This window comes from Salvelinus alpinus, chromosome 12, assembly GCF_045679555.1.
Source record: "Salvelinus alpinus chromosome 12, SLU_Salpinus.1, whole genome shotgun sequence".
NCBI classification, from domain to species: domain Eukaryota; kingdom Metazoa; phylum Chordata; class Actinopteri; order Salmoniformes; family Salmonidae; genus Salvelinus; species Salvelinus alpinus.
This window is the reverse complement of record NC_092097.1, coordinates 27,561,084-27,705,262: the sequence shown is the minus strand read 5'-3', so window position 1 is coordinate 27,705,262 and position 144,179 is coordinate 27,561,084. Positions and strand designations below refer to the sequence as shown.

The following is a 144,179-nucleotide window of genomic DNA, read 5'->3' as shown; positions in this document are numbered from 1 at the left end:
TTACTAAAGTATATTCACCATTCCCCCTGTGCAACAAGAGATCAGCTAGCATTATCATATTAACAGGCTCCAGTGCTGAATACCAACATGTCCTCACAAGTCTTCAACTGGCAGCTTCATTAAATAGTACCCGCAAAACACCAGTCTCAATGTCAACAGTGAAGAGGCGACTCTGGGATATACTGGCCTTCTAGGCAGAGTTCCTCTGTCCAGTGTATGTGTTCTTTTGCCCATCTTAATCTTTTATTTTTATTGGCCAGTCTGAGATATGTCTTTTTCTTTGCAACTCTGCCTAGAAAGTCGCCGCTTCACTGTTGACGTTGAGACTGGTGTTTTGCGGGTACTATTTAATGAAGCTGCCAGTTGAGGACTTGTGAGGCGTCTGTTTCTCAAACTAAACACTCTAATGTACTTGTCCTCTTGCTTAGTTGTGCACCGGGGCCTCCCACTCCTCTTTCTATTCTGGTTAGAGCCAGTTTGCGATGTTCTGTGAAGGGAGTAGTACACAGCGTTGTACGAGATCTTCAGTTTCTTGGCAATTTCTCACACGGAATAGACTTCATATTTCAGACAAGAATAGACTGATGAGTTTCAGAAGAAAGTTCTTTGTTTCTGACCATTTTGAGCCTGTAATTGAACCCACAAATGCCAATGCTCCAGATACTCAACTAGTCTAAAGAAGGCAAGTTTTATTGCTTCTTTAATCAGCACAACAGTTATTCAGCTGTGCTAACATAATTGCAAAAGGGTTTTCTAATGATCAATTAGCCTTTTAAAATGATAAACTTGGATTAGCTAACACAACGTGCCATTGGAACACAGGAGTGAAGGTTGCTGATAATGGGCCTCTGTAGATATTCCATAAAAAATCTGCCGTTTCCAGCTACAATAGTAATTTACAACATTAACAATGTCTACACTGACAAAAAATGTGCTTTTCTTTCAGGAACAAGGACATTTCTAAGTGACCCCAAACTTTTGAACGGTAGTGTATATGTGTAAGGTCAAACTGATAGCTGGCATGTTTATTTGAGGTTATCATCTCCTTCCATTGGTGAGGACATTTACACTGACAACCAGGCATTACAAACACTTTCTCTCTCTCTCTCTCTCTCTCTCTCTCTCTCTCTCTCTCTCTCTCTCTCTCTCTCTCTCTCTCTCTCTCTCTCTCTCTCTCTCTCTCTCTCTCTCTCTCTCTCTCTCTCTCTCTCTCTCTCTCTCTCTCTCTCTCTCTCTCTCTCTCTCTCTCTCTCTCTCTCTCACCCCCCTCTCTCTCTTTCTCTCTCTCTCTCACCCCCCTCTCTCTCTCTCACCCCCCTCTCTCTCTTCTTTCTCTCTCTCCACACAGCACTATTCCTCTCTCATTGTCAACATAATTAACTGTCATTACTTAGACCATGGACGACTGTTTCAGACTGCAGGCTGTAGGTGTCTCCTTGTGGAGGGAAATTATATGTCATTCACCATACATGTCATTTAGATCATAGGTCAGACAGTATATGTTTAAAGATCTGACGTGGCTGAAGGTGGGCGTTTCCAGCCACAACACGGGCAGAGCCTTCAGGATGTACTCAAGGTCAATTAGAGATCAAAGGGAAATATATGTCTCTGGGGAAATGCGTCCATATGCACACACATAAACACACACTCTCAAACAAGCTAGCACAATATGCATAGACACACACACACACACACACACACACACACACACACACACACACACACACACACACACACACACACACACACACACACACACACACACACACACACACACATACACACACACAGTGTTGGCCGAAAGGACATCAAGCTGTATTGCGTTCCAGGCTTATTGGACACCGGGTCAATAATGTATTCATCCTCTCCAAGCTTCACTAACCTCAGTGAAACGATAGTGTGTGAGCTTGTGCATGTGTATGTGTGCACATGTGTGTCTGTGTGTGTGTGTGAGACCCCTGAATGTGTAGAACAAACAGAGGGGCCTCATATTCATATCTTGTAGATTGACTTTCTGCTGTGTTAACTCATTAAATTATCTGACAATTCAACGGACTGTGTGTGTGTGTGTGTGTGTGTGTGTGTGTGTGTGTGTGTGTGTGTGTGTGTGTGTGTGTGTGTGTGTGTGTGTGTGTGTGTGTGTGTGTGTGTGTGTGTGTGTGTGTGTGTGTGCAAGCATGCATTAAGCAATGTGGGTCTGAGAGCGTGAGAGCTCATTAACAGACTGCTCCTCTGTTCCTCCACTGTCTCCCAGTCCTCCTGAATCTACGTACCATTGTGATCATTCTATACTCATGTAGTATACTAAACTACTACGCAGCATAAAACAACTGTAAAACGGTAACACTATAGGAGCTTGTCAGCATAAAACAACTGTAAAACGGTAACACTATAGGAGCTTGTCAGCATAAAACAACTGTAAAACGGTAACACTATAGGAGCTTGTCAGCATAAAACAACTGTAAAACGGTAACACTATAGGAGCTTGTCAGCATAAAACAACTGTAAAACGGTAACACTATAGGAGCTTGTCAGCATAAAACAACATATCAATGGTCATTCATCCCTCTTAGCTCTCTACCTGATATCACCTTTTTCCGATTAGCCGTTTCTTACTGGTCAAACCATTCACTCTTAATTTGATAGTCCACTTATTTAAACAGTCATAAATCAAATCAAAATCAAATCAAAAATTATTGGTCACATACACATGGTTATCAGATGTTATTGTGAGTGTTGCGAAATGCTTGTGCTTCTAGTTCTTACAGTGCAGCAATATCTAACAAGTAATATCTAACAATTCCACAACAACAGTGCTGCTGTATGTAATCTTGATATGTTTTACATATGATGATAGTAGGTATTTATGTGTACAGTACAAGTAGCCTACCCACACAACAGTATAAACTTGAACACAGCTTAAAATACCGTCTTTACCAGCTAATAGATTTTTCCTTAGTTAGTGACACCTGGAACCTTACCCCAATAGAGAGATAACGAATTACAGTCTGGGGAAAAAGCAAAAACGTAACCTAAATACAAGGACTTTATCAACTATCATCAATCTGCCACTTACCCAGAAGCATCCTGTAGTACCCTTCCACTCTCCCCCCGTCAATTCCAGTTTAGATGCTCTGTTTAAGGATCCTCTCTCCCGCCTATGACGTTTATCCTCTTTCTCTGAAATGCTAGTTATTCTTTACTTCTCTTCTTGTCTGTCTGTGTCTGTCTGTCTGTCTGTCTGTCTGTCTGTCTGTCTGTCTGTCTGTCTGTCTGTCTGTCTGTCTGTCTGTCTGTCTGTCTGTCTGTCTGTCTGTCTGTCTGTCTGTCTGTCTGTCTGTCTGTCTGTCTGTCTGTCTGTCTGTCTGTCTGTCTGTCTGTCTGTCCTCTCCAGGTGAAGGTCTTCAGAAACAGGGTCTGGTTGTTGCAGTTATGTGACTATGCAGTTGAAAGGTGATGCTTTGGGAGCACCACTGCCATCCAAACCTCAGTATAAACCACCACAGTATTCTCCAATGCAGTGTTAACTGCAGTGTATCCCCGGTGATGCATTCACTCCAGCAGCAGCAACACCAGAGAATTCACTCTGACAGAAGAACCTCTCTTCAGTGGAGAAACCTCTGCACTACCGCACGCCTGTGAAACACTGCCAGCCTCTCTCTCTCTCAAATTTTTGGGGGTTGGGTATAACCTAAAGGCACCTTACATTCCTGTGCTCTAATTGGTGGAGGTCTGGGCCAATCACTGTGGCCAGTTCGTAGCGCTTTCTGGGGGTGTTAGAATCAAGAGGCAGACATTAGCTCGAGTAATAATGCTGCTGTCGCTTTTGCTCTCCCCCTCTCTCTGTCTCCCTCTCCCCCTCTCTCTGTCTCCCTCTCCCCTTCTCCCCCTCTCTCTGTCTCCCTCTCCCCCTCTCCCCCTCTCTCTGTCTCTGTCTCCCCCTCTCCCCCTCTCTCTGTCTCCCTCTCCCCCTCTCTCTGTCTCCCTCTCCCCCTCTCTCTGTCTCCCTCTCCTCTTCTCCCCCTCTCCCTGTCTCCCTCTCCCCCTCTCTCTGTCCCTGTCTCCCCCTCTCCCCCTCTCTCTGTCTCCCTCTCCCCTTCTCCCCCTCTCTTTATCTCCCTCTCCCCCTCTCTCTGTCTCCCTCTCCCCCTCTATCTGTCTCCCTCTCCCCTTCTCCCCCTCTCTCTGTCTCCCTCTCCCCCTCTCCCCCTCTCTCTGTCTCAGTCTCCCCCTCTCCCCCTCTCTCTGTCTCCCTCTCCCCCTCTCCCCCTCTCTCTGTCTCTGTCTCCCCCTCTCCCCCTCTCTCTGTCTCCCTCTCCCATTCTCCCCCTCTCTTTGTCTCCCTCTCCCCCTCTCCCCCTCTCTCTGTCTCCCTCTCCCCTTCTCACCCTCTCTCTGTCTCCCTCCCCCCCTCTCTCTGTCTCCCTCTCCCCTTCTCCCCCTCTCTCAGTCTCCCTCTACCTCTCCCTCCCCTCCCTGTCTCCCTCTCCCTCCTCTCTTTCCCCTGTCTACCCATCAGTGGCTCTCTCTCTCTTGCTCTCTCTCTCTCTTGCTGCCTTTAAGGGAATTTAAGTCGTCCCTTTTACCCTGTTTCTGACAGCACAGTATCATATATGAGACAGAATTTGCTCAGTTTTCCATTTCGAATAATTATTTCTTATTTTGTGTGTGTGTGTGTGTGTGTGTGTGTGTGTGTGTGTGTGTGTGTGTGTGTGTGTGTGTGTGTGTGTGTGTGTGTGTGTGTGTGTGTGTGTGTGTGTGTGTGTGTGTGTGTGTGTGTGTGTGTGTGTGTGTGTGTGTGTGTGTGTGTGTGTGTGTGTGTTTGTGACATACTGTAGAAATCCATCCTCTGGTTCCCTGTATTCATCTTAAGTTAATTTTAAGCTCCCATCAGTGTTTAGTATTAGTGTGTACTGTGTGTATTAGTGTCTACTGTGTGTGTTAATGTGTACTGTGTGTATTAGTGGGTACTGTGTGTATTAGTGTGTACTGTGTGTATTAGTGGGCACTGGTTGTATGCGTGTGCGTGTGCGTGTGCGTGTGCGTGTAGGCTATATGGTTTCCTCATTAGTAGAGTCAGTGTGAATAATGCAGGTAGGGCTGTTGTTGTGGCCAATGGTCCAGGTGCTAATGGGGCTGTCTCTGTGTCTCTGGGCCAATGGGCAGACACTGCACAACTTTAATGGATGTCACCATGAGAGCCTGAAACCAGACCTCTCGGCTCGGGTGACACACCATGGAAAGGAGGGAGTAGTGTGTAAATGTGTGTGTGTGTGTGTGTGTGTGTGTGTGTGTGTGTGTGTGTGTGTGTGTGTGTGTGTGTGTGTGTGTGTGTGTGTGTGTGTGTGTGTGTGTGTGTGTGTGTGTGTGTGTGTGTGTGTGTGTGTGTGTGTGTGTGTGTGTGTGTGTGTGTGTGTGTGTGTGTGTGGTATGAAAGGAATATCAGAAACAGAGTCTGAGGAGGAGTGAAGACTAGACGTTCAGCGATAAAATAATAAATAGGTAGCAAAAATAGAGAAGCATTGAAGTTTCTTGATCTCAGCCTGAATGACTGTCTCAGTCTAAAACGTTTACATGACGTGTCTTTAGTTTCATATAGTGTTTTTTAAAGTTCTTCAGGATTACTCAATGAAACCTTTGAAAGGATGTTATTGGATGCCTTGATATGGTCATCTATGGGTAGGTGTCTCTTTTTACTATCGCTCTCCTCTCACCATATCCCTCTCTCCTCTCACCATATCCCTCTCTCCTCTCACCATATCCCTCTCTCCTCTCACCATATCCCTCTCTCCTCTCACCATATCCCTCTCTCCTCTCACCATATCTCTCTCTCCTCTCACCATATCTCTCGCTCCTCTCACCATATCCCTCTCTCCTCTCACCATATCCCTCTCTCCTCTCACCATATCCCTCTCTCCTCTCACCATATCCTTCTCTCCTCTCACCATATCCCTCTCTCCTCTCACCATATCCCTCTCTCCTCTCACCATATCCTTCTCTCCTCTCACCATATCCCTCTCTCCTCTCACCATATCCCTCTCTCCTCTCACCATATCCCTCTCTCCTCTCACCATATCCCTCTCTCCTCTCACCATATCCCTCTCCTCTCACCATATCCCTCTCTCCTCTCACCATATCCCTCTCTCCTCTCACCATATCCTTCTCTCCTCTCACCATATCCCTCTCTCCTCTCACCATATCCCTCTCTCCTCTCACCATATCCCTCTCTCCTCTCACCATATCCCTCTCTCCTCTCACCATATCTCTCTCTCCTCTCACCATATCTCTCGCTCCTCTCACCATATCCCTCTCTCCTCTCACCATATCCCTCTCTCCTCTCACCATATCCCTCTCTCCTCTCACCATATCCTTCTCTCCTCTCACCATATCCCTCTCTCCTCTCACCATATCCCTCTCTCCTCTCACCATATCTCTCTCTCCTCTCACCATATCTCTCCCTCCTCTCACCATATCCCTCTCTCCTCTCACCATATCCTTCTCTCCTCTCACCATATCCCTCTCTCCTCTCACCATATCTCTCTCTCCTCTCACCATATCTCTCCCTCCTCTCACCATATCCCTCTCTCCTCTCACCATATCTCTCTCCTCTCACCATATCTCTCTCCTCTCACCATATCTCTCTCTCCTCTCATCATATCTCTCCCTCCTCTCACCATATCCCTCTCTCCTCTCACCATATCTCTCTCCTCTCACCATATCTCTCTCTCCTCTCACCATATCTCTCCCTCCTCTCACCATATCCCTCTCTCCTCTCACCATATCTCTCTCCTCTCACCATATCTCTCTCCTCTCACTATATCTCTCTCTCCTCTCACCATATCCTTCTCTCCTCTCACCATATCCCTCTCTCCTCTCACCATATCTCTCTCTCCTCTCACCATATCCCTCTCTCCTCTCACCATATCTCTCTCTCCTCTCACCATATCTCTCCCTCCTCTCACCATATCCCTCTCTCCTCTCACCATATCCCTCTCTCCTCTCACCATATCCCTCTCTCCTCTCACCATATCCCTCTCTCCTCTCACCATATCTCTCTCTCCTCTCACCATAGCTCTCTCTCCTCTCACCATATCCCTCTCTCCTCTCACCATATCCCTCCCTCCTCTGATCATATCCCTCTCTCCTCTCACCATATCCCTCTCTCCTCTCACCATATCTCTCTCTCCTCTCACCATATCTCTCCCTCCTCTCACCATATCCCTCTCTCCTCTCACCATATCCCTCCCTCCTCTCACCATATCCCTCTCTCCTCTCACCATATCTCTCTCTCCTCTCACCATATCCCTCTCTCCTCTCACCATATCCCTCTCTCCTCTCACCATATCTCTCTCCTCTCACCATATCTCTCTCCTCTCACCATATCTCTCTCCTCTCACCATATCCCTCTCTCCTCTCACTCTATCCCTCTCTCCTCTCACCATATCCCTCTCTCCTCTCACCATATCCCTCTCTCCTCTCACCATATCCCTCTCTCCTCTCACCATATCCCTCTCTCCTCTCACCATATCCCTCTCTCCTCTCACCATATCTCTCTCCTCTCACCATATCTCTCTCCTCTCACCATATCTCTCTCCTCTCACCATATCTCTCTCTCCTCTCACCATATCTCTCTCTCCTCTCACCATATCTCTCTCCTCTCACCATATCTCTCTCCTCTCACCATATCTCTCTCCTCTCACCATATCTCTCTCCTCTCACTATATCCCTCTCTCCTCTCACCATATCTCTCTCTCCTCTCACCATATCTCTCTCTCCTCTCACCATATCTCTCTCTCCTCTCACCATATCTCTCCCTCCTCTCACCATATCTCTCCCTCCTCTCACCATATCCCTCTCTCCTCTCACCATATCCTTCTCTCCTCTCACCATATCCCTCTCTCCTCTCACCATATCCCTCTCTCCTCTCACCATATCTCTCCCTCCTCTCACCATATCCCTCTCTCCTCTCACCATATCCTTCTCTCCTCTCACCATATCCCTCTCTCCTCTCACCATATCTCTCTCTCCTCTCACCATATCTCTCCCTCCTCTCACCATATCCCTCTCTCCTCTCACCATATCTCTCTCCTCTCACCATATCTCTCTCCTCTCACCATATCTCTCTCTCCTCTCACCATATCTCTCCCTCCTCTCACCATATCCCTCTCTCCTCTCACCATATCTCTCTCCTCTCACCATATCTCTCTCTCCTCTCACCATATCTCTCCCTCCTCTCACCATATCCCTCTCTCCTCTCACCATATCTCTCTCCTCTCACCATATCTCTCTCCTCTCACTATATCTCTCTCTCCTCTCACCATATCCTTCTCTCCTCTCACCATATCCCTCTCTCCTCTCACCATATCTCTCTCTCCTCTCACCATATCCCTCTCTCCTCTCACCATATCTCTCTCTCCTCTCACCATATCTCTCCCTCCTCTCACCATATCCCTCTCTCCTCTCACCATATCCCTCTCTCCTCTCACCATATCCCTCTCTCCTCTCACCATATCCCTCTCTCCTCTCACCATATCTCTCTCTCCTCTCACCATATCTCTCTCTCCTCTCACCATATCCCTCTCTCCTCTCACCATATCCCTCCCTCCTCTCACCATATCCCTCTCTCCTCTCACCATATCTCTCTCTCCTCTCACCATATCCCTCTCTCCTCTCACCATATCCCTCTCTCCTCTCACCATATCTCTCTCCTCTCACCATATCTCTCTCCTCTCACCATATCTCTCTCCTCTCACCATATCCCTCTCTCCTCTCACTATATCCCTCTCTCCTCTCACCATATCTCTCTCTCCTCTCACCATATCCCTCTCTCCTCTCACCATATCTCTCTCTCCTCTCACCATATCCCTCTCTCCTCTCACCATATCCCTCTCTCCTCTCACCATATCTCTCTCCTCTCACCATATCTCTCTCCTCTCACCATATCTCTCTCCTCTCACCATATCTCTCTCTCCTCTCACCATATCTCTCTCTCCTCTCACCATATCTCTCTCTCCTCTCACCATATCTCTCTCCTCTCACCATATCTCTCTCCTCTCACCATATCTCTCTCCTCTCACTATATCCCTCTCTCCTCTCACCATATCTCTCTCTCCTCTCACCATATCTCTCTCTCCTCTCACCATATCTCTCTCTCCTCTCACCATATCTCTCCCTCCTCTCACCATATCTCTCCCTCCTCTCACCATATCCCTCTCTCCTCTCACCATATCCCGCTCTCCTCTCACCATATCCCTCTCTCCTCTCACCATATCCCTCTCTCCTCTCACCATATCCCTCTCCTCTCACCATATCCCTCTCTCCTCTCACCATATCCCTCTCTCCTCTCACCATATCCCTCTCTCCTCTCACCATATCCCTCTCCTCTCACCATATCCCTCTCTCCTCTCACCATATCCCTCTCTCCTCTCACCATATCCCTCTCTCCTCTCACCATATCCCTCTCTCCTCTCACCATATCCCTCTCTCCTCTCACCATATCCCTCTCTCCTCTCACCATATCCCTCTCTCCTCTCACCATATCCCTCTCTCCTCTCACCATATCCCTCTCTCCTCTCACCATATCCCTCTCCTCTCACCATATCCCTCTCTCCTCTCACCATATCCCTCTCTCCTCTCACCATATCCCTCTCTCCTCTCACCATATCCCTCTCTCCTCTCACCATATCCCTCTCTCCTCTCACCATATCCCTCTCTCCTCTCACCATATCCCTCTCTCCTCTCACCATATCCCTCTCTCCTCTCACCATATCCCTCTCTCCTCTCACCATATCCCTCTCTCCTCTCACCATATCTCTCTCTCCTCTCACCATATCTCTCCCTCCTCTCACCATATCCCTCTCTCCTCTCACCATATCCCTCTTACCTCTCACCATATCCCTCTCTCCTCTCACCATATCCCTCTCTCCTCTCACCATATCCCTCTCTCCTCTCACCATATCCCTCTCTCCTCTCACCATATCCCTCTCTCCTCTCACCATATCCCTCTCTCCTCTCACCATATCCCTCTCTCCTCTCACCATATCCCTCTCTCCTCTCACCATATCCCTCTCTCCTCTCACCATATCCCTCTCTCCTCTCACCATATCCCTCTCTCCTCTCACCATATCCCTCTCTCCTCTCACCATATCCCTCTCTCCTCTCACCATATCCCTCTCTCCTCTCACCATATCCCTCTCTCCTCTCACCATATCCCTCTCTCCTCTCACCATATCCCTCTCCTCTCACCATATCCCTCTCTCCTCTCACCATATCCCTCTCTCCTCTCACCATATCCCTCTCTCCTCTCACCATATCCCTCTCTCCTCTCACCATATCCCTCTCTCCTCTCACCATATCCCTCTCTCCTCTCACCATATCCCTCTCCTCTCACCATATCCCTCTCTCCTCTCACCATATCCCTCTCTCCTCTCACCATATCCCTCTCCTCTCACCATATCCCTCTCTCCTCTCACCGTATCCCTCTCTCCTCTCACCGTATCCCTCTCTCCTCTCACCGTATCCCTCTCTCCGCTCACCGTATCCCTCTCCTCTCACCATATCCCTCTCTCCTCTCACCATATCCCTCTCCTCTCACCATATCCCTCTCCTCTCACCATATCCCTCTCTCCTCTCACCGTATCCCTCTCTCCTCTCACCGTATCCCTCTCTCCTCCCACCATATCCCTCTCTCCTCTCACCATATCCCTCTCCTCTCACCATATCCCTCTCTCCTCTCACCATATCCCTCTCTCCTCTCACCATATCCCTCTCTCCTCTCACCATATCCCTCTCCTCTCACCATATCCCTCTCTCCTCTCACCATATCCCTCTCCTCTCACCATATCCCTCTCCTCTCACCATATCCCTCTCTCCTCTCACCATATCCCTCTCTCCTCTCACCGTATCCCTCTCTCCTCTCACCGTATCCCTCTCTCCTCCCACCGTATCCCTCTCTCCTCTCACCGTATCCCTCTCTCCTCTCACCGTATCCCTCTCCTCTCACCATATCCCTCTCTCCTCTCACCATATCCCTCTCCTCTCACCATATCCCTCTCTCCTCTCACCATATCCCTCTCTCCTCTCACCATATCCCTCTCTCCTCTCACCATATCCCTCTCTCCTCTCACCATATCCCTCTCTCCTCTCACCATATCCCTCTCTCCTCTCACCATATCCCTCTCTCCGATTGCAGTGATGAAAGCCATAACTATGTCAATAGGCTAACTCTAATTTTAACCCTGATCGTTAAGAGTTGGTTCAGAAGCCGACCAAGACTTAGTCAAGACCTCACCTGACAACTAAAGACTTGCAATTCCAGTGAGAACCTACGGCACAACGCCCCCACAACGTGTCTTTTAACTGGTCTGAGCCAGACCAAAGTGTGCTAATGCAAAGTAAGTCAATCATAGCGATGCCTTTGAACTTCTGACCCTCTAAGAATGCCATCAGTTTATGTGAAAAGGATAAGTTGCTTTTCATACTGTACAGTACATGTACTGTTCCCTCTCATACAACCCCCTCTGTAATGTCTGCTTTCACACAGGCATGTTATGTCTCCTTGAACAGTGCTCTCAGACCTGCTGTGTAGATAACACCAAACGAGAACAATACTACAGCTAATGTTTTCATAGTATATAGTGAAGATAGTGTTGGTAAGGCCACAACTTTGTGATATTGTGTGGCTTGATTTTACAGTAGGTTCTCCTACTTTGCTGTGAATGAGGCTATGCACTATTACACGTTCTACCATCTACACATCTCTTTCTCACTGCCATTCATCCTCTTAAAGTTTCAAGATGTATTAGTGGTATGTACGGGATACGCATGGTATACATCATCCAACCAAATGCTTACTTCCAGGTTCCTTCTGGACAATGCAACAACAATAAGAAATAACTAAAGTTAAGAATACGAACATAAAGTAAATGGCTCAGTAGAATAGAATACATGTTTTAGCATCAGTATAACACAGGAAGGCATAATCTATAGTCCCATATTTACACGTGTATTGGGGAAGGGGGGATTGGGGCAGTGCGTCCTGCACATCTAATTGTGGTCATAATCTGTCTTTCTCTCAAATTCTCTCTCCCATTAATCCCTCTCCATATGTTTTTGTCATATCCCTGTCAACCACAGAATCCTCTTCTCTGTGACTTGTTGTTAAGGGATGTGTTTCTTAGGACTATAAGGTGGTCTATCCAAAACAGTGGCATCTCTGTCCTCCTTTTTATCCCCATCTCTTTACTTTCCTCCCTGCACTCCTTATCTCACTGTGGTGATGAATGTAGAGACTGCTAGGGAAAGGTCAGAGTGCAGGGAGGTGGAATGTGAAGGTTCAGCCATAGAGGGTTGCTTTTGTTTCATCAAAGATCGACATTCTCAGAAATCAAACACACACACACACACACACACACACACACACACACACACACACACACACACACACACACACACACACACACACACACACACACACACACACACACACACACACACACACACACACACACAAACTCTTACACACTATAAACCCCAATATGCTGTCATTACTCAAAACTTTTGAAGAAACCAATTGTAATTCATGTATCTGAGTACACTTACTAAAAGTGATTTTCTAGTCGTTACTCAAACCGTAAGTCACTGTGACACTGTGACCCAACAGAATTTGTGGAGACCACATTTCTTTCGCAAGAATATCTCGTTACCCCAACCCCACCCCAAATCTAATTTCTATTTTTACACCAGCAAATCTGGAATTGTGATGTACTTGTAGAGTGTATTGTTTAAAACAATATGTCTAAAAATAAACAAAATCAAAAAGGGTACTTTTGAGATATCATATTATATATATATTTTAAATTAATGTGAACAATTTTTTTCAGAATCTAGTCTAACTCCATAAGTTAGATCACACTATAAGGAGTATAATGACACCAAGATGTTGTCTGTATCATGTACTGTCCACAGCTCATAAGGTCTTACAGGAGGCATGTATAGGTCTAAAAAGGGCCTAAAATGGCCACTTTCATCATGATTTTCTCAAAAATGGCTTTTATGTGAAATTTGCCAGAACAATCTGAGATACCAAAAATATTTTCAGTCCTTCATGGTGAGGTAGCATGTGGCTCAATCGGTAGAGAATGGTGCTTGCAATGCCAAGGTTGTGGGTTCGATTCCCATGATGGACCAGTACGGGTGGAAAATGTAAGTCACTCTGGATAAGAGTGTCTGCTAAAATGTAAATGAATCACCTTGTTGCTAAGTGTCATTATTGTGGTGAATGTAGTATTGACAAATAGTTGTCTGTAATGTGGTGAACGTAGTATTGACAAATAGTTGTCTGTATTGTGGTAAATGTAGTATTGACAAACAACAGTGATGTCGTGAATGTAGTATTGACAAATAGTTGTCTGTAATGTGGTGAACGTAGTATTGACAAATAGTTTTCTGTAATGTGGTGAACGTAGTATTGACAAATAGTTGTCTGTATTGTGGTAAATGTAGTATTGACAAATAGTTGTCTGTATTGTGGTGAATGTAGTATTGACAAATAGTTGTCTGTATTGTGGTGAATGTAGTATTGACAAATAGTTGTCTGTATTGTGGTAAATGTAGTATTGACAAATAGTTGTCTGTATTGTGGTAAATGTAGTATTGACAAATAGTTGTCTGTATTGTGGTAAATGTAGTATTGACAAATAGTTGTCTGTAATGTGGTAAATGTAGTATTGACAAATAGTTGTCTGTATTGTGGTAAATGTAGTATTGACAAACAACAGTGTTGTGGTAAATGTAGTATTGACAAATAGTTGTCTGTATTGTGGTAAATGTAGTATTGACAAACAACAGTGTTGTGGTAAATGTAGTATTGCAGTTACTTCAATTGATAGTCAGAACAGCCAACATTACAGCAATCTAACCATAGTACTCAAAAGAGTTACCTCACTTAGAATTGCTTGTAACTTGGCTCATAACAGTATTTTACACTAAACAGTGTAACAGAGGTTAGAAAATGTGACATCATAAACATTTTTAGGTAACATTTTACTTTAAATCTTCACCATAATCACTTCATTACGATGTCATAAACATGTCTTGAAACTTTATAGCATGCGTCAAATCTTGTCATGACTTATGGCAATGTTATGACACAGATATTAGCATGTGTTGTGACACATTGGGATATTTTCTAGCCTTATGACAATATTTACCATTTTGAAGTGTCCTTACCTGAGCCCCACATTGGCAGCTCCTCTCCTCTTTGGTTGAATGGATCCAGTACTTCCCAGAGGAAATGTGTATCAACCAGTATAAATGAGGAGAGAAAACACTATATGTCCTTTTGTACACAGAGGGATGAGAGCAGATCCTTTAGAATTACATGTTACCTGAAGAAAACATGTCCATCAAAATACTACAGAGAGCAAACCGCAAAAACACAAACTCAGAAAGTGAGTGAGTGAGAATGAGTGAGTGAGAGAGAGAGCGATGAGAGAGAGAGAGATGTGGGCACGCAGTCACGTACCCACCGTAAAGCAGAGATCAAACACCAGTTCTCTCTCCACTTTTCTCTCACCTTTTCTTTTCCTCCCCTCTTTTACTATTAATTTCCTTTTATATTGCTCTCTTTTTCTCCCACTCTTTCTTCTTCGACCCTTCCTTGCTTTTACACCCCCATAGAGAGAACGGAACAAGTGCACAAAATTCCAGCAGCTAATTCTGCTTCTTAAGACATGGAACTTAATATGTGAGGACAACTGTGAGGGCGGAGGATAGAGCGAGAAGGAGGGGGAAGGAGGGAGCAGGCACAGAATGAAGGATGGAAAATTCAATTCAAAGGAGAGAGGAGTGGAGAGAGAGAGAGGGAGAGAGGACTGGGGAATAGAAACAGAGAGAAGAAAGTGAGATTGGCAGATAATATCATAACACAGGGAACGTTTGTTTGTTTAGTTTGACTTAGAGATTAATTCACACACTAGTTTTAACTGCGTATCCAATGAGCTCCTGTGTCAGCCACACTAGATGTTGTGAACGGCTGTGGCTCCATCACGACCTGTGCAACATACCTCGAGTTTACTCACATCAATCGTCACTATAATTCATTGAACACCATGGAGAGAGAACAGGCAATGCAAATACCAATCCATCTCAATGTCTCTCCTTTCCACTTGTCATCTAAGTTTACCAACTCCCTTACCAATTCCTTGCCCCCACTACCTTAGACCTAAGCAGACCACGGAAGAGTATTTTTGACACTCTCACACTTTCACACTCTGATCTGCTCATAATTTATGCTGTTCCTTTTGTTGACTCTTTTTGAGTTGTAGTTCATTTATCTAAAGGGTAGAGTTGTAGTTCATTTATCTAAAGGGTAGAGTTGTAGTTCATTTATCTAAAGGGTAGAGTTGCTGGATCACCTGATGTTTTTATTAGCCTACGTCATATGGTATGATACACTGATATAGAGACACACACGGGACTCCTGAACCTGCTACTGCACTGACAGTAGTTTTACAGGAAATGTAGATCCGATATCGGCAAATGTGCTTGCAGGGTGTCATATAAGAGAGGTAAGGGAGGTGGGGGTGGAGGTGGCTGGAGGAGTGTAGGGAGGGAGTGAGATTGATGTAAGGTGTAATGTCGAGTAAATGTCAATCTAATTCTAATGTGCTAAATGACCTTAGAAGTCAGTTCTTCCCCTCTACCCCTCAGTGTCTTTTACCTTGCCAGTGAAATGACATGTGGATTGACTGGCATTAGATAACTGGGTATTGAATATCTCGTTATTTATTATAAGATGTTTAAGTGACATATTAGACATTGGGTCCAGTTTCCCGGAATCAGATTAGGCCTAATCCTAGAATAAAATATCTGTTTAGTGGAAATTCTCCTTTGAAATAGCTTTTTACCTCAGGACTAGGATTAAACTGTGTCCCGAAAAACCATCCCTAAATACGTATATCAGAATAGTCCCACTGGGCACAGGCATCAATTAAATGTCTATTCCACATTGGTTCAACGTAATTTCATTTAAATGGCGTGGAATCAATGTTGATTCAACCAGTGTGTGACCAGTGGGGTAGTACTTTTTAGTTTTGAGTTGAGTTCAAGAATGAATCATGCATGTACTGTATGTATGTATGTATAAGGGCACAAGGCGAGACCCATACGCAGACACAGCAGGCAGATGGTTGAGGGTAGGTTGAACAAATCCACCACGAGTAGAGAAGTTACTGAGTGGTTGAGAGGTCTCAGATGTGGCGTGCTGCCCTATGAGCTAATTCATGGATTTGCTCCATTATAGCCTTAAACCCTTGATCCTGGCGTTCCGTCAGGGAACGAAGCCCTTCCAAAAGGTCCCAAAGTAGCTCCTCATGCCTCCCAACGGTGGCTCCCTGCAGGGAGACAACGTGACGGAGCTGCTCCAAGTCTGCTGGGTCTGTCATGGCCAGTTCGTACTATAAGGGCACAAGGCGAGAACCATATGCTTCGTACTATAAGGGCACAAGGCGAGAACCATATGCAGACACGGGAGGCAGATGGTTGAGCTCTGATATTTATTATAACACAAGGGGTAGGCAAAAGGCAGGTTGGGTACAGGTGAGAGTTCATCAACCAGGTCAGAGTCCAAACAGTACAGGGCGTTAGAAAGGCTCGAGGTCAGGGCAGGAAGAATGGTCAGGCAGGCTGGTTCGGTGTCAGGACAGGAAGAATGGTCAGGCAGGCTGGTTCGGTGTCAGGACAGGAAGAATGGTCAGGCAGGCTGGTTCGGTGTCAGGACAGGAAGAATGGTCAGGCAGGCTGGTTCGGTGTCAGGACAGGAAGAATGGTCAGGCAGGCTGGTTCGGTGTCAGGACAGGAAGAATGGTCAGGCAGGCTGGTTCGGTGTCAGGACAGGAAGAATGGTCAGGCAGGCTGGTTCGGTGTCAGGACAGGCAAGGGTCAAAATCAGGAGGACTAGGAAAAACAGAGGCTGTGAAAAAATAGGAGCTAGGAGATAAACGTTGGTTGACTTGGCAAACAAGACATACTGGCACAGAGAGACAGAAAACACAGGGATAAATACACCGGGATGATGACTGACACCTGGAGGGGGTGGAGACAGGCACAAGGACAGGTGAAACAGATCAGGGCGTGACAGTATGGGTATTAGTATTATTTGTATTGTTAGTTATTTAGTTGCCTATAGGAATTCCTTAGTATTAAGTAATGGGGTATTTATGTACATGTATAGTCCAGGATTATGTCTGTGTTTGATGGAGGCAGTAAAAGCAGTACTGCGTCTGTCCTGTTAGGCTTGGCAGAGCCCCACAGTGTCAATACTGAGCAGGAGAATGTCCTTGTAAATTCATATGTTCAGACAGCTGTCCACTGCAAAGTTTATCCTTACCTATGGACACACATTTTTATTCGGAGGCACACATAAATCACACACACGTCAAATTCTCCCTCACCCCTGGGCCAGACTCTAGCCAGCTTCCATGGAGGGGTAGGGTTGCGGGACAGTAAGGAAGGCCTTCAAACTGGAACAGTACATTACACCATCGGAGAGAGTTAGGATAGAGTTACAGGGGCACACACTCCCTATCTCCCCCTCCCCTTCCCCTCTAGCCCACACAGCTCGCTTGTCCGCTGCCTGTCTCTAATAAAATGTTTACAAGAACAGTGGTGGCCATTAAATATGGCAAATTAACGAAGGACGTCTTAGTTTTCCATGACTCTGATCTATATCTGTTCCTTAACATATGTCTTTTATATGTACCAGCATGCCAAAGGCCCAAGATTGTTATTTCTTCCATTTGGAAAGTAGCCTTCTCTTCTCTTTGTAATGACATTGGTAACTGAAGTTTTAAAGTCCAATCCTTATAGCAGGAAATGACCATACATGTAGGAAAACAAGTTTGGTGGTCTATATAATCCAATATTTTGTCCAAAACATGTTCAGGAGGTCTTAGCAGCACTTTTTATTATGAAACTTAAGCTTTGGTTTTACGAAAATTATACATTCAGTGCCGAGGCTGAAGAAATTTGGCTTGGCACATAAAACCCTAACAAACTTTTACAGATGCACAATTGAGAGTATCCTGTCTGACTGTATCACCGCCTGGTACAACAATTGCACCGCTCGCAACCGCAGGGTTCTGCAGAGGGTGGTGCAGTCTGCCTAACGCATCACCGGGGGCAAACTACCTGCACTCCAGGACACCAACACAACCTGATGTTACAGGAAGGCCAAAAAGATCATCAAGGACAACAACCACCCGAGCCACTGCCTGTTCACCCCGCTATCATCCAGAAGTCGAGGTTTAGTACAGGTGCATCAAAGCTGGGACTGAGAGACTGAAAAACAGCTTCTATCTCAAGGCCATCAGACTGTTAAATAGTCATCACTAGCTATTAGAGGCCTATATACATAGACTTGAAATCATTGGCCACTTTAATAAGTGGAACACTAGTCACTTTAATAATGTTTACATATTTTGCATTACTCATCTCATATGTACACTATCGTTCAAAAGTTTGGCCTCTCTTAGAAATGTAGATATTCCATAAAAAATCTGCTGTTTCCAGCTACAATAGTTATTTACAACATTAACAATGTCTACACTGTATTTCTGATCAATTTGATGTTATTTTAATGGACAAATTGTGCTTTTCTTTCAAAAACAAGGACATTTCTAAGTGACCCCAAACCTTTGAACGGTACTTTATATACTGTATTCTACTATATTCTACTGTATCTTAGTCTATGCCGCTCTGACATTGCTCATCCATATGTTTATATATTCTTAATTCCATTCCTTAACTTAGATTTGTGTGTATTGGGTATATGTTGTGAAATTGTTAGATATTACTTGTTAGATATTACTGCACGGTCGGATCCAGAAACACAAGCATTTCGCTACACCTGCAGTAACATCTGCTAAACACGTGCATGTGACCAATAAAATGTGATTTGATTTGATTATCTATACAGTCTATTTTAAACAGGAATCAATTTCTGTGTAAACTTTAAAGCATAGAAACTTGTCCTGGAGGATACATATACCACATTCTCTCGGTTTTCTTATAACCTTTCCTTTGAAGATGTAACCAGTGCGATTTCTTGATAAATCGTTTTTCTTGTCTGACGATGGTAATTAATTATAGATTCTGACGATAGCGATTTCTGAAAGAACCAATTCCCCTGCTAGCTTCATTAGCCTAATTATTTAATATGAGAAGAAGCTCACTTATTCACTGAGTCTACATGCAAATGGATTTGCTGCGCCACTCCTACAGTAGAGACCATATGGTAGTCGTATGTCTATTAGATGAGATTCTGACATTCCCTCTTACTCCTTCCTCTGTTCTTCTCTCTACTCCCACAGGTTTCACTCCTCATGGTCACAGTAGAAGAACTTTGAAAGTGGTTGTGAACATTAATCACCAGTAAGAAAAAGGATGTTGAAAAGACATCTAAAATACATATTTTCCAGATGTTCACGTTGGGTTCATTTTCAGTTCTGAATGAAAGTTAAAAATGTGTAGTTTAAAATACATGTTTGTGGGTCATTGATTCTATGGACAAGTTTCAACTGCACATACAGTGAGGGAAAAAAGTATTTGATCCCTTGCTGATTTTGTACGTTTGCCCACTGACAAAGAAATGATCAGTCTATAATTTTAATGGTAGGTTTATTTGAACAGTGAGAGACAGAATAACAACAAAAAAATCCAGATAAACGCATGTAAAAAAAAATATTAAATGATTTGCATTTTAATGAGGGAAATAAGTATTTGACCCCCTCTCAATCATCCAGGTGTCTTTTATACAGGTAACGAGCTGAGATTAGGAGCACACACTTAAATGGAGTGCTCCTAATCTCAGTTTTTTCACCTGTATAAAAGACACCTGTCCACAGAAGCAATCAATCAATCAGATTCCAAACTCTCCACCATGGCCAAGACCAAAGAGCTCTCCAAGGATGTCAGGGACAAGATTGTAGACCTACACAAGGCTGGAATGGGCTACAAGACCATCGCCAAGCAGCTTGGTGAGAAGGTGACAACAGTTGGTGCGATTATTCGCAAATGGAAGAAACACAAAAGAACTGTCAATCTCCCTCGGCCTGGGGCTCCATGCAACATCTCACCTCGTGGAGTTGCAATGATCATGAGAACGGTGAGGAATCAGCCCAGAACTACACGGGAGGATCTTGTCAATGATCTCAAGGCAGCTGGGACCATAGTCACCAAGAAAACAATTGGTAACACACTACGCCGTGAAGGACTGAAATCCTGCAGCGCCCGCAAGGTCCCCCCTGCTCAAGAAAGCACATATACATGCCCGTCTGAAGTTTGCCAATGAACATCTGAATGATTCAGAGGACAACTGTATGAAAGTGTTGTTGTCAGATGAGACCAAAATGGAGCTCTTTGGCATCAACTCAACTCGCCGTGTTTGGAGGAGGAGGAATGCTGCCTATGACCCCAAGAACACCATCCCCACCGTCAAATATGGAGGTGGAAACATTATGCTTTGGGGGTGTTTTTCTGCTAAGGGGACAGGACAACTTCACCGCATCAAAGGGACGATGGACGGGGCCATGTACCGTCAAATCTTGGGTGAGAACCTACTTCCCTCATCCAGGGCATTGAAAATGGGTCGTGGATGGGTATTCCAGCATGACAATGACCCAAAACACACGGCCAAGGCAACAAAGGAGTGGCTCAAGAAGAAGCACATTAAGGTCCTGGAGTGGCCTAGCCAGTCTCCAGTCCTTAATCCCATAGAAAATCTGTGGAGGGAGCTGAAGGTTCGAGTTGCCAAACGTCAGCCTCGAAACCTTAATGACTTGGAGAAGATCTGCAAAGAGGGGTGGGACAAAATCCCTCCTGAGATGTGAGCAAACCTGGTGGCCAACTACAAGAAACGTCTGACCTCTGTGATTGCCAACAACAGTTTTGCCACCAAGTACTAAGTCATGTTTTGCAGAGGGGTCAAATTCTTATTTCCCTCATTAAAATGCAAATCAATTTATAACATTTTTGACATGCGTTTTTCTGGATTTCTTTGTTGTTATTCTGTCTCTCACTGTTCAAATAAACCAACCATTAAAATTATAGACTGATCATTTCTTTGTCAGTGGGCAAATGTACAAAATCAGCAGGGGATCAAATACTTTTTCTCTCACTGTGCATTCTCAATGAAGTAAGCATTATATCACAATAATAATCTCTTGATCCATTTGATATTGCAAAGAGGAGCGAACTGAAGATTGCAAAATGTTTATTATTGCATCTGTCACTTTCGTAAAAGCTTTAAAACTGGTAACGAGGATGCTCAAAGTAGTCCGACCTACAGAATAAACCAACACACCACTTCAACTACAACAACATTCTCATTAAAGCTTAGAGAAATATAATATTTCTTGCTATGACTGGGATATGTTGTTGTTTATCTACCTTAGTTGAATGCACTGACTGTAAATTGCTCAAGATAAGAGCGTCTGCTAAATGACAAAAATGTAAATGTTCAAACAAACACTTACAAAGCATGCTGGGTATTATTCTACTAAAATCTGAACAAATCATAGACATTTGAACAACACAGTACAGTATGGTACAGTTCAGTACAGTAGAGGACAGTAGAGTATGGTATGATACGGTATGGAACAGAGCAGTAGAGTTTTATCAATTAGATTACAGTACACTATAGTAGAGTTTAATTCAGTACAATACTCTACAGTACGGTACAGTACAGTAGAGTTTAATTCAGTATAGTACAGTACAGTGTAATTCAGTTGCGTGCAGTACAGTTTAGTTCAGTAGACTAGAGTGCATTAGAGTAAAGTAGGGTATAATACACTACATTATACGGTACTATACTCTACTGTTCTGTACTCTACTGTACTGAACTATACTTTACTGTACTCTACTGTTCTCTACTGTATTGTACTGTATTGTACTCTACTCTACTGTACTATACTGTACTTTTCTTAACTGTACTGTTCTGTAATGTACTGTATGCTGCTGTGCTCTACAGTACTGTATTGTGCTGTAATGTGCTGTCCAAACTTGTGAAACATAGATCTCCATTCCAGACCAGACCAAATCTGAACCAGACATAGATGCCAATGATTGGTTAAAAAATTACATGTCCGTGTATGTTGAAATCAAGGCCGGTTCAGACCACACCAAAAAAAATACCCCAAAGTACAACCGGTTCGGACAGGACCAAAAAAAGACGTCCAAAAGACGCTGGCATTGGTACGTGCTTAGTGGGTCTGCAGTACGCCTCTTCATGTTGTCCTGCTGTGCTGTGTTCTGTCTGAAAGTGTTGTCATGTTATATCAGGGGTGTCAAACTCATGCCATGATTATTAGTGTCTGCTGGTTTTTGGTTTTGCCTTTCAATTAAGATCTAGACAACCAGGTGAGGGGAGTTCCTTGCTAATCAGTGACCTTAATTCATCAATCAAGATCTCGGTGGAATGAGTTTGACATGTGTGATAGATCAACCTTTGATGGACAATAAAAAGGAACTCCTATTTCCTAGTGCAAACCAAGGTCATTGCGCTTAGGCCACCGCATTAGATTAAAATAGTCTTATCATATTGATTATTAAATGTTAGAACCATATCATATTGTCTGTGTAATTGAATGACCTTATTGTCCACATTTCATCATTAATCTGAATGAAGTAATTTAAAGGAAACATTTCCTCATGCAAGGAGAGTCTCCACAGTCAGAAATCTCTCTTTCACATCACCAGTAACACCATGCATTTTACACTACTAAGGCCATCTTGTGGCGGGACTGATGAACAGCCTCAGCTCTGGTCTATGCACTGTACCCTGTAAAAAGATTGTAGGACTGCAGTCTCATGCTAGGTGGCACTGTGACTCTATTATTGTAACTCTCAGCTTTACAGTACATGGACGATATGAGAACTGATCAGACATTGTATTGGCAATGTATTTTCTCAAGTTTGGCAGTGAGAAAAGGTCAGTGATGCTACTTTAGGTTATAGTACATTTTGAAAGACTTTGAAAGACTGTATAATCCTGAACTCATAATGTGTAGTCATAATGGCTTAATCTGCAGGCTTTGTCATACCGTCTATTTTTCAAGCTTTTTGTTGTTGTAGTGAACAAATATGTGAAAAGTGTGTGTGTGTGTGTGTGTGTGTGTGTGTGATGAGGATTGTGCAAAGCTGTATTATTGCACAATGAGTAAGTATGTAACATAGTGCGGTGTAGTCCATGAGAGGGGATGAGGAGTTTCCTCCCATACCCCTCTTTCCTCTGTCAGGATTAGTGTGTAAATGCAACGATTCAGACACTGAGCTCTGATCAGCTGGTTAATACTGCTTTATCCCTCCCAACAACACACACACACACACACACACACACACACACACACACACACACACACACACACACACACACACACACACACACACACACACACACACACACACACACACACACAAACACTTAATGTATGTACAGTACAAGTAATACTTATAATTATAGATCATTCTCAGGTGGTACGGAAGTGTCCCACTCATAGATGTAGAGTAGCCTGTATACAGACTTATCATGCCATGTCCTATTTAAATACACAAAGCATGACAGATGTCGCCAGCCAATATTTCACACAGAGAATTATGAATACAGAACCTCTATCACAATGGGCCTGCTCCATCTGTTGCCCCTAGACCCTGTTTACACCAATTTAACTTAATTTCCCCACATTCACCTCTCTATCACTCCACCCTGCTCTCCCCCTGTTTTCTCACATACTGATCAGCCACTCTCTCTCTGCTCAGAGCGACCAGTAGTCAATGTTGACTCTGTATGTGTGTTTCAGTATGTGCTTGAAGTTCAGAGCAAGCATCAGAGCACACGTACATATGAAGGAACATATACAGATGTAGGATCTTAATTTGAGCCAGTTTGCTACAGCAGAAAAAATCCTGCAGCAACAGGAAATTTGAATTATGGATTATAATTAATGAACATTTTCTTTTAAGGGAAAATCAAGTCAGGAAATTACAATCTTCAGACACCTTATTAAAACCCAAGTACTCTACAAGTTCCTGAATTTCATCTGTACACACACTTGCACATACACACACAAACACACACACCTATGCACGCAGAGACACACACACAAGTTTATTTTACTATCCATGTGGGGACCAAACAACTGATTCCCATTCAAAGCCTTAACTACTAACCCTAATTCTAATAAAAACCCTAACTGTAACCCTAACCCAAAAATCAAATAAAATCTAATGTCTTTGGTCACATGAGCCGAATACAACAGTCTATAAACTTTACAGTGAAATGCTTACTTACGATCCCATTCCCAACAATACAGAGTTTTTAAAAAGTTTGCTAAATAAAAAGGAAATAGTAACGAGAAGAAAAACAATAATGAGGCTATATACAAAGAGAACCAGTATCGAGTCAATGTGCAGGGGTACGAGGTTATGGCTGAGATCCCGTTAACGGGATTGACTTGACAACAGGCAGTGAAAGTACAGGGCGCCAAATTCAAACAACAGAAATCTCATAATTAAAATTCCTCAAACATACAAGTATTTTACACCATTTTAAAGATAAACTTGTTGTAAATCCAGCCACAGTGTCCTATTTCAAAAAGGCTTTACGACGAAAGCACACCAAACGATTATATTAGGTCAGTACCTAGTCACAGAAAAACACAGCCATTTTTCCAGCCAAAGAGAGGAGTCACAAAAAGCAGAAATAGAGATAAAATGTATCACTAACCTTTGATGATCTTCATCAGATGACACTCATAGGACTTCATGTTACACAATACATGTATGTTTGTTCGATAAAGTTCATATTTATATCCAAAAATCGCGTTATGTTCAGTAATGTTTTGCCTCCAAAACATCAGGTGATTTTGCAGAGAGCCACATCAATTTACAAAAATACTCATAATAAACATTGATAGAAGATACAAGTATTACACATGGAACTTTAGATAAACTTCTCCTTAATGCAACCGCTGTGTCAGATGTCAAAAAAACGTTACGGAAAAAGCACAGCATGCTATAATCTGAGTACAGCGCTCAGAGCCCAAACAAGCCAAACAGATATCCGCCATGTTGTGGAGTCAACAGAAGTCAGAAATAGTATTATAAATATTCACTTACCTTTGATGATCTTTATCAGAATGCACTCCCAGGAATCCCAGTTCCACAATAAATGTTTGTTTTGTTCGATAACGTCCATAATTTATGTCCAAATAACTCCTTTTTGTTCGCGCGTTTAGTTCCAAAATCCAAATTGATGACGCGCAGGTCAGACGAAAAGTCAAAAAATTCCATTACAGTTTGTAGAAACATGTCAAACGATGTATAGAATCAATCTTTATGATGATTTTAACATAGATCTTCAATAATGTTTCAACCCGGAGAATTCCTTTGTCTTCAGAAATGCGATGGAACGCAGGTCGCTCTCACGGGAGCACGCGTGATCAGCTCATGCCAGACACCTGTCTCAAAGAGCTCTCCTTCCCTCATTCTTCACAGTAGAAGCATCAAACTAGGTTTTAAAGACTGTTGACATCTAGTGGAAGCCTTAGGAAGTGCAATATGACCCCAAAGACACTGTATATTGGATAGGCAAACCTACAAACCTCAGATTTCCCACTTCCTGGTTGGATTTTTTCTCAGGTTTTTGCCTGCCATATGAGTTCTGTTATACTCACAGACATCATTCAATCAGTTTTAGAAACTTCAGAGTGTTTTCTATCCAAATCTACTAATACTGTACTATGCATATCTTAGCTTCTGGGACTGAGTAGCAGGCAGTTTACTCTGGGCACCTTATTCATCCAAGCTACTCAATACTGCCCCCAGCCATAAGAAGTTAAGGTAGTTGATGTAATACAGTATGTACATGTAAGTAGGGGTAAAAGTGACTAGTGACTAGGCAATCAGGATATATAATAAACAGAGTAGCAGTAGCATATGTGAAGAGTGTGAAAGTGTGTGTGTGTGTGTGTGTGTGTGTGTGTGTGTGTGTGTGTGTGTGTGTGTGTGTGTGTGTGTGTGTGTGTGTGTGTGTGTGTGTGTGTGTGTGTGTGTGTGTGTGTGTGTGTGTGTGTGTGTGTGTGTGTGTGTGTGTTTGTGTATGTGTGTGTGTGGCGTCACTATGTGTGTCTGTGTGTGTGTTTTGTATGTGTGAGCCTATGTAGTGTTTGTGTTTAAGTGTAGGTGTGTGTGTCTGTTGGAGTGTCAGAGTAGTACTGGTGTGTGTGAGTGTGTGGGTAGAGGTGAGTGTACACAGAGCCAGTGCAAGGGAGTTAGTGCAAAACATTCAGATAAAGAATGAAATAATAAAGAGGGTCAATGTAAACATTCCGGGAAGCCATTTGATAAACTGATGGTTTTCCAATGGCTTTGGGTAGAAGCTGTGCAGGTGCCTTTTGGTCCCAGACATGGCGCACCGGTACCACTTCCTGTGCGGTAGCAGAAAGAGCAGTCTATGACTTGGGTGGCTGGAGTCTTTGACAATTTTAGGGCATTCCTCTGACACCGCCTGTTATAGAGGTCCTGGATGGCAGGGAATTCGGCCCACTACCCTCTGTAGTGCCTTGAGGTCAGATGCCAAACAGTTGCCATACCAGACGATGATGCAGCCAGTCAAGATGCTCTCTATGGTGCAACTGTAGAACTTTTTGAGGATCTGAGGGCCCATGACAAATCTTTTCAGCCTTCTGAGGAGGAAGAGGCTTTGTCATGGCTTCTTCACGACTGTGTTGGCGTGTTTGGACCAGTGGAGGCTCCTCAGAGGAGGAAGGGGAGGATCATCCTCCTCAGTGAATTTCCTAAAAATAAAAATTGTGAAATATAAAAAAAGTGATCCTTTTTAGATAAAACTATACTAAATATATTCACGTCACCAAATAATTGATTAAAACACACTGTTTTGCAACGAAGGTCTACAGTAGCCTCAACAGCACTCTGTAGGGTAGCACCATGGTGTAGCCAGAGGACAGCTAGTTTCCGTCCTCCTCTGGGTACATTGACTTCAATACAAAACCTTGGAGGCTCGTGGTTCTAACCCCCTTCCATAGACTTACACAGTAATTATGACAACTTCTGGAGAACGTCCTCCAAACTATCAACGCTCTTGCAGCATGAACTGAGATGTTGTACACCCAATCAAATGATCAGAGAATGAATCTAGTACTGAATGCATAAGCTACAGCTAGCTAGCACTGCAGTGCAGTTCATAAAATGTGGTGAGTAGTTGACTCAGAGAGAAAGACAATAGTTGAACAGTTTTGAACAAATTAATTTCTTCAAAAATGAAGGAGAAGCAAGAGAGAAAGAGAGAGAGAGAACTAACTATATGTAGTTGTATATTTTTTTCACTTTCAATTACTTAGCTAGCGAATGCAGTTTGCTACAGTAGTTTAGCCTACTCAAACACCTGGCTCAAACAGAGAGGGACGCATTGTTAGCTAGCTGGCTATGGCTATCCAACACTGGAACTTTTCCAAGTCAAGGTAAGCTTTTGGTTTTATTTGTTTATTGCCACTGGGGTTTTGTAACTCCAAAACTGCTTGCTGCTGACCAGTGGCATGCATTCATGGATGCCAAAGGAAGCCAGGCTTCCCCAAAACATTTACCAAGAAAAAAAGACAAAAACATATAAAATAAGTTATGTTTTGTCTCTCTGTATTTTCGTAATTTTCCTTAAATTCGCAAGAGGCTGAATGTATCTCACCGGAGAAAGCAGCCGAGCGAGTAAAACAGCTCCCCCAAGACAAACCTAAACCTAAATTACCTTTTTTGAAATGTCACCACTTTTCCAAATCCTCATTGTTTTACTATCCTTGTGAGGACTTCTGGTCCCCACAAGTATAGTAAAACCAAAAACACACACACACCATGGATTATGTTAATCCTTGTAAAAACAAAGCAATATATTTCCTTTGTATAAGTCAAGCATGGGATGTCCATCAGCATTTACATCAGGATTACAGGTTCATTTTCAATTATATCTCCTCCAACATTATCTAATGGGTCGTTCCACCAATTCGGTGCCTTTTGAGAAGTGTAACTTGGTAAAAACAAATTATAATAATAAAGGTTTGATTTCTCCTAATTTTAACATTCTGTCATAAAGAGCACATGTTCAACTCAATAAAATAACCATGTTTTCCCATTAAAAAAAGACTATAGTAAGTGCCTGATAAAGTGACAAATAAAGTAACAGGGTTGACCATAACGGGGTTGTAACGGCCGTCGTATGATTTATTAATTAAACTGAACACTAAATAACAAAACAACAAAGAGAATGAATGAAACCGAAACAGTTCTGTCAGGTGCAGAAACACAAAACAGAAAACAACTACCCACAAAGCATCGGTGGGGAAAAGATACCTAAGTATGGTTCTCAATCAGAGACAACGATAGACAGCTGCCTCTGATTGAGAACCACACCCGGCCAAACACAAAGAAATGCAAAACATAGAAAATGAACATAGAATGCCCACCCAAATCACACCCTGACCAAACCAAAATAGAGACATAAAAAGCTCTCTACGGTCAGGACGTGACAGTACCCCCCCCCCTCAAAGGTGCGGACTCCGGCCGCAAAACCTAAACCTATAGGGGAGGGTCTGGGTGGGCATTTCACCGCGGTGGCGACTCTGGTGCGGGACGTAGACCCCACTCCACCTCTGGCTTGGCCCACTTAGGTGGCGCCTCCAGAGCGGGGACCCTCATCGCCGACCCCAGATTGGGGACCCTTGTTGGGAGTTCCGGACTGGAGGGTGTCTCCGGAAGCTCCGGACTGAAGGGCGCCTCCGGAAGCTCCGGACTGAAGGGCGCCTCCGGAAGCTCCGGACTGAAGGGCGCCTCCGGAACCTCCGGACTGAAGGGCGCCTCCGGAAGCTCCGGACTGAAGGGCGCCTCCGGAAGCTCCGGACTGAAGGGCGCCTCCGGAAGCTCCGGACTGGAGGGCGTCGCTGGAGGCTCCTGACTGGAGAGCGACACTGGAGGCTCTGGACTTGAGGGCGACACTGGACTCACCAGGCTGGGGAGACACACAGGAGACCTGGTTCTGGGAACAGGCACAGGACTCACCAGGCTGGGTAGACATACAGGAGGCCTCTTCCTTGGCCGAGGCACCGGATACACTGGGCTGTGGGGGAGCACTGGAGATCTGGTGCGTAGCCTTGGCACCACTCTTCCAGGCTGAATGCCCACTCTAGCCCGGCACCTCCAGAGCGCAGGCACAGGTCGAACTGGGCTGTGGGGGAAGCACTGGAACTCTGGTGCTTAGCACTTGCACCGCTCCTCTTGGCTGCATGCCCTCCTTAGCCCGGCACGTGCGGGGAGCTGGAACAGGCCGCACTGGGTTCTCCTGGCGAACTGGGGAAACCGTGCCTAGAGCCGGCGCAGGACTCACCGGGCTGTGGAAGCGCACTGGAGGTCTGGAGCGCCAAGCTGGCACAAGATGTGCAGGGCTGGGGAGGCGCACAGGAGGCCTGGTGCGTGGGGCTGGCACAGTCTTCACCAGACGGCTAGCACGCACCTCAGGACGAGTATGGAGAGCTGACTCAGGTGCCTCATGCACCAACACAGCAGCTCTCTCATAGCTCTCTCCTCCAATCTCCCCATCAACTCCTTCACTGTCTCTGCTTCGCTCCCCTCGCTCACCTCCAATTTCACCCCGACTGGCTCTGGTTCCATCCTCGGCTCCGCCGACCGTCCCGTGTGCCGCCCCCCAAACAATTCTTGGGGCTGCCTCTCCTGGCCACGCTGCTTGGTCCTTTGGTGGTGGGTAGTTCTGTAACGGCCGTCATATGAAGAAGGAGTGGACCAAAACGCAGCGTGGTAAGTGTTCATGATTTATTAATAAAACTGAACACTAAATAACAAAACAACAAAGAGAATGAATGAAACCGAAACAGTTCTGTCAGGTGCAGAAACACAAAACAGAAAACAACTACCCACAAAGCATCAGTGGGGAAAAGCTACCTAAGTATGGTTCTCAATCAGCGACAACGATAGACAGCTGCCTCTGATTGAGAACCACACCCGGCCAAACACAAAGAAATGCAAAACATAGAAAATGAACATAGAATGCCCACCCAAACCACACCCTGACCAAACCAAAATAGAGACATAAAAAGCTCTCTACGGCCAGGGCGTGACCAGGGTTGACAATTACATTTTAAATCAGCCATAAGTCCCCTTCTAAAAGGGGAATGGAAGTTGTTGTGTTCAACAGGGAGTGGCAGTTGTTGTGTTCAACAGGGAATGGAAGTTGTTGTGTTCAACAGGGAGTGGCAGTTGAATGCAAGCTGCATAACATTTAAATTGTTAAAACATTTCTAGCCTGTCAATCTGTGAGTAACAAGGTTGACGTGTTATAATCAACCTCTTCTGTTTTCCACCACAAAACACCAGCAACTAGCCAAGAAGCCTAGATTCAGCTCACCTGCTTTTACACAATGATTTGATTATTAGATGTAATTATTTATATTTGTTTCTATTGAAATTTTTTTTTTCAAAAGGAATAGTTTTACCATATTAAAACAAGAGTTCCGTTCACGTAACCGAGTTGAGCTTAAAATGAGGTACAGAGGTAAATTAATAACTAATCACATTAAATTAATAATAATTTTCAGAAATTACTTTGTCAAAGCAACAAAATAACTAGACCTTTACCATGATGGTGAAAACTTGGAGAAATGTTAGGATTAAGTGGGTTAAAATCTTCCTAGAAGTCACAGAGGGTGTACGGAGGAAAATGTCAACTTGTGGAATTTTGCCACTTTGGCAATTCTTTATTCATATAAAAAATCTGATTGATTGAATTCTCCATGTGGTCTATATTAAAGGGCACTTCATTTAATATAACAGGCTTTTATAATTCAATATTGGTGCACTATTTCTACTTAAAATATCAAAGGGACGCAAAATGCACTCATTTTGTGGAACAACCTAATACTGAACTGACATTTATATTGGACTGGGTGCACATTTGGTGTGAACATTGTGTAGCAGCACAAGTTGTTGGTACTAGTGGATGATGTGAGGCAACTGACCACCAAGGAGCTCTTAGACCCCTCCCACCTCTGACCCCTGACCCCAAGATGGTCTAATGACCACAGTAAACTGACTTCTCAATGGGTGGTTTTATCTCAGGCCAGTACAGAGGGTGGATAGACAGATAGACAGACAGAACACTGGGCCGCCTATTGGACAGAAATATACAGTGGCATGTTTTCATGGATTCCAAGGTAAGCCAGGCTTCCCCAAAATATACAGTATACCAAGAAAAAAATAAAATAAATATTCATAATTTTCCTTAAATTTGCAAGAGGCTGAATGTATCTCACCGAAGGAAGACTCAGACCAAGTAATACAGCGCCTCTCTGTCTCTGTATGTGTAGGCCATCTATCTGATGCTGGTCCAAAAGAGTATGACATTGTTACCGCACACAGCTAGCATTGAATACAAGGGAAGCCAGCGAGCATTTGGCCTCACTTGAAAATAAAAAGTATAAAATAATAGCCAATCAGTGTTGAGCATTTTAGTCAGGTAGCCTATAGGACAACAAAGAAATAAAAGAGTGTACTGTATGACAGAGTCATAGATCGTTTTGTCAACATCAAAGAGAGGAGGATGGCATTGGTGTTTCTCTACAAGTCGGGTGAGTCAACATGTTTTTTCTATTTGCATGCACGCACGCACGCACGCACACACACACACACACACACACACACACACACACACACACACACACACACACACACACACACACACACATAAATCAGAACCATGGACATTCACATCATATTGAGCTTAGATTGGACTAAATTGTTTTGGGTATATGTTAGTGGTACTGTATTAGACTAAGCAGAGGTGATTTGATGATGTTGAAATGTTAAAGTTGAAATGGTGCTGGAATATTGGAGGCAGCTTCTGTTTCTTTGTGACTTGCGGTAGCCTAACTCTCCGTGGTTCTAAATCAATAGTTGTTTAGTAGTCCGAAAATGTCGAAACATTTACTTGCTTGACCATGCTGTAGGTCATGTAACTGTTTGTTACATGCAATATGCTTTGTGGAATTTACTGGACAGAGGTTGCTCTCTGGTTTTGTGATGAAACAAAGGTGTGGTTGAATTTATTCTGCCACTGTACCTTCTTATTGTTTCAGCCTTCGACTTATATATCACGGTGGCAAGGCATATGTGCTAACAGGCAATAGAGCAAACAACGCAATTATCACAACACATAGTTTGTAATATGTTTTTTTGGGGGGGGCTTAGCTTCTCCAGTGATTTTACCCACGCACCGCTACTGTAAATATATAGACTTTATCCACTCTTTCCCTATCTTCCATTCTTTATTTCTCTTTCTCTCACTTTCTCTTTCACTTTCTCTCTCTTCTCTTTGTCTCTCTTCTATCTCTCTTTTACTCATCTCTCTCTTTCTCATCCCCACAGTGCTCATGTTAACTTTACCTCTCTCTTGGGTCTTCTCATGTCTCTCCATTGCTCTCCTCTAGTAAAAGAGCCCATCTGTCCCTCCTCTCCTGTTCCATTTTCTGTCACTGCTACAGTGGAGGAACTGTGGGGTGGAGGGGGTTACCAGGGTCAGAGTTAACACGCCCCGCTGCCACAACCCATCACTAAAACCTCTCACCCCACATACACACACACACACATCCTACACATCATCCCTCCCCCTCCTGCCTCATCCCTGTGTTGTGTTGCCCCCACCCCTTCCCTTCATCCGCTTGTCTTTCCAAATAGCCTTGATCATCATCAGCCTCTACTACATCACCCGCCCAGTGTGTGTGTGTGTGTGTGTGTGTGTGTGTGTGTGTGTGTGTGTGTGTGTGTGTGTGTGTGTGTGTGTGTGTGTGTGTGTGTGTGTGTGTGTGTGTGTGTGTGTGTGTGTGTGTGTGTGTGTGTGCGTGTTTACGGGCGTGCCGGCTTGCTTGTGTGTGTGTGTGCGCGTGTGTGCATGCCTATGTTTCTGTGTGTATGTGTGTGTGCGTGTGTGTGTGTGTGAGGGAAAGAGAGAGAACTGAGCCCAGTTGAATTGTACAGGATTATTACAACAGCGACTCAGTGAGGAAAGCCTGCCTGCCCTATGAGGCCAGCCACCTTAATCACCAACCTTTATCCTACTACAATCCAGCCTCCACACATCCACTCTTTCATTAAGAGCCAGCCGATGGATTAGTGGAGCTAAAACAAAAGATGGCGAAAGAGATGAGAGATGAAGTTGAGGGAGGAGGGTAGGAAGAGAGGGTAGGGGTAGAGTTGGAGTGTTGAACAGGTGAAAGAAAATAAAGGAGGGCAACTTGGCTTGTCTGTTGATATTTCTCTGTAAAGTAACCATTCATAACCTTCACTCTGCCCATCAGTGAGACAAACAATAAAGGTATAGTATAATATATTTTGTCTGCTCTGTATAAAATATTTGTTCACTACAGGTCTGTGATCTCTATACACTGAGTGTGAGGGCAGATGGACTCCACTGTTAGTGATAGTGACATCATGTCTCTCAGGGAAGAGTGAGCAGGGACTCTCTCTCTCTCTCTCTCTCTCTCTCTCTCTCTCTCTCTCTCTCTCTCTCTCTCTCTCTCTCTCTCTCTCTCTCTCTCTCTCTCTCTCTCTCTCTCTCTCTCTCTCTCTCTCTCTCTCTCTCTCTACCTCTCACCCTCTCTCCATCTCTCCATCTCCCCTGGGGAGTAGCTACAGGTCACACACCCTGAGGCTGAATCAGAGCACATGTGCCTCTACATAACAGTCCTGTGATAAAGCCTGGACATTATCATGGAATTAGACATACTCAGCTACTGTAAGCTAAAATAGAGTGCAATTCACAGGAGGCTGCTGAGGGGAGAACAGCTCATTATAATGGCCAGAACAGAGCAAATGGATTGGCATCAAACACCATTATTTGATAGCATTCCACTTATTCCATTCCAGTCATGGTGGGGGTGATTAACTGGGGTATGATGCTAAACCTTCCCTGGCTGTATTCAACTATATACTGTATGTCTGGACGTAGTAAATTACTCTTGGACTAGGCATGACTATTTATTTCCACCTTCTCTAATACTGTTGTCAGGTTTTAGTTCCATTCATCAGCTTACGGTTTTGAATGTTGAATGCAGCCAGAAAAGATAACCAACAGTGGAACCCACGATAACCTCCATTTGTCTTCTTGAGAAACGCACAGCTTTTTAGAGCTTTCAATTTTTTAAATGTCCGTCAGATTCTGAATAATGTATGCCCAGCAACACACCCCCAATAAATACACACAAACCCTTGTCAAGTGAGAACAACACTTGCTGCATCCCCATCTTCCACCAGTCTATGTGTGTGTGTGTGTGTGTGTGTGTGTGTGTGTGTGTGTGTGTGTGTGTGTGTGTGTGTGTGTGTGTGTGTGTGTGTGTGTGTGTGTGTGTGTGTGTGTGTGTGTGTGTGTGTGCGCGCGCGCGCGCGCGCGCGCGCGCGCGTGCGTGCGTGCGTGCGTGCGTGCGTGCGTGCGTGCGTGCGTGCGTGCGTGCGTGCGTGCGTGTGTGTGTGTGTAAAGTTATGTGTCATTCCAATAATTCATGAAGAGGAATGGGATTGTTTGGAGGCGGGGATATGAGGGAGTGTAGCTCACCCTCCCCTGCATTTCGCTCCCTAGCTGCCTGTCAGAGAAATGTCCCTCCCCTCTGTTTCTCCCAGTTGTCTTTCCCTCCAGAGCCAGCAACCTCAGCATAATGCAGGGTCAGTGGTCAAGAGAAAGAACAGGCTGCGTTTACAATGGACCCACGGTGGTCATTTCACAACCAAACTCCCTTTCCCATGTTTCATGTCTCTCTAGGCCTAGAGGTGTGTGTGTGTGTGTGTGTGTGTGTGTGTGTGTGTGTGTGTGTGTGTGTGTGTGTGTGTGTGTGTGTGTGTGTGTGTGTGTGTGTGTGTGTGTGTGTGTGTGTGTGTGTGTGTGTGTGTGTGTGTGTGCGTGCGTGCGTGCGTGCGTGCGTGCGTGTGTGTGTGTGTGCGTGTGTGTTGCGTGTGCATGTGCGTGTGTGTCAGGGGGTGGTAGCATAATAACAGTGGTCACTGAAGTACTCTCATTAGAATCATACTCCCTTCCTGTCATCTTCTCTGCTCCTTCTCACCTCTCTCATTGTGTCTCACAACCTCTTACATATCACTTCCACCCACTACCCACAAACACCCTAATTGCAGCAGTTGGTCCTTGACTGTCTTTCGACATAGCAAGACTGATTCATTAAAGCAAACCCACTTTTAGAATTTCAAACAGAAAAACTTAGTTGAAATGGTTTTAATGGATAACGATTTTGTTCAAAAATTCAATCCAAAAGTATTCATCTTGAGGAACATTTTTGCATTTTTTAATATTTGGCGAAATGGAGAAAGTGTCTGAACAGAATGATATCTCTAATAACAAGTTACACCTTGATCAGATTTTGTAATTGATATTTGTTCTTGTCATTACAACAGCAGACATTTCTCACTTCCTCATGGGCAGTTTTCTCTCTGATCCTCAGCTATGCTAGCAATATATATGAGAATATTTTTCCGTGTGAAACAGGGAACAACTGACCACAAAGGATAAATGGACACAGAAGAGAGAAAATAGATACACTATCAGAGTCAGTCAACAATGTAACAGGGACAGCACAAGTAGAGAAGGCCAAGACCAAACACATATATAAAGGATAAACACAAAATGACTAACAGCAGTTCATATAAATATTAAATTAGAGAATAAATAAATGCATTATTATTCATTCATGTAAATTATGTGTTTCATGTTCCGAGTGCTGGTCAGAAGTGCTCAAGCTGAGGTCTTTCTTCAAGTCAGCCTTTCCACCTATAGGACCCACTCCTCTTGTGAACCCCTTGGAAATGGTCAAGTAGCGAGGTGCCTTTTAGCTTAATTGGTGTTCAGAAACAACCACAGCAAACAAGCGGTTTAAAGTCAATCATGAGCTGATTTTGACAGTGTTGAGCACTAACCTTTACAGTACACATATGTAAACAACAATCCACTTTCTACTTTTTACTAAGTAACTACCCAGTTGTTCACAACGATGGGCTGGTTTCACAGTGTTTAGTACTAAGATGGGTCTCTCATATCAAAGTCATATTTCTCCCAACATATCAGTCATTGGTCAAGATGGAGCCAGTTGGGGAAGTGTGTTGTTGGGGAGAGTCTCATCTGCCCCATCTGTCCTCTCTACCCCTTAATCCCCATAGACGGTGCCCATCTGTGGGGGTGCCATGTGAGGAGGGCGGTATGAATCATAGGGCATCTCCAGGGGCACCTGGTAGCGGGCGCTATGGTACAAGACCTGTCCCTGGGGGCCTGTCAGGCCGATGGAGAAGGGGGGGTAGTGGGGAGGGGGGAGATAGTGGGGCGAGGACTCCTGCTTGAGCACTAGGTTACTGCCAATGCTGAGCGGGGGCGTGGGGGGGCCATCGTAGGGAGGGGTGCCTACCCCACTGTTACAGTCGTTAGGAGAGTGGCTCTCGTAAGCCCCTCCCTTCATCCCTCTCAGGTGAAGTAGGTGGGCGGAGTCCAGTGTGCCGTAAGGCGGGCTGGGCAGGCCGGGGGAGGAGTAGCTGATTGGTCCAACGGCCATCCCCACCCCTCCCAGGATTGTGGGCCCTCCTCTCCCCCCATGCGTGTCTTCAGGCCTCTCCTCGATAGGCCCCCCAGGCCCCAGCTGCAAACAGCCAGCCAGCAGGTTGCTGGTAGGCTGGGAGAGGCCTTTACACAGGGTTTCCATAAAGGCCCTGCTCTCCGTGGACTGGTCCCCCTCCAGGGCTTCAGACAGGGCACAGATGTAGTTGCGGGCCAGCCGCAGGGTCTCGATCTTAGACAGTTTCTGGGTCTTAGAGTGGCAGGGCATGATGCTGCGCAGGTTTTCCAGAGCGTCGTTCAGCCCATGCATTCTCGAGCGCTCCCGGGCGTTAGCCTTCACACGCCGCGCCTTGAAGCGCTCCTGCCGGGCCTTGGTCATCCTCTTCCTCTTGGGCCCTCTGCGTTTGGGAGCGTTCCCGTCTCCATGGCCCTCCTCTTCCCCTTCCTCTTCATCCTCCTCCACGTCCTCACTGCCCAGCTCCCTGCCCAGGTGGCCCATTCCACCCGGTCTGTAGCGGTGTGCTGTGATTGGCTCGCCTCCGTCTGGGGAGCTCACGTCATCATCCATCCACTCCAGAGAACTGACTAGCTCCGCCCCCTCGCTGGGCCTCCCGTACGACTTGGCCATCATGGTCTCCTGGAAACGAAAACACACTAACATTAGCAACAGTTTTGACCTTAACATATACCATTTTTATGACGATTTTGAGGCCAAATGAGGCTCATCACAACTCTACCCTTTTACATGTTTTGTCTATCCTCTCCAAAGCTGAGTGAATTGAGAGTAGAGTTTCTCTGACTGTGTAGACCGACTGATACTGGGACATTGACCCTAGCTGGTCTTGAGGACCAGACCAGGACCAGTCTATTTATAGCAGTCTTATCCCGCAGCCTAATGAGTTCTACTGACCTTGTGTGGCCTACTAGTCTCAAGATGATAGCTAGGTCATGACTGATCTTCGTTAACAAAGAACTAAAATCTTGGGTAATTTGGTTTTATGTTTACTAGTCTGTCCATGAGATTAGGTCAGGACTATAGCCTCAGCCTGCTTACTCTACAATCTACTTAAGGCCGTGATCAATTATCTAAGCTAAGGCCTTAATTACCAGTTTGTAACAGTACATTGGGGATTCTTTGAATATTTTAGGGATTTTTAGTTTGATGATTCTCCTGAAGCATGCTGCTGTCATATGTAATACTTCAGATATACTACATATTCTATCCATATACTGTCCATATTGACTATACATCCCATCCCATCACATTATATATATACAGTGGGGCAAAAAAGTATTTAGTCAGCCACCAATTGTGCAAGTTCTCCCACTTAAAAAGATGAGAGAGGCCTGTAATTTTCATCATAGGTACACTTTAACTATGACAGACAAAATGAGAAAAAAAATTCCAGAAAATCACATTGTAGGATTTTTTATGAATTTATTTGCAAATTATGGTGGAAAATAAGTATTTGGTCACCTACAAACAAGCAAGATTTCTGGCTCTCACAGACCTGTAACTTCTTCTTTAAGAGGCTCCTCTGTCCTCCACTCGTCACCTGTATTAATGGCACCTGTTTGAACTTGTTATCAGTATAAAAGACACCTGTCCACAACCTCAAACAGTCACACTCCAAACTCCACTATGGCCAAGACCAAAGAGCTGTCAAAGGACACCAGAAACAAAATTGTAGACCTGCACCAGGCTGGGAAGACTGAATCTGCAATAGGTAAGCAGCTTGGTTTGAAGAAATCAACTGTGGGAGCAATTATTAGGAAATGGAAGACATACAAGACCACTGATAATCTCCCTCGATCTGGGGCTCCACGCAAGATCTCACCCCGTGGGGTCAAAATGATCACAAGAACGGTGAGCAAAAATCCGAGTACCACACGGGGGGACCAAGTGAATGACCTGTAGAGAACAGGGACCAAAGTAACAAAGCCTACCATCAGTAACACACTACGCCGCCAGGGACTCAAATCCTGCAGTGCCAGACGTGTCCCCCTGCTTAAGCCAGTACATGTCCAGGCCCGTCTGAAGTTTGCTAGAGAGCATTTGGATGATCCAGAAGAAGATTGGGAGAATGTCATATGGTCAGATGAAACCAAAATAGAACTTTTTTGGTAAAAACTCAACTCGTCGTGTTTGGAGGACAAAGAATGCTGAGTTGCATCCAAAGAACACCATACCTACTGTGAAGCATGGGGGTGGAAACATCATGCTTTGGGGCTGTTTTTCTGCAAAGGGACCAGGACGACTGATCCATGTAAAGGAAAGAATGAATGGGGCCATGTATCGTGAGATTTTGAGTGAAAACCTTCCATCAGCAAGGGCATTGAAGATGAAACGTGGCTGGGTCTTTCAGCATGACAATGATCCCAAACACACCGCCCGGGCAACGAAGGAGTGGCTTCGTAAGAAGCATTTCAAGGTCCTGGAGTGGCCTAGCCAGTCTCCAGATCTCAACCCCATAGAAAATCTTTGGAGGGAGTTGAAAGTCCATGTTGCCCAGCAACAGCCCCAATGCATCACTGCTCTAGAGGAGATCTGCATGGAGGAATGGGCCAAAATACCAGCAACAGTGTGTGAAAACCTTGTGAAGACTTACAGAACACGTTTGACCTCTGTCATTACCAACAAAGGGTATATAACAAAGTATTGAGATAAACTTTTGTTATTGACCAAATACTTATTTTCCACCATCATTTGCAAATAAATTCATAAAAAATCCTACAATGTGATTTTCGGGATTTTTTTTCTCATTTTGTCTGTCATAGTTGAAGTGTACCTATGATGAAAATTACAGGCCTCTCTCATCTTTTTAAGTGGGAGAACTTGCACAATTGGTGGCTGACTAAATACTTTTTTGCCCCACTGTATACTCCGGACTCCCACATTGCTCATCTTAATATTTCTATATTTCTTAATTCCATTCTTTTACTTTTTTAAAAACTTTTACACTTTATGTGTATTGTTGTGTATTGTTAGATATTGCTGTACTGTTGGAGCTAGGAACACAAGCATTTCGCTACACCTGCAATAACATCTGCTAAATATATGTATGGACCAATAAAATGTGATTTGATTTGATTAGCCTACAAGGATTAGTGTTAAATTCTTCTATTATTTCTCAATTGTCTCTCTCTATGGATTGTTGCCATAAGTAAGCATTTCAATGTTAGCCCACACCTGTTGTTTACGAAGCAAGTGACGAATAAAACAATTCAGCACCATGGTCACGTGGACAGTGGACAGCTCCTATAGTGCTACTCTCTCCTGCTCAGGTCCTGCCACTCTCGTGCTTCAGGTGTCAATCACCGCTAATGAAGGGATTATACTGCACATGAGGATCAACATGTTACTGAATGGCTATGAGCCTGTAGGATACACAGTTGCAGTCTGCCTATGAGCGTATAAACCATTAAAAACAAATGTACCCCGAATCAAACCCGTACCCTCCCCCCTAAAAAGGTTTTAGACGGTTTTAATCCGAGGGGAAACTTGATCTCGGGGGACTTCTAAACTCTGTAATTCCATGCTTTTAGGTCGCGACGGGCGCTGGGATGGACTCTCAATCTGGGCCATTGCGGGATTTGCTCCCTCCCTGGATGAAGCGGCAACATGGGATTAACTCAAGGTTAGACTACATTCCCGGATCAGTGACAGGGAATGCAGAATAATTAATGTACAGTATAACTCTGCGACAAATTGTACTCGGCTTATTGTGTTCTGTGTTTATGGTTATGGTAATGATAGGCTATTCATTAGGATTCAGGATAGGATTCATTAGGAGTTTTCATTGTAGGTTTGCCCATATTTTGAACCTTCTGGAAAATTAATTGTATTATTGAGCCTATTAGATGCTCCCTATAGGCCTATTTGAAACTATTTATTGGTTTTAAGAAATTTGTCCACAACTGTGTGTGTCATAGATTTTTATTCCAGACTATAATTTAGCTTGCTGAATGATAACCTATAGCATAATTTCGTACAATTATTAGCCATTTTTCCAGCTGTGTCAGCAATGATTTAGACCATCTTTATAGCAACAATCTTATGACCAAAGTGATTTTGAAGCATGATGAGCTGGTGGGGTAACTGTCTTTGTATAAATAATTACGGATTTAAGTATAGGTTTACACCTGATAAAATGTTCCCATTAAGATTATGCCAGGCACATTCTAAGAGCAGTAAGCCTAGAGTCTAATAATCATGTCATAGTTTTTGGAATCCTAAATTAGATAATCGATTATAGCAATGTATTCATGTCTGTAGCCCATCATGCCTTAACACAGTTGCTGTTGTATGCCTCATTCCTGTGATTTATCATAACCTAACCCAACATTTCGAAAAATGTCAAATCATAACCTATTACCCTACCAATGTATAAATGGACAACTTCACATAAACATTATCAAAATATTTGAATATTCAATAGGCCTATGCTATTCAAATTACACGATTATCCTATGAGAGTAAAACATTGACATTAATTCAAATGAGAAAGATGAGGTTGGCCTACCTGCTGTTTGAAATAACGCTCCTAAGGACCTCCTGTGTGTTCTTGTTGGCTGTTGAGCAGGCGTAGCCTCTAGGTTACTACTATCTCACCTTTCTACAGGGAGTAAAACCTTCTATCCATCAACTAGCCTAAAGCACTCAGTCTTTATGAACTTTCTTCCCTGCGTCTCCTACACAGTTGTTGTCAGTGTTCCATCCCAGAGTGTAGCATCTCTGCGGGTCACCCGGCGGGGGTCCGGGGTTTAAGGCTCCGACCATGCACAGGCTCCTCCTCCAACTCTCTCATCCTCTCGTATCCAATTCATCTGCGCTCGAGAGCGCGCGTGGGCGGCCTGTGGACGTTAACAAAAAAGTTAACCAGCTTTGATTAGATTGATAGCCTGTAGGCCTAAACTCTTATAGCTCGTGACATTATCTACATTAGAATATGTTCATAGTTGCAATCGTTTTTAGTTTTGTATTGTTTGTATCATCAGTCTGTTTCGACAAATAAGCAGCGCAACTTTTGCATAGAGAGATGGAGCGGCACGCTCCGTATTACGAGTTTAACCGATTATGAGAGTTTGCGGTTGCGCATGAGCAGGTGTTCGTGCCATTCCCCCGTCCATTCATACATCCGGGTGTGCTGAGCAAATATTGGCGTCCGGCGTGCGCTCATTGCACCCAATAACGCTCATTAAATAGGGCTCTAGAGACACCCCTCACGAGACGGGACATGCGCTGTGCCTTAGTGAAGACCTGAAGTGAAGGACAGCGCAAACTAACCGAATGGAGACAGGCTATCTCGGTACAAGTGGGCTATTACTTGTGCACATTAACTTGGACTGAATAGGTGCCCACTCGTTTTGGGTGCCAGTGTTGTGCCGAAAATCTCCCACCTGGGACCCCCCCCTCCCCTTCTAATTTCCTTAATTTTGTGGCTGGAGTCAAATACTTTCTGTGACACACATCAGAGTCAAATACTTTCCATAGAACAAACCTCACGTCAGGATAGGCAACCGAAATTAATAATTAATGTATGTGTGTTATATTAAACATAGAGGGAGTAAAATGTTGGCAAGCAATAAACATTTCAGAACAACTATGGCTGAATTATTATCCTTACACTTTCAAAAATACTAGTCGAATAAGACATGGGAGAGATGAATTTTGGCAAAGAGATTTATTTATAGACTAATACATAATCAGTAGCGGATTTAGGTACGGGGCGCCCCCGAGTGAGGACGGGGGAGGGCGCGGGCGCTGAAGGGGTGTTTCGCCCAGGCGCCATACAAGCTAGAACCGCCACATACACTTGAAACAAATAGCCAAACCGAAAACTGCAGACAAAAATGCTTTCTGCTATTAAGATCTGTGAAATGTAGGCTAAACTAACAACGGGGTGAAGAGCAGAAATCTCAACTAGCAAGCAAGTCGCATCAATGAAGAACGCAAAGGGGGGGATTCTGGCAGGGGGGAGATTTTCGGCACAACACCGGTACTGTTTATATTCAGGTACAGGAGCTCCATAATACGTTTGAGCTAATATTCTATAAGAGGAACCTACCTATGTGTTGTGATAATTGCGTTGTTTGCTCTATAACCTGTTAGTTCATATGCCTTGACACCAGGGGCGAAAATCTGATATCAACCTTGGAGGGGACAATTACATTACATTTTCTCAAGAGCAATTCCTGAGGGGGACACCAAAAGTAGTGCTGTAACACATAGCCTACGTTGTAATATGTTAAATGTATATTGAGGAACCATAATTCCTACAACTGAATAATTGATAGGTACAGTAGTTAACTGAAGGGTTTAACCAACTTGTTCAAATGTTTAAATCATTATAATACTACTACTAATAATAGTTATAGCAGTGCTCCTTACCAGTCCAGTATGTATGCAGGTATTCGTACTTACAACTAGCAATATCAAGAAAGGCCAGTAGGTAGCAATGGTACTGTACACTGTATGGGTGTAGTTTTCATAAATACAATGAACATGGTGTGATCTCATCTAAAATAATCTCCATTGAGAACCATCACAAAGTTAGTCTCCGTATTGAATTGACCTTTTAATTTGACTTTTTCTGATACATTTATATAGTCATTAAATGTGCCACTGGCCTGAGTCTACTACAATATCTTTACAAGAACAAAAAGCTTAAAATAAGTACAGTTCTAAAAGCAAAATAACTACTTCAATGAAAAACCCAAATAAATCAAACAAAATATCCTTCAGTCAGTGTCTCAACTCTTCAAACACCAGCTATGGACAAGTATGTCGCACAAAGTATGCAATTTTAAATAAAATAACATGAAATAAATAATTTGTAAGTGTACTGTCATGTACTAAAAACTACTCTCCTCTAGGCTGCTTAGTACCCGCTCATACTGCCCTAGCACAGCTCTAATAGCAGTATTCCGCACAGTCCACCTTGTTGGACATAGGGGTTTCCGGGTGGGCAGATGTGTTTCTTTGGACGTGGCAATTGATTCAAACATGCTCTTAAACTTTCCTGACTGGCCATAGAGGACACCTAACTGATGGACCCAAGAAAGGGAATCCCGGATCAGTGGGGAGGCTGAGCAGCCAGCCTGTGTAATCAGATTTACACAGTGTGCTCCACAATGGACATAGAGGGCTAATGGCTGCTGCCTTCTCACAATTGCCTGTGCACCTGTGTATTTTCCTGCCATGTTTGAGGCACCATCGTAACTCTGCCCACGTAAGCCAGACATGGGCAAATTGAGCCTCAACAACACTTCAGTTGCCACTTTCGCAATGCCCTCGCCTGTTGTCTCCGACACCCTGTATAGCCCAATAAACTCCTCGTGAGGGACAAGGTCATGGTCAACATAATGCAAAAAGACACTCTCCTGTTCAGCACCAGAGACATCTTGAGTACCATCAACAATTAATGAAAATTGTACAATCGGAAGAGACCTAATCTCAGCTGCAATGCCTCGAATGATTGTAATGGCCATGATGTTCAGAATTTCATTCTGTGCTTTGGGGCCTCTTGAAACGTCAACACTCTGTTGGCAAGAGTTTGCGGTTCAAAAATTGTGGGTGTGGCTGATATGGTTTTGTGCCATCACTGAGGTAACTGGACAATGCTGTGCCACTGTCCCCTATACTGGTGCTGCTGGCAACAAGGGTGACACCTGGTCCTGCCGTGGCTGTGACATTGTTCTCTGAAGTCTCTCTCCCTGGCTCTTTCCCTTTCACCACCCTCACTGACTCAGTCTGTCTCCTAGAAAAGAAATAAGGTGTTTGCCGTACTCCTAACTACCGGTACCCAAAACTACACAATTAATCACAACAGCAATACCATTGCCATAAACAAATCTTAGTTTAGTCATCAGTTTAAGTTGAGAGCGGGGGTATCCATGGCATTTTCCAATTATGTCCCTATTTTACAAGTTAAAAAAATGGAGAACCTTTCATAATGTTGCCAAACAAAGACTCAACAAACTTACCTGAGACTCCCTGTCCCTGCCTATCTGTCCCCAGCTCTGCTGTCTGTGTGCCATCTGTTGCCTGCTCTGCCATCTGTTGCCTGCTCTGCCTAATGACATCATTGTGAAACATTCCATTAGCATTTCACTTCTTTCTTATGAACATTTTATCAACTCGTCTTTGAGATATTAGGCTACTAGAGTTCTTACTTTGCGTTTTGGTGTACTGAAAAATACTCTGATGTCCGTCTTTTTACTTTTTTCTGCCATTTTTCTACCTGGCTGGCTGGCTGGCCGGTCTAGCTGCACACACACACATTTACACAACATATGCTACAACCTTTTCTAATTTTAATATAGTTTGTTTCATATTGGCTGGCTTCCAACAATAGCTGAATTTGTAAAGCTAGCGAGCACCAATTCCGTTTCTGTGGTGTTTGCTATAATCAAAAAAAAAAAAAGGTGAAATAAAATAAATTTTAAAAAGTTCACTAGCGACAATTTAGCTTTTGCAACGAGACCATTAAATATATTTAAGACAATGGTATAAGAGAGTGTAGTTCTGTTCAGTTTGGACTTCAGTTTATCGCTAACCTTATCACAGGGACTTTGAAGCACTACAGCTGCATGCTGATCTTGGAATAAACTAACGATAGCAAAGATTCCATCTTTGACGACGCCACATTAATGGAATAGGTACTAGCTAGCTAGCTTGTTAATGTTTGCTTTAGTTTGCGCGCTAGCTCTGCAAATTCAGCTAGTGTGTGAACCCTGCCAACATAAAAATGTAAACATTGCTATGGCGCGATTGACTGGATTAACCTCACGTCAGTTACGTACATGTGCCTTTCGGACAGTAGATACGAACCCTCTATTACCTTGCCAGCTAAAGAACTGGCAGTGGATCAAACCATTGTGAGGCAAAGGGCGGGGTGGTCGCAATCTTTTGAAACTTAAAAAGGCGCTATTAAGTGTCTATAATCAGCACAACTGCTTTCATTGCGTATTATTAATATTATTGAAATTACATAGTTATGTTTACAGTGATAGATTGGGGGGGACAAATCATATTTTTCCCAGGATGGGGGGGTCGTGTCCCCCCCGTCCCCCCTGGGATTTCCGCCTATGCTTGACACCATGATACAGTATTTAGGCAGGCCTAAGGCCGAGACAATAAGAAGACAAAGTGGCAGAATAAATTCAACAACCTTCCTGAAGTCCACAAAGCATGTAACAAACAGTTACATGACCTAGAGCATGGTCAAACAAGTTCATTTTTCCAATATTTTCGGACTGCTAAACTATTGATTTAGAACAAAGGAGAGTTACCACAAGTCACAATGAAAACATGCGCTGCCTCCACTAATCCAGCACCATTTCAACTTCAACATCATCTAATCACCTCTGCTTAGTCTAATACATTGGCAACTAAAATATACCAAAAACGATTTAGTCCAATCATCATAAGCTAAATATGTTGTGGCTGTCCATGGCACTGATTTCTGTGTGTGTGTGTGTGTGTGTGTGTGTGTGTGTGTGTGTGTGTGTGTGTGTGTGTGTGTGTGTGTGTGTGTGTGTGTGTGTGTGTGTGTGTGTGTGTGTGTGTGTGTGTGTGTGTGTTTGGAAGTAGAACAAAAACATGTTGACTCACACTAGTTGTAGAGAAACGCCAGCAAATCCATACTCCCCTTTCATGTTGCCTAAATGGTCTATGATACTGTCGTACAGTACACACTTTTAGTTTTTGGTGTCCTAGGCTACATTGCAAACATTTTTGCTTGCTAGCCTGACTTCCTTACATGGGCAACGATGCGCCAGGCCTACTACATCTAGCTACATATTGAACTTCCATTCTCTCAGTCCAGGGGCACAATGTATGAATTTATGGTTGGATCAGAATCACCTTTATAATCATTGGCCAGTACGGAGAATTAAGTCAAATCTCAATCTCAATCCATGGCTGAATTAGGAATGGGCCTATTTTAGCTAGCTAGCTAGCCACCGGAGGATAACAACACAATGAGATGAAACAATACATTATTTTTTTTTCAATGACGTTTGGATTCTGGTGATGTGATTGGTGTGAAGCCAAATCCAAGCTGACTTCCCATGACACTTTCTTTTGGTGAACCAGGACCATTCACAGCTGAGCTCACTCAGTTTAGCTCAATGCTAATTGGCAATTTTTTAATACTTTTTTTAATCAAGGGAGGCCAAATGCTCGCTGGCTTCCCTTGCATTCATTGCTAGGTATGTGCGGCAACAATGTCATACTCTTTTTGACCAGACAGCATCAGATAGTTGGGCTATTTTTTTTCTTCATTAAAACAACATCAAATTGATCAGAAATACCGTGTAGACATTGCTAATGTTGTAAATGACTATTATAGCTGGAAACGGCAGATTTTTTAAATGGAATATCTACATATGCGTACAGAGGCCCATTATCAGCGACCATCACTCCTGTGTTCCAATGGCAAGTTGTGTTAGCTAATCCAAGTTTATCATTTTAGAAGGCTAATTGATCATTAGAAAACCCTTTTGCAATTATGTTAGCACAGATGAAAACTGTTGTGTTGATTAAAGAAGCAATAAAACTGTCCTTCTTTAAACTAGTTGGGTTTCTGGAGCATCATCATTTGTGGGTTCAATTACAGGCTCAAAATGGCCAGAAACAATTAACTTTCTTCTGAAACAGTCTATTCTTGTTCTGAGAAATGAAGGCTATTCCATGCGAGAAATTGCCAAGAAACTGAAGATCTCATACAACGCTGTGTACTACTCCCTTCACAGAACAGCTCAAACTGGCTCTAACAAGAATAGAAAGAGGAGTGGGAGGCCCCGGTGTACAACTGAGCAAGAGGACAACTACATTAGAGTGTCTAGTTTGACAAACAGATGCCTCACAAGTCCTCAACTGGGAGCTTCATTAAATAGTACCCGCAAAACACCAGTCTCAACATCAACAGTGAATAGGCGACTCTGGGATATACTGACCTAACATAATTGCAAAAGGGTTTTCTAATGATCAATTAGCCTTTTAAAATGATAAACTTGGATTAGCTAACACAACGTGCCATTGGAACACAGAGTGATATTGGGCCTCTGTACGCCTTCGTAGATATTCCATTAAAAATGAGCCATTTCCAGCTACAATAGTCATTTACAAAATTAACAATGTCTACACTGTATTTCTGATACATTTTATGTTATTTTAATGGACAAAAAATAGATTTCTTTAAAAAACAAGGACATTTCTAAGTGACCCCAAACTTTTGAACGGTAGTGTTGTAACGGTTGTCGTTGGTGGAAGGAGAAGAGGACCAAAGTGCAGCGTGGTACGTATTCATAATAATTTAATAAAGAATGAATACTGAACAAAAATAACAAACCGACGAAACGAACAGTTCTGTAAGGTGCAAACAAAAACACTAAACAGAAAATAACTACCCACAACCCATAGTGGGAAAACAGGCTACATAAGTATGATTCTCAATCAGAGACAACGATCGACACCTGCCTCTGATTGAGAACCATACTAGGCCAAACACATAGAAATATAACGACTAGAACAAAACATAGAAAAACAACATAGAATGCCCACCCCAACTCACGCCCTGACCAAACTAAAATAAAAACATAAAAAAAGGAACTAAGGTCAGAACGTGACAAGTGTACATTCAGCCTCTTGCGAATTGAAGGACATTTATGAAACACAGAGAGACAGATGAAAGATAAATTATTTAGTATGTATTTTCTTTTCATTTTTCTTCATCCATTTTTTGGGGAGGCCTGGCTTCCCTTGGCATCCATGAATACACGCTACTGTCTCTGTATAGACTTTACATTCAATAGATACAGTGTGTGATTGTGTGAGGGACAGATAGAAAGACATTGAGGGAAGTGCTACCATCCCATGAGAAAAAGAATCACATGTGCTCATGTTGGAGAGGTGGGGAGTGAGGGGTTGCATGGGGGGACTGTCTGTGCACCCAATGGATGTGTCTCACACTCCCCAGCCGACCCCCCCAATCTCCCTCACCTCCCCCTGGGTCCCGCCTGTCCTACTCCACACCTGCAGCACAGAATGGGAATAATTTAGCCAGGCCTTGCTCTTCCCCAGAGTGGGAATAACCTGGAAATATCCTATCTGAGCCTCACCCTTCCAAATAACCTCACTTTGGCAGACACCTGAGAAAACTATGGGTAACACAGATTAAGTGAAAATAAAGACATCATTTATCTGGAGCAGAATAAAACTGGAGCAAAATAAAGCAGGATAAATATCCCTATGTCACAAGTGGTAAAAAGGTAGCTATGATTGCTGTCATGTCCCCTGGTCCCCTTAGTGTTGGTCATGCACTATGAACTTCTCTGACAGATGGCTCATACTTCCTTCCTCTCCCCGCTTTTCTCTCATTAACTATCTGATAGTTGCTCAGCACTTCTCATCTGACCTAACGTTGATCCCCAAGGACCCTCCCTACTCACCTTGTGTAGGTATGTTTGTATGTTTGCTTAAGAGGGTAGCGGCTTCAGCTGCAGAAAGCAGAGCACAATCCCCACTCTCTAACACACAAACACACACACACACACACACATACACCCCCCTAGGCACACGACCTCTTCCTGAATCCCCAGCAGTCCTGTTTACAATTACAGTGGGGAGAGGGGGCTGTGTCCATCTGTCAGACTGGGAGTCCTATGAGAGATCCCAATACCCCAGTGAGGCAGGAGGAGAGAGCACGTTTGTGCGTGTGTGTGTGTGTGTGTGTGCGTGCGCGTGTGTGTGTTGGTGGAGGGTTGGGGATTGGGGGTCGTGATTGGTCTGGAAAGACTGCATGTGTAATTATAATTAGGCCTAAGTTTTAAATGCTTTTATTCACAATATCACGTATCAGAAATTATGCTATTACAATTATGCTATGTGTAAAATTGATTTTCTTTTACATTTTATTTGACAATAACATATCACAATCACCACTTCACATAATACTTGAGCCCTCACTGTCCCATCACCTAAATTCTCTTCAAACACTTTTAATGTTCTGAATAGGAACAACAATAGGCTCATCATACTGTTAATTATAGAGCATTCAGAAAGACAAACAGACCTCCAGAGAATGAAAGTTACTCTGAGTTTCATGGTCCCTGATCAGCTTGGAAGTTCCACTAAGCAACACTTGAACCTCTCTCCAACCCAAGCCCTAAACGTTCTGGTGATCTGGACCATGTGTCCTTATACCAACCATCCCATTGATGAGGCCGCTCCACGGGGCAACAAAAATAGATACCCCCCCAGCTACACCCCAAACCCCCTTAACCCTTCCCTTAACCTTCCCTTGGCCCCCTGCGGTGCGCGCTCATTGGCCGACCGCCCTTCAGGCGTCCCATTTCCACGGGCCCATTGTCTGGCCCAGTAAGCTGCTTTGTTTCTGCGTGGGCAGCTGGACCATCCCGCTCAGCCATTAGCCACGACACGCTAAAGAGAGCAGGATAATATAATTACAAAACAAAAGTCAGGTGGCTAGTAGTTCTGCCAGGGGGATCCCATTTGGGGGGCTATGTGTGGAGGGGTTGGCGGGTGGCCAGCTATAATTAGATTATGAAGTTTTGAGAGCGACAAAAGAAACAATTGAATATTGTTCTCTCTCTTGCCCCAGTGTGGTTTAATTTGATTCCATCTTGGGTTCAAAAACAGAGGACATTTACTCTTCTAATTTTCAGAGTCACCTGCCCAGAAAATGTAATATGGTCTGACAAAACTGACCTGGAGAAATTCCCCACAGAGCATATCTTTCTTGTCAAATTGATGTGAGACTGAGACTGTTTATGGAGGCCCAAATCAGATGAATTCCTGAAAGGCAGTGTTTTTAGCATGAAGTCATTGGCCTTGTGTTCTCGCTTGGCATGGACGCTAACATACCGGGGGACAATGGGATCTAAAGCAGATCCATCTCCTCTAATACTTTCTTTAAACAGGGGTGCAAGCGTGCGTCCCTGTTCCGTCGGCAGACCCAGAGTTTATCCCGTTAGTCACCCTGGATGAGTGAAAGGGTAAACTCGATCTCCCCATCCCAGCTGGAAGCAGCCTTACACACATGCAGATCCACACAACAAGCTGGGGTGGTACGGCTGATAGGAAAAGCTAGTGGGTACTGTTTGGAGTAGGTCAAGCAGAATAGGATCTGCTAAACCTGTTTTTGTTTCTATTCGTTTACATTTGTTTGTTGGTGAGGGGTTCAGGAGACCGCATTTGTTTTTTGTTTGGGTAAGAGAGTAAGCGATTGTGTCATATACACACATGCTTTAGTGGCGGGGTGTCACCATTGTGCCGGCTCTAGGGGGTGTAAATGCCCATTTTCAGCCCCGTTGGGCATCGTTTGAGCATGCCCTCAGAAGTGCATAGGATTCTCATACCCTACACGTGTTTTCATTGCTTGACTAACTGCTTGGTGTTGGACTATTCTTGATCATCTTGGACAAGTTCTGGCAAATGTGATTGTAAAACATTACAACCTGAACTTATTTTTGGGCTCACCTGATTTATTAGAATCTTCATTCTTTGAGAATAAAATAATCCCAATTGTACAAATAATCATGAGCAGAAATGTCAAGAGTCCCAATATTGAATGGTATGCCACCTTTGCTTTATTACTACAAAATGTATTCACTCACTACTGTAAGCCTCTCTTGATAAGAGCGTCTGCTAAATTACTAAATTGTAAAATTACAACATCTATGTTTTGCACCTACATTTATAGTGAGACAATACATTCATACTATATTAACTTAAATTAGGATTAATTGTCCCATTGACAAAAATTTGACTCTTTTACAAATACAAGTTCTGATTGAAATGCTCCTGCGTATCAGGACTAAAATTGGACATTGTTTAGTTCGATGTGGGATGTGATGACAGACTGTTGGGAGCTTGTTGAATGCTGAATGGCCACTGTGTGCTTCAGTTCTAGGGCGTGGCAGGGAAGGCGGAGCCGATGTACTTCTTCCCATTCCCATAGGAGGATTTATCCCAGGTGTAGGTCTGGATCACCAGTGGCTTCCCTCCCAGGCTCAGTTTACACCTGCAGACAGAAAGCCAGATGAAAACATAACATACAATGGCAACAAGCACACACTCACATAATGAGCGATCACGTGACACACGTTCCAAAATGGATGGAAGTGCAGAACAGCAATGGCTATGTATTGTGTGTGCATCATCTTTGGTAGATCATGAAAAAGGAATGAACCACACACACACACACACACGAACGGAGTACTCACTGTTTCCCTGGACGGGTGATGTAGCAGAGACTGTACACGGCTAAGTCGAACTCAGGACTGCAGCCAATGATGGAAGAACCAACCTGCTTGAAGTAGCCATCCCACATAAACTGCATCCCCAGAACATCAGGGTAGGAAGTCCACTGAGCGAGAGAGGGGGAGAGAGAGAGAGAGAATGACAGGGAGGGAGGTCTCAGTCAAATCAACATTTTTGGAGACTTTGTGTGATGATTATGTTATGATTACAGAGTTGTGTTGTGAATGTGATGGTTTGTTTGGTGCTTACAGGTCCATCGAAGCTGTGGCTGTAGTAGTCAATTAGACCCTGTTTCTCCAGCCGGTAGAACTGGAGCCAGTTGTGGAAGCCAGATATCTTCCCTCCTTTAATCTCACCTAGAATAACACAGATACACTTTATAAACACACACACATGCTTGCACACTAACAAAACTAGATACGCACCACACTTTTACACACACACAGACACACACACACATATCATACCTGCAAAAATGTGCTCAAAGCCGCTGGAGTCCATCTTGCCAGCGTAGCGGGAGTAGAGGCCGAACCACATCATCTTCAGGTCATGGAGGAACTCCTCCTCAGAGCTGTAGCGTCCTGGGGAAGAGAGAACAGCAAACTGACACGTTACACATGGAGATAGATCCAAACAATGGGATTTTCAAGTCCCTCAGTCTAGCACCTGATTTACTTTTTTTGTTCAAGCTGGGCTAAAGTGCAGTTGGGTACACCTTCTTTACATGGAGATAGATGTTTGGACATCATCAGAGATAGTGAGCAATATTGAGATAGAAATGTGAAGGGGTGGTATCATAGATACACTGTAACATGAACTGTAGGTGCAAGCTAGGAAGGTACTGTATGTGATAAGTATGGCATATTAATGATAGACGGGCTCTTAGAGACGTGATGATGATATAAAAACTGGCTTATGTTATCTCAGTAGGCCACAGAGTGGATGTCTATACTACCATACCCTTGGTGAAGAGGAAGGCGTAGAGCTCTCTGCCCAGCTCGGTGTTGGACATGGCCTCCTTGAGGAAGGTATCCTGCTCAGCCAGCTGCTGGGGGGTGAAGTCCTCTGTGGTGCCTGTGTTTCTCTCGTAGTTGTCCAGCAGGGCCATGAAGGCAGCATACGATGGCTTGGAGAACAGAGACGCCTCGTCCAGGAACTTGAACAACCTGGATGGAAGAAAACACAGTCAGGATATACATTACCAGTCAAAAGTTTGGACACACCTACTCATTCAAGGGTTTTTCTTTATTTTTACTATTTTCTACGTTGTAGAATAATAGTGAAGACATCAAAACTATGAAATAACACATATGGAATCATGTAGTAACCAAAAGAGTGTTACACAAATATATTTTATATTTGAGATTCTTCAAAGTAGCCACCCTTTGCCTTGATGACTGCTTTGCACACTCTTGGCTTTCTCTCAACCAGCTTCATGAGGCAGTCACCTGGAATGCATTTCAAATAACAGGTGTGCCTTGTTAAAAGTTAATTTGTGGAATTTCTTTCCTTCTTAATGCGTTTGAGCCAATCAGTTGTGTTGTGACAAGGTAGGGGTGGTATACAGAAGATAGCCCTATTTGGTCAAAGACCAAGTCATATTAGGGCAAGAACAGCTCAAATAAGCAAAGATGATTCCATATGTGTTATTTCATAGTGTTGATGTCTTCACTGTTATTCTACAATGTAGAAAATAGTAAAAATAAAGAAAAACCCTTGAATGAGTAGGTGTGTCCAAACTTTTGACTGGTACTGTATATCTATACTGTAGGTCAGAGAGAGAGAAAGAGATAGAGCAGGGGGCAGAGAGTAGGGGGAGGTTGGACAGTGACAGGGAAAGAGGGATGAAGATATAAGGAGGGAGAAAGAGAGAGAAAAATAATATAAGAGAGAGACAGAAGAAGAGAGGAATAATAGGACAAAGAGGTGGTTGGAAATGGATAAGTAGAGAATGAAAGAGAAAAGATAAACAAAATATAACAGTTTTTTTCAGGCAAGTATCTCACGGGCGTGGGGACAGGTCGTTCTGGGAGCTGGTCTCGGAGTTGGGCACTCTGGCCTGGGAGTCAATGATCAGCTCTGACGCAGAGGGCTTGTTGGAGTCCAGAGCATACAGAGCCTCAGACATAGACTTGATCTCAGCATCAGTGATGTCACTGCCTCCATCTCCCCCACCAGAGCCTAACAGACACGGGAAAGTAACACTTTATTTTAGGGACTGCCACCATAGAACCTATAATAGCCTACCACCCATAGAACAAACAGTATCAGAGACATGGGGAACAGTTTACATTAACAATAATTGTACTGCTGTAACATAGAGAAGTAGTGACATGGCTTTAATAATATATGTGTCACGCCCTGACCTTAGAGCTTTTTATGTCTCTATTTTGGTTTGGTCAGGGTGTGATTTGGGTGGGCATTCTATGTTCTATTTTCTATGTTTTTGTATTTCTTTGTTTTGGCCGGGTATGGTTCTCAATCAGGGACAGCTGTCTATCGTTGTCTCTGATTGGGAATCATAATTAGGCAGCATTTTTCCCTTTTATGTTTGTGGGAAGTTAACTTTGTTAGTGGCACTTAGCCCTGTAAGCGTCACAGTTGTTTTCGTCGTTTGTTGTTTTGTTGCCGACATATTCTAAAATACAAGGAATATGTACGCTCACCACGCTGCACTGTGGGCCACTTCTTTCGACGGCCTGGACAATATGGGTCATTTAGTGCTGTTGTGGCTCATAAATTTGTTATTTTGTTATTTTGTACACTACCGTTCAAAAGTTTGGGGTCACTTAGAAATGAAAAAAATAAAAACTGAGCAAGAGAACAAGTACATTCGAGTGTCTAGTTTTAGAAACAGACACCTCACAAGTCCTCAAATGGCAGCTTCATTAAATTGTACTCGCAAAACACCAGTCTCAACGTCAACAGTGAAGAGGCGACTCCAGGATGCTGGCCTTCTAGGCAGAGTTGCAAAGAAAAGGCCATATCTCTAACTGGCCAATAAAAATAAAAGATTAAGAAGGGCAAAATAACACAGACACTGGACAGAGGAACTCTGCCTAGAAGGCCAGAATCCCGGCGATGCCTCTTCACTGTTGACGTTGAGACTGGTGTTTTGCGGGTACACTTTAATGAAGCTGCCAGTTGAGGACTTGTGAGGTGTCTGTTTCTAAAACTAGACACTCTAATGTACTTGTTCTCTTGCTCAGTTGTGCACCGTGGCCTCCCACTCTTTTTATGCTGGTTAGAGACAGTTTGCACTGTTGCAAAAGGGTTTTCTGATGATCAATTAGCCTTTTAAAATGATAAACTTGGATTAGCTAACACAACGTGCCATTGGAACACAGGAGTGATGGTTGCTGATAATGGGCCACTGTACGCCTATGTAGATATTCCATGAAACATCTGCCGTTTCCAGCTACAATAGTAATTTACAACATGAACAATGTCTACACTGTATTTCTGATCAATTTGATGTTATTTAATGGTCAAAAAATTGCTTTTCTTTTAAAAACAAGGACATTTCCAAGTGACTCCAAACTTTTGAACAGTAGTGTGCGTCAGGACAAATACCAAGGATATAATACTTTTGGTGTAATAGTTTGAGTAACAGTTAACTCACTTCCACAGAGAGAGGTGTAGTCGCTGCAGCAGTTGTTGTGGTCTCCACACTTGGTGTTGCAGTGGCACTTGTTCTGAGAGTTGTATTTCTCCCCACAGCGGCCCTGGCAGGACAATCCTGGAGCGGGTGCTAAGTGGAGAAGTCATTATTATTATGTTTTAGCTTAAATTTACATTTTAACATTCATGTGTAAGCTAGGACTTCGAACTGCAGAGTACTGTGTTTCACATAAGGAGCCTATTGAAGATTGTTGTGCTATGCTTGATGAGCGACACTTTACATTGCACACCAATGACCTCTACTGGCCAAGCACACCAATGCATTCTCAAGCTGTAAAAAGACTGAGGGCACCCTGATTCAAACACTGGTGGTGAGCCATCTTGCCACCGTGGCCATCAGAAAGGCCAATGACTGGCTATTGTCTAATATTGAGCTACATGTAGTATGTTGATTTTTACTTAGTTCACAAAGGTTGTGTAGTGAAGACTCTTTCACGTATGATACAGGAGTATCTCAATGGTGCACTGTGATTGACCTTGACCACTATGTGAATTTCACCAGGTTTTGTGGTTAATTTTCCGAGATGGAAAGAAGGGCAGCTCAAACAGATAACAGATGAATAACTAACTGTGCCTAGGTGTAGTAGACCATGGGATATGTTTCAGGGACATGGTTTTGTTTGCATGCCTCCAGATCAGAATGCCACAGGCCCCTCTCACCATTACAGAGGGCTTCGTAGTCACTGCAGCAGTTGTCATACTGGGAGCACTTGGAGTTGCAGTGGCACTTGTTCTGAGAGTTGTACTTCTCGTCACAGCGGCCCTGGCAGGATGTGGATCCAGCTGGAGAAAAGGAACAAAAGTGAAAAGTTCACACCCTGCTTCTGTTGACATGTAAAGACTAAGCTGTGCTTCGTTTTGGCTATTTTGGTAAAGTTCATACACATTTTAACTAGGCTTTGAGCCAATTAACAAATCAATAATTTCCTAATGGCTGATAAACTATTCTAACTATCTGACTTACAAGGTGGAGCGCTTAGAATGCGGTTGGACACTAATTTATTGATAATTCTATGACACATATCTTTCAGGACAGCTTTGAAGGAGTTAACTCATAAAAAATAAAAAATAAACTGACAGAGAGGGTTGCTACTGTAACTGACATTTGCAGAGGCTTTCATAGTCAGACCAACAGTCTCCATAGCACTCACAGGCTGTGTTACACTGACAGGTTTTGTTAAGGTCTGCCCTACTCACAATGATAATATTATATTCTAACAGGTATATTACATTTAATCTCAAGTGATACTAATGAAGTTAACAAATAATAATTATCTAGTAGATTATCCTTTGCCCCATAACACCCTGAGGAGGGCTCATACTTACTGCTGTACCCCTGAAAGAACAGGGTCACAAGCAGAATGACAAGCAGAATGATCTTCATTATGGCCCAGCAAAGATCCAAAAACTAGGTGCACTGTCCCAAAGATGGATTTCCTTATATAGCAAGTTAGCCGAGCCAAACAGAAGTTCCAGCATCCATGAAAGCTCCTCCCTGTAGTCAGTCTTCCAATCATGTTAAGTACAGTAATCTGGGGTTAGCATTGGCAGCTACTACATATTGAGGATAGCATTTGTACTAGTTAGACCCAGTTTGAACATACTGTTCACAAATGTGTTTCCAATGTGTCCTCTTTTGTAACCCATTTGTTACGAAAGCTTTTTGTAAAACATATGACTATGACCTATTCAGTGGTTGATGTGGAAGGACGCTAGTGATGCATCCATACACAAAGGTTTGACATGGTGCAAATATGCTGAGGTGACATGGGAATGGGAGAACAGAGTTGTTTATAACGTTCCTAAAAAAATATAGAGTGGACTTGTATTAACTTGTAGGAGGGACGAAGTTAATGAATACTACAGGCACAGAGAAATTTCACACACTCACACCTGTTGAACACATCTAGTTTTTAAAATAGCATCTTATCAGATTCTGTTGTGTTATAGAAACACCTGCCATATTTTCTGTCTGCATTCATGCATATTGCATATTAATAAATTGCATAAATGGATTACTGTATCATGATATAAAAGTCTGAACCATTTCAAATGTGGTACTATGCCCATTATGCATAATAATGCATAGACACTGACATATTGTGTGGATCTCTCACTTTCTACATATTTCTGCAAACAATGCTCTACTCCCTTTCCTGGACCTTTCCACTCAAAGTCTGAAATGGGCCAGTTATATTTGGTCGTCTGCCATCTGGTGTAGTTCACTTCCCATGGTTTCTGAAGTACAGCCTGTAGCACATCCAGAACACCTGCTGCCATTGTGCAATGTCATAGTGGAAAACTGTTTCAGCATTCAGCTCCATAGGCACGTGCCTTACAACAGGGGTGAATGTAAGTGGGACACACCCATATCTTGCCCTTGGAAATACTATGCAATGTAATGGTTGATGTTGTGATGTTGGGGCCTGTCACTGTGTAGAAGGAGCCCCATTGTATGTAAACAACTTGCACCTCATAGCAGTATAGGCGAATGTGTTAAACAGTATCTCTCAAAATAAAAAACGTATAGTACAAGTAAAAAAATATGTAATAAAGAAAATAATAGACCAGATTTGTACCATCAAACTGTATCCCAAAGAAGTGCTGCCCTGTGTGCTAAGTGTGATATGCATTCCAGTACATTAGAAGGCGCTAAACAATCACTATAGCGACATTTCCCAGCTCAACGAAAAATGTGTTTTCTAACAGTAAGTTTGGCCATGCTCAGTTATATTTCACTATATTGTATCACCCCAATATATTGGTATCACTCCGCGGCAGAGGGATACATCCGAGGTGAGGATTTACAGATTTACTCCCGTATACACCTGTGTCACAGCTGGGGTCTGCCCATATATATAGACCTCATGGCCGCGACACAAGCTCTCTTTCATTTTCTCGGCGGACGTCCGTATGGTTTGAGGTACAAACTTTCAAGATCGCTTGGTAAGTCACTGGTAAGTGTAATATCTGGTGTGGAAGTATACTCACTGGCTGTTTGCAGCCTGGAGCAGCTGGCCACATGGCCAGCCCCTCTTGAGTACTCCACTCGCTGCGCAGTTGATCTACACTGCTCAAAAAAATAAAGGGAACACTTAAACAACACAATGTAACTCCAAGTCAGTCACACTTCTGTGAAATCAAACTGTCCACTTAGGAAGCAACACTGATTGACAATAAATTTCACATGCTGTTGTGCAAATGGAATAGACAACATGTGGAAATTATAGGCAATTAGCAAGACACCCCCAATAAAGGAGTGGTTCTGCAGGTGGTGACCACAGACCACTTCTCAGTTCCTATGCTTCCTGGCTGATGTTTTGGTCACTTTTGAATGCTGGCGGTGCTTTCACTCTAGTGGTAGCATGAGACGGAGTCTACAACCCACACAAGTGTTTCAGGTAGTGCAGCTCATCCAGGATGGCACATCAATGCGAGCTGTGGCAAGAAGGTTTGCTGTGTCTGTCAGCGTAGTGTCCAGAGCATGGAGGCGCTACCAGGAGACAGGCCAGTACATCAGGAGACGTGGAGGAGGCCGTAGGAGAGCAACAACCCAGCAGCAGGACCGCTACCTCCGCCTTTGTGCAAGGAGGAGCAGGAGGAGCACTGCCAGAGCCCTGCAAAATGACCTCCAGTAGGCCACAAATGTGCATGTGTCTACTCAAACGGTCAGAAACAGACTCCATGAGGGTGGTATGAGGGCCCGAAGTCCACAGGTGGGGGTTGTGCTTACAGCCCAACACCGTGCAGGACGTTTGGCATTTGCCAGAGAACACCAAGATTGGCAAATTCGCCACTGTGCTCTTCACAGATGAAAGCAGGTTCACACTGAGCACATGTGACAGACGTGACAGAGTCTGGAGACGCCGTGGAGAACGTTCTGCTGCCTGCAACACCCTCCAGCATGACCGGTTTGGCGGTGGGTCAGTCATGGTGTGGGGTGGCATTTCTTTGGGGGGCCGCACAGCCCTCCATGTGCTCGCCAGAGGTAGCCTGACTGCCATTAGGTACCGAGATGAGATCCTCAGACCCCTTGTGAGACCATATGCTGGTGCGGTTGGCCCTGGGTTCCTCCTAATGCAAGACAATGCTAGACCTCATGTGGCTGGAGTGTGTTAGCAGTTCCTGCAAGAGGAAGGCATTGATGCTATGGACTGGCCCTCCCATTCCCCAGACCTGAATCCAATTGAGCACATCTGGGACATCATGTCTCGCTCCATCCACCAACGCCACGTTGCACCACAGACTGTCCAGGAGTTGGCGGATGCTTTAGTCCAGGTCTGGGAGGAGATCCCTCAGGAGACCATCCGCCACCTCATCAGGAGCATGCCCAGGCATTGTAGGGAGGTCATACAGGCACGTGGAGGCCACACACACTACTGATCCTCATTTTGACTTGTTCTAAGGACATTATATCAAAGTTGGACCAGCCTGTAGTGTGGTTTTCCACTTTAATTTTGAGTGTGACTCCAAATCCAGACCTCCATGGGTTGATACATTTGATTTCCATTGATAATTTTTTTGTGATTTTGTTGTCAGCACATTCAACTATGTAAAGAAAAAAGTATTTAATAAGAATATTTCATTCATTCAGATCTAGGATGTGTTATTTTAGTGTTCCCTTTATTTTTTTGAGCAGTATGCTGTGGAGCAACAACCTGTCAACTGTCACCGCCATAGGGACGTGCCTGGGGGACCCAGGCGCTCGGGGCACCAGAGGAGAGGCAGACCCCGGCAAGATCCCTGACACACCCTTCCCCCGCAGCTTCACCTGGTCTCAAAGGGAAAAGTGGGAGGAGGGTATGGAGTCCCCCTGGGTGTTGTCCACAATGCTCGAGGGGTAACGACTCCAATCCCGGTGCCGGCCCCCGCCCTTCAAGGGCCTGAAGAAAACCCTGCAGCTGGAGATCTCCTCACTCCTGGACAAGGGTGCCATCCGCAGGATCGAGACATCCGAACAGTTAGGTGGGTTCTACTACACTTATTTTGTGGTCCCAAAAAGAGACGGAGGGTTGCAACCGGTTCTGGACCTCCACAACCTCAATGGGTATTTGAAGGTACTGCGGTTCCACATGCTGTCCCCAGCCCGCGTTTTGCAGGCCATGCCCGGGGACCGGTGGTTTGTGACGCTGGACCTGAGGGATGCGTACTTCCATGTTCCTGTTCACCCAGCTCATTGGCAGTACCTCCAATTCGCTTTCGAAGAGACAGCTTAGGAATTCATGGTTCTTCCCTTCGGCCTCTCCTTGGCACCCCACACTTTCACAAAGTGCATGGACCTCTCACGTCCCAAGGATTGTTGATCCTCAATTACCTGGACGATTGGCTGATTTGTGCCCCGACCAGGACCCAGGTCCTGTCAAACAGACATGCTCTTGTTGATTCCCCTGGGTCTGCTCCATCTCCGGCCTTTTCAACGGTTGTTCAACTCCCACCGGCTGCACCTGAAGCACCACCGTCACCGCCAGGTGCGGGTGACCGCACAGTGCCTCAGGGCATTGTTGAGGTGGCACTGTCGCTCCTTTCTCTCAGGTGGGGTGGAGATGCTGTGAGTGTGACCAAGGGCAGGTCAGCCAGCAGCTGTTGGCTACCCCCTTGGAGCGGCAGGCACATCACTACACTAGAGCTCTGAGCTGTACTTCTGACCCTGCGGTCTTTCACCAGGGAAGACATGTCCTGGTGAGAACGGACAACACCACAGTGGTGGCTTACATCAACCATCAGGGTGGACTGAGGTCCCACCGACTCCATCTTATGGCATGGGAGCTCCTTCTCTGTGCTCAGGGATGTCTAGCGTCTCTAAGCGCAACGCACGTACCTGGCATCCTGAATGTGGCAGCGGATATGCTGTCGAGGGACGGCCCGCCACCTTTGGACTAGAGCCTACATCCCCAGGTGGTGCAGCAGTTCGGGAGGTTGAGGAGGATGAGTGATAGGATCTCATTGAGTGAATGAGATCTGCTTACCTCCACCATGACAGCAGCTTTGTCTCCTACAAACCCTTTGTTCGCTTTCAGTGTTGGGAGGCGGGCAGTGATGGGGCATAGTGAAAGGGAGAGGAGAGCATCTCAGAGACCTTACATGTTTTGTTATCTGCCTTTTTTTGTTTCTGAATTAGGTCACAGTGCCGACGCTCAGTCGGTGTCATGCAAATGCACTCAACCAATTTCAGTGTCTCTTGTTTTAATGCTGTATGTGAAGCCTAATATACACTGAGTATACCAAACATTAGGAACACCTTATCCCCCCCAGCAATAAATATATTTGAAGCTCATTACCATGTCTGCTGTACATTTATGATGATCTTATCTCACTAATTTCTCATAAGATCATGACTCTAGCTACAGTTTGCATTTTCCTACCACACGATGGCGCACTTGTTCAGTAATACATATGGCTCATAACATCGTCCACATGAAAGCTTCAATGGAATTGGCAAAACTATTATCATTTCTGTTTTTGCCCCAGCACAGCATACATCGATATTCATTTATTCGCTTTTAAAGAATGGTCAAGATTCTAAGAAATTAATGTTAGGACCGTTTTTTTGCGCTTATCTTCCAGAATGACGGTAAATAATTCGAAGAGCCAACGCCTGCGAGATGTGATTGGCCTGTGCAGTGCATTAATTAAGAAGGATGACGTCATGAGCATAGTTTTTCTTGTCAACGTTCGCCCCTGTCTGTTCATATTCGCCTGACCTCCGACCGCAGACAGGACTCCAACCAAGCCCAGAAATGGTAAATGCCTTTACTCTGTTCTGTTTGAAAGATATTTGTATGTGACGTGAAGTGTAGAATGTTAGCCTAGCCAAATGTCATTTTAAATTCGTGTAGACTAAACCAGTAAACTGATCCAACGAATACATTGCAGTGCTGGATTTTCAAAACATGGCTGGGCAGTGTTTGCTGGCTAACGTTACTTGTTTTCCTTATCTTCGATAATCATATTAAAGGATGTGTTCTCTATTTTAATTTTTGCCGTACTTCTCCACCAGTCTGACTTCTCAGAAGACCAGATCATCGGTGAGTTTTGTGACAGTAAAGCTATTTGAAGGCTAGCCAGTTAGCTACCTAGCTAAATTGTTAGCTACTAGACTATCCCTTGCTTCACTGTCGTCATTCTTTGAATGTGGAATAGCTGTATTTCTTCTCTCCTGTCCTCATGTTTGTCTTGTTGTGAGAAGCAGTTTCCCTACTGACAAGTTGATTTAAAACTGGAGCCTATGGTGAGTTTGCTGATGGTCCAGGTTTTGTTTTGGCTAACCGTCTTGGGAAACATTATTACGTTTACATTTTTGACAATTAGCACAGCAGACGCTCTTATGCAGAGTGACTAACAGTAGTGAGTGCATACATTTTCGTACCATGCATGAATGGTGGAATTGTCATCAAACAACCAGCAACGAATAGTGATACATTTACTAAAATATTGATTCACGGGTGTCTATTGGCTCAGTCAATCCCATATAATGTGGTCAATCCCCTTGTTTGGTCCCCACAGCGGGTTTGATTGAATTGTCTAAACAGATTAAGGTTGTGTTGACTGGATGACCAACTAATTTTGCACTGCGTCCTGATTAAAAATATAAAAAAATACATTTATGCACGCAGAAATAGAAGGGCCATATTTCAACATGTCATAGCATAGTTAGTCATTAGTGTTTAAAAGCCTAGATACTTGGATGAAACATTGGTCGTTTGAGAACTTTTTTTTGTTGCCAACACCAATTTTGGTATTAATCTGTTCCGTTTGTTGTGATGTCGCCTAGTTCAGCTAGCTACGTGTGTGCCAGAACTGTTTAAAATATGTCTATATATTATAGAGGAAGTCAAGCCACTATTGTAATTTCTCAGTCCTACACCAGTGTTGACTCATAGACATTGTATAGATAGCAAAGGGAAATGACTCAACCACTTGAGTTCTACGTGTTGAAGGCGTGGCCCAACTAAACCTCAAACATATTCTTTGAAATAAAATTAGCTAAGCATAATGTATCCATTTAGCAATGATCTATGTACCGACATGGCGTTACTGTACTCACCTATCGCATGTGGCTTTTCCTCTTGCTCAATGGGCTGTTTTGAGTTTTGTTCCACGGTCGATTTAATTTGCTCGTTTGTTTGGTTGAAAGATTACTCGGTCAGGGCTTGCTGTCAATGCCATATATGGGTAAATGAGTGGCTGCTGTGTAGTTTTAGACGAACGGTCTCGGAATGCGCCGCATACCAGCGATGGGAGGCAAGCACCATAACAATGGCCCGTGGAAATTACCCAGATGTCAGAAAGCGTTCCATTAGAGGCCACCGCATTTACTGTAGATAATTGAATAGCTTATGTAATAACTCTTTGAGAAATTATTCAGACTTTTTGCCCATTCTTTTCAACCTGTTTCTAAATGTACAGCCCCCCTCACACTCTCTCTCAATCCAACTCTGCTTTTTTAACACCCTTCTCCCTGTCTGTCAGAGTTCAAGGAGGCCTTCCTGCTGTTTGACAGGACAGGTGATGGGAAGATCAGTTACAGCCAGTGTGGTGATGTCATGCGGGCCCTTGGCCAGAACCCTGTCAACGCTGAGGTCCTCAAGGTCCTGGGAAACCCCAAGTCAGAAGGTCAGCCATGCTTCTAGATGTTTACTGAACATTGACATTAGTATCCACTGGCTGGATCAAACCTATAGAAGTACTACATGCTTCAGTTAACAAATTAATATGATTTTATTCAGGCATAGAATAGTTTTATTGTGTTCAGTTTGATTTAGGCATATAGGGTTGGTGTTTTTGGGCCTGTTTACTGTTTGCCGTCAACTTCACCAAATCAGTTTGAGTTATTTGTAAGGTGTCAACTAATGTGATTAAGCATCCAAGGATATAACTGAAACAATTTTCTTCTGGGTATGACATAACTATCCTATGGAGTGTGAATTTTGTTTATAATCTGCAATTGTCAAGTACCACAGAGGCACACAGGCATTGTCCTAACCTATCAAGAGGGTGTTACTAGTGAACTCAGTTTCTGTTGTGCTTGTGCTGCCTGTCCCTTACCAGTCAAGGAACTGAGGCATTGAATGTTTGCATGCACACTAATATTTTGATATTAAACTGATTATAGCCGTAAGGAGATTATGCAATAGTCATATAAACACTTTACTCTGCTTATCTTATTTGGCATAAGATCAAAATCAAAGTAAGCATACGCTGATTAAAACGCCTGGTTTTCTGAGCATTCTTTCAAATTATTAGGACATGTAAACTCGGCGTTCCAGCTGTGTATTTCCTCTGCGCATGTGCTAGCACCAGCCGAGCGAGCCTCCCTCTTTAGCGTGAGTGAAATGTGTTAGTAAACAACTGAATTTTATGTCGGAACTCAGAATCCAATATGCTCCCCCAAAATAACATGTTTACTGTTGTAGAACGTTTATTTTGATTGCCGGTTTTCTGAATATTTAGTGCCATCAGGTCTGATTTCAGATGTGTCTATGTAAACAAGATTATTAGTGAAATTGTACTTCTTGCACAGCATGTACACATTTTAATTGAACTATTATATTAATCTGACTATCCACAATCACATTGTGTACATGTTACAGCACTCATTGTGTGGGTTCACTCTCCAAACAATCCCTGTTCTGTTCTTACATGTGTGAAACAGAACACATGCATCTCAGATATGCAGCTCATGTCAACAAGATCTGATAATGTAAAGCTGATAATCAACTTAAAGAGAAACACAAGCATTCTTCTTGGAATTTATACGATTTTTAAATATTCCATTTTTTGCGAAATGTGTAAGAGCAGCACGTACTTTGAAATTTGTAAGGCTACACATACTGGGCGTGAGTACAGTAGTTTATCTATTTAGGAATGCTTATCAAATATCTCTTAGTTTGTCTTCTATGATGTTGGGGGGGGGTGCTAAGCTGACGTATGGAATTGTGTTAAGCTGGTCATACTATGGATCATTTTGCTATTTGATTTTTGAATTTCAGGATCCCTTTAGGTATCCCCAAAGAAATAAAAATAAATACAGTACCAGTGAAGTGTTTGGACATCTACTCATACCAGGGTTTTTCTTTATTCTTACTACTTTCTACATTCTAGAATTATAGTAAATACATCAAATATGAAATAACACACGTATGCAATCATGTAGTAACCAAAAAAGTGTTAAACAAATCAAAATATATTTTATATTTGAGACTCTTAAAATAGCCACCCTTTGCCTTGACTATAGCTTTGCACATGCTTGGCATTCTCTCAACCAGCTTCATGAGGTAGTCACCTGGAATGCAATTAACAGGTCTGCCTTAATTTGTGGAATTTCTTTCCTTAATGTGTTTGAGCCAATCAGTTGTGTTGTGACAAGGTAGGGGGTATACAGAAGAGAGCCCTATTTAGTAAAAGACGAAGTGCATATGGCAAGAACAGCTCAAATAAGCAGAGAAACCAGTCCATTATTAATTTAAGACATGAAGGTCAGTCAATTCAGAAAATGTCTAACTTAAGTTTCTTCAAGTGCAGTCGCAAAAACCATCATGCGCTATGATGAAACTGGCTCTCATGAGGACAGCCACAGGAATGGAAGACCCAGAGTTGCCTCTACTGCAGGGGATAAGTTCATTAGAGTTACCAGCCTCACAAATTGCAGCCCAAATAAATGCTTCAGAGTCAAGTAACATACACCTCAACATCAACTGTTCAGAGGAGACTGCGTGAATCAGGCCTCTGTGGTCGAATGGCTGCAGAGAAACCACTACTAAAGGACACCAATAATAATAATAAGACTTGCTTGGGCCAAGAAACACAAGCAATGGACATTATACCTGTGGAATTCTGTCCTTTGGTCTGATTCCAAATTTGAGATATTTGGTTGCGTCTTTGAGACGCAGAGTAGGTGAACAGATCTCGGCATGCGTGGTTCCCATCGTGAAGCATGGTGGGGGTGCTTTGCTGGGGAGGCTGTCTGATTTATTTAGAATTCAAGGCACGCTTAACCAGCATGGCTACCACAGCATTCTGCAGCACTTAGTCCCACTATAATTCGTTTTTCAACAGGACAATGACCCAAAACACACCTCCAGGCTGTAAGGGCTATTTGACAAAGGAGGGTGATGTAGTGCTGCATCAGATGACCTGGCCTCCACAATCACCTGACTTCAATCTAATTGTGATGGTTTTGGGTGAGTTGGACTGCGACGTGAAGGAAAAGCAGTTAACAAGTGCTCAGCATATGTGGGAACTCCTAGACTGTTGAAAAAGCATTCCAGGTGACTACTTCAGCTGGTTGAGAGAATGCCAAGAGTGCAATGCTATCATCAAGGCAAAGGGTGGCTACTTTGAAGAATCTAAAATATATTTTGATTTGTTTAGCACCTTTTTTGGTTACTACGTGACTCCATTTGTTTCATAGTTTTGATGTTTTCACTATTATTCTACAATGTAAAAATAAGGTGTTAGGTGTGTCCAAACGTGTGTGTATATAATATTTTTCTTACATAACCCCTTTGAGGTAGGCACATAACTACCTTAGTTTTTCTAAACCTGTACTGCTTTCCTTCAGTGGAATCCTGTGACACTTATGGGGGCCGTAGAGGAAAACCATGTTTGTGAGTCTCCTCTTTCCATAGTGGTCATAATAGTTTGTAGGTCAGACGCTACAGATGTTCACGAAGACTGATTTTCGGGATGTATCATGGTCTGACTAACATCGCTCTAGCTCTGCCACCTTTCACTGCAGATGCAGGAGTGCGACACGAATTGACAACAAAAAAATATATCTTGTCGTGGCTGAATTAGTTAGGTAACATGGATAAATAAGATGTTTTATTTTATTCTTGTCATTAAGAATGTCTTCTTTTGGACTATACTGTTGGCAGTTGCAGTTATCCCTTCTCAGCTAGGGCTTAGTCACTTGGGGCCCAGAGAGGGGAGAGGTCAGGCTTGTTTTCATATGTCAATGTATCTGTTAAACCATGTGATGCTATGAAGAATATCAGAAGGGGAGGTGGACTGAATGGAGGCTTGTCTTGGAATGTGTCTAACTATTGTATGTCCCCTCTGAGGTTGCCCTTTTTTGTATATATATATTTTTTAATTTAATTTAATTTTACCCCCCTTTTTCTCCCCAATTTCGTGGTATCCAATTGTTAGTAGTTACTATCTTGTCTCATCGCTACAACTCCCGTACGCGCTCGGGAGAGACGAAGGTCGAAAGCCATGCGTCCTCCGAAACACAACCCAAACAAGCCGCACTGCTTCTTAAAACAGTGCGCATCCAACCCGGAAGCCAGCCGCACCAATGTGTCGGAGGGAACACCGTGCACCTGGCGACCTTGGTTAGCGTGCACTGCACCCGGGTTGCCCTTATCTTGACCTAGTATATGACCTAAGAGGCTCATTGTCTTTTCTGATCTTGTCCAGGAGGGGTGTATTTGAGATGGGAGTATCTAGAATTGACAATTGATATATGCCATTGGATGAGGTAATGTTTTGGTCCTAAGTGGTACCAAGAACGAGATTAGAATCTCGTCTAAAGAGACCAAACTGAACGATAATTTATAGCTAATGCCATCTGGATGGGATACTCCTCTTCCAAGTAAAAGGTTCTTTGTAATGTTCCTAAGATCTGTTATTTGTCATGTGAGTTGAGGGGTGTGTCTTGGCTATAAATTATACTAAGAATTGTTTTGTAAGGACTCTCAGAGAATTCATTTATAGACACTGAATTGATATGAGAGTCAAAAAGGGCTATGGTGAAGCTCATATATAATTAAAGATGGACTTTATAAAATAAAAAAATCTGACTTGTGTGTGGTTTGCTCTCAATGTTTAGTACTACAGGAAATTACCACGACAATCTAGCTTAAACTGACAGTTTTAAAAATAACTTTTTTGTCAATTGACTCTTGGGAGTAAAATACATTTCATGACATGTTGAGTTTACTCTCAGTATGCAGGTCTAGTTTTAAATGGAGCAGATGCAGTTATTTTGTAAACACTGAACAATTTGTTTTTAAAAACATGTTGGTTTCATGAGCTGAAATAAAATGTTCCAAATGCCCAAAAAGCTTATTTCTCTCAAATGTTGTGCACACATTTGTTTACATCTGGTGAGCGTTTTTCCTTTGCCAAGATATGCCACACCTGTCAGCTGGATGGATTATCAAGAAGCTGTTTAAACGGCATGATCATTACACAGGTGCACCTTGTGCTGGGGACAAAAGGCCACTCTAAAATTTGCAGTTTTGTCACATTGAGTTGTCAAGGATGTCTCAAGTTGAGTGCGATTAGCGTTCTGACTGCAGGATTGTCCACCAGAGAATTGAATGTTAATGTCTCTTCGTCTGACAGATTTTGGCAGTAAGTCAAACCGGCCTCTCACCCTCGGACCACATGTATGGTGTTGCGTGCGGTTTGCTGATATCAACGTTGTGAACAGTGCCCCATGGTGGGGTTTTGGTATGGGCAATCATAAGGACAACGAACACAATTGAATCTTATCGATGGCAATTTGAAATCACAGATACTGTGAAGAGATTCTGAGTACCATTGTGGTGGATGAATGGCACGACAATCACCTCATGTTTCAGCATGATAAACCTCGGCCCCATGTCACAAGGGTCTGTACACAATTCCTGAAAGCTGAACATTTCCCAGTTCCATGGCCTGCATACTTACCAGATATGTCACCTGTTGAGCATGTTTGGGATGCTCTGGATCAATGTGTATGATATCCAGCAACTTCGCACAGCCATTGAAGAGGAATGGGACAACCACAGGCCACAATCAACAGCCTGATCAACTCTATGCGAAGGAGATGTTGCGTGAGGCAAATGGTGGTCACACCAGCTACTGACTGGCTTTCTGATCCATGCCCTTAACTTTTTTTTTTTAAGGTATCTGACCAACGATACATATCTGTATTCCCAGTCATGTGAAATCCATAGATTAATTTATTTAAATTGACAGATTTCCTTATGAACTGTAACTCAGTAAAATCTTAAGTCATTGCATGTCGCATTTTATATTTTTGTTCAGTTTAAGTTATTCTGTCTTCTAGCAAAGTAACAGCTAGTGTGTTTCTAGCAGAGTAAGACGTGTTTAAAAATATATGTTTTCGTCCTTCCCCAGAGATGAACCACAAGATGCTAGACTTTGAGCAGTTCCTGCCCATGCTGCAGGCCATCGCTAAGAACAAGGACCAGGGCTCATTTGAGGATTTTGTGGAGGGTCTGCGTGTCTTCGACAAGGAGGGCAATGGCACAGTGATGGGCGCTGAGCTGCGCCATGTCCTCACAACACTTGGTAATACCTCACAACCCCGATGAATATGTTTACATCTCTCCTCATGAAGAGTTAATTTTCATCCAACTGCAGTCACTGTTTATTTCTTGTATTAGTCAATGGTTAATATTACAGTATATTAGCCAACAATTTATTTCTTGTTGAGAGCTCTACTTCAGCTTAACATTCCAGACAAACAGTACTGCAACCTGCCTTGTGACAATGTCGGCGACCTAAATCATTGACATTCAGCTCTTGACGGTTTTACCTGAATTTTAAATTGGACCAAGAGAAAAGCTTGAACTGCATGGTCCTGATAGTTTACCTCTTTTCCTTGTCAACCTCACCTGACTGGGGAACCAAAGGTACTTATTGTCACTAAACTGATTACATTCCTGATGTCACCTCTTAAACTAGTGATTCAATGCCCTACCTTATCCATATTGATCCTCTTCATTTGCACCCGGAACATCTGTCTTGTAAGACGATTGAGCAACACATAAGACATGGCTTTGATGGTCTCACTTGTTAACTGTATCAGTATGCCTCTGGGACTGTCTGCTTGGTAGTGGGGTTTAGCTTTTTTTAGAATTGCACATGTGTAAGGTATAGGAAAGATGGGATTCCCTTACTATAGAGTCTTGTCTATCTGTTATGAGAATGTAAGTGTTTCATTTGTTGCAGGTGAGAAAATGACAGAAGAGGAGGTGGAGACTCTCTTAGCGGGACACGAAGACGCCAACGGCTGCATCAATTACGAAGGTAAAGCAGCGTGGTGAACTGGATGTATATGGATGTAAAGGGAGAACACTGGACTTACACATGTGCAGTAGAATATATCACAAAGCTTTAGGAATAACCATTTCACAGTGTTGGAATAATGGAAGAATCATGTGGATAAGATGTTTAATTGTAACAATATAATGGCAATTGTCTTGAATGGGATGTACTCATGTATCATGTAAACACAAATTCCTGTGATTGTTTGACTGGGTGGAGGTTGTGTACATTTGCTTTCAGATGAGTGTGTGTGTGGTGTCCCTTATTTTTGTCGTCCCCCCCCCCCCTTCACTGACCTCCCTGTTCCTCTCCCACAGTCTTTGTCCGCAACATCATGTCTGGCTGAGCAGCGGGTACGAGCAGACCCCCTAAAGCCCCCCCCCCGTCAGCACCTACCCCAGCAGTGGGCTCTCACCTGCTCTGGGAGATGTGTGTAGCGGTGAGGGGGGCCCTCTCTTCAACCATCACTGCACAGAATGCTCCTACTCCTAGCTACTGATACCACAGATATATATTTAAGCAAGTAGTTAACAAGCAGGTTACTTTTGTTTCTGGTTGTGTGTGGGGGTGTTCTTGCTCAAACACACTAATTTAAAAGATGGTGTCCTATTGAAGAGATGCGTAGTAAAGACTATGATACTGATGGCGTATGTAGAGTAGGACATCTCTGTGCCGTGATGGTGATGTCAGAGGCTACTGGATTCCTGTGGTGGAGTCTGGTTTGAATTTATGGTTTGATCTGTTCTTTTATTTAACTTTCTCTCCTGCAGAGCACTTCTCCCTCTCCTGCCCTTCCCCCTCATCTGGCTGTAGTCTGCATGTAGCCTCTCTGCATGTGGCTCCTGAGTGAACCCCATGGACACTGACTCTCCAACCTGATGAGGGCAGGACACTGATGGGAGGGGGGGGGGGTCTGTTAGACTAGAGGGGTGACTCCTCAACTCTGAATGCATAGGGGTGTGTTTGAGGGTGTTTTGGATGAAGTGCCGTAAAATAATAAAGCCTTAAGGGTTAAACTATTGTCCTCTTTACTATAGTCACTTCCTACTAATATAGAATTGCATTTCCTTGGCTGGTGACATCTCTTCCATCCATCCCCTCTCCCCATGGAAGCTGCTGCTGGTACTGTAGGTGTTAGTGTTTTTCCTCCCTTTCTGCCAGATCCCTCGCTCCTCCTTTTTCCTCTGTTAGAACAGCCCAAATAAAGAGGGGGTGGTTGCTAATCCTAACACATTCCAGGTTCTGAGGCCTGGCTGAGCAAACCCTTGGCTGTTCTGGCTCGCTAGGAGATGGATCTTCTGAGTTGCTCTATGGTTTCCCCCTCTAATCACTCGCTCTTGCCTCTAATGTTCTCCTCTTTAATGCAGATTCTCTCTGACTGACGTGTGGAGTCTCTGTGGATCAGGCTGCAGCACCCAGCTCCAGCAGAGAGCTGTGTTCATGTTGGGGATGAAAACACCTAGAGCCATGTGGGAGCAAGTCACTAAGTGGACTTACCTCTGATTCATTGAATTTGTCTCAATGTGATGTCTGGGCTGTGACGTCCTCTGAGTGTTTGTCAAAATGTATATTTTGAATGGAATATACATTGATTCTAGGCTATACAAGCCAATCCATCTCGAACCAAGAGTCACAGTAATGAGTCAGTATAAATTCCTATAGACAATATGGCCCTCTAAATCTATAGTTGATAGGGAGCGCAAGGCTATTTGGGAGAGCATGGAGGCTGTAGCACTGCTGGCTGGAGGTGGAGTTTGCTCTGGGCTTTTCTTCTCACACCGATAACCAAGCATGCTGCTGATTTTTTTCTTTTTGTGTTTTTTTTCTCCCTCAGAACTCGTCCGGATGGTGATGAGTGGTTGAAGATTTCAAGAACACAACCGGTGAACTTTATTCCCAAATGTTTTTTCTATTATATGTAATGTCTGTCTCACCCCCATCCAACTCTTGTTTGCCCTCATTTTGTGATCTTTTTTTATTTTCTTTCAGAAGTGCCTTTTCTGTGTCTTGAGTTGAAGAGCCCCTTTTTCATTTCACTTCAAAATATCAGCAAGCCACAGAGGTGCATGCTATCATGCCTGGCTCGTTGACAGACTCGGCAATAACATTCCCTTGATTATTCCATACGTTCCCATCTCCCACCCTGTCACTCAACCCCCGTGTCGGCCCTGTCGCCCAATAGCTGTGTTTTTATACAGAGGAGATGCATGTTCATTGGCTGAGACCAGCTGTAATGTCGATTTTACCGGGCCAATTATGAAATGGTAGATTACTGTCTCATGTATATGTTGTATCAAACGATATTTAATAAAAATCCCCAGTTTCTGAAAACAAATGTTGTTTATCTTTTTAATAACACAATGGTGGAGTTATGAAGAACCATCCTTCATTTAGTTTAACAGATGTCAGTGTAATTCCATTACAGTAATATAAAAATGGATACTTCACTTACTAGACCATTTAAGCCATTCTGGTTATGTGTCTTGGATGGTCCAGATACCTAGACATTCTGGCTACATGTCCAGGACCATTCTGGTTATTAGAATGCATGTGTTTTGAGTTGACACCATGGAATCTAGGAAGTGGTATTCCAATAGAGTATATCCATTTGATAATTTCAGTGAACAAACTTCTATGCTGGCGTGCTCTCAAATGTAAAGGGAATTTGAATATTATTCAACAGGGCCGTCATGTAAAGACTACTCAGCATTGTCATAGTGTCTTTTTTGCAGTAGTCCTATGGTAAGATGGGTATGTTTTATTGCAGTGGCCCTCTATGGTTCTCTAAGGTATTTGCAGTACTTACACTAGCCCTTTTTATGGTAATGCAGGTATGAGTCTACTAGCTGCTACTAGCTGCCTTGAGGCAGTAGGCCTTGTATGGTAAGGTGATTGCTTGGTCTCAGTAGTCTGCAGAGTGTCTGTTAGTACTAGGTGATAGTTCAGTGGAAAATAAACCGTAATGTTCAAGACGCAGTTGTCCCATGCATAGGGGGACCCTGTACGAAGATGCCACGCACAGCCTGCCCTCTTGTGGTGCCTGCAGTGCAGACGGAGCGTTGGATTATTTCCGTAGGCCTAATGTAACAAAAACCAGTGAAAGATGTCTTCCTTCACGTAAGGGTTGAGTGTTTAGAGCCATAGTCATACTCCCCAGAATTCTTAGTGAACTACAGCCTACAATTGTCATAGCTTGACGTTTGCCATGGTACAGTCAAGATGGCAACAATGACCAAACTGTACACATGTCACATTTATTACATGGTTTTTTAAACATTTTCTGTAAGTAAAACCTTAGCATCTTTTTTTATACGAACTGTAGAGCAACTGACACTAATTCGGTAACGGTTTAACTGAGGAAAGGTTCATTTCTACTTGTGTTATCATGAAAAACAAACTGAACAGACATGTATTTCATATCACGAAATCCACACACAGTAACAATGGAGACCAAAGCAGTCCATCCATGGTCACGACTAGTGAAGTTTCTAACACTGGCTCTCTGGACAAGTTTCATCAGAGTATATATGACTGTCAGAATGTGTGTGATGTGCTGGTGCGTGATTGTTCTCATACAGACATACCAAACTATGAGCATCACAATTCCTCAGCCCTTATAACAAATCAAACACAGGGTGGGTGATGGAACTGAAAGAACTCTTAGGGAAAACAGATCTTCATGGCATGCATTCACACCCATGCTCACAGTCACACTGACTGACAGGTCATTGTGACCTATTAGGACCACGCGCATGACAGTGAGGGAGGTTACAAAAATACAGCAATTAAATGCAAACAGTAATATCAAAGAAACAAGATGGAAAACCTGACAGTCAAAAAATATAAAAATAGAAAGGATACATAAAGATATTGTTACAAATATTAATGGACAGAATTCTCTCAACTGAACTGACTTTTGAGATCCATTGACTTGCACAGTTCTTTTGTAACATTAAAGCCACTTCCATTACATAGTAATCACTTCATGTGAGTTGGACCTGTCATTGGAAAAACACAAACTATAAAAATCTGGATTTCCCAAACATCCAAAACTCTGGCTTCACCCCACTGACTTATATGGAGAAAATGGCAAAAATGATGTTGGTTTATCAATGAAGAGTTGTGACGGTGATGTCTTATATCTGAAGTTGCTAACAGGGTTCTTCTGGAGCCTACATCCAGTCATTACTTTAGAGTATAATCTTTACAATGGTATGATTCACTGATACTGACCAGCCATACTGGACATACTGACAGAAACCAAATATGACGCATCCATGAATACAAATCCTATCTGTGTAGTTACTGCTTGTCTTGTGATTACGATCTGCTCTATGAAAGCCCAACTGTTTCATAAGTGTTTCAGATATGAATGTTCAAAAATAGAGTTGAAGGGCCAATGAGGATGTTTTTATCTCAATATCAAATCATTTCTGGATAACAATTAAGTACCTGATTATTTTAGAACATTTTAATTGAAAACAAACAAAAATAGCTTCTTAGCTAAAAGCAATTTCTCAAGCAAGAATTTTGCTAGGACTGGCGAAGTGGTCTGAGTGAGGGGACTAATTGGAGGAGCCTAATGGGAGGGACATGTAACCTGAAAACGAGCTATTGTTGGCAGAGAGGAGGGCAAACTCTCTTTGTTATTGGTCTATTAATTTAAACCGCCTGGTGATGTTGCCATGTAGTCCAAAACCCCACCCTTGCAAAACAAGCTGAAATTTTCAAACAGCTCTTACACTAAAGGGCATTATCATAATGTTCACAATTTTACAGCATTATTCCAACCTCATAGTGTGGAAACATATATAAAACACAGAGAAAATAAAGTTTTTGACTGCACTGTCCCTTTAAAATTAGGACTTTTAGGACATTGTGACCTGGTCCTTGTGGGTCCTCGGGGGCACTGTGACTCTGGGAGTATGTTTCCCTTCATCAATACTTTAAGTGGTTTCTAATGCTCAGTCATATAGGGATTTTGTCCCTTCAAATTGGAGTGAATCATTTGTCAGCATTGTAAACAGAAAATCCAGTTAACAGTACATAGTCTTACTAACTAAAATGGCAGTAGGGCAAGATGAGACAGTTTTCAAGTGGAACAGATATTATTACAAAGAGTAATACCATTCGTTTTCATTGCCCTCACACATACTTTTTAGTTTAGGATACATCTAACCAACAGGCCAACCCCAAAGCTCTATAACGCCACATTCACTAACATAGGACAACAAGCAAACAATCCAATGAAATACAGTGACTTGTTCAATTGATGATCTCATATTTGGAAACTATGACATCCTAGTAAAAGTTAAAAACAAGAAAACAGTTATGTGTTTCAGGTCAATTTAGGCCTAGATTCAATCAGATCAAGAGTTAACCGGCGATAGCCGACACCCACATAGCTGATGTTTTGGCGGTGTTCGAGGTGGAACTGTCAAATCGGTGAGCAGCTGCTCTTGATCATTATCATGTAGCCATACCCGTCTCACGTTAGAAGTTCAGAACGAGAAAATGTAGGCTATATAGAAATAATGACGCTCAAATTGAAAATCATTCAACTAAATAATGAGGATTTCAATCAGCCTAATCGAGTTGTAGAATACATCACACATTCCAGTATTCAAACTTATAAACAAGGCTGCATGGTATTCTTGTAGGGCTCTATTCAATCTGTAAAGCGTTACAGATTCCAGGATAGAAATGTAATGGTATTTTCCGATTGAGCCGACATACAGTATGCAGAGTTTACCGTGAACACAGTCTCTGCTAATGCGGGAACACTGCCTTTAAATTTCAATCATGGTGTAAAGCTGAACTTCCGCGATGCGGATTGAATAAAGCCCTTAATGCTACTTCATGCAGCCAATAGCAATGTACGCTTTAGGTGTAATGCCAGGAGCCGCTTGTGGTATTTGACAGCTCTAAAGCAGTTCCACCTCTGACACAGCCACAACAACAGCTTTGCGGATGTTGTCTAAAGCGGATCTGATTGAATAGAGCCCTTAGTTAATAATGATTTGTCTTCAGATATGGCCGCGGAAGAAACATATTTTCAAAGTACAAATCTTTTTTTTAATCTTCTTTAAATTGTAAGTACCTACTAGGGTACCTTGGGAGAATAGGTAGGTAGGTACGTCTGGGAACATGGCTGGGAACATCTGACCCTCAATACACTATAGAAGAAAACAAAAGCACCACTCTTCAGAGGACTGCTAAGACAAGAGTCCTTTAGTTCTCTTCATATCCTCAGGTCAGGTGACGTATTTACATGACAATACTCTCTTGGTTTAACCTTGGGTCTGATGTGAAGGGTGAAAGTAATTAAGCAACTTATGTCTGTAAAAATGACGAGGGGACTGTTCGTTTGAAAACTCTTCATTGGCATTTTCTTTTTAGTTGGGAGTCATTTTGAGGGGGTTGTTTCCACCTAATATTAATTCCGGTATGGAATGTTTTTCTTTTGTTTTTCTTTCTCATGTCAATCGTCCAGTCCAAATGTTAAAAATTATCAAAGTTTGTTGTATCTCCTTCAGTTTGACTTCTTAATTTTCAGATGATACAGGCAGAATTCATAGGTACAAAGTGGTCAATGTCATTCAGTTTGCCAAGACCTTTTTCCTGTCTCTCTCTCATCTTCCCTCTCTCTTTTCCCTCCTCTCCCTACCTGTCTCTCTTTCTTTCTCTCTTTTCACTGTGGAGTGGGAGCAGCGGTTGAGGAGTGGAGTGTATCCCCAGGGGCGCTGGACTCTGGGTTCAAAAAGAGGAGAAGAATTTGAGATGTGTAACACAAACATACAAACATAGTGCAAAAACATTCAACAGTATAGTTGAAGTTAATTCCAATGGGTCACATGATTACCTTCATACAGTATTAGGTAATTACTGAAAATTCACAGTTGGTCCATAAAAAATGTGACTCACCGTGGAGTGTTGGGGTGGTGTTGGTGCTGGAGTGGCCTGGCGGGCGGGGAGGTGAGGAGTGAGGACCACTGGTGGGCGGCTGGGGCTCAGTGGGCTGGGCCTGGGCAGAGGAGGGGCCAGTCATGGGGACGGAGGAGGCAGAGGGTGCTGGGCTGGGAGCTGGCTGTGGTGCAGGGATACTGGGGGCCGGCTGGGACTGGGTGGCTGAGGGGCCCTGGGGTGGGGGGCCCGTGGTGGCCGGGGCGAGGTGTGGGCCTCCAGTCTGGCTATGCTGCTGGTGCTGGATCTGTTGGAAGTGCTGCTGACGCGCCCTCATCTCTGCATACTTCAACTGCTCCATGTGGAACGACTGACGGTCTGCCAGCAGCTGCTGCCTCTGGTACTCCAACTACACACACACACACACACACACACACACACACACACACACACACACACACACACACACACACACACACACACACACACACACACACACACACACACACACACACACACACACACACACACACACACACACACACACACACACACACACACACGTAAATGCGCAGTCCAACCAACAAAGCAAAACCAATTAACAAAACCATCAAGTCCACTTAAACGACATCCCCCATAATGCTTCGCTACTGCCTGACTCACAGCCTCCCTCTCTCGGTCCATGATAGTCTCCAGCTCTTCAAAGTGTCTCAGTTTGATCTCCAGCTTCTTCATCTGAGTCTCCACCAGCAGAGCCACCAGAGACTTGATCTTCCTCTCCTCCACCGCAGCCAGGTGCTATGGAGAGAGAAAGACAGAGAGGAGGGAGATAGAGGAAGAGAGAGAGAAGAAGTATGGTGGAGAGGTAGAGAAAAATCATCTTTAGTATGTGAAAATAGCACAGACATATACTGAACAATCCATGGTTGATCATCAGAATGAGTAACTGAGATAGTAGAAGTTGTCCCTAATCACGGATACAGGGTCTGATATGTTTTACAGACTGGCTGCAGATCCGACTACATAACAGAACTGAAGTGCATTCGGAAAGTATTCAGACCCCTTGACTACAGCCTTACTCTAAAATGTATTGAATCAAAAAAAAATCTCATAAATCTTCACACAATACCCCATAATGACAAAGCGAAAACTGTTTTTTGTATTTTCTTGCACAGTGAAAAAAATATACTAAACAGTAAAACCTTATTTACATAAGTATTCAGACCCTTTGATATGAAACTCGAAATTGAGCTCAGGTGTATCCTGTTTCCATTGATCATCCTTGAGATGTTTTGACAACTTGATTGGAGTCCACCTGTGGAATATTCAATTGATTGGACATGATTTGGAAAGGCACATACCTGTCTATAAGGTCTCACAGTTGACAGTGCATGTCAGAGCAAAAACCAAGCCATGAGGTCGAAGGAATTGTCCGTAGAGCTCCGAGACAGGATTGTGTCGTGGCACAGATCTGGGGAAGGGTACCAAAACATTTCTGCAGCATTGAAGGTCCCCAAGAACACAGTGGCCTCCATCATTCTTAAATGGAAGAAGTTTCGAACCACCAAGACTCTTCCTAGAGCTGGCCGCCTGGCCAAACTGAGCAGTCGGGGGAGAAGGTCCTTGGTCAGGGAGGTGACCAAGAACCCAATCTTCACTCTGACAGAGCTCCAGAGTTCCTCTGTGGAGATGAGAGAACCTTCCAGAAGGCCAACCACCAACTCCACCAATCAGGCCTTTATGGTAGAGTGGCTAGCCACTCCTCAGTAAAAGGCACGAGAGCCCGCTTGGAGTTCGCCAAAAGGCACCTAAAGGACTGGGGTGAAGGTTCACCTTCCAACTGGACAACGACCATAAGCACACAGCCAAGACAAAGCAGGAGTGGCTTCGGGACAAGTCTTAATGTCCTTGAGTGGCCCAGCCAGAGCCCGGACTTGAACCCAATTGAACATCTCTGGAGAGACTTGAAAATAGCTGTGCAGCAACGCTCCCATCCAACCTGACAGAGCTTGAGAGGATCTGAAGAGAAATGTAACCTTTATTTAACTAGGCAAGTCAGTTAAGAACAAATTCTTATTTACAATGACGGCCTACCCCGGCCAAACCCGGACGACGCTGGGCCAATTGTGCGCCACCCTATGGGACTCCCAATCACCATCGGATGTGACACAGCCTGGATCCGAACCATAAAGGTGTGCCAAGCTTGTAGCGTCCTCGAGCCTCGAGGCTGTAATCGCTGTCAAAGGTGTTTCAACAAAGTATTGAGTAAAGGGTCTGAATACTTATGTAAATGTGATATTACATTTCCTTAAAAAACTGTTTTTTCTTTGTCATTATGGGTACTGTGTGTATATTGATGAAAAGTATAACAATTTAATACATTTTAGAATAAGGCTGTAACGTAACAAAATGTGGAAAAAGTCAAGGGGCCTGAATACTTTCCGAATGCACTGTATAACGTTACTGGAAGACAAAAAATACCACCTCATTTCTTATGAGATTTTAGGATGATTGTACGAATGGTCACATTTTTCTCTCATGTGGCCTCAACAGCGTGTTAGGCAAAATATGTGCTTTGATTGAAACTAAACACAGGTAAGCTATGCAGTTTAACACTATCTGCAAAAAAATGTGCTCCACTGTATATAATTCAGAACAGGCTACTTGTAGGCTACTTGGAAACAACACTGTATAACTCAATAAGATCTAAATGCATATCCCATGAAACTGATTGAGATCAAATGATTGGTATGCAGACGCTGCATGGACGTTTCAGAATCAGAACGTGATTCAGATCTTCAGCTGTGGGGAAAAGGGATCCAGGTGGGCGGGACGGGGTGGTTACCTCCGGAACCGCAGTCTCTGCCTATTTTTGAGTCCCTGGGGGTTGGCTAGGAGAGCTGATTTTGAATCAGGTGCCTCCTAATGTAATTGTATGAACTATGGCAAAACTGATCGTAGATCAGCACTCCTACTCTGAGAAGCTTGATACATACAGCATCTGATCCTAGATCTGTGGTTAGGGGCATAATGCTAAACAAGGGTCAGAATTCAGACCTTGGCTTTGACGGCAGCAGCAGCCAGGGCGGAGGCAGCAGCAGTAGCCAGGTTCCCCTCTCCCACATCTCGTTCCACCTTTGCCTTCCTTTCGCCCTCGCTCTCTCCTTCTCTCTGGCCCTCCTCCAAGGCCTCCTTCCCTTCCTTCTCCTTCTCTCTCTCACCTAATGCAGAGTGGGAAACATAGAAATCACACCTAATTTAGTGTCTGAGCAAGAGAGACAGAATCCACTATTTTACAGAGATTACAGATACATTCAAATTCAGTCACAGTCACAGACATTACCCATCTCTGTCTCTGTCTTCTCAGACTCTCGTTCTCTCTCTCCTTCTCCCTCTCTCCCTCTCTCCTCCTCCTTCTTCCCGTTTTCTCCTTGCTTCTCATCCTCTTCCATGGCTCCATCTTTATTCTCCTGTTATCACCATGGGGATAAGGACAACTCGGTCAGCTCTTTACTGATACTTGATTTTTTTTTACCCCTTTTTTGTGGTATCCAATTGGTAGTTACAGTCTTGTCTCGTTGCTGCAAGTCCTGTACAGACTCGGGAGAGACGAAGGTTGAGAGTCGTGCGTCCTCCGAAACACAACCCAGCCAAGCCGCACTGCTTCTTGACACAATGCCCACTTAACCCGGAAGCCAGCCACACCAACGTGTCGGAGGAAACACTGTGCACCTGGCAACCGTGTCAGCGTGCATTGCGCCCGGCCCGCCACAGGAGTCGCTAGTGCGTGATGGGACAAGAACATCCCTGCCGGCCAAACCCTCCCCTAACCCGGATGACTGTGCCACTCGGGAGGCCGTCCTTACTGATACTTGAGCATCGATCATCACAACATAGACAATTCAGAACTGGTTTGCCAGAAGACTCAACCACGCAAACACAGGTACAGTAGAAGTCCAAACAGACACCATACCTTGGTCTCCCTCTTCTCCTCACTGGATTGGCTGTCACTCTTACTCTCCTCACTGCTCTCTTCTGGAGGCAGAGAAAAGACAGATGAGTTGTCAGCCAGCCTTACGTCTACCCCACCTGCAACTCGTTTTTCAATTCAGATCGATAAACTATTGACATACATACTTATGGGTAAACATGAAGAAAGACGACTATAGTTTTAGATAATAGTAGATGGAAGCTGTACCAGGTTTGTCTCCTTCCTCCAGGCTGGTGCCTGCGATGCCGCTGCCCTCCAGGCCGTAGAGGGGGTCCTGTCTGCCACTGGCCCGCGCCGCTTCCTCCACCCTCCTCACATGGGCCTCCACCAGTGCTGCTGGGACCTCCTCCTTCATTCGGGAAAACTCCTCTGAGAGAGTGAGTGAGTGAGTGAGTGAGTGAGTGAGTGAGTGAGTGAGTGAGTGAGTGAGTGAGTGATTGAGTGAGTGAGAGATAAACAGCTGAACGCTACACCCAATACACAATCCATCTCTAAAATGTCTCTCTTGAGAGAAAAAATTCCAAAACCTCAAGACACCTCCTGGTAAATAACGGTTAACTAAACAATTATCTGACACAAATCAGGCCAGTCTTTACTCTGTGTGATCCGACCGACGGTTAGTTAGTGAGTTGACCTCTCACCCAGGGCAGACTTGGCGGCTGCGGAGGCCACGCGGGGGTCCACCACGGAGGCCAGGAAGGCCACGGTGCTCATGACGGGGTTGCCTGCCTGGCTGAAGGGGACGGGCTGGTAGGCCAGGGGGCCCAGGGACGAGGACATGTCCTCCAGGTATGGGTCCTCAATGGGCAGACGCAGGAAGTGCAGGATACACTCGTCCTGGGTACGTGAGCCCACGTGCTCTGACACCTTGTTCCAGTCATCCTTGTACATCTCCAGACCCTGAAAGGGTAGGGATGATATGATTGATATTAATAATCATAATGTTATATTAAGCCTTAGATTTTGTTTTCAGATAAGTGCTTTGTGTGTTTTTGTTGTTGTTCCTCTCAACACGTTTTCAATTTTAAGTTTATTTGGAATTAAAGGGCATTTTGTTGAACCATTCTGTTGAATGGTAATAAAGTGGAGGAGACAGTTGTTAGTTACCTCTAGCAGCAGTAGTGTCTCCTGTTCGGTCCAGTCTCGCATGGCATTGGCAGCAGTCTTACTCTGCAGACAGGAAGAAGTAATATCACTGAAACACATCACTACTCTTTAATAGTTAGCTATACAGTGCATTATGATAATCATCAGTCCTGCAGTGTTGTGAGCCATACCTTAGGAGGCCCAGTCTTCTTGCTGTACATGTCTGTCCTCAGGCCAAAGTTCTGCAGGTCGGCTGGCTGCTTCTCCTTCACCTTATCTGGGAATGACAGAATCTGCTGGGCCGCCGGAGTCTAGAGGGGACAGAGAGAAGTGGAGTGAAGCTACAGTCAAATAGAGACATCTAGAACCAAAATATAGATACAATTAGTATTTGTGCGTGCGTGTGCATGTGTTTATCTGTGTGTGTGTGTGTGTGTGTGTGTGTGTGTGTGTGTGTGTGTGTGTGTGTGTGTGTGTGTGTGTGTGTGTGTGTGTGTGTGTGTGTGTGTGTGTATGTGTATACCTGGGATGCCTTGGGTTGCAGGGGCACCAGGCTGGAAGGGGTGTCAGCCAGGACGTGGAAGTGGGAGGTGGGCGGGGGGCCCATGGGGGTGGGCCGGCTCTCTGAGTCCACCTGGTAGTTGATCAGACCCCACTGCTCCAGGAATGCATGCACCCTGAGGAGAGGAGTAGGTAAATATTACTGCAGGAAGTAGATGAAAAGACAAGAATACACAACAATGACAGTGTGTACACAATGTACTACAGCAGGGGTGTCAAATCTGGACTAAAGGTGTTTTTTTTTAAACTCAATATACTTTAAAATGTCTAAAACCAAATGGAAACTGTGTAGAAATGATAATGGACTTACATTACAATCACCCAAATGAAAGCTAGACAGTCAGGCAGCATCGAAAATTCCAAACACGATGGCCAGAGGACTAATTTTTGCAGTGCGGCCCTCCGGACCTCGTTGAAGACCGAATGCGGCCCCCGGGGCAAAATTAGTTTGACACCCTTGTTCTACAGTGTTAAACCAGCCTGATCTGAGCGCAGCGGTCTGGTTTAACGAAGATAGTATTATACTCTTCTTATAAGAATTACAAAACGGAGTAAACTGTAATGCGACTGTTGTAAATGTCCTGTGTGCACCGAGTCCTCCTAACCTCATGATGGCGCACACGTCTCCGGCCAGGTTCCTACGACAGGCGGTGGAGGTGAGGTACTCCTGCGGATTCAGCCTGTACGTGTCAATCATGAAGTTCCTGTAGGCCAGGTAACTGTGAGGAGAGATAGAGATTATTGTCAGTGAATATATAGTTAAGTCACTCCAAACCTGAAAGCTGTGTGAAAGCTGTTGTTTGATGCATAACACAGAGGAGTGCATAAGCTAGGCATGTGTAATAATGATATGTTAGCATGGGTTTACTCACATCTCAGGGGTTTTGGATTTGTTCTTGCCATTGAAAAACTCTGGAAGGGCTCTGCGCTCAATAGCATGGACACTGGGAAAGAGAGAACGAGGTTAACATACAGTAGACTAGCTATACCATTTAAGAACATCTCTCTAGAACAGGGATGGGCAACTGGCAGCTCGCACCCTCGGATCAATCCCCCCAGTCAGGGAATAGTAGACTACACAAGGTTCAATTTCATCAGCAGCTTTTTTCTTGTTATGTCAGTCACTGATAGTTAACCATGTCAGCTAACATTTCTTAGATTGCTAAGTTAGTTTAGCGGCCAGCTATCTAAACTTGTTATAGTCGAATTACCGCCCGGGGGACCCACATTGATTTAGTTAGTCTCACTCAGATATTATATTATAAACTGCAAACATTTCTCTCCACCCTATGGCAAAATGTGTAGAACTGTAGGAAATGTGCTTTAAAACAGCTCATTGTCCTCTCTACTCCATGGCACAATGAGTAGAATTGCATGAAGTTAGTTATAAAATTGCAAAATCTTCTCAACGCCCCATGGCCAAATGTGTAGCATTGCACAAGACAAACTCTAAAACGTAACACTATAAGGCTGATGATCCGGGGGTGGGGGGGATGTGTAGCCTACCTGTTGTAGTCAAACCATGCAGCGTAGCTGGGAATGATGATGTGGTGGGTCTGCTCAGTCACGTTGTCCTCATGGAGGTCCAACCCTTTCACCGGCTCTCCTTTCACACTCGGAGAGCCCTCCTCCTCCTCCTTTTCTGCAGTTTCCATGGATTCATCCTCTTGCTCATCTGTTCAAGAGATAAAAGAGGAGATAATGAACATAGGGGGACAGAAAGGATAGATTAAGCTAAAATATAGTGACCTCACCCTGCAGACAGTGTATACACTGAGATGTGATGTGTGTGTTGTGTATCAGGTTGGATACTGTGACAGCAAAACATTTAAATAATCTGTGTGCATATGGACCAATACAGAAAGTATTGTATTGATGAAGTAGTTCAGGGAACTCACCCAGGTCTGTCATGGTACCTCCTTTCACTGGTGTCAACTCAGAGTCTTTCTTAGTGTTGGCTAAAGAGAGACAGAGACAGAGAGGGAGGGGGGTTTGCATTTCCTGTGACACAAGACTTTAGTTCAACCCCTGACCTTCAGTCACAATGATGATACTGATGTTTCAACCAGCGTAAATATCAGAAGGATAAGCCAATGGGCTGAGTCAAAATCTTACATAATAAAGTGTATGTGTGAGTTAGATAGTTCACTAACAAAATGTCATATGTACTGTACGTGTGTGTGTGTTGTGTACCTGTCTTAGGTAGGGTGATCTCCTCTACAGCAGGTACAGGTGATGGTTCATCCAGATCTTTAGTCAGATCCTCCGGCTCCTCCTCTCTCTGGCCTCGCTTAGACTTAGTGTACGGGGTGGTGGGCCTACACACACACACACACACACACACACACACACACACACACACACACACACACACACACACACACACACACACACACACACACACACACACACACACACACACACACACACACACATACAAAGTCAGTCATACTGTATAGCATCTAAAGGCTAGTATTTCTTAGTCATAGTGTGTGTCAGCAATCTACAGATCTCCCAATGACACCTCTACAAAGGGCATCATTCTGGGCTGGCCTATACAGTAGTAAACAAAGGGTAGTAGGGTAGCACACACACACACACACATACCCTTTCTTGGTGTTCTTCTTCTTGCTCTCCTGGGATGGTGGAGTGGGCGAGGGGGAGGGGGAGCGCTTCCTCTTCTTGGCGCTTCCGGGCTTCTTATCCCGGCGCTCGTCCCCTGGGGTGGTCACCTCGTCCGTCAGGGTCTTGGCTGAGATCCTCTTCCTCTTGGGGCCCCCCTCTCCGACCTCATAGTCCTCCTCATTCATCCACTCATTAAACTGGTCCAGGTCCAGGATCCACTTGGCATGGACCTGAAGAAACACAGTTTTTAATATGATGTCATAAACAGGGTGTGAATTACGGGGGAGCCAGGAGGGACTCAGCTCCTCTGAATGAGGCATTATCTCTCCTAAATGCAACAAAAGTCCAACATTGGGGGGTCTCTAAATAATGCTCATTTAATGTTATACTCTTTGCTTAAAATGCAGTGGTAAATATGTTTTACAGTGGTAAATATGACAATAAAAGCATCCAAATACCACTACATCACTGGCTACCGGTAGGCCTATTTGAAGTTCATGGTAACAGGCCTACAATTTGTAGCCTAGAGTAGTAAATTGAGCGTGTGTATTTGGGTGACCCTTCCCGTTTTCCACGGAACAGTTTCAGCCCCATTTCATGTGTCCCAACTTTTCAGCCTACAAAAAAGTTAAATTTATCAGCAAGATGCATCAATTGTAGGTCTTATCAATGGCTGAATGTCATTAGGCACACTGATTTGTAATGGCGTAAGTGTACATGCGATGCACTGTTTGGATTGTTTTGGAGTGGTTGAACATGCAGGCAGCCTACTTTTTGAAGTAATTTGTTTGACAAACAGATGAAAACACCGTGACTGGTTGTGCTCATGCCACATTGAAAGGTAATTCATTTTTACCATTAAATTATATCTTTATTATTAGGCCCATAAAACAAATTCATATAGAGACACCCCCCCCCCCCCGAATATCACGGTGTAATTCGCACTCTGGTCATGAACATGTATATATGTTCATAATTTCTTACATGTATATATGAGACAGAGCCGTGTCCGGATACCGGTACTTGCATAATAAATAGTACACTGATTACTGTATATATGCGAAAATAGAACGTTTTATGGTATATGAGATTTCAAAAATGTTGTATGCTTTAAATGATAGGATGTCATATTCAATCTCGCTCTTCATCTAATACGAATTAGCTGCATGCTATTGAGGAAGAGAATCGTCTATTTCAGACCCAAGTGTGTTTGACAAGGGGACGAGGCGACCTGTACAAAATGAATGAATGGCGGGTACTATCAGTATGTTCTAAATACTAGGCTACGTAGTATGGTTAGTACATAGTAGAGCAATTTTGTAATTAGTAGGCAAGAACGATTTTGGGCACAGCCCTTACACACACAGAAAGAGAGGAAGAAAGCTATGTGTGCTGACCTTCCTGGGTTTCTCTGGGCTGGGCGGATCTTCAACAGCTGCCTCCACCTCACTGGCTAAGATCCAGGTGTCATAGCTGAGCAGCAGGGGACATAGGTCAGATGGAGGTCAGAGACTAGTGTCAGTCTAGTGCACTACATGTCACAACATGGTGCTATAACACAGGCTGAGAAAACAGTGTGGAACAGTTTGCTTTTGTTGTGGTGTATGAATAGGTAAAGGAGATGTGGGTATGGGTTAGAGAGCATGTTAGTGTACATTCACTGTGTGACTTTACTCGATAGTGTCAGTGTCGCCGGTGTTAAAGCATGCTGTGCTGCTAAAGGCTAAGGTTGAGTTGATTGTGTCAGGCTGAGGCCCCAGTATGGACAGTACCTACCTGTCAGGAGAATATCCCCAGTGGAGCAGCACCTGCTTGTCTCTCTTCATCACCGGACGCACCCACTCCTCTGAACCAACCAGGGGATTGGTGAGAGAGAGAGGGAGGGGCCTCATTTTCAAGCCACTACATTTTTGTCATTTAGCAGATGCTCTTATACAGAGCAATTAAGGTTAAGTGCCTTGCTCAAGGGCACGTTTGATACATAATGTTAGACTGACTCACCCTCCTCAAGACTGGCAGGGATAGGAACCACCACATGGGAGCTGCATGTCTTGTCTTCAGTCACTGAGCCCTGCTGGCAGCAAACAAACTCTGCTTAACTGTGTTTGTATGTTGTGGTGTATTGTATTGCACTGTATGTGTACTCCATATACAGTTTTGTCATTAGGTCAGTGAAGACAAGCCTACCTGGTGCCTCTTGATTATGTCCTTCAGTTTCCCCAGCAGCTTGGCCTCAATGTCAGAGCTCAGGTAGATCACTGGTCGACTCAGACAGTTGTTCTAATCGACAGATGGCAAGAAAGAGAGAGAGAGTGAATAAGAAAGAGAGGGACACAGATCAATAAATAAATAAAATAGTTTTCCAAAGAAGAACACGGAAGACTGACCTGTACCAGGGATTTCTCGATAGTCATGAACATCTCCACATTGCGGTCCATCCGAGAAGGATTCTGAAAGTCAAACCTGCGCCTGCCATGAAGACAGACAGGAGTAAAAAATCTCAAAGAACCTCGTCAAATATTTCAATAAAAATACATCATTGTCAAAATGAAAACATCTCAAGGATCAATCTATCTTGTTTAATCTTAAACAGAACTTTTCAACTATACAACTTGGTTCAATTCATTTGAGGGGAATGTATGTGTAGTGAGCCAAACAAAATCTGATGGCTTTAATGAAACTCTTACCAGCCCTGATCACTCTTGAACTTGTAGGCTGCTGCCAGAATGTGGCAGAGAGCCCCACCAGACTTAAAGTCCAGGAAACTCTTCATCTGAACAGAAAGACAGAGGGTTAGATACAGTATTCTTAAAAATATATATATTTAACTAGGCAAGTCAGTTAAGAACAAATTCTTATTTTCAATGATGGCCTACCCCCGCCAAACCCTAACCCGGACGACGCTGGGCCAATTGTGCGCCACCCTATGGGACTCCCAATCACGGGCGGTTGCGATACAGCCTGGAATCAAACCAGGGTCTGTAGTGACGCTTCTAGCACTGAGATGCAGTGCCTTAGACTGCTGAACCACTCGCGAGCCCTAGAATAGTGTAATAGGGGAAGCACAATACCAAATTGTGTGTGTGTATGTTTGTACCGGCAGCCTGGTGAGAGGTGGGTTGCTGACATGTCGTCCGAACACCTCCTCCTGAAACTGCAGTAGCTGGACCACCAGGCTGGACAGAGACTTGTTGGTGGGGGGCTCTGCCTGGATGTACTGAGGGATGGGAGAGAGAGAGAGGATTTACATGGAAATGTCAGAATAAATAGACATTATAACTTAAGTTTAGTTTGTGTGTGCATGTGAGATAGCGAGAAAGAGAGAGAGAGATAATAGGATTTTTTTTTCTAGTTCCACCATAGAACTTTGACAGTTTGAACACTACAATTAACAAAAACAGAATTAATTTGATGGTCAAAAAAACAACAGGTTTCTTTACGTGAATCTTTGCATTATTTCTGTCTGGGCCAGGTTGAGAATGGTAGGGCTGAGCGCATGCTCTGAGACAATAGACAGGGCTTTTTGGCAACACTATAATGAGAAAATTCTGCACACCATCTGGGAGGGGGTAAAAGGGGGCGGGTCATTAAAACTCAAGGCGCATATATTGCCCTAAAAGAACATGGCGTGCAATGAGGTGAAAGATAAAACCGAAAGCGCCGGTAAAAAGACAGCTCAACATCTGGATTTGTGCACTTGCGCTGCCGGTGCGGTAGCCGGAGTATAGACATCTGCAATCAATGAAATTACCGTTAGATAGCTAGTTGGGTTTCCTCCCCTTGAACAAAAACCTGCAACACAGGCCATTCATTCCCCTCTACTAAAAGGGGGTAGAAACATGGACTTATGTTCATAATTTGCAACGCGGCATTTCCCCAAGACGTTTTCGCAGCATCCTTTTGTTTCCGTCTCGTGAATGTGTGGATTAAACCGCTGAACTATCCTGCAACCCATCTCATCTCACACCCTCCTTCTCCTTTCTCTTTGCTCACTCGTTTTGCTGTTAGGATTGCCCTCCTTCATTTATGATAATATGAATGCGTGTATTTATTACTTTAGCAAAAAAACAGGCAGTACCTTTTTATAATTCTTGCCCAACCAAACGCGGACATTGTCGAATTGCGAGACGGTATCAGACGTTTCGAAATATTTTACGTTCGGGCCGCCGTCTTTCTTCCGCACCGCCATCTTTGTCTGCAGAATGACAGCGACCTGGTGGTGGAAAGAAGATACTGCAGTCGGTGGGCCCATTACTGCCACTGTAGTTGCAGTAAATATACAATAGGTGGCGTCATTGCATAAAGATAATGCAGTGCGTAATAATGTCTGCATCGTTTTAAACACGGACACCAGAGAGCGCACATTGAATGTAATGTAGGCCTACCTTTCTAAGTTATGTTTTGACATGGGATGAGAGAAATCATTACCACATTATAAATATGTATTTTCTACATAAAAACAAGCATTAAAAAAGAGATGTCCATCTTGTGGTCTCCCTGTTTTTTTATTTTATTGAACCTTTATTTAACTAGGCAAGTCAGTTAAGAACAAATTCTTATTTACAATGACGGCCTACCAGGGAACAGTGGGTTAACTGCCTTCTTCAGGGGCAGAACAGATTTTTACCTTGTCAGCTTCGGTTACTGGCCCAACGTTCTAACCATTAGGCTACCCTGGTAAAAAAAAAATCTGCACAAATAAGCAAAGGATAAAAAGATTGAAGGGATACTTGGGATTTTGGCAATGAGGCCCTTTATTCACTTCCCCAGAGTCAGATTAACTTGTGGAGACCATTGTTATGTCTCTGTGTCAGTATGAAGGAAGTTAGGTTGCATTCCAAACACTTAAAAGACACACCCTCTCCCCTCAGCCCTCAAATTAAGTGGACACTTCTGATGACATATCATGACCTCTGACAAGTTGACAATTGCAGGGCAAGGGGCGAGGGAAGAATGAATTAATTTTACATTTTCTTGCCCGGAAATTTGTCACTCGTTCATCCCACGGTTGTGTTTTCAGTCATCATGAAACCACTGGTAGCTGTTGTGTGTGCATTATATGCGCTACAGTCAATTATGATTGCATTTCATATCTTGGCTAGAAGACAAAGCCTCCGCAGACATCGAATGTTAGCCATCCGACTATATCAGGTATATCGAAAATTACAATCTATAAGTGTGATGTCAGGGAAAGTTGTACACGCAAGCTAACGTTTCCAAAAGCTAACCAAACAAAAACATCATTACTTTTATGATACGTGTTTGAGCGTCATGTGCATTAGTAGCACAATTTCTAACTTATTTACATTCTTTTTTACATACACTTGTATGTTGATTTCTCCATATTAATATTGGTTCTAAGTTTTGGCTGACTTTTCTTAGCAGATGTACAATCACCGCAAATTAAATTATGCGGCGTTTCAGGCACCGGAGTGAACATAATTGTACACTCGCAAACTCGATCAAAAACGAGGGCTGAGGGGCTTGTGTTGCCAACTTCCCATGCTTGGCTAATCATTTGGACCGTCTACAAAGATGGCCGCAGGGATTTCCCCCAAGAGCATAAGGTGAGGCTAAGTGGAGGAGGGTGTGACTTTTATGTGTTTGAAACGCAGCCTTAGAGTTATTTTTGCGAGCCAATGCTAACTAGCATTAGTGCAATGACTGGAAGTCTATGGGTATCTGCTAGCATAGAATTCCAGTCATTGCACATGTTAGCAGATACCCATATAGACTTCCAGTCATTGCGCTATTGCTAGTTATTAGCTTCCTTCAAACTGCACGCAGAAATGGTATCCAGAAGTTCATCTGACTCTCGGGAAGTAAATAAAGGGTCTCATTGCCAAAATCTAAGGTATTCCTTTAATAATATATCCCAGAAACATCCATTTCACATTGTTCCAAAGACAGAAACGCGGCTGTCTGGTGAATTCTTCTCTTTGACCTTTTGCTCCTATTCTCCGTCTCCGCCAGTCTCCGCATACCCCTCATTAGCACTAAGATAGATGTATATGTTTGTTTGTGTGTGTGTGTGCGGAATCATTACTTTTGTGTGTATGGGTTCATACAAATCAGTGTTTATGCATGGAAATGTGTGAGTAATTGAAAGTCTACATGTGTCTGTATGTCTTGAGTGTACGGGGGTGTGCATGTGACCAGGCAGAACATGTGTGTGTGTGTGTGTGTGTGTGGTGTGTGTGTGTGTGTGTGTGTGTGTGTGGTGCTGGAGAGGAGAGTGAAGCCTATTGATTATTTTAATCCCCCTATTTGTGAGTCTGTGATCCTCTCGGCTCAGCCTTCCACAGGGGGATTGCTAATGGGCACGAATGCTTCCCTCCTATGCCCTCGATCCCTGTCCAATTAACTTTACACTGGAATCTGCCAGGATAGAGTGTGAGGAGGAGGAGGGGAGACTGCCGAGGTATCCCCCTCCCTTCTACCACCACTATCCCTCCAGTCTCCCGTAGGAAACAAATTCAGCATCCAGAATACTATTACCTCTCACCTTTAATTAAATATCTGTCTGCTTGTTTTCACTCTGACAAGATGAGACCACAGACTGGTTCACTGAGGGTAGGAGCAGGACACGGGTCTATTCTGTAATTCTAGAGTATTGCTTGTGGTTTCAGGGGTTAAGAGATAAGATACTGCCATTTTATATGAGGAAGGGATTTCTCTATCACCTAGCTAACTGTGGTAATAGTGAGATTAAAAAAATTAAGAAGTTGCAAACTCAGAAAGTATTCATACCTCTCGACTTATTCCACATTTTGTTTCGTTACAGCCTGAATTCAAAATGAATTCAATAAAAAAAATATCTCACCCATCTATGCACAGTACCCCATAATGACAAAGTGAAAACATGTTTTTAGAAACATGTATATCTAATTTACATAAGTATTCACACCCCTGAGTCAATACTTTGTAGAATCACCTTTGGCAGTGATTACAGCTGTCTTTCTGGGTAAATCTCTCAGAGCTTTCCACACCTGGATTGTGCAATTTTTGCCCATTATTCTTTTAAAAATTCTTCATGCTCTGTCAGTTGGTTGTTGATCATTGCTAGACAACCATTTTCAGGTCTTGCCATAGATTTTCAAGTAGATTTAAGTCAGAACTGTAACTCAGCCCCTCAGGAACATTTACTGTCTTCTTGGTAAGCAACTCCAGCGTAGATTTGGCCTTGTGTTTTAGATTATTGTCCTGCTGAAATGTGAATTAATCTTCCTGTGTCTTGTGGAAAGCAGACTGAACCAGGTTCTCCTGTAGGATTTTGCCTGTGCTTAGCTCCATTCCATTTTTTTTTATCCTGAAAAACTCCCCAGTCTTAATGATTACAAGCATACCGATAACATGATGCAGCCACCACTATGCTTGAAAATATGAAGAGTGGGACTCAGTAATGTGTTTTGGAGTTTCCACAAACATAACACTATTTATTCAGGACAAAAAATGTATTACTTTGCCACATTTTTTGTAGTATTACTTTATTGCCTTGTTGCAACCAGGATGCATGTTTTCCAATGCCTCGCAAAGAAGGGCACCTATTGGTAGATGGGTAAAAAAAATAAGAAAAGCAGACATTGAATATCCCTTTGAGCATGGTGAAGTTATTAATTACACTTTGGATGGCGTATCAATACACCCAGTCACTATAAAGACACAGGCGTCCTTCCTAAGTCAGTTGCCGGAGAGAAAGGAAATTGCTCAGGGATTTCACCATGAAGCAAAACCGTTACACAGTTTAATGGCTGTGATAGGAGAAAACTGAGGATAGATCAACAACATTGTAGTTACTCCACAATACTAACCTAATTGACAGAGTGAAAAGAAGGAAGCCTGTACAGAATAAAACTATTTAAAATTGTTTTACCCATCTACCAGTGGTGGAAAAAGTACTCAATTGTCATACTTGAGTAAAAGTAAAGATACCTTAATAGAAAATAACTCAAGTAAAAGTGAGTCACCCAGTAAAATACTACTTGAGTAAAAGTCTAAAACTATTTGGTTTTAAATATACTTAAGTATCAAAAGTGTAAATGGAATTTCTAAAATGTACTTAAGTATCATACGTTAAAGTAAAAGTATAAACCGTTTCAAATTTCTTATATTAAGCAAACCAGACGGCACAATGTTCTTTTCTTTTTTTATTGACGGATAGCCAGGGGCACGCTCTAACACTCAGACATAATTTACAAACAAAGTATTTCTGTTTAGTGAGTCTGCCAGATCAGAGACAGTAGATATGACCAGGGATGTTCACTTGACTAGTGTGTGAAGTGGACAATTTTCCGGTCAAAATGTAGCGAGTACTTTTGGGTGTCATGGAAAATGTATGGAGTAAAAAGTACATTATTTTCTTAAGGAATGTAGTGAAGTAAAAGTAAAAGTTGGAAAAAATATAAATAGTAAAGTAAAGTACAGATACCCTAAAAAACTACTTAAGTTGTACTTTAAAGTATTTTTAATTAAGTACTTTACACCACTGCCATTTAGGTGCCCTTCTTTGCGAGGCATTGGAAAACCTCCCTGGTCTTTGTGGTTGAATCTGCGTTTGAAATTCACTGCTCGACTGAGGGACCTTACAGAAATTGTTGTGTGGCGTACAGAGATGAGGTAGTCATTCAACAATCATGTTAAACACTATTATTGCACACAGAGTGAGTCCATGCAACTTATTATGTGACTTGTTAAGCAATTTTTTACTCATTAATTTATTTATGCTTGCCATAACAAATGGGTTGAATACGTATTGACTGTAGACATTTCAGCTTTTAATTTTGAATTAATTAGATTTTATATATATATATTTTTTTTAAACATAATTCCACCTTGACATTATGGGGTATTGTGTGTAGGCCAGTGACCATTTTTAAATGTTTTATCCATTTTAAATTTGGGCTGTAACACAACAAAATATGGAAAAAGTCAAGAGATGTAAATACTTTCTGAAGGCACATAAGGTTTATCTATTAAATAGTTGGGAGCATATATAGAGTGAGCGACTTTCTTTACTTATTTTGAGACAGTTTACTCTTTGTTAGTCAGCACTTCTACAAAACAATGGTAGACTGAATGTAATGAACATCAGTGCTTGACTTGGACTGAAATAGCTGCCAGTATTCAGTTCCTGTTAGCTCCTGATGTACATACATAAATACAGTATTAGTCCTTAAGTCTGTAACATGTCATTTGTTTTCTCAACCCACTGCATATCAACAAAAGAGAAAACATTACTGCAGTAATAAATTGATCAAGTTTTGGGGGATTGTAAATAATGACAGCTTTAGTGTAAGTCAGACAGTGACTCAGAGGCGTCTTCACATTGTTTTATTGTAGGTCTTATATATTACCTTAGGGTAGATAAATTGTTGTTTATAATATTATACATAAGATATACACACAAGGTACAATGACAACAATCAATTCATACTGTTCATAAATAAAGACCATGTTTCCTTTTCTAACAGTTAAGTTATTTAACATTATTTGGTGCCAGGGAACACAGTAGAATGCAGCATGACACAGAGAGAAGTCATGTACAGACAAACAAATCAGTACATTATGTTGGTTTAAATAAGATGGTAGGTGGTTATTGTAATACTGTCAGTTAAGATATAGTACAGGAATAATGTTTTCATCTGACTGATGCAGTTTGATAATAACTGGTGTTATGTCTTTAGATCAAGCCCAAAGCTCTGTCCTGTAGTTGGACCTGAGACGCGACACACACACCGGCCATACTGTGTTGCAACAGTAATGCACACACATGGAGTAGCAGTATCATTCCTGCTGCAGCTGCATTTATTCAGTGGTTTTCCTAATACAACAACTTGTTACAATAGAGGCCTCCTCTGAAGTACTGTAACATGTACAACTACTTTCATTAGGTGCATGTATGATGCTATGAACTACAGGAGAAGGACCTGCTTTTCATGGTATTGTCTAGGCAGGGCATTCACATTGATGTAAAGATATATATATATATATATATTAATGGCCTGACAAAGTAATAATGCCCCCACTCTAAAATTAAAATTTCCATGAAATCCATTCTTGATCGATAACACAAGTGACACAATATAGTCTCATTGCCACCGTGTCAAGGGTTTGCATAACATATTTGACAGACAGCATCAACCTGAACCTGCATATTTGAATTGCATTTACACAATTAGTAATGTATGGTACATTCAAGAACACACAAAGATGTACATTTCCATTAAAGACACTCAGTCCGTTTCTAGTTCTACGGTGGCAGCGTACATTTGAAAATGTGAAACTAGTTCTGTACAGAGTACAAGATGAATCCTCAATGTCCGTATCCACACTGTAAACAAACAGGCTGCTTTACCTTAGAAGAAAAGAAGACTCATCATTATACAAATAACCAACTGGCCATGAACTAAAGCATCATCTCTCCATGAACTAAAGCATCATCTCTCCATGATCTAAAGCATCATCTCTCCATGAACTAAAGCATCATCTCTCCATGATCTAAAGCATCATCTCTCCATGATCTAAAGCATCATCTCTCCATGATCTAAAGCATCATCTCTCCATGAACTAAAGCATCATCTCTCCATGAACTAAAGCATCATCTCTCCATGAACTAAAGCATCATCTCTCCATGATCTAAAGCATCATCTCTCCATGAACTAAAGCATAATCTCTCCATGATCTAAAGCATCATCTCTCCATGATCTAAAGCTCCATCTCTGATTATGTCTGGGTTCGACACCCAGTTTAAATTGCTCTGTTATCAATTGAATGTAAAGTGAATATAGGAATAGGGTTTGAGGGTTGAGAGTTTAAACAAAGGATGGGCTCATTAGTGGAACATGATGATGCTCTATCATCCACCATAAGGTCTGGAAAAATACTGTATCTGTCTACCATAAGCCTCATCATTGATATCCTGTGTGTGAGGGGACTACCATCACCCCTCCCCACCCCCCTTAGCTGTAGGCAGGGGCCGTGTAGGTAAAACTAACAACATGATACTTATCTTACACACACCACACTGGATGATGTTCATGGTGTTGGGTGTATTATCAGCTCCGATCAATATATTCATGACTTTTCTCATTTGGTGTCTTCAGCCGTATTGGAAATCCATCTTGGAGCGAAGAAGGGAGGCGGGAAGCTCTGCAACCAACCTCGCAGTCTTCCATTTACAGTCTGCAATCTGAGACCATTTTACTAAATTCCACACTGGTGGCCGAAATGGTCAGCTCATGTCAATGCAACACTAGATAGGGGAAGTTCAATGAATCACTGTGTTTGTGTTTGTGTGTGTGTGTGTGTGTGTGTGTGTGTGTGTGTGTGTGTGTGTGTGTGTGTGTGTGTGTGTGTGTGTGTGTGTGTGTGTGTGTGTGTGTGTGTGTGTGTGTGTGAAAGAGTTGTATGCGAGTCATGTAGGTATGCTTCCACATACATGATCATACACACAGATGTGTGCGCATCAGAAGTGAATATTTATTGTAACTTTAAGAATACACACAATATCAAGATGATCTTTAAACAAGTTTTGTCTTGACATAATTCTTGTTTGTCACCCCATACTTCCATGTTAGTTTCATTTACATATCTGTGATTCATTGATATCATGAGAATGGCAAAACACATGACAAACAAATGGGTGTGTGGGTGTGTGTATTAAATAAAAATGTCTATATACATTTACATTTACATTTAAGTCATTTAGCAGACGCTCTTATATACACAGTCTATATGCACAATAGATGCCTTGTAACTATACTTGGTTTGGAATGTTATGGTATGACCATTATCTAGACATTAAAAACACAGAGCCATTATACATTTCCTTTTCCCATTGCATCTGTTTCTTTAAATACTGTGTGTTTTAGCAATGGAGTGAGAGAGAGTGTGGGAGAGAGAGAGGGAAAAAAAGAGAGAGAAGAGAGTGGTTGAGAGAATCAGGTTGGATGAGGATCCTGAAATAGTTGCTGTATTTGTTTGCCTGGGAGAATGTGTGTAGTTGTGTGTGTATGGTTGTGTGTGTGTGTGTGTGTGTGTGTGTATGTGTGTGTGTGTGTGTGTGTGTGTGTGTGTGTGTGTGTGTGTGTGTGTAACATGTGGCTGCCTTCAGTCAGGTGGCTGCCTTCAGTCAGGGTAGATGAGGAAGCCAGAGAAGGTGCTGTATTTGTTGGTGTTTCCTCCGTGAACTTTGCCCCCGTCGAGCTGCACGCACACCTCGTCCCCTACATCCAGGTGCAGGATGACACTGTTGGAGGCATAGTCATAGTTCAGATCAGCATCCTGGGCAATGGCACTGGCCCTCACCTGAGACACAGAGAGAGAGAGAAACAGAGAACGCGAAAGAAAGACGGGGCGGGGTTGAAGAAAGTGAATAACATGCTGACCACATAATCATTTGTTTTTACACATACATGTTATTCAATCATTTCATCCAAACTGCTTGCGCTTCTTAACGAATGTCTGCGTAGCCAGGCGCTAAAATAGAACTTGCTTCTCCCACCTCCTCGTTGGTTTTTAGGAGTATACAGTATACCCACGTGGATGATTGAAAGCTGAACCTTTCAGTTACTGGCCCAATGCTCTTAACCATTAGGATATCTTCCGCCCCATAGCCTGAGGTTGAGCCTTCATCATGGTCATCTAAATGTTAATTCCCAGGATGAGGAGGAAGAGGAAGACACATGGGGGAATTATGGCTCATCCCTATGTCTTAATTTACAACTACCTTTCCAAGATGGCATCATCTCCCCCAACACACATATACTATAAATCATAAATATTCACTGTTAATAGCCCAGAAGAAGGTATATCGGTATATACTGGTATATCGGTATATATACCAAATCCTCTTGGTGATATTTTCCTGTATTTTCCTCTTTCCTTTATTTTCACCTCTCTCTTTCTCTCAGCTTCCCTCACCAATCTTCCCTTTCTATTAATCAGTAATCTTTCTATTCCTCTCGCTCTCCTCCAATCTCCCTCTCCTTCTCTATTCTCTCTCTCTGAGCCGTTTAATATTATTTCCTCCTTCACTCAGGGGTCTTGGTATAATGTCATAGGTACAAAGGCCTTCCTGTCCAATGGGCATGTATCGCTCCAAATAGATGAGCTGTGCATTGACCTTTGACCCAGAACCTCCATTGAAACACAAACTTGCACTCTATCGATTTACTGTGATGTTCAGCAAGCTGTTGCAGTGGGACAATTCTAGAGATCGCATCCTAGATGGTTTAGTTGGGGTCAGGGAAGACATGCTTCACCAGTGTCAATCTCAAAATCTGAAATTGTTGCATTTATATTTTTGTTCAGTATAGTATCTCACCAGTCATGCATTTATATGCCTCCTAAAAATATACAAGCATATTCCATTTATATTCAATATACATGGTATAACACAGGAAAATACAGTGCTCACGGTATAACATTTTTTGTACTCAAATGGCCTGTAATGAGTTGCACTACATCTTAAGTTGTGCCATTTATTAATTGTATGTTTGTAGGCCTAATAACTAAAGCTGCTTATAATGAATAGTACCATCACCAGATAAATAGCCAACTGCTCAAGCATGGGATCTATTTAATCCTGGAAAAAGAAAATACACTAGTGAATCCATATTAATGATTGCAAATCTGACACCCTCACTCCATCCTTGTCTCTCTCCCAGGGTTTAGGCCTGGCTGAGGATATGTTCCATCATCTCAACCTGTCAGACGAGACTAAACTAACCATTTCTCCACAAACTTGTTGGCAATAATGAGTTTTCTTTTGCACATATCATACCATTAACTCATTAGTTTCCTATAGTCTAATAGCCAGGCTATCTGTTTCCATGTACAGCTTGTTGCTTGGGTCTTTTTTCTTCTTCCCGAAGACTCAAATTAATCAATACATTCCTGTCGTTTTTAATTCAGCTCACATCACTCCATTAATTGTTCTGTCTCTCCCTCTCCATCTAACATATCCTCCATCCGCACCCCCTCACTATCTCTTCATTCTGGACCCATCTATCCATCTTTTTTCCTTCTTTCCCCAGAATGAGATGCAGGTCACGCTCACAGTTTCTTCCCCCACCATGGCAGTGTTGGCGGGAGCTGCGGCTAAGCGTGTCCCTGTCCGCTCTAAATCGGATTGATTAACAGCGCGCTGCTGTGGCAGGTCTCCCTGGACCCCCTCCACCAGCCCCCAGATGCGTTAGGCCAGGCTACAGGGTTTGGTAATTGGTAGTGGAACAGCCATGCCAGCTCCCTCCCTAATAGCCCCCACTCCTCAATAACTCCATACAATCACAATAAATGGGACACACAATAGGCTACTGCGGTCAGATGGGCTCAAGAAACAGTGGTGGGAGGTCAGAATACAAATTCATTATTTTCGTCTATAAAAGCTGCTGGACTAGTAGTTTTTATTTTCCTTAGTAGTCTTCATAGTTTATGTATCTCAGGTGGACTGTAGATATATACTGAACAAAGATATAAACGTAAAATGTAAAGTGTTGGTCCCATGGTTTCATGAGCTAAAATGTGATTTGATTTTAAAAATAAAAGATCCCAGAATCTTTCTATACACACAAAAAGCATATTTCTCTAAAATGTTGTGCACAAATTTGTTTACATCCCTGTTAGTGAGCATTTCTCCTTTACCAAGAGAATACATCCACCTGACAGGTGTGGCATATCAAGAAGCTGATTAAACAGCATGATCATTACATAAGTGCACCTTGTGCTTGGGCATTTTGTTGTGTGACAAAACTGCACCTTTTAGAGTGGCCTCAAGTTTTGAGGGAGTGTGTAATTAGTATGTTGACTGCAGGAATGTCCACCAGAGCTGATGCAAAGCTGTCATCAAGGCAAAGGGTGGCTACTTAAAAAAAATAAAAAAAAAAAAAAAAAATTGTTGGTTACTACATGATTCCATGTGTAATTTCATAGCTTTGATGTCTTCACTATTATTCTACAATGTAGAAAATAGTAAAACATTTTAGAAAAACCCTTGAATGAGTAGGTGTGTCCAAACTTTTGACTGGTACTGTATATCCTTGGAATGTTCTAACGTTCACTAAAATATAGTGTACACCATCTGTAACAACCACCACAGAACATTCCCCAAAAGTTCTCATTCGGTTTCCAGGATAAGTAATAAAACACATTTCCAAGTAATGTTTTTAGAACATACTGCCACAACAAAATATCTTGCAACATCAGGTGAATGTTTTATACAAACATTGTATAATCATTAGCATAACTGGACAGTTTTTGTGTTATGAGAACATTTGCATCAACCTAACAAATGCTCTGGGAACTTTCACAGAACCAATTTTCTAACTTTCCGAGAAATTGGCCAGCTTTTATTTAACCTATGACACTGCACACTCTTGAATTCAAGGGCAAATGCAATGAGCGTTCTGTCTATTTGAATAGCCCACATGTTAAAGGGTCATAACAAGAGCTATGACAGTGCTGGTGTTTACCCCTCCTCCCTGCAATTACCCTTTAAACATGTCATTCAGTTAATTATATTTGCTAAGGAGACCTGGTTATTTATGACTCTTCTGGCATGGGTCCATAGGGGACATTACTTCACTAAGGCTCAGACCGCAGAAAATATATGCAGTCGCTGACATTTAATGTGTCATGTTTATGATTAATGTATGGTTGCATTGTACTTCCTATATAACCTAGTGGCTCAACAGCAATTCTTCCCAACAATGAAGCTTCATTATATTACATTTTAAAACTATGTTAGTGAAACCAATATATGAAAATGAGTATACAGTGTTATTAAATGAGTATACAGTGTTATTTATGATATTACCCTCAACTCTAAAGTAATTGCATGATCAAACAGCAAAGAGTAATTTGTGTAAATGAACAGAGCATAGGCTACCAACTACAGATGAAAGATGGTTCTGTTTTTGAGTCCACAAGCTCAAATCAAATGAGTCAATATGAATCATAATTTAAAATATTTCATTACCAAACACTGTATTTTGTCAAGCCAGGGGGCCAACAGGAACAGGCAGAGCAGTCTGAGAGAACCAGAGCAGTGAGTCTCATTTTGGTCTCTCAGTAACTATCAAAATGAAACCTTGTTTACTTTAAGAGGGGGGGGGGGGGGGTGCAGTGGGAATGTGAAAGAGAGGAAGGCAAATCAGGATTATTGTCAACTGCAGTGGAGATTGATATCGACAAGGGAGTAAATTTCTGTCTGTTGGCCAAATGCCGTGCCGACTTGAGCTGCTGCTGCTGCTGGGGAGAGCGAGAGCCCGTGGGATGACAGGGAGGATAACACTGCCTCCACTTTTCATTAGGGGCGCCATTAAATAGGAGAGAGAGAGAGAGAGATGTATGGTGAGGGGGAGCTAAAAACACAGAGGCGAGAGAGAGGTGGTACAAGGGCACAAAAGACACAGAAAAGAGAGCGGGAGGTGGAGGTGGAGGCAGAGAGGCCGTGGAGAACAGGAGGCAGAGAAGTAGAGGCAAGTACAGGGGAAAGAGGTAAAGAGAGGAGAGAGACTATGAAAAAGAGAGGAAGTGAGAGATTTAGAATGAGAGAACATAGGAGAGAGCAGCTGCGTGGCACTTTAACAGTCTAAGCACAAGACGGGGGTGAGGGGAGCCAAACTGGAGGGGGCCTGGAGGGATGGGGACGGAGGGAGCCTGTTGGATAACAAACTGATCAAGAGAACCTATTTCTGGAAGGCAGGAATGAGACTTGAGAGGTGGGGGTCTGTGTAGTCTCTGTTATTTTGGTGTTTTGCAGTGGTGCCTTGCTCCTCTGGTAATAAAAGTGACAGGATTCATTCACCGTGATGTACAGACCTCTCAGAGCGGAGCGAGACGATTGAGAGGGGTCTCTTAAACTCACCTGTGGGACCACTATATATATGGGTAGAGAGGCAGGGGTCGAGGAGGGGGTATGGAGGACTGATGGAAATATCCAGTTTATACAATGCTGTGGTTCTCTCTCTCTCCTCTCTCTCTCTCCGTGCTGTGTTAAGGTGTGCTCTTACCATTAGGGTGGTGGTTGTGGAAGCCTTTTAGCAGCCGTGTGGGTCTGACCCCTAATTGGCATGCTAAATGCTAATATATTGCCATGACACTCTGGACCTATGGTGTCAAGACGTTGATTAGAAAGTCTCTAATTGGCTCTGGGCTGGAATATTCCAATGGTGGAGATAGTTTAATTGGAAATAAAGGGGTTTCAGCTACAGATGGCTCTACCTGCAGAGCATCAACTATGAAGCAGCCAAAGGTTGTGCAATGACATTAAGTAATGTGCCACTTAGTCAGTGACTGGTCATTTGCTGGCTCCTATTAACAATTTAGAAAATATTAATATTGGAATTCTTGGGATATTTACCAATACAAGCACGCAGGAAGGCAGACACACAAGCATGCATGCAGACACGTAGACATATTTTCTTGGGCCTTGCTAACCAGCGTTTTCTCCTCCATACCATCTGATTACAATGCCACCTATGTGTGTGGTCAGGTCATGCAAACATCACGTGACTGATTTACTTCACATGGTCATCCAATTCTAAGACATCTCACATTGCTGATATTTTCACAAAGTGATCAAGCTGTCATGGTGGGGAGAAATTCTTAATTGGCTACCTTTAGTTCCCTCATTATATAATACCATGAGTCATGGGTAATGCCATACTATTAGCCTTTACTGTCTATTCTTGCAAATGTTATATTTCTAATGTCATATACATTTCCATGATCTCTAAGGGCTAAATGTTCTTTATCCCCCCTAAACACAAAAAAATTGAATTTATCAAACCAATTCTGACATTTGAACACTACTCAATGAGAAAACCCAACCTTTGGGATGAACTTTTGAAGGACTGTGCGAGGCAAAATGAGAAGGAAAACATAGATGAAACAAAGGAAGGAAAAATAAAGAGAAGGGAGGCCTAAGTCTGCACTGTATTAATGCCTCAGTGATAATTAAAGAAATTAATGGAAATACAGTATAATGGCTGTGTGTGTGAGAGAGATGGCAAAACTGCATTTGTGGTGTACTGACTTAATAATATTAATAAGGTGGGTGCTTATATTTGTCCTATTTCACACATGTACAAGTGTGTATTAATATGCATGTGTGAATTGGAAATGAGACATTATCAACGGCGACTCTGGAGCAATTAGAATTAAGTGCCTTGCTCAAGGGCACATCGACAGATTTTTCACCTCATCAGCTCAACGCTCTAAGTTAGGGATGGGCAACTGGTCCCCTTTTGTAAGCCCACGGGGTCTCAACTTATTGTTAAGAGTTACAATTGTATAGGTGCAATTTCGAGATGTGGTTGTGCATCAGCAGTTTTTCTCTTGTTATGTCAGTCACTGACAGTCAATCAATTAGCCATGTCAGCTAACATGTTTTAGATTGGTAAGTTAGCTGGCTAGACTATCTAAACTTGTAGAAATCATTGTCGAATTACTGACCAGGGGGCCCCCATTGACTTTTAGTGACTCTCACTCACTCCCCATTGATTTTGTTAGTCACTCTCACTCAGATATCATATTAAAAATGGCAAACATCACAATCCACCCTATGGCAAAATGTGTAGAATTGCAGGAAATTAGTTGTAAAACTGCACATTCTTCTCACTGCCACATGGCAAAACGAGTATAATTGCAATTGCCTGATATTAGTTATACAATTGCAAAATCTTCTCTCTGCCCCATGGCAAAGTGTGTACATTTGCAGGAAATTAACTCTAAACCTTACTTTGTCTCTGCTGTCAAGAGGGGGGGCTGCTGAAATGTTTTGCTCAGAAGGTGGGGGGTGATCCCACAACAACATTTCACTTAGGACCCCCCAAAAGGCTAGGGCCAGCTCTGAATGCATGTGTGGGTATGGATGTGAATACGCAGACCCGCGAGCCGTTGTGGCCCATCGTGATGAGTTCAGATTTTTTGTGGCCCCCACCCCCATCAAAGTTGCCCATCCATGCTCTAACCACTAAGCTCCCTGCCACCCTGACTTATGAAACAGTACATGATGAAAAGAACCATCGCTTGGAAAATGTGCCCTACTATATAACGTAGTTGTGTTTTTTATGGTTATACAATAAATGTACAGGAAGAGTAATGAATATACAATTAAATATAAGCTTTGCTGTTACAGTTTCAAAGTCACCTGTATGTCTTACAAAAGCTGGATGACAAGTAAGGGAAAGGCAAAACAAATGTAGTCATTAATTCCTGTGTAGCAGACAGTATCTGGAAGGCTGTTCTAAACTAACACCTCCACTGAAACCCACAGTGATTAGTAGCTACTAATCCTGACAGCGGACACGTCAGGCCCACTAAATAAGATATAGCGATTCACACAATGTGTCACACAGTTGCCCAGAAATTAGCTACTAGCTACTAGCATCCTTAATTAATGAGCTAATTGAGTTGATGTTGGACCGGATCCCTTCTGAAGTGAACATGACTGTGTTTTCATGTTTTTGATACGAAAACACAGTCATGTTCACTTCAGAAGGGATCCGGTCCAACATTAGAGCAGAGGACATATTATGTCCTATATTGACACTGCACTATCCAACTGAATGGAAAATACACTAACTCTCCAGTTGTATATCCTCTGAGAAGTGCAAAGAGTTGAGCCATGTGAAGCAGGAATCAGGGCAGCGGTTCCAATGTTGTGTTGGGCTTAATTAGTGCTCGGTCTGTCCTCCAGGTCTCTTTTCCAATAGGTCAAATCAAACTAAATGCCACAGTCCTATAATGGGGACATGGTGTCACAAGTGGCACAAAGCTTCTGAGCAGACATGTTGGGTCTAAATGGGTTAGCACCAGCTCTGCACTGGTCTCATCATAAACTATTAGTCATAGAAGAAATATGCGGCCAACATGAGGGATGGGCCTAGACACTCCCAAAATGACCAATCCATGCACCGGCTATAAATATTCATGATAATCCCACTCCCAGCTCATCATCGCAAAAGGGCAAAATCTATATTGGTTGTAAATTATAAATTCATAGGAAAGGTCACTTGCTTTAACAAAAATCGTTTGGTTGCTTAAGAAACATGGAGAGTAGAGATCTGACGGCTCAGTAGGGTATGCAGGCTTGTCAGTTGTGAGGATCAGACGTAATTTCCCTCCTAATCATAGATGTCTAATAGGTACACTGGACAAGATGTCAAGGAACACGTGAAGGATTCATCATCCATTTAGCAATATCAGATATTCAGAGATCTACGACTGTCAATAAGGTCTTTGATTCATTTAACTTCTTCCACCTTTCTGTCCTTACACTGGCCTTGTTCTCTTTCACTCCATCTCCCCTCTTTCGTATCCATCTTCATCTTTCTTCTTTATGTTGATCTGATCCTACCCTCTCATGTTGGCCTTGCTGTAGCTGTGTCTCTTATCCCCCTATGCCTGCTTTCCTCTGTTTATCCATCCATCTTTCTCTTCTCTCTTGATCTCTCTGTCGCTCCACTTGTCTGCAGCCTGCCTCCCTTTACAGTCATCTCTCCCCCGGCTGTGTCTTAATCCCACCTCCCTTTGATGTGCTGCGGATAAACTGCATCTCTGTGTCAATATGACACAATTTAAGCACACAACCTAGATCTGCCCTTTGAGTTATAGTCAATGTAAATCACACTTACAGTACATAATAATTCTCCCCCCGATGAAAATCGGGGAGGGAACTGTATATCTGTCTCTGTCCGTTAGTACATTCGTACGTTAGTCACATGCGATATCTCAGACAGCACTGGCCCGATTTTGATGAAACTTGGGTGAATGATGCATCTTGCCATAGAGATACGGCATTTCCAACATTACACTGATTGGCTAGATGGTGGCTCTATAACAAGAGATTGAAAATGCTAACTTTGAAAGGCCAAGCCCCTCACCCCGATTGACCTAAAGTCATGAAATTCGGTACATTGGTCCCTCTCCTCACAAGGAACAAATATGCCTCAGAGACTCATTAGCTCCGCCATGATGGATTTTCCACCATTTACAATTTTGTGAAAAACACTTAAAACGCTACTCTTCTGGTATGGTATGACCGATCTGCACGAAACTTAACACGTGGCATCTATGGACAAAGTTCTCTCAAGTCAATATTTTCCATACTAGTACCCAAAACAACACAACCGCTATTGACCAATAAGCAATTACGTGGGTGTGGTCTGGCACATAAATGCATATAAATCAGTCAAGGCTATTCGTATTGTAACAGGCATATAAATCAGTCAAGGCTATTCGTATTGTAACGGGCATATAAATCAGTCAAGGCTATTCGTATTGTAACGGGCATATAAATCAGTCAAGGCTATTCGTATTGTAACGGGCATATAAATCAGTCAAGGCTATTCGTATTGTAACGGGCATATAAATCAGTCAAGGCTATTCGTATTGTAACGGGCATATAAATCAGTCAAGGCTATTCGTATTGTAACGGGCATATAAATCAGTCAAGGCTATTCGTATTGTAACGGGCATATAAATCAGTCAAGGCTATTCGTATTGTAACGGGCATATAAATCAGTCAAGGCTATTCGTATTGTAACGGGCATATAAATCAGTCAAGGCTATTCGTATTGTAACGGGCATATAAATCAGTCAAGGCTATTCGTATTGTAACGGGCATATAAATCAGTCAAGGCTATTCGTATTGTAACGGGCATATAAATCAGTCAAGGCTATTCGTATTGTAACGGGCATATAAATCAGTCAAGGCTATTCGTATTGTAACGGGCATATAAATCAGTCAAGGCTATTCGTATTGTAAAGGGCATATAAATCAGTCAAGGCTATTCGTATTGTAACGGGCATATAAATCAGTCAAGGCTATTCGTATTGTAACGGGCATATAAATCAGTCAAGGCTATTCGTATTGTAACGGGCATATAAATCAGTCAAGGCTATTCGTATTGTAACGGGCATATAAATCAGTCAAGGCTATTCGTATTGTAACGGGCATATAAATCAGTCAAGGCTATTCGTATTGTAACGGGCATATAAATCAGTCAAGGATATTCGTATTGTAACGGGCATATAAATCAGTCAAGGCTATTCGTATTGTAACGGGCATATAAATCAGTCAAGGCTATTCGTATTGTAACGGGCATATAAATCAGTCAAGGCTATTCGTATTGTAACGGGCATATAAATCAGTCAAGGATATTCGTATTGTAACGGGCATATAAATCAGTCAAGGATATTCGTATTGTAACGGGCATATAAATCAGTCAAGGCTATTCGTATTGTAACAGGCATATAAATCAGTCAAGGATATTCGTATTGTAACGGGCATATAAATCAGTCAAGGCTATTCGTATTGTAACAGGCATATAAATCAGTCAAGGATATTCGTATTGTAACACACATATGTTGCAAACACTGTCAAGACTCAACATATGCAAGAACATTCATATCGACCACACTGTGGCGCTATAACGGGCACGTGTTTATATCTCTTGATCTGTTTGACTCTTACTGCTTTCACATAGGATGTACTGTATTTTGGCCTTAAAAATGTATTGGGCCATGTTTATATGACCCCCTTACAAACAGGCCCATTGTTACCACATTCTTGCCTGCATACAAATGTTATACCTCCTGTGAACATGTCGGCAACGAGTGGTAGCAGTAGTAATATACACCATCAAAAAGACATGAATTATTCATTTGTTTAGGTAGGTCCTAAGACTAATAAAATGTATTTTCAAAACAATAGAATGGGATATTTTGGGTTTAATTATGTTATGTCCAAATGAATGAAATCAATAGTTCATTATTTTGTTCATTAATACCCCAATCACAGTTAACACACATATATTTTGTAGTAAGAATATAATGGAATACAACAGAATAAAACACAAATAATATTTTTCCCACACAACTTGTGTCACTGGAATGTGTGGAACCGCTGTCTTGTAAAAAAGTGATATTTTGAAAAAGAGCCACAATTAATCTCTTTCGAAACCCTCACTCCACTTTGTTAGGGTGCAGGCATACATTGACAATATCTCCATCATGATACCCATAGAAAATAATAGCAATCCTATTTTCTAAAGCATGTGAGTCTCGAGTTCATATTTCATAACCTCTGCGGACTTTTGGAGTTGCCTATATGTGATCGAGCAAAATAATAGGCCTCCACTTGGTTTCTGGTACATTATTGCATGCTAAATGTTTCTGATCAGTGATAGATGAGCAAACAAATAGATGAGCTACCACTTCCACTTATTTGCCCAGCCAGAAACTACTTAACCAAATAGCCTACAGACGGAGATTCAGTGAAACAAAATCCCATTAATTGAGACAAGTCAGTGAAGTCACAGGCTTTTGGTCAGGAGTAAGCCTAGGATACTAAGTGACTGGGAGTGAAGAGCAAAATAATCCACTTGTTAAACTACAAAATGTTCTAATAAATGAGCCAACTAGACAAGATGACCATGAGCAGCACTCACCTCAGCTAACATTTCCCCAGCCTAATTGTAGCCTAACCAATATCCAAACAGAGAATCAGTAAAAACAAAAATCTGACATTGATTGATTTATCAAGACGAGTCCCCACGCTTGTCTCAAAGCAGCGCAATAGTGCTGTCCCAATAAAAACGATGCTGAAATTATAATCTAATTGACCACAGGCGGGTAGCCTATTGCTTCAAATGTATTACAATGATTGGATAACTTTGGGAGTTTCAGTAAGCAACAATTTGATACATGCCTTCAATTGCATTAGCCAATTTTCTTCCAATATTTTTGTCATTCAGTGATATTTATTCACACAGTAATTCTTCTGTGGTTAAGAAAATAGTGGGCTATGCACGTTTCATACTAAGCTGTAGGCAGAAATGTACCAAAATGATTACTAGGTCATTAGGCGGAAATAAATGTTTTAGCTTTGATACCGGCAATACCTTTCAGATACAAGAAAAGGGCTGGAAAAAAGTTGGTGGTATGGTAAAGTTGTCAGAAAAAGTCAAAGTCAGAGTATCAGAGTGATGAAATTTGGCACACAGGCTCAGTGATATGAGTCTAGCTAACCCACACGATATCTCAGACACCACTGGCCCGATTTTTCCGAAACATCTTGCCAAAAAGATTCTGTTATTTAGCAAAATTATACTGATTGGCCAGATGATGGCACTATAACAAGAGATGGAAAATACTAACTTTGAAACGCCACGCCCCTCACCCCGATTTACCTAAAGTAATGAAGGTACATTGCATTTGGAAAGTATTCAGACCCCTTGACTTTTTCCACATTTTGTTACATCACAGCCTTGTTCTAAAATAGTTTTTTTCCCTCATCAATCTACACCCAATACCTTATAATGGCAAAGCAAAAACAGGTTGTATGGAATTTTTTTGCAAATGTTACTCAAATAAAAAACTGAAATTATATAAGTATTCAGACCCTTTACTCTGTACTTTGTTGAAGCCCTTTTGGCAGCGAATACAGCCTCGAGTCTTCTTGGGTATGACACTACTGTATTTGTGGAGTTTCTCCCATTCTTCTCTGCAGATCCTCTCAAGCTCTGTCGGGTTGGATGGGGAGCGTCACTGCACAGCTATTTTCAGGAAATGTTCGATCGGGTTAAAGTCCGGGCTCCGACTGGGTACTCAAGGACATTCAGAGACTTGTCCCAAAGCCACTTCTGCATTGTCTTGGCTGGGTCCTGTTGGGAGGTGAACCTTCACCCCAGTCTGAGGACCTGAGCGCTCTGGAGCAGGTTTTCATCAAGGATCTCTCTGTACTTTGCTCCGTTCATCTTTCCTTTGATCCTAACTAGTCTCCCAGTCCCTGCTGCTGAAAAACATCCCCACAACATGATGCTGCCACCACCATGCTTCACCGTAGGGATGGTGCCAGATTTCTTCTAGATGTGACGCTTGGCATTCAGGCCAAAGAGTTCAATCTTGGTTTCATCAGACCATGTTTCTCATGGTCTGAGTCCTTTAGGTGCCTTTTGGCAAACTCCAAGCGGGCTGTCATGTGCCTTTTACTGAGGAGTAGCTTCCGGCTTGCCACTTTACCATAAAGGCCTGATTGGTGGAGTGCTGCAGAGATGATTGTCAATATGAAAGGTTCTCCCATCTCCAAAGAGGAACTCTGGAGCTCTGTCAGAGTGACCATCGGGTTCTTGGTCACTTTCCTTACCAAGGCCCTTCTCCCCCGATTGCGCAGTTTGGCTGGGCGGCCTTGGTGGTTCCAAACCTCTTCCATTTAAGAATCAAATAAAATCAAATTGTATTTGTCACATGCATCGAATACAACAGGGGTTACCTTACAGTGAAATGATTACTTACAAGCCCTTAACCAACAATGCAGATTTAAGAAAAATACCTACAAAAAAATAAGACATTTAAGTAACAAATAATTAAAGAGCAGCAGTAAAATTACAATAGAGAGGCTATATACAGGGGGTACTGGTACAGAGTCAATGTGTGGGGGCACCAGTTATGACGAGGTAATTGAGGTAATATGTACATGTACAGTAGGTAGAGTTATTAAAGTGACTATGCATAGATAATAACAGAGAGTAGCAGCAGCGTAAAGGGGGGGGGGGGGGGGGGCAGTGCAAATAGTCTGGATAGCCATTTGACTAGATGTTCAGGAGTCTTATGGCTTGGGGGCAGAAGCTGTTTAGAAGCCTCTTGGACCTAGACTTGGCGCTCCGGTACCACTTGCCTTGCGGTAGCAGAGAGAACAGTCTTTAACTAGGGGGGATGGAGTCTTTGACAATTTTCAGGGCCTTCCTCTGACACCTGGATGGATGGAAGCATGGCCCCAGTGATGTACTGGACCGCACGCACTACCATCTGTAGTGCCTTTTGGTCAGAGGCCGACCAGTTGCCATACAAGGCAGTGAAGCAACACGTCAGGATGCTCTTGATGGCGCAGCTGTAGAACTTTTTGAGGATCTGAAGGCCCATGCCAAATCTTTTCAGTCTCCTGAGGGGGAATAGGTTTTGTCGTGCCCTCTTCACAACTGTCTTGGTGTCCTTGGAGCATGTTAGTTTGTTGGTGATGTGGACGCCAAGGAACTTGAAGCTCTCAGCCTGCTCCACTACAGCCCCGTCAATGAGAATGGGGGCGTGCTCGGTCCTCCTTTTCCTTTAGTCCACAATCATCTCCTTTGTCTTGATCACATTGAGGGAAAGGTTGTTGTCCTTGCACCACAAAGTCAGGTCTCTGACCTTCTCCCTATAGGCTGTCTTGTCGTTGTCGGTGATCAGGCCTACCACTGTTGTGTCATCGGCAAACTTAATGATGGTGTTGGAGTCGTGCCTGGCTGTGTAGTCATGAGTGAATAGGGAGTACAGGAGGGGACTGAGTAAGCACCCAAGGGGCCACCGTGTTGAGGATCAGCGTGATGGATGTGTTGTTACCTATCCTTACCACCTGGGGAGGCCCGTCAGGCAGTCCAGGATCCAGTTGCAGAGGGAGGTGTTTAGTCCCAGGGTCCTTAGCTTAGTGATGAGCTTTGAGGGCCATATGGTATTGAACGCTGAGCTGTAGTCAATGAATAGCATTCTCACATAGGTGTTCTTTTGTGCAGGTGTCTAGAGTTTCTGGAATAATGGTGTTGATGTAAGCCATGACCAGCCTTTCAAAGCACTTCATGGCTACAGACCTGAGGGCTACGGGTCGGTAGTCTTCGCTTCATTGGGCACAGGGACTATGGTGGTCTGCTTGAAACATGTTGGTATTACAGACTCAGACAGGGAGAGGTTGAAAATGTCAGTGAAGACACTTGACAGTTGGTCAGCGTATGCTTGGAGAACTCTTCCTGGTAATCCATCTGGCCCTGCGGCCTTGTGAATGTTGACCTGTTTAAAGGTCTTGCTCACATCGGCTGCGGAGAGCGTGATCACACAGTCATCCGGAACAGCTGTTGCTCTCATGCATGTTTCAGTGTTACTTGCCTCGAAGCAAGCATAGAAGTAATTTAGCTCGTCTGGTAGGCTCGTGTCACTGGGCAGCTCTCGGCTGTGCTTCCCTTTGTAGTTTTTAATAGTTTGCAAGCCCTGCCACATCCGAAGAGCGTCGGAGCAGGTGTAGTACGATTCGATCTTAGTCCTGTATTGACGCTTTGCCTGATTGTTCGTCGGAGGGCATAGCGTGATTTCTTATAACCTTCCGGGTTAGAGTTCCGCTCCTTGAAAGCGGCAGCCCAACCCTTTAGCTCAGTGCGAATGTTGCCTGTAATCCATGGCTTCTGGTTGGGGTATGTACGTACAGTCACTGTGGTGACGACGTCATCGATGCACTTATTGATGAAGCCAGTGACTGATGTGGTGTACTCCTCAATGCAATCAGAAGAATCTTGGAACATATTCCAGTCTGTGCTAGCAAAACAGTCCTGTAGCTTAGCATCTGCTTAATCTGACCACTTTGTTATTGACTGAGTCACTAGAGCTTCCTGCTTTAAATTTTGCTTGTAAGCAGGAATCAGGAGTATAGAATTCCCCAGATCTGTGCCTCAACAAAATCCTGTTTTGGTGATCTACGGACAATTCCTTCGACCTCATGGCTTGGTTTTTGTTCTGACATCCACAGTGGACTGTGGGATCTTATATAGACAGGTGTGTACCTTTCCAAATCATGCCCAATCAATTGAATTTACTACAGGTGGACTCCAACCAAGTTGTATAAACATCTCAAGGATGATCAATAGAAACAGGATGCACCTGAGCTCAATTTCGAGTCTCATAGCAAAGGGTCTGCATAGTTATGTAAATAAGGTATTTCTGTTTGCAAAAAATGTCTATAAACCTGTTTTCGCTTTGTCATTATGGGGTATTGTGTGTAGATTGATAAGGAAACATTTTTTAAATCAATTTTAGTATAAGGCTGTAAGATAACAAAATGTGTAAAAAGTCAAGGGGTTTGAATACTTTCCAAATGCACTGTACATAGTGTCCCTCTCCTCATAAGGAACAAATATGCCTCAGGGACCCATTAGGTCCCCCATAATGGATTTTCGTGGGGGACGACATGTTTGCTGTTGCCTTGTTTAAAACTAGAGTTATTGACTGGATACTCAGATGGACAGGTACAACAACTCAAATGGGACATGGGAGGGGGAGCTACAACAGACAAATCACATTTTTCGATTTCTGACACAATCCAAACAGTATGCCTACACACGGCAAATACCAAACATTGACATTGATATTGGTACTCCTTGCTATAACTTTGAGGTTGATCTGTTGGTCTCTAGTGTTGGCTATGCAATGTTCTCCCAGGGTTGTGTTTTTGTAATTGATCCCATCAGTTAGCTCCCCTATAAGAGCTCTTGTCTATTCATTGCAAAGTGGGACCACGAAGTGGAGTGGGCCTGTGAAAGGGGGATGGGCACTGAATTGGGTTAAATAATTTAGTTGATGGAAAAGATAATTAATGGGCAAGCCAATAGACAAGCCAGAAGCGTTGGGGGGGTGGGGTGGAGTGGAGAGAATCTAATCTAAAGGCCATGAATTATTTAACACCGGTACAGGACAGGAATGACAATTTCAGTGACAGCACGCAACAAACAAGGTCTACCAATTATCCCTGGCATTTTCCTGTCCGTCTTCTTTACTGTGCACTTTATTCACACCCTGTCAAATCAATGAGCGGGGAGGCAGAGCGGAATCTACCTCTTAATAGACCTGGTCAAATAAAAAGCCTGTGTTATGGGTGTATTGGGAAAGCTGGGCGAAGTGCCAGGGTGGTACAGGATAAAAAATGAATGGTAACTTAGGGTGCGTTCGTAAATTCAATCTGGAGTGCCAGAGTGTTGTCAGATTGTCCGTTCGTCAATTCTGAGCGTTTCGTTCTCGGAGCATTCAGAGTGCACACTGGACACTCTGGCCGTGGAGTAGTGTAGGGTTGATCCGAGTGTTCTGGCCTCACAACGGCAGTCAAGCACCCAAGCTAACTGGCTAACATTGGCTAACTAGCTAGCTACTTCCAGACACAAATGAGAGAACACCTCACTTTGACCATTTTACTCCCCCTAGCAGAGCTGGTTAGGCTGTTTTCATGTTATCCAGAGCATTGGTGACTAACTGTGCTGCTGGTAACAATTTAAATTACGCCTTTTTGCCGACGTTTAGTGACACCGGCCCTATTCAATTGGTGTTGAGTGTTTGGAAATTTGTCAGTGTTTGGAAATTTGTCAGACGAGCGTGTTCTGAAATAAGAGTAGATAGCCAGAGTGATTTAACGAATGCACCCTTATAATAGACGTTATCATTTAAAAATGTGCCAGAACTAGACACATCCATTCCACCACCAATTGGGTAGGTAACATTTATATAATGGAGATGGTAACATGCACTCTGCCTAAATGGTAACATGTACTCTGCCTATTTTTACAGGGAGATGGTTAGATGATTGAGATACAGTATAACAGTAAGGCCAACACTTGAAATTTGACCAGAGCACGATGCGAAACCCCTAACATCCTTCCTTTATGGCTATAGTGGATAAGTGCTTGACTGGACTTGAGTTCTTTGGTTGTGGGTATACATTCAACCCAGTAAAAATTGTCTGATGAAGACAGGTTAGTTACACTTACACTTAGTTGTAATTGTTTGTACTAATTTATAAAGGGTAAGAAATATTAAACTCAGTTTTTCCCCTGAAGACAGTTTTATAGAGATTTTATGATGGATTGGTTCAAGTTGTTGATGCCTACCAATCTGTCCTGAATAAGCAGTAGCTATCAGGGTCAGGGTCGACTTAGCAACACACCGCTGCCTGACTACACAGCTTGTAAATTATGTGTAAAGAAATCAACCACCAGTGTTTCATCAAACACAATGCAAAGTGAGTCGTATTCTGTTCCTCTATGGTAATCCCTCTGTGTAGCTCTTCTGTTCCACACCACACACGTCAAAATGAAACCTCAATAGAGTCAGGGTTTAATTCCTCAAGCTTGTCATCTCCAGATGGCTATTGTTTTTTTAATTTTTTTTGCTTGTTTATTTATTGATGTTAAAGCCGGAGATCCTCAGAGGACAGTAGCCAGCTGTTGCATTTTGGCGTCATTCCACAGAAATGTGGAGGATCGTTATCCTCTTGATCGCATAGCTGTCACTGCCTTCTCTCTCTCCTGCTGCCCAAATCAGGAGGTGGAACCTAGCAAAGTGTTACACTTTTTGTCTTCCATTCCATTCCAGCTTGGTGTGTGCAGTTTGCTGTTCAGGCACTTTAGGCCTTCATTTTCTCTGTGTCCTCCAGGAGCAATTCACTATATCTTTAGGGAACTTTTTTTTAAAGCCTTTTGATGATATCCAGAGAAAATGGATTGTTGAATTATTAAGTGAGGGCTTACTTGTTCTTATACAAATGTTGGATGAGTTATTTTATTCTCATTTTACTCTGTCTGCAAAATAATCTATTTTACCTCAACTTTCCTTGTTTAAATGTTTATGTTTAATCTAGATTGCTTTGCTAATTCATCCTTCAAACACGTGCCATTGTTATTTATGGCCATCCCACAATCTTACCAATAATAGAATACCAAATGGAAACATTCAACCCATGTCATTTGGCCTAGCTAAAAGCTAAATGATTAGTGTTGAATGTTTAGAATGTGTAGGCATAACATACTTCCTAGTTGATTGGAATATGTAAGCATTCCACTGTTCTACTTCTCTGTTCTTTCATGTTTAAACAATAACACTCTGAGTAGACATACTTGTGTAAAATGTAGGTCCCCTGGTTAAGCTTCCTACCAGACAAAAATTGTCTCAAGGTACTTGGATATTCAATTAGGCAAACAGGCTTCTAAATCTCTTAACAAACCTTCCAAATTAACTTTGACTCAAAAGATAATGGGCAAATATATACCACATTTCTCAGCCTTTTCCTTCAATAATATAATATGACACTTTTATCCTGAGCGACTTACAGTCATGCGAGCCTAAATTTTACTTATGGGTGGCCCGAACGGGAATCAAACCCACGACCTAAGCGCCATGCTTTACTGACTGAGCATGAAGACACATATGCATACAACTCCAAAATACCTATTATAATCAGGGCTTGGAACCGGTTCAGGGAACAGAACCGAAAACCGAAAAATAATTAAATTGTTCAAGGAACGGAAACAGAACCGGTAATGAAAATAAACTTTAGGTGCCTGACAAGTCACCCTGAATTCCACTCTATCGATCGCTACATACATTCAGTATGAATCTGCCATCCTAGAAGTCGTTTGTGTGACTTCAAAATGAGGGGTGATGTACAAAGCAAATTAATCAGCGATTGGATCGTCTCTAAGAAATATAACCAATCAGAGTATCACAGTTGATAACCTCATCATGTAGGCCGGGTCTGGCCCAACCCATTGGTTTCTGGGACCAATCAAAATGGTCAGAATGTGTTAGCATTCTAGATATCGTAGGGGAGGGAGGCAAATACAGACTCATCGATAAACGTCAGTTTGGCCAGAGTGATGTGGCTGGGTAGCCTGGAAAGATCTGTAGTCTTCCGGAACAGAACCGTTATTTTCAAATCTTGAGAACTGGTTAATAATGTTATTATTCCTGTTAAATTCATAATGTCTGGTATATAATTATGTGAAGTTATCATGCTAATTATAACCTAAACACATTCCAGTTCACATCATGTCATGATGTTCAGCGCTTCAAGCCAAGCCCCCTCCATGTTTACTCCTAACTCTCGCCCTCTCCCCACTGGTGAAATTTCATTTGCATCTCGTGCCTGCCAATCAAACATGTAAACAACTAACTTACGCATTCCATAGCAAGCTTCTCTGTTTGTGCTAACTGGTGAAGTAAATTAAGGAGCTATTTTTGTAAAAAAATATGTTGATTTGATAGGTTTAAAAAAGTATGAACAAGTACGAAAAGGAACTATATGAACAGTTACTTTTTTGGTCTCGAACCAAACTTTTCTGGTCGGAACACTGGAACGGAATGAAAGAAATAGAGGTTCTGTTCGGAACGAAACCATTGTAAAATTATTTTGGTTCCAAACCACGATTATAACCCTTTCTCTTTTTCAGAGAGGCCTCTGACAAGAAAAAAAACATATTATGGGATAATGGAAGTAGAAGTGATACAAGAAGGCATAGGTGTATCAGGGGTTCTTAGACTAAATCAGCTGAACTGTTGACTTTTAGTGTGGGATTAATTGTGTGCTCATCTGTCTAGCTCATCACACACACAACAACACACACTCCTCTCTGTCTCACCTGTCCATTCTTTTTTAAGTCGGCCCACATGCTGGTCCCATCTCCGCCCCTCATCAGGACATGGTAGGTGAAGAAGTAGATGCCAGGTAGGGGGCAGGTGAACTTGCCAGTACTGGGTTCATAGTAGTTCCCCACATTGGTCACTACGTCGTCAAACCTCAACACCTCACTCCCTTCATGCTGTTTGCGGAGGCCAGCGTAGAAGGCGATCTTGGGGCTGTAGAAGGAGGGGATGTAGCCCCCTGGGCCAGGGCCGGGGGGACCAGGGGGGCCTGGCTTGCCTGGTTCTCCTGTGGGACCTCTGGGGCCTGGGGGGCCAGGGCTCCCACGAAACCCAGACTTGCCCCTTCTCCCTGTGAAGTCTGGGGGTTGGGGGGAGACAGCGGTCAGCTCGTGGCTGCCCTGTGGGGGGGTGAAAGAGTCGCACACCATCTTGCAGCTGCCGAGCATCTCATAGTGGGTGCTCCCGCCTCCAGACGCCCCCCCTTTGGTGGTGTGAACCAATAAGGGGATGGCGACCAGCAGCACCAGCACCATGGCCACGCCCACTCCTGCCCCGATGACACGTTTCCTGCGGCTAAGCCGGGAGGCGGCCAGAGTGAGGAAGTCCTCCTCCCCCTTGGCCGGAATGGTGGTGCCGGCCAGAATGAACTCTGGGAAAACCAGGACTAGGGGGAGAGATAGTGAGAGAGGGGCTAAGGGGGGAAAGGCGATGGGACAGAGAGGTTCTACACTGGGAGTAGGGGGGAAGTAGTTAATTTTACCTAAGGGAAATAAGATGTAAATGAGGGAGAGTGAAAAGGTAGGAGGGTTGTGAGGAAAGACTATAAATATAGGAGATTTCAAATTAAAGACAGGAATGAGATGCTATAGGACACTTAAGGAACAGCAAAGCTCAATGTTGCAAAATCAGGAGTCGTTGAAGTCAAATGTCAGGAAGAGAATACAAAACATGTTTTCATTCCATTCATTTTTTTAAATGTTTTTCTAGGTTTATCCTCTAATTTGTCAAAACTCTTTTCTCCACATTTATTTTTTAAGGTAAAACGTTTAATCCGCAAAACAATATTTATTCACTTTCTTCATCCTTCTTTTCAGTAAAGATCTCACTGATATCAAATGTAGTATGTTATTTTCTTTCAGAGGGCTAGAGGAGAAACCAGCCAGTTGAGTGTGAACAACTTCTCAGTGTTACAGACACGGGTTGAAACTGACTAAGTCACACATCCAGGTCTTTGGAAGGTTAAATGCAAGGTTTTTCCCTGGGATGGAGTGTAGATTGTTCTAGAGGGTTCTCTAAAAATATTAATATTTTTCAGCCAGAATGGCAGCAGGATCTCCTGGTGGAATGTCCTTATATTTCTCAGTTGGAGAGCTGTCAGGTGGGGTCTGCTCCAGTATTACCAAAGGAGTCCATCTCACCCACGGCATTCAGTGAAGGGCACTCACTTGTCTGGTCCCAGGATGAGTGGAGAGGAATGAAAGAGCGCTTAAATCTCTTGTATTTGTTCCTATTCCTCCTTCCTTGTGTTTCTCTTTCTCTATGTATTTTTCATCGCTTAATCCTGGGTCTGTTTTCCTCTTGGGTAGACTAACAAATTCCCCTCTCAGATATGGTTGTTTGAAGGTGATTTTTTTCAAAAGTCAGTATTTATTGAAACAGTACTGAGAAAATGTTCTGTTCCTCATAAAAACTTGCTTCTCTGTTTTTTTTGTGGTGAGTTGAGTCGTAGCAGAGAATATCTAAGGTTCCACTGCTCGCCTGTAAATCAGACATCTTGTGCCAGGAGCATTCTATTGGGGGAAGGAAATATATTTTGAGGTTGATGTACATTTAGGCCTACTAAATGAATAGAGTATATTATTCACTATATTAATTGCATTGATTACTATAGCTCAACCATATGCATAAGATACAATGAAGTGTAGATAATATCTAACCATTAACACAATTCTAATCACTTACACAATTACTGCAAAGCAGAGTTTAAATGTTGATATCCAATACAAATTGTTTAAATTCATAATTTTATGTGAAAATGAAAGAGGTGTAGGACTACTGTAGAGTAACTTGATTCAAAACTAGTAGACTTAAATGGTTACATTTGTGCAATACATGGATACATGTGAGACTACTTAATCTTTGGAATAATAACAAAACTAATTGTAATAATACAATTATGAATAACAGCCATGCCTAAAAATAATTTGAAACCAAAAATGTGCTTTGCATAGTAGTCTAGATTAGTTATTTTTTAGGATATCTAATTAATTATCAGTAACTTTATAACTTTATTCAAGCATTTTTAATTACACACATTCAAACACATTCCGATATTTAATGAGACCATACATGTTTCTTATGTTGGCCTAGTGAAAATATAAATATCTCCGAGAGATAGAGGCTATTTCAAACAAATCTTTAAAAATATATATTTTTTTATATCGCTCACCTTTTGCTCCTCGCTGCACAATAGAGGTGTCGATGATCTGAGATACGCTGTGGGAAGGTGTACCTATCAGTTTCGCGCAGGCAGACTTTCAACGTGGTCGAGAAAACAGCGAAGACAGCGCATCCTCACCGTCGTCTCCGTGAGTTGTCAAGCTCTGGAATAGTCCGACGAATTCGAAAACTAACAGCAAATTCACTTTTGTTTTTCTCTTAATCGTCGTTATGCCGACTATTATTATTTTTCCAGTCAGTGGGTAACAGGTCACTCGTTGGTCATCAACACCCAAGGCAGACAGACGGAACAAAATAGTGACTTAGGCTACCACTTACCAAATTAACTTCTCACTTCCTTTCTATGCTCCATGATATTCTAAAGAGAATTTTTGTAGATTTTCATATTTTAATCCACTGATAAGCGTCTTTACCAAAATGCAACAGTTTTCTCACTTGTTAGATTTCCTCCTCTCTCCTCTTGACAGTCGCGCGCTCTGCTCCCCCGCCCTCTCGCACAATGTTCCTGTGCTCACTCTTTCCGCGCTTACACATCGTCCCATTCTGTATGACCTTAGTAGTCTTTCTGTGTCATTATGGTATTATAAGCGCGTTGATAACTTATCTTAGCTCTAGAATAAACAAAAATGTTAGCATACACAGCAGTTTGTGTATATATTATTCCCGGCTCGTCACACATGGGGCAAAAGCCACGAGGCACGAGCAGCAATCGGCTACAGGTGAATAGCCAAATGGCCTGAATAGAACTCTCACATACTCGTGACATGACTGTTTAGGCAACCATTATGTCCCCTATCGCCTCTTGTCATCACCGCAATAGAAACATTTAGTTTTAGTCTTACTTCACATGGAGAAAAAAAGTGTGTGTAGTGTGAATACAAATTATTATATTATGATTATGATAACTTTACAGGATTGTAATACCAAAACATCCCTTTATCAAGGTCTTATTTCACCCAACCTCTTATGGTGTTTTTTCTACAAGGTGTTTTTTTCTGCCTAGTGCATTTTCAAAACCATTGCTTGTTAAAGATATGAGCAGATAAATAGCAGAATCTTTGTTAGCTCTAACTCTAGGCGGCATTCTGCCTTCTCCCTACAGTTTTCAGCCATTAGCTTCACCCACGACTGTCTCATGTGAACTACAATCCCAACCCTGTGTTTTAATGTTTACAAATGTCAATAATAATCACTTTCAATAAGGCTTTCGAAACATTTGGCTCTTATCTTTCATCAGCGAGAAAGAGTCCTTCAAATAAAAAAGATAACACTTACTGTAGCAGTTTTGCACAGATCCATACAGCAATGAGTGCCTCCATCCGACGATACTACACTTCCGCTACACTTCCCGAGTTACGCTTACACACAGGTGTTCGGAGCATGCTAGATGGCTAATTAGCACAGATGGTCGCCGCTTATCTGCTGTCTGTTTTCCGTAAAAAAGCACTGTAACATGGAGATATGGCCATGTGGGAATACTAACCATAACCCTATCAAGGTGTGTATCAAGTTAACCTTTTGTTTTTAGAAAATGATTTCTTGCTGATATGAAAGATAAGGTTATTATGCTTCCAAAACCATACCGCAAGCAATGCATGTTAATGTTCAGACCAATCATCTGAGATCTTAAAAGGTACCCCTACAGAAGACGCCTTCATCCAATTACTCTTATGTGTAATGTAATGGAACTGAGAGTCATGATCAAGGGCTATATCTTTGTGTAACATTTAAAGTTTTCTTGGTGGTTGGAGGGTAGGTGAAAAGAGAGTGATATGGATAGGAGATGTACTGATGTGAGACTGAGACACGGTGTGAAGAATGACAAACTGTGTGTGTATGTGTGTGAGAGGGAGAGGGTGAAAGGAGGAGAGTGGTGTTCTCAGGGCTGTTGTCAGTGCCTCTGTGTTTCTCCAGCTTTCAGATCTCATTAGTGGTGAAAGACACATTGCTACTGACAACCTCCCGTTTTTCTTTTGCTCTCTCTCACTCTTTCATTCGTTCCTTCTCTCTTTGTTTCTCAACATATTCTATACCTTTAGCGCCTTCAGATGTCTCTGTTAATGTCAACAGGCCAGTGACGTGCGGTGAGGTCGGTGGCTGGGTAGGCACGGGCTATTATCCAAGCCAGATTTATTCACAAATAAACCTTGATGAAGCCCAAGTTCATCCATACAACAGATAGCTCCAAAAACCTGAGTGGCTATTAAAATAAATTGACCAAAAATGTTCAACAAATGTAAATACCAATGTAGCCAAGATACACACGCTTAATATACACACATGAAATATTATTACACACACATACACTGAGCATACCAAACCTTAGGAACACCTTCCTAATAAATTTGTTGGGGCTTGTACTTTACAAGGTTTCGAATGCATTCCACAGGGATGCTGGCCCATGTTGACCCAATGCTTCCCACAGTTGTGTTAAGTTGGCTGGATGTCCTTTCGGGTGGTGGACCATTCTTGATATAAACGGGAAACTGTTGAGAGTGAAAAACCCAACAGTGCTGCAGTTCTTGACACAAACCAATTGCGTCTGTCACCTACTACCATACCCCGTTCAAAGGCACTTACATGTTTTGTCTTGCCCATTCACCCTCTGAATGGCACACGTACACAATTCATGTCTCAATTGTCTCAAGGCTTAGAAATCCTTCTTTAACCTGTCTCCTCCCCTTCATCTACACTTATTTAAAGTGGATTTATTTTAACAAGTGACATCAATAAGGGATTATAGCTTTCACCTGGATTCACTTGGTCAGTCTATGTCATGTCTCAGGGTTAGGAGAGCAAGTGTTCTTAATGTTTGGAATACTCAGTGTATATATTAAATAAGATTCTAACAAAATGTCGATATCAACAATCGAAATGACAGAAAAATGCAGTTAAAAACGTCAAAAAAGTGTCTCATTAAAACACAATTCTAGCTTGATAAATGAAGTGCTTCTACACCTGCATTCATTGCTGTTTGGGGTTTTAGGCTGGGTTTCTGTACAGCACTTTGTGACATCAGCTGATGTAAGAAGGGCTTTATAAATACATTTGATTGATTAATCAAAGGGATGTTGTCTATTCTCATGTTCATTCAACAGTAGCCTAATCCCCAAATTGCAAAGGAAAATGTATTAGGCCTACCTTTACTTGTAAATTAAGTCTATTCGTCTGTCCTTCATGCTGAACATCTTGGTGACAGCATTGCAGAAGTCACAACAGAACCCCATGTCCATTATTTTATTATGCATGGACACAGAAGAACCACGGTCGTGTGGGAGACGCATCCCCAAGGCCTCCTTCAGTTCCATTTTCACACTGACACAAAAATACAAACACACACAAACAGTAGCTGGTAGCACAGGTAGTCAGCTCCATCCATTAGAGCATCCAGCCAGTCGGAGAGAAGAATCCTTCCGCTCTAGTGCGCCCCCCATGCAGCCACGCACACTGAATCGTTGTAGTTAGTCACATCCATCTTGTAGAAGCCAAGTAAATTTCCAAGATGTGTAAAAGACTGGGTAAAAAGTATTAATTGGTAATGACATTTCTGACAAGTGGACAGTCCAGGGGTGTTTTCATTTAGCCGATTCTGTTGCAAAACGGAACATTTTTGGACTAAAACAAGAGTTTCTATTGGACACATTTAGGTAAGTCCCGGCCCAATTCGTCCCCTCTGCTTCCGTTTAAGAAACGTTTTGCAACAGAATTGGCAGAATGAATACACCCTAGTACTCACAGTTAGCCTGCCGACAGCTAGCAATGAGGGAGATGGTGGTTGCCTGCTCCTGTATGCTGCCTCACGTAGAGCTCCTGTGTGCTGCCTCTGTCTGGTCTTTCATTATAGTTGACGCTCCACTCTTCAAACCCTTCAAACGGCGCATTCCATTATTCCAACTTGGAAAATGTTTGAGATGCAGTATAATGTCCATTTGTGAGGTTGTTTTTGCTCGTTAGCTCAAATCAAATGTTATTTGTCACATGCGCTGAATACAACAAGCCCTTAACCAACAATGCGGTTTTAAGAAAATACAAAAAAAGTAAAAGATAAAAATAACAAATAATTGAAGAGCAGCAGTAAAATAACAATAGCGTGGCTATATACAGGGGGTACTGGTACAGAGTCAATGTGCGAGGGCACCGGTGTTGAGGTAATTGAGGTAATATGTACATGTAGGTAGTTATTAAAGTGACTATGCATAAATAATAAAAGCGAGTAGCAGCAGCGTAGAAGAGGGGGGGGGGGGGCAATGCAAATAGTCTGGGTAGCCATTTGATTAGATGTTCAGGAGTCTTATGGTTTGGGAGTAGAAGCTGTTTAGAAGCCTATTGGACCTAGACTTGGCTACGTGCGGGTGCAGAGAGAACAGCCTATGACTAGGGTGGCCGGAGTTTTTGACAATTTTTAGGGCCTTCCTCTGACACCGCCTGGTATAGATGTCCTGGATGGCAGGAAGCTTGGCCCCGGTGATGTACTGGGCCGTACCCACTACCCTCTGTAGTGCCTTGCGGTCGGAGGCAGAGCAGTTGCCATACCAGGCAGTGATGCAACCCGTCAGGATGCTCTCGATGGTGCAGCTGTAAAACCTTTTGATGATCTGAGGACCCATGCCAAATCTTTTTAGTCTCCTGAGGGGGAATAGGTTTTGTCGTGCCCTCTTCATGACTGTCTTAGTGTGCTTGAACCCTGTTAGTTTGTTGGTGATGTGGACGCCAAGGAACTTGAAGCACTCAACCTGCAGCCACGTCAATGAGAATGGGGGCGTGCTCGGTCCTCCTTTTGCTGTAGTTCACAATCACCTCCTTTGTCTTGATCACGTTGAGGGAGAGGTTGTTGACCTTGCATCACATGCTGAGGTCTCTGACCTCCTCCCTATAGGCTGTCTTATCGTTGTCGGTGATCAGGCCTACCACTGTTCTGTCATTGCCAAACTGAATGATGGTGTTGGAGTCATGCCTGGCCGTGCAGTCATGAGTGAACAGGGAGTACAGGGGGGAGGGGGGGGGGGGGGGTTCTGAGCACGCACCTCTGAGAGGCCCCCGTGTTGAGGATCAGCGTGGCAGATGTGTTGTTACCTACCCTTACCACCTGGTGAGGCCCGTCAGGAAGTCCAGGATCCAGTTGCAGAGGGAGGTGTTTAGTCCCAGGGTCCTTAGCTTAGTGATGAGCTTTGTGGGCACTATGGTGTTGAACGCTGAGCTGTAGTCAATGAATAGCATTCTCACATAGGTGTTATTTTGTCCAGGTGGGAAAGGGCAGTGTGGAGTGCAATAGAGATGGCATCATCTGTGGATCTGTTGGTGCGATATGCAAATTGTAGTGGGTCTTGGGTTTCTGGGATAATGGTGTTGATGTGAGCCATGATCGGCCTTTCAAAGCATTTCATGGTTGCAGACGTGAGAGCTACGGGTCGGTAGTCATTTAGGCAGGTTACCTTAGTGTTCTTGGGCACAGGGACTATGGTGGTCTGCTTGAAACATGTTGGTATTACAGACTCAGACAGGGAGAGGTTGAAAATGTCAGTGAAGACACTTGCCAGTTGGTCAGTGCATGCTCAGAGTCCACGTCCTGGTAATCCGTCCTGCCCTGCGGCCTTGTGAATGTTGAGCTGTTTAACTTTTTTAGGATAGGGGGCAGCATTCTGAATTTTGGATGAAAAGCGTGCCCAAAGTAAACTGCCTGCTACTCAGGCCCAGAAGCTAGGATATGCATATACTTGGTAGATTTGGATGGACAACACTCTACAGTTTCTAAAACTGTTAAAAGTATGTCTGTGAGTATAACAGAATCTATTTAGCAGGCGAAACCCTGAGGACAAACCATCCAGGATTTTTCTTTGAAGCGCTCATGCATGTTTCAGTGTTACTTGCCTCGAAGCGAGCAGAAGTTATTTAGCTCATCTGGTAGGCTCGTGTTACTGGGCAGCTCTTGGGTGTGCTTCCCTTTGTAGTCTGTAATAGTTTGCAAGCCCTGCCACATCCGACGAGCATTGGAGCTGGTGTAGTACGATTCGATCTTAGTCCTGTATTGATGCTTTGCCTGTTTGATGGTTCGTTGAAGGGCATAGCGGGATTTCTTGTAAGCTTCCGGGTTAGAGTCCCGCTCCTTGAAAGCGGCAGCCCTAACCTTTAGCTCAGTGCGAATGTTGCCTCATCCATGGCTTCTGGTTGGGGTATGTACGTACAGTCACTGTGTGGACAACGTTATCGATGCACTTATTGATGAAGCCAGTGACTGATGTGGTGTACTCCTCAATGCCATCGGAAGAATCCCGGAACATATTCCAGTCTGTGCTAGCAAAACAGTCCTGTAGCTTAGCATCTGCTTCATCTGACCACTTTTTTATAGACCGAGTCACTTGTGCTTCCTGCTTTAATTTTTGCTTGTAAGCAGGAATCAGGAGCATAGAATTATAGTCAGATTTGCCAAATGGAGGGCGAGTGAGATCTTTGTACACGCCTTTGTGTGTGGAGTAAAGGTGGTCTTGAGTTTTTTACCTCTGGTTGCACATTTAACGTGCTGATAGATATTAGGTAAAACTGATTTAAGTTTCCCTGCATGAAAGTCCCCGGCCACTAGGAACGCCACCTCTGGATGAGCGTTTTCCTGTTTGCTTATGGCGTTATATAGCTCATTGAGGGTGGGTTTTAGTGCCAGAATCGGTCTGTGGTGGTATTGTAGACAGCTACGAAAAATACAGATGAAAACTCTCTAGGTAGATAGTGTTGTCTACAGATTATCATGAGATACTCTACCTCAGGCGAGCAAAACCTCGAGAATTCCTTCGATATCGTACACCAGCTATTGTTTACAAATATACATAGGTTGTCGCCCCGTGTCTTACCAGAGGCTGCTGTTCTATCCTGCCGATAGAGTGTATAACCCGCCAGCTGTATGTTATTAATGTCGTCGTTCAGCCACGACTCGGTGAAACATAAGATATTACCGTTTTTAATGTCCTGTTGGTAGGATATACGTACTTTTAGTTCGTCCCATTTATTTTCCAACGATTGAACGTTGGCTAACAGTACGGATGGCAAAGGCAGATTAGCCACTCGTAACCTGGTCCTCACAAGGTACCCCGATCTCTTTCCGTGAAATCTCAGTTTCTTTCTCCTGCGAATGACATGAATGAGGGCCTCTTCGAGTGTTTGGAGTATATCCTTCCCGTCCGACTCATTAAAGAAAAATTCTTTGTCCAATTCGAGATGAGTAATCGCTGTTATGATGTCCAGAAGGTCTTTTCGGTCATAAGAGACGGTAGCAGCAACATTATGTACAAAATAAGTTACAAACAATGCAAAAAATCTAACAAATAGCACGGTTGGTTAAGAGCCAATAAAATGGCAGCCATCCTCTCCGTCGCCGTCATTACATCAGCTAGCTTCCTTCAGTTCAAGGGATGCAAGTGCCAAATTGGACACGCCCAAATGTGCAGAGCTTACCCCAGTTTAATACCCACACAACATGTTCAGGCAATATGCATGTGCAAAATATGCAACGAATGAAGCTACTTCAGGCTAGGCAAAGCATCTGACCCTGTCCATTAACAGTGACTGGAGTCAGGAATGGCCATGCGCGTCAACAATTTGAATGGATGGAACAAAAGGCATGAATGACCTGGCGCCTTTCCTGAGGTTTTGATGCAGTTTAGGCACATTTTTTGATTTTGAGCATAAAAATCACTAGTTAAAAAAAAGAAAACATTATAAAAGAAAAAACAATGACAATTTTTATATACAGTAATTGTATTTTTATTTGGCTTTTCATAACATCATTTTTAGGGGGGATTATCACAGGGTAAACACTGCCTAGCCTGCCTACCATGACTGCACATCATTGCAACAGGACAATCTTCTTTATTCTGTGTCATCTTGACAGTTTTTCGTTGTGCCATATCACCCTCCTCCACACTCTGACTGTTTCGGGACATTTCATTTTCAAAAAGCCTCTAATGTAGAGAACATATTTTTGTAAAAATAAATAAAGTCCATTTAAACCATGTTTGCCAATGAAATTGATTGAAAATAATTAAGCCTGAGTAAATTTGTCTGTGGAGAAGATCTAACAAGACTGGCCTAAGGCCTTTCGTTCGCACACTAGCATCTGGGCTGTTTTAAGCCTTTTGTGGCCTAAGTGTGGAATGTACTGTCAGTTCTACACTTTAGTTATTCATCGGTCAACTTTAGTGAGGAAGAAAGTGAAACACATATTGAATATGGATCAATAGATCACTCCCCAGGATGCATACTGTCAGCTGCCTGAGCCGCTGGGCGCCAGACAAGCCTCTGGTCACATTAGCATACGCAGGAAGAAAAAACTAGAGCATGACCAATATGGGTTTTTTGGGTCCGATTACAATTTGTTGGTGGGACAAAACATACAGATTCCACTATATCTGCCGATATTCCAGTTCTCAGCAGGGAAACATTTTCCATACTGAATTCTCATAAATTGCTATCCAAAAGAGCAATTGTCCAAGAAATATGTTGATTTCATACATTGTGACAATAATGACACATGAAAATGGTCGCAAGTGTTCAGATAAGCATGAGTTACCTTTTTTCATCCTATTTATTAAATATCGGTTATTGGTGGAATTATAAGCCGGTTATCAATATATCTGTAAAAGACCAATACCAGCCGATAATATCAGGGAAACGATATATTGGTCATGCTCTAGACAAATAACAAGAGAGCTGAGAGTAAACCAGAGAACACTATGCTAGATCCATCTGCATTATAAAATAGATAATATATCATAGATAAGAGGACATGTATAAGTGTAACTTCATAAATGGAGTGACACATGTTAGTCTCCATAGGTTTAAGGACAGATTTACAAAGTGTTTCAGTATTATAAGTCTGGCCCTTTGTGTGTGTGCGCATGCGTGTGCACTGCTGTGTGCACATGCAGAGCATGTACTGTGCCTTCTGAAAGTATTCAGACTCCTTGACTTTTTGTTACGTTACAGCCTTACACTAAAATTTATTAAATGAAACAATTTCCTCAGCAATGTACACAATACACCATAATGACAAAGTGAAAACAGGTTTTTAGACATTTGCTAATTTATTAAAATCAAAAAACAGATACCTTATTTACATAAGCATTCAGACCCTTTTCTATGAGACTCGAAATTGAGCTCAAGTGCATCCTGTTTCCATTGATCATCCTTGAAATGTTTCTACAACTTGATTGGAGTCCACCTGTGGTAAATTCAATTGATTGGACATGATTTAGAAAGGCACACACCTTTCTATATAAGGTCCCACAGTTGACAGTTGTCATGACGTTGCCCTCTTTGGGTACAGCGAGCACCATCCCCCTCTCTCTGTCTCCTACAACCAGGCTGCTGTGGTCAGAGAGGTCGTAAATTCCTAGGGAAGATCCTGCCTCATGGCCAGACAGTAAAGAGAGAGAGTGAGATCATAGAGAGAACAAAGGAATTACTTCCACCTCACAGAACTGGAGAACCGAATGACATTTATGTTCTGGAGAAGGTATAAAAGATCTGTGAAGAATCCAGCTACGAACTGGTCCGTTTGGTACAATTTTGCGAAACTCATGGGAGACAATACGGCCACATTACCATAACGCTGTTTGTACAATAGCCTCAGATATGAGGCTTACATCTAATTGTTGTATAAGATGAATGAGTGAGGATGATACTGTTTGTGAAATTGTGTAATGTGATTTTGGACTGTTTAACCTGTCTAGGACTGGGGACACTGTGGCTGGATTAATGAGAATTTTATCTTTAAAATGGTGCCTAATACTTGTATGTTTGAGAAATTTGATTTATGAGATTTCTGTTGATTTGTATTTGGCGCCCTGCAATTTCATTGGCTGTTGGCGAGGGGTTCCGCTAGCGGAACGGAACCCCAGTCCTAGACAGGTTAATCCAGCCACAGTGTCTGATTTCAAAAATGCTTTACAGCGAAAGCTCCACAAACGATTATGTTAGGTCACCACTAACTCACAGAAAAACCCAGCCATTTTTCTAGCCAAAGAAAGGAGTCACAAAAAGCACAAATAGAGATAAAATGAATCCCTAACCTTTGATGATCTTCATCAGATGACACTCACAGGACGTCATGTTACACAAGAATGAATTCACAGAAATCCACATGAATTCACAGAAATACTCATTATAAATGTTGATGAAAATTCAAGTGGAATTGGAACTTGGAACATGGAAAGATACACTTCTCCTTAATGCAACCGCTGTGTCAGATTTCAAAAAAACTTTACGGAAAAAGCATAATCTGAGAACGGAGCTCAGAGGCCAAACCAGCCAAAAGAAATATCCGCCATGTTGCGCAGTGAACATTAGTCATAAATAGCATTATAAATATTCACTTACCTTTGATGATCTTCATCAGAACGCACTCCCAGGAATTGCAGTTCCACAATAAATGTTTGTTTTGTTCGATAATGTCCATCATTTATGTCCATTTATGTCCAAATAGCTTCTTTTGTTAGGGCGTTTGGTAAACAAATCCAAAATCGCGTTCAGGTCCAGTCGGACGAAAAGTTCAAAAAGTTATATTACAGGTCGAAGAAACTTGTCAAACTAAGTATAGAATCAATCTTTAGGATGTTTTTATCATAAATGTTCAATAATGTTCCAACCGGAAAATTACATTGTCTGTAGAAAAGCAATGGAACGAGAGATACCTCTCATGTGAAATGCGCATGACTGAGAACGAGACTGCTGGCAGATCCCTTAGTCAAACAGCTCCCATCCGGCCCCCCTTCACAGGAGAAGCCTGAAACAACGTTCTAAAGACGGTTGACATCTAGTGGAAGCCTTAGGAAGTGCAAAATAACCCATATCCCACTGTGAATTCGATAGGGGCTGAGTTCAAAACTACAAACCTCAGATTTCCCACTTCCTGTTTGGATTTTTTCTCAGGTTTTTGCCTGCCATATGAGTTCTGTTATACTCACATACATCATTCAAACAGTTTTAGAAACGTCAGAGTGTTTTCTATCCAATACTAATAATAATATGCATATATTAGCATCTGGGACTGAGTAGGAGGCAGTTCACTCTGGGCACGCTATTCATCCAAATGTGAAATGCTGCCCTCTATCCCAAAGAAGTTAATGAAGGATACTCCAATTCCCTTTGGAGTTTAACTAAATCAGAGGACCGCCCATGAGCACAGTTATGGTCTGGCATCCTGGGACAGGCCCTTTTCTGCTCTTCTGAATAAAACCCCCACTCGGGTTTTCTATCACCAGACCAGCTTACCTCGATAACGAGAGGGCCAAGGTTTGAGAGGAGACCGAGCTTACCGCAATTACGAGATGGCTAAAGGTTGCAGACCAGCTTACCACGAGAGGGCCAAGGTTTGAGTAGAGACCATAAACCTAAGGTTTGAGTAGATGGCTGAATCTTTTAACCATACCAAGTGGTTAAACTCTTAGACTATCGATACCGACAGAATAAGAACAAGTCTGATATTAATTACTAGTCTGCAGCTAGGAATTCGGTATCATTGAACGCGAAGACCCGTGTGGCTCAGTTGGTAGAGCATGGCGCTTGCAACGCCAGGGTTGTGGGTTCATTCCCCATGGGGGGACCAGGATGAATATGTATGAACTTTCCAATTTGTAAGTCGCTCTGGATAAGAGCGTCTGCTAAATGACTTAAATGTAAATGTAAGAAGACCGACAACCGCCGAAACATCTATTCTATAACGACATGAATGAATGTCACCCTGAACTATCCATTCTAATTACGACAGAGAGAGAGCGGGCAAACTCTCCAACAGAAACAAACTTTTCAACAGAGATCCCGACGACACACTGAGCGTAAATATATATATATATTGATTGCAATTGTTCCCGAATGAGTGAGCGTTCATGTGCAAAGGATTAGCATTTCAATTGTTATAATTATCACTCTGTCTAACAAGCCGCCATACCGGTTTAGCCCACTAGGGCACAACCCACTCATTTCTTTGTAAACATATCTATTTTGTTTGTTTGTGTGATGCATTTCTGTGAATTACTTAGTTAGTAAATAAAGGATTTTAAGACAATTGATGTATGGATGAGTCATAGTGAAGACTGGGTTCGTGCAGATAACCAACAATTTACGACGTTTGGAATGAGACTAATGTGAGGTAAATAATAATTAATTAATCAGAAGACTAAGTGATCAGATATTAAAACATCTGAAAGTTATATTAGGAAAATTATAACTTTGTAATCTGAATATTTTCCTTGGTGCCCCGACTTCCTAGTTAATTACAGTTACATGATTAAGTAGTTTAATCACGTAATAATAATTACAGAGAATTTTTGATAAAGATAAGTCTTCAGTTTTAATGGTGCCAAAGACACGACACAGTGCATGTCAGAGCAAAAACCAAGCCATGAGATCGAAGGAATTGTCCGTAGAACTCCGAGACAGGATTGTGTCGAGTCACAGATCTAGGGAAGGGTACCAAAAAATGTCTGCAGCATTGAAGGTCTCCAAGAACACCATTGCCTCCATCATTCTTAAATGAAGAAGTTTGGAACAACCTAGACTCTTTCTAGAGCTGGCTACCTGGCCAAACTGAACAATCGGGGAAGAAGGGCCTTGGTCAGGGAGGTGACCAAGAACCCGATGGTCACTCTGAGAGAGCTCCAGAGTTCCTCTGTGGAGATGGGAGAGAACCTTCCAGAAGGACAACCAGCTCTGCAACACTACACCAATTAGGGCTATGACAGCCCGCTTGGAGTCTGCTTAAAGGCACCTAAAGATTATCAGAACATGAGAAACAAGATTCTCTGGACTGATGAAACCAAGATTAAACTCTTTGGCCTGAATGCCAAGCGTCACATCTGGAGGAAAACTGGCACCATCCCTACTGGTGAAGTATGGTGATGGTGGCAGCATCATGCTTTGGGGATGTTTTTCAGCGTCAAGGACTGGGAGATTAGTCAGGATCAAGGCAAAGATGAATGGAGCAAAGTACAGAGAGATCCTTGATCAAAACCTGCTCCAGAGCGCTCAGGACCTCAGACTGGGGTGAGGGTTCATCTTCCAACAGGACAACGACCCTAAGCACACAACCAAGACAATGCAGGAGTGGCTTCAGGACAAGTCTCTGAATGTCCTTGAGTGGCCCAGTCAGAGCCCATACTTGAACCCGATCGAACATCTTTGGAGAGACCTGAAAAAAGCTGTGTAGCAATATTCCCCATCCAACCTGACGGAGCTTGAGAGGATCTGCAGAGAAGAATGGGAGAAACTCCCCAAATACAGGTGTGCCAAGCTTGTAGCATCATACCCAAGAAGACTCGAGGCTGTAATCGCTGCCAAATGCTTTAACAAAGTCTTGGGTAAAGCGTCTGAATTAATGTTAATATGACATTTATTTTTGAATTAGCAAAAATGCTTTGTTATTATTGGGTATTGTGTGTAGATTAATGAGGGAGAGAAAAACTATTTAATCAATTTTAGAATACGGCTGTAACCTAACAAAATGTGGAAAAAGTCAAGGGGTCTGAAAACTTTCCAAAGGCACTGTATGTAGCTGCTGACCTGACTGACTGCCCCAGGTTTAAATGATCGATGCCAAGAGGCGAAGACAATTGACAGAGAATTCGCTTTTTTGAGAGCTTTATAAAATATGAAGTGATCTGATGAATATAGAAGTCTGTGATTTATATGTTTATCTTGTCATATGTGTCTCTGACATGCACCACTAACTGTTAGTATGGTTAAAATGTTAATATATGCTAAATAAATCTTGTATAGATGATTATTGAAGTCATTCACCATGTTGGAACTGTCCATTCCAACAGCAGATAAAACTAAACTTTCGAATATCATTCTATTTCTAGATGGGGATATCGACAATCATATCGCAATCCTTTGAGTCTTCTTTATGTCATTATTAAATAATAAACTGCTCTAAGGTGTACACACCTGACAACACATGGATATTCTTAACACCTTTCTCAATATTCACCTAAAAGCTAAACCAAAGAGAGTCTTACCGATTTAAGGGAATACAGGTTGTGCAGAAAGTCAGTGGACCCTACAGTGTGGTCACGAATAGCTGGAATAGGGGGACATTGGTGCTTGTCCTGTAATATGACCATTACATCCCACCACTTATCCTCTGGCCTTCACGTGTCTGACTGGTGATGACTGATAGGATGGCCTTCCCGCCAGGTGGATGGATGGCGCACCAGAGGGCTGCTGGGTCAAGTCTCAGGTGGGACATTCTGTTGTACAATTGACTAACATCCTTAACTGCCTGAGTAGGCTATACTGTATCTCCTAACACTGAGACTGTCATTTTAGATGTGCTCGATATAAAAGAGATTATGTTAAGCAAGTTATTGGTACAAAATTGATATTGAGTAACTTTCCAAAATTGTCATTAGGATGAATAGGAAGTTGAGAGGGAGAGAGAGACCCCTGATGTGTGTGGAGTTGTCTTGGACCACCTCTTAAAAACAAACGATCAACAAACCAATCAGGTCTCAAACAGGAAGCCAACATGTTATCTGGGAGTTACCGCTGTGTATGTTGCAGAGATGGCACCCAGGCCAAATTATTATCTTTGGAAAGGGCCTGACCTGAACCAAATGCTTGAGAGACAGAAAGCGATTGAGAGGGAGGAAGATTGAAATACAGTGCAGGCATGGTGCCATGTTGTCTATAGCAAGGCTTTGACATATTTTATTAGACTGACCAAGCGTTTCTATATAAGTGTGTGTGTGTGTGTGTGTGTGTGTGTGTGTGTGTGTGTGTGTGTGTGTGTGTGTGTGTGTGTGTGTGTGTGTGTGTGTGTGTGTGTGTGTGTGTGTGTGTGTGTGTGTGTGTGTGTGTGTGTGTCTGTGTGTGTGTGTGTGTACAGTTGAAGTCGGAAGTTTACATACACTTAGGTTGGAGTCATTAAAACTCGTTTTTCAACCACTCCACAAATTTCTTGTTAACAAACTATAGTTTTGGCAAGTCGGTAAGGACATCTACTTTGTGCATGACACAATTCATTTTTCCAACAATTGTTTACAGACAAATTATTTAACTTATAATTCACTGTATCACAATTCCAGTGGGTCAGAAGTTTACATACACTAAGTTGACTGTGCCTTCAAACAGCTTGGAAAATTCCAGAAAATTATGTCATGGCTTTAGAAGATTCTGATAGGCTAATTGACATCATTTGAGTCAATTGGAGGTGTACCTGTGGGTGTATTTCAAGGCCTACTTTCAAACTCAGTGCCTCTTTGCTTGACATCATGGGAAAATCAAAAGAAATCAGCCAAGACCTCAGAAAAAGATTGTAGACTTCCACAAGTCTGGTTCATCCTTGGGAGCAATTTCCAAATGCCTGAAGGTACCACGTTCATCTGTACAAACAATAGTATGCAAGTATAAACACCATGGGACCACGCAGCCATCATACCACTCAGGAAGGAGATGCGTTCTGTCTCCTAGAGATTAATGTACTTTGGTGCGAAAAGTGCAAATCAATCCCAGAACAATAGCAAAGGACTTCATGAAGATGCTGGAGGAAACAGGTACAAAAGTATCTATATCCACAGTAAAACGAGTCCTATATCGACATAAGCTGAAAGTCCGCTCAGCAAGGAAGAAGCCACTGCTCCAAAACCGCCATAAAAAAGCCAGACTACGGTTTGCAACTGCACATGGGGACAAAGATAATACTTTTTGAAGAAATGTCCTCTGGTCTGATGAAACAAAAATAGAACTGTTTGGCCATAATGACCATTGTTGTGTTTGGAGGAAAAAGGGGGAGGATTGCAAGCCGAAGAACACCATCCCAACCATGAAGCACGAGGGTGGCAGCATCATGTTGTGGGGGTGCTTTGCTGCAGGAGGGACTGGTGCACTTCACAAAATAGATGGCATCATGAGGAAGCAAAATTATGTGGATATATTGAAGCAATATCTCAAGACATCAGTCAGGAAGTTAAAGCTTGGTCGCAAATGGGTCTTCCAAATGGACAATGACCCCACGCATACTTCCAAAGTTGTGGCAAAATGGCTTAAGGACAACAAAGGCAAGGTATTGGAGTGGCCATCACAAAGCCCTGATCTCAATCCTATAGAAAATGTGTGGGCAGAACTGAAAAAGCGTGTGCGAGTAAGGAGGCCTACAAACCTGACTCAGTTACAGCAGCTCTGTCAGGAGGAATGGGCCAAAATTCACCCAACTTATTGTGGGAAGCTTGTGGAAGGCTACCTGAAATGTCTGACCCAAGTTAAACAATTGAAAGGCAATGCTACCAAAAACTAATTGAGTGTATGTAAACTTCTGACCCACTGGGAATGTGTTGAAAGAAATAAAAGCTGAAATAAATCATTCTCTCTACTATTATTCTGACATTTTAACATCTGAAAATAAAGTGGTGATCCTAACTGACCTAGGACAGGGAATTTTTTACTTGGATTAAATGTCAGGAATTGTGAAAAACTTAGTTGAAATGTATTTGGCTAAGGTGTATGTAAACTTCCGACTTTAACTGTATGTATCTGCGTGTGCCTGCGACCTCTCGCGCGCGCACACACACACACACACACACACACACACACACACACACACACACACACACACACACACACACACACACACACACACACACACACACACACACACACACACACACACACACACATGTTTAGGCCTATGTGTGTGTGCATGCACCTCTGCCTGTGTGTATATCTGATTATGGTCCCTGATTGCAAGTGGCAGTGTGCAGATTGAGTTACACAGCCTCTCTAATTCTCTCTATTAATGAGCAACGCTCTACACTGCTTCCCCGGACACCATCTATTAATCACAATTTGTCATCCGCCTCATGCTCCCCACTCCCTCCACCCCCCTCTCACCCCCTCCCGCCTTCTCTCTCACTCTCAATCCCCTTGCTCGTCACGTCTTGCCTCCTCTCTCCAACCAAATATGTTTACTTTACTTCTCTCCTTCAGTCTCAGTCTTAGTCTCTGTGTTCATTCATCCCATTCTATCCTACACCAACTCTCCTCTTCTTCCAGTTCATCCACTCCTTCCTTCTCTCCCTTAATTTTTCTCTCCTCTTACACCCTTCTCTCTTTCCCTCTCTGGCTGCCCATCCCTTGCTCTTCCCTCCTCCTCAGCTGAGGAATATAGTCAAGCATACTGAGAGGGTTTCTCACTGAATTCTCAGGTTCTAATTCTGCCGACACGCTCAAGTAAACCGTTTCACACCAGCAAACAGTGATTTATTGGCCCAATTTATGTCTGTATCGATACTCTGTAATTACATATTTTTTTGTCATGGAGGTGTAGTTGTTTGGCAAAATGAAGATATTGAACAGTATGGAAGGCAAGACTAGTATTGGAGGTGTTGCTCCCATCTTTTATGTTGTTGCTGATGAGTGTTCTGTGTCATGAATGGAAAAATCATGATAAGCAGTGTGTAATGTAAGTGTAAAGTAGAGTATTTAGATTTACAGTGGGGTAGAGCTCTGGATAAATCAGAGTACAGCCACAGAGAAATGTATTATTACTAACGGTGTGTGTTTGTGTGTGTGAGGAAGTGTGTCTCTATGTTAGTGGAGGCTCCTCAGAGGAGGAAGGGGAGGACCATCCTCCTCAGTGAATTTCATTTATTCTATTTTATTGTGAAACATTAAAGTGATCCTTTTTAGATAAAACTAAAACTATACAAAATAATTGATTAAACACACTGCAAGGAAGGTCTACAGTAGCCTCAACAGCACTGTTTAGGGTAGCACCATTTCTGAAGAAATTAGAGAAATATTTTGTGTTCAGTGGTGTATTCATTCCGCTGACTGTTGAAAAACGTTTCTTAAGTGGAAGCAAACGGAACAAAACGGGAATAAACATACCGTTTGCAGCTGTTGGACTAGATCAGCTAGATGCAGGCAAGAGTGTGCACCTACGTTTTAATCTTTCACTCATAGGCTAAGTTGTAGCAACCTCATAATGGGTATAGGGAAATTTCAAGTGTCATGTAGTATCCTAAACCTATCGATGTTGCATTGAGCTGGGTGAATGGAATATGAATGACAGTCACCCAATATGCTGTAATAGAAATAAGGCCATACTCATCAAAGATATTCATCCTCCATCTTAAACAGCACCGGCCACCACTGGTGTGTGTGTGTGTGTGGGGGGGGGGGGGGGGGACAGGTGGAGCCTTGTAATTTGCTGGTATAAGTCAGAGTAGTTACAGCCCAAGCCATGCATGCCTGTAACGAAGATGCTGGGAGTCAAACAGTGGATACAGGAACAAGAGTAGCATCTGAACACAGAAACAATACTGCCTGATGGGTGATAACAAAGGAGTGCTAGATAAAGGGTGAGTAATCAGGGAAGTGATGAAGTCCAGGTGTGCCTAATGATGAGGCGCAGGTATGCATAATGAAGGTTGCCAGGTGTGTGTAATGAAGGTTGCCAGGTGTGTGTAATGAAGGTTGCCAGGTGTATGTAATGATGGGTTGCCAGGTGTGTGTAATGATGGGTTGCCAGGTGTGTGTAATGAAGATTGCCAGGTGTGTGTAATGATGGGTTGCCAGGACCAGTGGTTGGTAGACCGGTGACATTGAGCGCCTCAGAGGGGGAGCGGGAGTAGACGTGACAATGCCCCAAACATTGCTCATCCATTCCAAAAAATAAGATGTTTGCAAGATACATTATGCAGCTTTCAACACATGTGTGAGAGGACTTGTGAAATGCTATATTACATTTGTCAGTGTGTGTATGAGGGTGTGTTTGTGTATATGAAAGAGATTGAAAGACAGAGGGAGAGAGTGCCCTGTACAGTTCATTAACCACTGATCAAAAGTATCTGCCGAATCCCTCCAGAACAATTTGTATCAGACATGTCCAACTTCCACCCCTCCCCCACCTCCCATAGTGAAGTATTAATTAAAGCTCTTGTCTAGACCCCCCCCCCCCCCCCCCACTCATGCCCCCACCATATCCATATTATCAATGTCTGAAATATGGACAGACGAGAGGACAATTAGAGAGGCATATGAAGAGAAAAAGACAATGGAAGAGTGAGAGTGAAACAGATTGGAATGGATAAAGAAACAGAGAGAAAGCTGAAACTCTTAAGGCAATTGCTTGATTCTAATTACCGTATTTATTATATTTGAGGCAGTATCTTGCTAGCGGAAATAATTATCATTATTTTGTGTATTGTACTGCTTTGGCAACATTGGATCTTCCCTTTTATGCCAATAAAGCCTATTGGAATGATTATGTGAAAGCAGGAGGATAATTGAAAAGAAAGGGAAAAGGGTCCCTTTTTTATTGCCAATAGACTTTATTCATGTGGCGGACATGATAGTTCTTACTCCAGGCCAAGAAGGAAGAAGTGGAAGTGCTCCATTGAAGTCTATGGAACAGCTCAAACATTCTTCAAGTTCTACCTTTAACCTAACCTAACTAATAACTAAACCAACCAACAATGGAAATAATCAGATTACATAAATTAACGACTGCAAACCACAACATATGGCTGATTTTAATCATCAATAGCATTATTGATTATTAGATTAGCATAAATACAACCTGGACAAATGTATAACGGCGTTCAAGTGAATGAGATCTCTGGCACAGTTTCACAGTGCTTTGTTTTACCACGATTCAGGATGCTCCTCTTCTCTGGTTCATCAACAAAATAAAAACAATAAAAAATGTGCTGGGGCTAACAGTGGCGCTGTTTCCACCTACAGATTTCAGCTTTAAAGGCTGACGTCAGTGACGTGTATATTACGGCAATACTTAACTTGGGTCCCACCCCACTCAGACTCCAAAAGAAACATACCACTTCAGCCCACACAGAGGTATAGGGATGTGTGTAAAACAGCACTGGTGTTTGGGGGGTAAAACAAAAAAACTCATGTGCAAATGTCAGTCATGAGCAATCAGAGATCTACCCTCCCGAAGGAGGCAGGGGGACAGACACACACACACACACACACACACACACACACACACACACACACACACACACACACACACACACACACACACACACACACACACACACACACACACACACACACACACACACACACACACGTAAGGCCCAAAGGGAGAAGTGTGTGTACTGAATAATTGAATAGAGCCGCTCCTCTCGCTGCTCAGAGGTCACAACCTTTCTAAAACGATGACAGAAGATGCATCCCCTCACCCCCTCCCAGTCTCTCCCAATAGGTCTTATTCACTGGAACTAATGGCCTCCACTCAGGGAGTAGCCTGAACTGGAAACCCTCTCTTAATTTACATTATGTATGCACCATAAATGCCATCATTAGGCACATGCATCAGCTTTACATACTGTACTGGTTGATATAGGTGTTGTTGCCTAGAGAGAGGAATATGAATAAAATAATTTAGAAAGAGTTCAAAGATAAGAATCTTAAGTTGGACATAACAGAGAGAAGAAAACAGAAGAAACACCAACCCGTGACGAAGGACAGAAAGACAGCAGGGGAGGAAGAGAGCGAGGGATCATCTACCAGGGATGACAAGGGCAGCAGAGAGAGGGAGGAGAAAGGGAGAGTGAAGCAAGACATCCGTGACCCTCTTCTTTAGCTCTTAAACCATGCTGTCCATGCCAACACATCACTGCCAGACAACACCTCCTCCTATCCCACTACAGATGACAAGAACATGACAGCCTGTCTCATATAGTGTACAGTACTCACCAACACACACACGTACATACACTACCGCTCAAAAGTTTGGGGTCACTTAGAAATCTTTTGTCCATTAAAATAACATCAAATTGATCAGAAATACAATGTAGAGATTGTTAATGTTGTAAATGACTATTGTAGCTGGAAACAGCTGATTTTGTTTTTAATGGTAAATCTACATATGCGTACAGAGGCCCATTATCAGCAACCATCACTCCTGTGTTCCAATGGCACATTGTGTTAGCTGTCATCAAGGCAAAGGGTGGCTACTTTGAAGAATCTCAAATATAAAATATATTTTGATTTGTTTAACACTTTTTTTGGTTACTACATAATTCCATATGTGTTATATCATAGTTTTGATGATTTCAATATTATTATACAATGTAGAAAATTGTAAAACAATAAAGAAAAACCCTTGAATGAGTAGGTGTGTCCAAACTTTTGATTGTCAGTGTGTGTGTGTGTGTGTGTGTGTGTGTGTGTGTGTGTGTGTGTGTGTGTGTGTGTGTGTGTGTGTGTGTGTGTGTGTGTGTGTGTGTGTGTGTGTGTGTGTCTGTGTGTCTGTGTGTGTGTCTGTGTGTCTGTGTGTCTGTGTACATTTGGGAGAACAAGTGTACCGATTTTGCAGGTTTTCCTACTTACAAAGCATGTAGAGGTCTGTAATTTTTATCATAGGTACACTTCAACTGTGAGAGACGGAATCTAAAACAAAAATCCAGAAAATCACATTGTATGATTTTTAAGTAATTAATTTGCATTTTATTGCATGACATAAGTATTTGATCACCTACCAACCAGTAAGAATTCCGGCTCTCACAGACCTGTTAGTTTTTCTTTAAGAAGCCCTCCTGTTCTCCACTCATTACCTGTATTAACTGCACCTGTTTGAACTCGTTACCTGTATAAAAGACACCTGTCCACACACTCAATCAAACAGACTCCAACCTCTCCACAATGGCCAAGACCAGAGAGCTGTGTAAAGACATCAGGGATAAAATTGTAGACCTGCACAAGGCTGGGATGGGCTACAGGACAATAGGCAAGCAGCTTGGTGAGAAGGCAACAACTGTTGGCACAATTATTATAAAATGGAAGAAGTTGAAGATGACGGTCAATCACCCTCGGTCTGGGGCTCCATGCAAGATCTCACCTCGTGGGGCATCAATGATCATGAGGAAGGGGAGGGATCAGCCCAGAACTACACGGCAGGACCTGGTCAATGACCTGAAGAGAGCTGGGACCACAGTCTCAAAGAAAACCATTAGTAACACACTACGCCGTCATGGATTAAGATCCTGCAGCGCACGCAAGGTCCCCCTGCTCAAGCCAGCGCATGTCCAGGCCCGTCTGAAGTTTGCCAATGACCATCTGGATGATCCAGAGGAGGAATGGGAGAAGGTCATGTGGTCTGATGAGACAAAAATTGAGCTTTTTGGTCTAAACTCCACTCGCCGTGTTTGGAGGAAGAAGAAGGATGAGTACAACCCCAAGAACACCATCCCAACCGTGAAGCATGGAGGTGGAAACATCATTCTTTGGGGATGCTTTTCTGCAAAGGGGACAGGACGACTGCACCGTATTGAGGGGAGGATGGATGGGGCCATGTATCGCGAGATCTTGGCCAACAACCTCCTTCCCTCAGTAAGAGCATTGAAGATGGGTCGTGGCTGGGTCTTCCAGCATGACAACGACCCGAAACACACAGCCAGGGCAACTAAGGAGTGGCTCCGTAAGAAGCATCTCAAGGTCCTGGAGTGGCCTAGCCAGTCTCCAGACCTGAACCCAATAGAACATCTTTGGAGGGAGCTGAAAGTCCGTATTGCCCAGCGACAGCCCCGAAACCTGAAGGATCTGGAGAAGGTCTGTATGGAGGAGTGGGCCAAAATCCCTGCTGCAGTGTGTGCAAACCTGGTCAAGAACTCAAGGAAACGTATGATCTCTGTAATTGCAAACAAAGGTTTCTGTACCAAATATTAAGTTCTGCTTTTCTGAAGTATCAAATACTTATGTCATGCAATAAAATGCAAATTAATTACTTAAAAATCATACAATGTGATTTTCTGGATTTTTGTTTTAAATTCCGTCTCTCACAGTTGAAGTGTACCTATGATAAAAATTACAGACCTCTACATGCTTTGTAAGTAGGAAAACCTGCAAAATCGGCAGTGTATCAAATACTTGCTCTGCCCACTGCCCACTGTATATACAGTCATGGCCAAAAGTTTTCACAAAGTCTGCTGCATCAGTTTGTATGATGGTAAATTGCATATACTCCAGAATGTTATGAAGAGTGATCAGATGAATTGCAATTAATTGCCAAGTCCCTCTTTGCCATGCAAATTAACTGAATCCCCCCCCAAAAATTAACTTAGGGGTGTATTCACTTTTGTTGCCAGTGGTTTAGACATTAATGGCTGTGTGTTGAGTTATTTTGAGGGGACAGCAAATTTACACTGTTATACAAGCTGTACACTCACTACTTTACATTGTAGCAAAGTGTCATTTCTTCAGTGTTGTCACATGAAAAGATATACTCAAATATTTACAAAAATGTGAGGGGTGTACTCACTTTTGTGATATACTGTATATATGGGTCCAATGTTTTCTGTTTTTCTTAGCAGTTTTTTCTTTTCTTTTATATTTTATTATTCTGACCATTCAGCACACTGGCCATGTGATTGTACTAACATTAATTTCTATTTACTATGACTATGCCTAATTCACATACTCTATGGTCCTAATTGGGATGACGCAAACATTTTCTCTGACATCATTGCAACACTTCCCGACCTCAACTCTCATCATTTGACATTGGGCAGAGAATTAAATTGTGTATTACATCCAAGTCTAGACAGATCCAGACCGAAGCCCAACAATGTAATTTCTAAATCAGGCGCAGTAATCAATTCATTTCTAGAATCATATAATTTGTCCGA

The 144,179-nt window shown here is 42.9% G+C and overlaps 6 protein-coding genes across 14 annotated transcripts in view; 1 reads left to right on the top strand and 5 right to left on the bottom strand.

The window, feature by feature from the left end:
- LOC139535818 (zinc finger protein 385A-like) overlaps positions 1-3,646 on the bottom strand; it is a 76,235-nt gene extending 72,589 nt beyond the window's left edge. The window contains exon 1 of the mRNA XM_071335645.1: positions 3,077-3,646. Coding sequence (XP_071191746.1) covers positions 3,077-3,086 — 10 coding nt within the window. The 5' untranslated portion in view covers positions 3,087-3,646. The remainder of the gene's footprint in view (positions 1-3,076) is intronic.
- Positions 3,647-35,332: 31,686 nt separating this feature from the next.
- Positions 35,333-41,755, bottom strand: LOC139535817 (neurogenic differentiation factor 4-like). The gene is made up of 2 exons (XM_071335643.1): positions 41,197-41,755; positions 35,333-37,310 (listed from the first exon to the last, which is right to left on the bottom strand). Exon 2 carries the CDS (start codon positions 37,302-37,304, stop codon positions 36,273-36,275), a length of 1,032 nt encoding a protein of 343 aa, XP_071191744.1. The 5' UTR covers positions 37,305-37,310; positions 41,197-41,755; the 3' UTR covers positions 35,333-36,272.
- A 9,511-nt stretch (positions 41,756-51,266) lies between these two features.
- Positions 51,267-57,090, bottom strand: LOC139535815 (uridylate-specific endoribonuclease-like). The gene is made up of 9 exons (XM_071335637.1): positions 56,970-57,090; positions 56,304-56,426; positions 55,585-55,713; positions 53,969-54,143; positions 52,923-53,128; positions 52,430-52,543; positions 52,212-52,318; positions 51,926-52,068; positions 51,267-51,723 (listed from the first exon to the last, which is right to left on the bottom strand). The coding sequence occupies exons 1-9, from the start codon at positions 57,025-57,027 to the stop codon at positions 51,609-51,611; spliced, it is 1,170 nt and encodes a 389-aa protein (XP_071191738.1). The 5' UTR covers positions 57,028-57,090; the 3' UTR covers positions 51,267-51,608.
- A 5,140-nt stretch (positions 57,091-62,230) lies between these two features.
- LOC139535816 (myosin light polypeptide 6) lies at positions 62,231-73,041 on the top strand. 6 transcript variants are annotated; one of them, XR_011667199.1, is made up of 8 exons: positions 62,231-62,383; positions 62,641-62,668; positions 64,113-64,256; positions 69,774-69,947; positions 70,611-70,688; positions 71,024-71,059; positions 72,541-72,589; positions 72,699-73,041. XR_011667199.1 is itself a non-coding variant. In XM_071335642.1 (7 exons), the coding sequence occupies exons 1-6, from the start codon at positions 62,381-62,383 to the stop codon at positions 72,567-72,569; spliced, it is 456 nt and encodes a 151-aa protein (XP_071191743.1). In that variant the 5' UTR covers positions 62,231-62,380; the 3' UTR covers positions 72,570-72,589; positions 72,699-73,041. The 6 variants fall into 6 exon arrangements, 4 of the variants coding, with proteins under 4 accessions (XP_071191743.1, XP_071191742.1, XP_071191741.1 ...); XR_011667198.1 differs by having other exon boundaries at positions 72,696-73,041; XM_071335642.1 differs by lacking the exon at positions 71,024-71,059.
- A 900-nt stretch (positions 73,042-73,941) lies between these two features.
- Positions 73,942-90,089, bottom strand: LOC139535814 (SWI/SNF complex subunit SMARCC2-like). Of its 4 annotated transcripts, none has more exons than XM_071335633.1 (25): positions 89,951-90,089; positions 88,970-89,089; positions 88,560-88,645; positions 88,260-88,341; positions 88,060-88,152; positions 87,874-87,946; positions 87,649-87,718; positions 87,270-87,345; positions 85,855-86,102; positions 85,441-85,565; positions 85,146-85,205; positions 84,754-84,922; positions 84,120-84,191; positions 83,853-83,966; positions 83,210-83,363; positions 82,878-82,997; positions 82,708-82,770; positions 82,242-82,500; positions 81,808-81,969; positions 81,583-81,644; positions 80,953-81,079; positions 80,667-80,830; positions 78,273-78,407; positions 77,631-78,018; positions 73,942-77,456 (listed from the first exon to the last, which is right to left on the bottom strand). In XM_071335633.1, exons 1-25 carry the CDS (start codon positions 90,059-90,061, stop codon positions 77,398-77,400), a joined length of 3,192 nt encoding a protein of 1,063 aa, XP_071191734.1. In that variant the 5' UTR covers positions 90,062-90,089; the 3' UTR covers positions 73,942-77,397. The 4 variants fall into 4 exon arrangements, with proteins under 4 accessions (XP_071191734.1, XP_071191735.1, XP_071191736.1 ...); XM_071335634.1 differs by having other exon boundaries at positions 87,874-87,943; XM_071335635.1 differs by having other exon boundaries at positions 88,260-88,335.
- A 5,097-nt stretch (positions 90,090-95,186) lies between these two features.
- On the bottom strand, positions 95,187-118,761 carry LOC139535813 (complement C1q-like protein 4). Its single transcript, XM_071335632.1, has 2 exons — positions 118,080-118,761; positions 95,187-98,178 (listed from the first exon to the last, which is right to left on the bottom strand). The coding sequence occupies exons 1-2, from the start codon at positions 118,614-118,616 to the stop codon at positions 97,999-98,001; spliced, it is 717 nt and encodes a 238-aa protein (XP_071191733.1). The 5' UTR covers positions 118,617-118,761; the 3' UTR covers positions 95,187-97,998.
- Positions 118,762-144,179: the final 25,418 nt, after the last annotated feature.

What these genes read in the sequence shown, in the direction of transcription:
- LOC139535814 (XM_071335633.1), bottom strand. Translation starts at nt 90,061, where the DNA reads ATGGCGGTGCGGAAGAAAGACGGCGGCCCGAACGTAAAATATTTCGAA. An exon ending in AGGTACCATGACAGACCTGG is followed by an intron (nt 84,923 to 85,145) that starts GTGAGTTCCCTG and finishes TCTCTTGAACAG; the next exon opens with ATGAGCAAGAGGATGAATCC. An exon ending in CTGCTGCCGTCAAAGCCAAG is followed by an intron (nt 78,408 to 80,666) that starts GTCTGAATTCTG and finishes CTCTCTCCATAG; the next exon opens with CACCTGGCTGCGGTGGAGGA.
- LOC139535813 (XM_071335632.1), bottom strand. Translation starts at nt 118,616, where the DNA reads ATGGTGCTGGTGCTGCTGGTCGCCATCCCCTTATTGGTTCACACCACC. An exon ending in ACTTAAAAAAGAATGGACAG is followed by an intron (nt 98,179 to 118,079) that starts GTGAGACAGAGA and finishes TCTGTGTCTCAG; the next exon opens with GTGAGGGCCAGTGCCATTGC.
- LOC139535815 (XM_071335637.1), bottom strand. Translation starts at nt 57,027, where the DNA reads ATGAAGATCATTCTGCTTGTCATTCTGCTTGTGACCCTGTTCTTTCAG. An exon ending in AACGACCTGTCCCCACGCCC is followed by an intron (nt 53,129 to 53,968) that starts GTGAGATACTTG and finishes TCTTCCATCCAG; the next exon opens with GTTGTTCAAGTTCCTGGACG. An exon ending in ATCACCCGTCCAGGGAAACA is followed by an intron (nt 51,724 to 51,925) that starts GTGAGTACTCCG and finishes TTCTGTCTGCAG; the next exon opens with GTGTAAACTGAGCCTGGGAG.
- LOC139535816 (XM_071335642.1), top strand. An exon ending in CCATGTCCTCACAACACTTG is followed by an intron (nt 69,948 to 70,610) that starts GTAATACCTCAC and finishes CATTTGTTGCAG; the next exon opens with GTGAGAAAATGACAGAAGAG. An exon ending in CGGCTGCATCAATTACGAAG is followed by an intron (nt 70,689 to 72,540) that starts GTAAAGCAGCGT and finishes TTTCTCCCTCAG; the next exon opens with AACTCGTCCGGATGGTGATG.
- LOC139535817 (XM_071335643.1), bottom strand. Translation starts at nt 37,304, where the DNA reads ATGATGGCCAAGTCGTACGGGAGGCCCAGCGAGGGGGCGGAGCTAGTC.